This window comes from Trichosurus vulpecula, chromosome 3 (genome assembly GCF_011100635.1).
Source record: "Trichosurus vulpecula isolate mTriVul1 chromosome 3, mTriVul1.pri, whole genome shotgun sequence".
NCBI classification, from domain to species: domain Eukaryota; kingdom Metazoa; phylum Chordata; class Mammalia; order Diprotodontia; family Phalangeridae; genus Trichosurus; species Trichosurus vulpecula.
Window position 1 is genome coordinate 182,801,550 of NC_050575.1, and position 144,179 is coordinate 182,945,728.

The window sequence follows — 144,179 nt, forward strand, 5'->3', positions numbered from 1 at the left end:
TAGTCATTCAACCAATTCCAAATACACCTAATTGTAATATCATCTAGTTCATCTTTCTCCATCTTTTCCACAAAATAACCTAAGAAATTTTACCGGATGCCTTGCTAATAGCTAAGTTGATCATATCTACTACTGGCCTCAGTAGATTGATCTACTACTTTAATAACCCTACTACATAAGCAAGTAAGTTTAGTGTGACATGACCTTTTTAAATGTATTATTAATGCCTTTGGCTTTGGTATCACTATTATTTCATATTAGAACCCTCCCTTGTAACAACTTAAAACAGCTAAGCAAAATGAACCTACAGAGTGGTCTCATATGTCAGGGTATGTAACATCCTGCACCCATAGTCCATCACCTCATCACCTCTCTGTTGGAAAAGGAAATATGTTTCATTGTCTGTCCTCGGGAAACAATATAGGTCATTTGACTTACTATGCATTAAGCTACTCTATTGTGGTCCTGCATATCATTCTACTGATTCTATTTTTTAACTCTTCCTCAATTCATACAAGTTTTCTCACATTTTTCTGAATTCTTCATTTTATAATTTCTTTATTGTTTTTGGAGGGGGGAAAGGCAGGGCAATTGGGGTTAAGTGACTTGCCCAAGGTCACACAGCTAGTAAGTGTGTCAAGTGTCTGAGGCCAGATTTGAACTCAGGTCCTCCTGACTCCAGGGCCTGTGCTCTACTCACTGTGCCACCTAGCTGCTCCCCATTTTATAATTTCTTAAAATACTTAAAACATATTTCTTTAAAAATATTATTTAGCAAATAATATTTTATTACATTCATTTACACAACTTGTTCATTTATGCCCCAATCAATAGGCATGTACTTTCTTTCCATTTTCTTGCCACCATCTTTTAAAATGACCTCATTTTGGGTAGAGCCATTGTGACTTTTCATGATCACTGTTCCTTTTTTGAGAGGTCCACAAACTATCCTTTTATAATACATTTCATAATTTTGTCTCACAGCATCGAGTCACATCACATGGGTAGTTGGTTATCTGTGGCTAAGACAAGGAGCAGGGATGCTGACAGAATGACAAGCTGATACTAGGGGAAACAGAATTTGAGATCAAGGGACTTGGAACACGGTCATCGGGTATTTGAAAGGCTTTCACTTAGATGAAGGATTAAACTTTTCTGTCTGGCTCCAGATGAGAAGACTAGGAGGAAGGGCTAAAAATTATGGAGGCAAACTCAGGCTTGATATAAGGAAAAATCTCATAACAATTAATGCTATCCAAAAAATGGAATGAGCTGTCTCTGGAGGTAGTGGGTCCCCTCCATCCCTAGAGGTCTTTAAGCAAAGACTTGAGCATTTGTTGGGGATATGGTAGGAGAGTTTTATTCAAGTGTGGTTTAGAAAAACCACCACCCTGCCTTCAAGGAGCTCACAGTCTTACTAAAGAAACAAGACTGACACATGTGAAAAAGAACAATGAAGTGGAAAAATGTGGAATATGAACTCCAGGTACAATCAGAGTTTAGAGAACAGATAGTTCAGTGTGGGCTTGAGTAATCTTGGAAAATTCAAACCTTGAAGGATGGGTAGAGGAATAAAAAAAGGAGAAAGGACATTAAATAGTATTTCCCTCCCCTACTCCACACTCCCATAGCAATCTATGCTCCGTTGTCACCCAAACCATCCACAAGTCTGGGGTCTAAGACCCATATATTTAGGCCTAGATCACAGAATAACAGAATTTTAGACTGGCAGGAAGAAGGATCTGAGAAGTCAAATAGATCAATTCATTAATTTCACCATGAAGAAAAATAAGGCACAAAGTAAAATGTTACATAGCTTTACAGTTATACAGTTACACAGTCTTTCTGGACTAGAAGACGTGTTCAAATCCCAGGTCTGCTACCTACTAGTTATGTCATCTTGAACAAGTGATTTCATCTTTCTTAGTCTCAGATTCCTCATTTGTAAAATGAAAATAACTCACTACTTACCTCATAGGAGCATCTGTGAAGAAAGTGCTTTGTCAATCTTAAAGTGATTTCTTTAGTATTTATTTTCCCCAGCTATATGTTAAAACAATATTTAACTTTTTTTAAGTTTTCAGTTCCATGCCCAAAGGGTTATAAAACTGTATACCTTTTGATCTAGCAATAGCACTACTAAGTCTATATCCCAAAGCAATCATAAAAAAATGGAAAAGGACCCACATGTATAAAAATATTTATAGCAGCTCTTTTTGTGGTGGCAAAGAATTGGAAATTGCAGGGATGCCCATCAACTGGGGAAATGGCTGAACAAGTTGTGGTATATGAATGTAATGGAATACTATTGTGCTATAAGAAATGATGAGCAGGCAGACTTCAGAAAAACCTGGAAAGACTTAGATGAACTGATGCTGAGTGAAGTGAGCAGAACCAGGAAAACATTGTACACAATAACAGCCACATTTTTCGATGATCAACTATGATAGACTTAGCTTTTCTCAGCAATACAATGATCCAAGAGAATTCCAAAAAACTCATGATGGAAAATTCTATGCATATCCAGAGAAAGAACTATGGAATCTAAATGCAGATCAAAGCATACTGTTTTCATTATTTGTTTTTTCTTTCTCATGCTTTTTCCCTTTTGTTCTGATTCTTCTTTTACAACATGACCGATGTAGAAATATGTTTAACATGATTGTACATGTATAACCTATATCAAATTACTTGCTGTTTTTGGGGAGGAGAGGAAGAAGGGGGAAAGAAAAATTTGGAACTCAAAATCTTATAAAAATGAGTTTTGAAAACTATCTTTACATGTAATTAGAAAAAATATAATACTATTAAGTGGGGGAAAAAATTAAAGTTTTGAGTTCCAAATTCTATTTCTCTCTTCCTCCCTTTCCTCCCTCCTCCCTGAGAGGGTAAGCAATCTGATATAGATCATACATCAAAACAATCTGGTCCTGGCTAAGAAATAAAGTAGTGGATCAGCAGAACAGATTAGGTACACAATACATTATAGTAAATGACCATAGTAGTCTAGTATACGACAAACCCAAAGATTTAGGCTTTTGGGACAGAAACTGCTGAGAAAAATGGAAAACTATCATAAAAACTAGGTATAGACTAATATCTCACACCATTTACCAAGATAAGGTCAAAATGAGTACATGATTTATATATAAAAGATAATACCATAAGCAAATTAGGAGAGCATGGAATAGTGTACCTGTCAGATCTATGGATAAGGGAAGTTTGGGACCAAAAAAGATATAGAGAGCATTATAAAATGTAAAATAGATAATTGATTACATAATATTTAAAAGATTTTTTTTAATTTTTGCAACAAGTATCTCTGATAAAGGCCTCATTTCTCAAATATATAGAGAATTGAGGCTAATTTATAAGAATACAAGTCATTGCCCAGTTGATAAATGGTCAAAAGATATGAACAGGCAGTTTTCAGACAAAGAAATCAAAGTGACTTTTTAAACTGATTTTTTTGTTAGCATGTGGCAGAGCTGGAAATAGAGACTAGGTCTTGTGACTCCAAGTCCTGTGTTCCTCTTGGCCTGTTTGATCAGTAAGTCAACAAGTTTTTCCACAACCTGCAACCCCACCCCATCCCCATGTGTTCAGAATTGTCCTACCTGTACTCAAAAGAAAACATGCTCCCTGTCCTTGGGAAGCACATGAGAAGTTTCCTCCTTGTCTCTCTAACCACGAGACAAGCTTGCCACACAGGAAATATTAGAGAACTATATACACTGTATGAAAAAATGTTAATTGCTTGGCACCCCTCTTATTCTCTTTGCCATAAGAGCTATGGGACTTAGGGACTTTGAGACATAGAGACTACCCCAGCTAAATGATAGCACTGTTTAAATTAAAAAGAAGAAAAACACCTGCTGTACCTTCAGTGGCCTCTAAATTTCTTAAACTGTGCACAGTGATTTCTAGACTATTGTACTGATTGTTCTTTAAGTAAGTAAAATTTTTTGTGCCTAAAACAATGTCTCATAGGGCTACTTAAAAAAACAACCCCATCATTCTAAAGCAAAATGATGAAAATCAAGAACCAGAGGAGCTTAGATGCCCAGAGTTAGAAAAACCCTTGGAGACCATCTAGTCTTTAAAGAGGGTACTTAAAAGTGACTCAGTATGACAAGGTGGAAAAATGTTAGAACTGAAGTCAGAAGACCTAAGTTCAAATCCCAGCTCTGCCACTTAACTTTGTGAACCTGTTTTATCACCTATAAAAATTAGGGGGTGGGTTTCATGACTTGTAAAATCCCATAAAAAACCTATAAAATATCTTATATCAAGGCATGGTACTTGAAATAAGATTGAACACGGAACAATAGCAGAATATTGTCTCGGTCTGAAACCCAGGAATTTCCTACTCCGGAACAAGGGTTGGGGTAGCAGGGACATCAGGGAGGGCTTATTTAAGCCTCAAGTTTGGAGGGATCAGCAGCTTCGATCAGGAAGCATGCAGAGCCCTAGAGATGCGAAGTACTGTTGTCCTCCATGTTATTTCCTAGGAGCAAATGCTGTCCCCACAAGGTCATCATCTCAGCAAGCTCGCTTCAGATGAGGCTGAACATGAACCAGGAATCAGGCTGAGGTTGTCTCTCCGGAAACAAGAAGCAGATGGTCAACCAGGTAATCCTACTAGTAGTCATCAAAATAACAAATAAAGGGACACAGTGAACAGATTGCTGGACTGGGAGTCTGGAAGACCTAGGTTCAGAATTCTACCTCTGATACTTACTAGCTGTGTTATCCTGGGCAAGTAACTTAACCTATGGGAACTTCAGCTTCCTAATAATAATAGCTAACATTTATATAGTGCTTTATATATATATATATATATTTATATATATATATTTATATGTATATATATAAATGTATATATATATACATTTATATATGTGTGTGTGTGTGTGTGTGTGTGTGTGTGCCAGGCATTGTGTTAAGCACTTGACAATTATCATCTCACTTGATACTCACAACAATCTTGGGAGGTCAGGTTCTATTATTATCCCCATTTTACAGACAAGGAAACCAAGGCTGACAGAGGTTAAGTGACTTACCCAGGACTCACATAGCTAGTGTCTGAGGTTGGATTTGAACTCAGGTCTTCCTGACTCCTGGCTCAGAGCTCAATCCACTCTGTCACTTAGCTGCCCCAAATTTATATAATGGTAGAGCACTTACCTCACAGGTTTGGTATGAGGCTAAAATGAGATAATATATGCAAATCTCTTTTCAAACTTTAAAACATTATGGAAACATTAGTTATCATTTTTAAATAGCTTCATTTAGCGTGTTGATTAGATAGCAATAAAATATTCATTGCTTTCTGCACTTTCAGATCATATTTCCATCTTTGCAACAGTTCTGGATCCCTCTCCCAACCACAGTCTTCTGTTAATATGTAAAATAATTGCTTAAAGGGTAATGTCTTTGCCACTTAACTCCCTGGATGACCAGGGACAGCCATCTCCTCAATTTCCTCAACTATAAAATGGACTAAGTGATCTCTAACATCTCTTAAAGCTCTGTATCCTATGATCCTAAGATTGTATCATATCCATAAAAGAACTGATATAGCTTGAGAGCACCATAGTAATTATAATCGTTTATATTTCTGTGACAATTTATATGCATGATCTCACTGGATCCCTTAGCCTAGAGGTAGATAATAATAAGAATTGATTTAGACATTTATTTATGACATTTATTTAGAACTTTCAAGTTTGCAAAGTGCTTTTCTTCTATTATTTCATCTGACCTCACAAAAACACTATAAGTTAGGTATTGTCCCCGTTATAAAGATGAGAAAATTGAACCCCAGGAAGACGAGCAACATGCCCATGAATCCAAGATTGAGTGTTAGAGGCAAACCCAGGTCTTCCTGACTCTAAGGCCAGCACTCTACCCACTATGCTCTGCTGCCTTTCTAGGTAGTATGACTATAATTATGCCCATTTTATAGACGAGGAAGCTAAAACTCAGAGAGGTAAAATGACTCGCACAAGGTAACACAATAGCAAATGGCAGAGCTGGGATGGGAATTTTGGTCTCCTGATTTAAAGCCAATATTCTTGCTAACTATAGTACTATTGTATCCATGTCATGATCAAAGTATTATCAGTGGGTTATGGTGAACCCACGGAGGGACATCCAGAATGAACAAATCCTGGGGACCTTATTCAGTCTGCTTGCTGATGATGAATACAATGGCATAGAGAATAATGGTCCATGCATTTGCAGAGGTTAAGATTCAAAGTGACCTTGATAAAATTAAAAAGTAGTCCAGGGTAGTATCATTAAGGGCATTGGTCTTGGACAATTTACCTGTCTGAGCCTCTGTTTCATCATCTATAAAATGGGAAAAAATAAATAAATTTACATCACCTGTCTCACATGGGTTTTGGGAAGATAAGATGACAGAAAGGTAAACATATTTGGAAAGGAATGGGCATTTTCCATAAGTAGAATTGTTTGAAAAATATAAAGTATTATACAAATGCTATATTATTACAAACCAAGACATGACTCACTAGGGGTAGCTGGAGTGGCTTAAATATTTGCCCAGGAGATGAGGAGGAGCTAGAACAGATTTCCGTTGAAGGCCCTTCCAGTTCTGGATTTCTGCACTATGTTATGTGACTGAGACTCTAGAATCTCCCTCCTATGCCTTCCCTTTTGACTGTAGTCATTCTCTGAGCCTTTTCCATGTTGTCATAATTGAATCACCTCCCTTCGTTCCCACTTCCAAGGAGCCAGACTATGAGTCACATCAAGAGATGTGGCCTAAGACTGCTTTGGTCACTGCCAGCTCACTATGTAAACTGAGCCTTGGGCCTAGCAAGAAGATCCTGGGGCAATCAGGAGATCTGGGGTGGAGGTGTAGCTGGGAGGCCTAGTGCTAGGCCAAGCTGACCCTTGGCAAACTGGGAAATCAGGAAAGCTTGGCGTGCCTCGACTCCTTTTCCTGGGCCCAGGGCCTTTGTCCCTTTTTCTTCAGTTTCCCTCTCTCTGCCTACATCATAAACTGCTCTCAAGAATGGGACGATATATTCTTTTGCACCAGGGTGTCAGTGAATGACACATCAATGAGGAAACACCTCTCCTGGGTGACAGACTTTCTTTGACCTGGTATTATATTCCCCAAGAGAGGGATGAATCCTATTCCAGGCTAGCAAGGCATCTAAAAGAGCAAGACTGAATCCCCTAAGAGATGGAAGGTGGAAAAGTGACTGTAAAATTAGGATAATTATCTCTATCCTATCTACTTTAGTACAGATCAAGTGAGACTATGGCTAGTCTCTATTCACTCTAAGACATTTTGCAAACTACTGTGAAGCACTATATCCTGATGAGACTGAAAGACTGTTATTATCATCTAAATATACTATGAACCTACACACTGTATCTGCTGTCCTAGCTACATGCAGAGAGGAGCATTGCCAGAGGGCTGGCATCCCACTAAATAATGATTGTATAGGGGGAAGGAGGGGAAGGGAGGGTACTGAGACCCAGGCAATGAACAAAATACAAAATTATCCTCAGTCTTATGTGTTCCTCTCTCTTTTCAACTTCCATAATAATGAAGCAGGGTACAGAAGGTATTGTTTACACAGTTCTTATACAGTATACAAACATTCATTTAATTGTTCATATTCTTAATGTGGGCTATTTGGCCAACAGTCAATGAACTGACATACTGCCAAAGGAACTGAACCATATCTATATTGACATTATGGTTATGAAAGAAATCAGACACAATCTGGGACATGGATGACTGGAAAGGGAGATGGGCTGGTTATACAGTAAGGACGAGAGAAAGTAGTCAATCAGTCAATAAGCATTTATGAAGCACCTACTATATTCCAGGCACTGTAGTGAGCCCTGAAAATACAAAGCAAGGCAAATCTTTGTCCTCAAGGAACTCATAGTCTAATGAAGAAGACAGCATAAAAACAACTACATATACCAAAGACAATTGGTGGTTTTCAACAGATGGAAGACATTAACATTAAAGGAGTGGGGATGGGAAAGACTTTTTTGTCTTTTTTGTTGTTTTTTTTCCCAATTATTTTGTTTTTCCCCCAATTACATGTAAAAACAATTTTTAACATTCACTTTAAAAAAATTTTGAGTTCCAAATTCTCGCCTCCTCTTCCCTTCCCCCTCCTTGAAAGGGCAAACAATTTCATATATATCATACATGTGCAGCCATGTAAAACATACTTCCATGTTAGCCATTTTGTTAGAGAAAACACAGACCAAAAACAAAACAAAACAAGAAAAATAAAGAAAGTTAAAAATATGCTTCAACCTGCATTCAGACTCCTTCAGTTCTTTCCCTGGAGGTGGATAGCGTTTTTCATCCTAAGTCCTTCAGAATTGTCTTGGATCATTGTATCGCTGAGCAAAGCTAAATGACCACCGTATGATATTGCTGTTACTGGGTACAATGTTCTCCTGGTTCTACTCACTTCACTTTACATCAATTCATCTAAGTCTTGTGGGAAAAACTTCTTGCAAAAGGTAAGATTTTTAGCTGGGCCTTGAAACCAGGGAGGTCAGGAATATTAGTTTCAGTTCTGGGTTCATTTTAGTGATTACTTTGGCAAATTGGAATACAACCTAATGATAGACACCAGGGAGCAAAGGTATTTGAAACCATGCTATCTGAAGATTGGCTGAAGGATCTGAGAACAGCTAACCTGAAAAGGAAGAGATTCAAGGGTGACAAGACAGCTGTTTTCAAATGTTTGGCCAACTATGCTGATGTGAGCCTATAGCCACTGCTACAGGATGTGGCTGGTGGACCACTGTAACACCGTCACCACCCTGCTGTAAGCCATCACCCCCTCATACTTGAACTAGGCAAAAAAGCCCGCTGCCTTGTCACACTGTTTCAAGTCTCCCCCTTGTCCAGTCCATCCTCGACTCATTTGTCCAATTGATGTTCCTCACAATGTCCCTCCCCCTCCCTCATTGAAGTGCTCCCTATTGCCTGCACAATCAAACATAAACTCCTCTGTTTGACTTTGAAAGCCCTTCATCACCTGGTCCCTTTCTGCTTCTCCAATCTTCTTACACCTTGCTCCCCTCTACATGCTCTACAATCTAGTGATTCTGCTTGCTGTTCCTCCCTCACGACACTCAGATCTGTCAACTCCATGAATTTTACTGCCCCATGGCCCCTATACGTGGAATTCTCTCCCTCCTCAGCCCCTGCCTCCTAGCTTCCCTGGATTTCTTCAAGGATCAGCTAAAATCCTGCCTTCTCTAAGAAACATTTTCCAATCCTCCTTTACATTAGTGCCTTCCGTCTGATGGTTAACTCCAATTTATGATGTCTACATTATGTTGATACTTAGTTGTTTGTATGTCATCTCCCCATTAAATTGTGAATAAACTCCTGAAAGGCAGGAACTGGTTTTTGCCCTTAATTTTTCCTTGGTGCTTAGCACAGTGCCTGACACATAGTAGGAACCAAATAAATGTGTATTGACTTAACTTGTGGATTTTTGTTTCAACGGGAAGACAAGGGCATTTAAAGGGCTGGACAATTTCCCAAATGCAATCCAGCCTATTCTTCCTGCTACTAAAATTCAGTGTCCATCTGTGTTGCCTATACTGTTGGACCAATTCAATCTGCAGTTCATCCAACTGCAATTAATCTGGGTAATAAGTGTTCTTCATACACTTAAGTTATTGCTGTGGATATTGTTAGGTTGAACTCTTGTGAATGATTGTGAATCTTATTTAGGAGAGCCTCTAATTAAAGTCAACAAGCATTGAAGTTAAGCACTTCCTAAATGCAACACACTGTGCTCAGCACTATTGATACAAAGAAAGGGTTAAAAAACACAGTCCTTGCCCTCAGGAAGCTCACAGTCTGATAGGAGGGACAACACACAGACAACGATGCACAGACAAGATATAGACAGAAGAAATCAGAAAACATCCCAGAGGGAAGACACTAAGACAGAGGAGAACTGGGAAAGACTTCTTGCAGAGGGTGAGACTTTAGCTGAGACTTCAAACAATCCAGGAGGAGAGGGTAAAGAGGGAGAGAATTTCAGGCAAAGGGGACTGCTGGTAAAAAATGCATGGAGTTGGGAATTTGAGGGTCTTGGCTGAGGAACAGCAAGGAGGCCAATGTCATCATATCACAGAGTATATGGGGACGAATAAAGTATAAGAAAACTAGGTAGGAAGGAGCCAGGTTATACAGGGTTTTGAATGCCAGGGTCTATTTTATATTTCATCCTGGTGGTGATAAGGAACCTAGAGAACTAGAACAGGGAATTAGAGGTAATATGGAACCACTTGGTTTATTGAACAGGGAGGTGATATGGTCAGACCTGTACTTTGGGAAAATTTATTTGACAGCTGAGTGGAGGATAAACTGGAGGCAAGAAAACCAACTAGCACCTCACTGCAATAGTCTAGGCATGAGGTGATGAGTGTTGGGACCATGGTGGTAGTAGTATCAATGGAGAGGAGGTAGAGTATCAATGGAGACATTGTCAAAGGTGACAGTATTAGTGGAGAGAAGACTGTAAAATGAGAGACATAAATAGATTGACAATAGATTAGATGTGGGGATGTGGGGTTGAGAGGGAGTGAGCAGTCAAGTATGATACCTAGGTTGTCATCCTAGGTGACTGGGAGCACATTAGCACCTTCATGAATAAGGAATTTTAGAAAAAGGAAGAATTCGATGGGAGAAGATGATGGATTTCATTTTGGACATGTTATAGCACACTGACTAGTCTAAGAAAAAAAAACAATTAGAGGAGGACCTCCTCTGTGCTGAGTGGACCCCACTTGGAAGGTTTACAGAAGGACAGAGACAAAGAGTACCATCCAATATGATCTGCACTGTTAGAGGGAACACTCAAACTTCACAAGTACAAGCTCAGAGAGGTAGCAGTTTGTTTGAAAATGATCTGAGGGTTTTAGTGGATTGCAATCTCAATATGAGTCAACAATATAATAGGAGAGCTAAAAAGCCAATGCGTCAGCTCTGGGCTCCATTAAGACAGGTGTAGCTTCCAGGAAGAAGATGGCAGCCCTCTGTACTCTGCCCTGGCCAGGCCACTAAAGAATTCTGGGCTCCATAGTGTAAGGACACTGATAAGCTATAGACTATCTGGAGGAGGGAAACTAGGATGGTGAAGAGTCCTGAGTCCACATCATACGAGAAACAACTGAATTTCTTCTGGAGAAGAAAAACCTAGAGATACATAAAAGCCATGCTCAACTTTTCAAGGACTGTCATATGGGATAAAGATTAGGCTTGTCATAGTGGATAGAGAGCCAGATTCCAATTGAGGAAGACCTGGGTTCGAGTTCTACCCCTGACATAAACTAGCTGTGTGACTGGACAAGTCATTTAATCTCTCAGTGCTCAAGGCAACTCACTAAGGCTCTAAATGGAAGAGAAAGTTCTTCCCTGCATTGATAAAAGAAGTTCCTTCACCTTCAAGTTCCTTATACCTATAGTTATATAGCCTGTAAAATCATAGGCTTAATCCCTACTCCTATTACTTTTTGGCCCCAGGAGCAGAAACAGGAGCACTGGGGGGAAGCTATAAAGAGACCAGCTTAGGCTTAACGTAATGGAAAACTTCCCAACCATTAGACTATCCAAAAGTGAAACTGGCTTCCTTGGGAGGTATTGGGTTCCCTCATGGTAGGTCTTCAGGTCAAGGCTCACAAACAATTGGTTGGGTGGGTTACAGTGGAAATTCCCATAGTAGGTGATTCTGATGAAGTTAAAGACCCATTATTGCAATGAAATAACATGTGGACCCAAACAGCTGGCCTTCTAAACCATTATTCACTAAAACCAAGAGCCTGACATTCTTTCTTGTGCCTTACAGACACCAACCACGCTGAGTCCTCGAAGCCAGAGTCTGATGAGCTGGATACCTCGGACAGTGAGGTTCGTTCCTGCCACCTGGGACTTGGGGGCACCAAAAGGGGAGATGGTTGGATGAGAATAACCTGGGAAGATAACATGAAGGGAAGGATGGGACTAGCAGTAGATCTGAAGCCAGAGGAGCTGAGTTCAAATCCCAGTTTAGCTACTAACTGTGTGTCCCTCTCTGAGCCATAGCTTACTCTTCTATAAAATGAGGTGATTGGACTCCATTATCTCTAACCCATATAGCTCTAAAGCCTATGATTCTATGACTTGGGATTAGATGGTGCTTCATCCTAACCTAAGCAATATCTCTCATGTGCTTCAGGTGGCTCCTAATTGTGACCCAGGAAACAACCAAGAAACCCAGGGAGAAGACCTAAGGTATTTTTGTGTGAAGGATAAAATACAGGGATTGCCCAAGAAACGGAAACGGGGACAAGATCTGTGGAGTAAAGGTATAAGGGAAGAGGGCCCAGCCTAAAGAGTTGGCTTTTCCAAGCCAAGCATCATGGGAGAGAGAAGAGGGGATGACAGGGGAGGAGGAGAGCCTGGCCTCAAGGGCAACTGTTATTTCTAGTATCTAATCATGTTTGAATTTACCTCCCAGCAATTCTGGACTTATCATCTGCCTACTCAAAGCTGTGACTAAAATCACTACAACCGCTGCAGGGTAGCCCAGCATGTTTGTTCGACTGAACACTGGGCCAGGAGTGAGGGAATTAAACTTCATAAGCTAGAAAGCACTATGAACATATTTTTTCCCCCTTGGTACAGCGTATGTGCCTTGAAGGCAGGCACTATCTGACTTTTACAATTGTATGCATGATACATAGTAGTCATCTTAATAAGCACTTACACTGGAGACAAATTGAAAAAAAAAAAAAACAATAGTCCTCTCCCTCAAGGAAATTACATTCTATCAAGCAGGACCATGCCCTGCTGAGCTTTCTATTCTATTGGGTCTCAGTTTCCTCACCTGTAAATGAAGGGGCTGGCCTGAATGATCTATAAGATCACTACCATCTGGAGTGATTTAAGGCATTATGGAACAGAAAGAAAGAAAAAAAACGAATGGAAATTGTGTTTGTGAGATCAAAAGGTTAAAGGTATCATACAAAGAGACTTATTGTCATCATTACTACCATTATAGTGCTCTGTAACAAAGGTTGCAACAAGTGTCAGAAACTATTGCAGGCCCCTTCCCAGGAGACTGGGGCCCAAACCCTGGGCTTGATGGATTAGGATCCAAACTTCCATTTAAAAGCGGAAGAGGTATAGAGGGCAAAGCCTGACTATTTGTTCCCACCACAAGAAGTTCATGCTGCTCAAACATTTGCCTAGGGTGATACTATTGGGGTTTGAGTTCCCTGTGATAAGACACGGTCCCCTGTACATTGGGAACCCCACGTATCTCTCCTGCCCAGGGAACTTCCTGCTAATGGTTAGCCACCCAGGCTTGGCAACCAGGGCTCTGAAAGAGCTCTCTTTCACACATAAGCCAATACGTGTGAGTCCCTCAGTGTTTATCCAAGCAATACCCAGAAACATGGATTGACAGCAGAGGCCACCCACTCCACAATAAGCTATTGACATTTGGAGAAAGCTTTTATGCAACTTCTGTTTATTTTCCAGACTGGCTATAGCAGTTGGACTTTCCAACAATGGCATGGGTTATACAGCTATTTCCTACTGGTGAATAAGCAGAAAATTGCCCTTGATAAGACCAAGCTTTAAGCAGCCCTGAGCTCAGTAGCCGCATCCTGCTTCATCATGCAAACCAGATGTTTCACAAAATGGTACAGATGGGCCCCACAGGGCCATGGGTGGGGAAGCTGTGAGTTTATTAAGTCAGTTCTTTGCTTTGGTACAATTCAGGATGGGGTCCTGGCAGGAGCTTCCTGGTTCCATCTGGGGAATCTTGGTCATGATGGATTTTCCTGAATGCACCGGGATAGCGTAGGCTCAGTCTTTGGGGTGGGGTTACCCTACAACTTGATTTTTTACTTCTTTTTAAGCATTGAAAGTATTTTCTTTTTTTAGTCCAGATGAGTATTTTTAATCAGTATGGATAATTCCCAGTGTGGAAACACCCTCCACTGATGGAGATCAGCAACTTATCCATAACCTGTAGTCTTACAGAGCTTCTGGGACAAATTATGTGATTTACCATGCAGCTAGGTGGTGCCATAGTGCATAGAGTGCTGGGCATGGAGTCAGGAAGACCAGAGTTCAAATATGACCTCAGATACTTATTGGCTGTATAACCTTGGCCAAAAGTCATTTAACCCTGTTTGCCTCAGTTTCCTCATCTGCAAAATAAGTGGAGAAGGAAAGGGCAAACCACATCTTTGCCAAGAAAACCCAAATGAAGAGTTGGATACAACTGAAAACAAGTAAACAACCCCCACACAGCTTATACATATCAGAGGCAGGATGTGAACATTGGTCTTCCTGATTCCAAGAGCAGCCTTCGATCTCCTACCTCTTACTTACTTCTCATGTAATGGAAATATTATTAAAAGAAAAAAAAACAACTGTGTACTACCAGGGTGGGACTCCCACAGAGCTAGATTGGCTGTCCCCTGGAGACCATACCATAAAGCAGAGCCCCTGGGCCCAGGCCACAGCTGCTCATTTTTGCAGAGAAAGGGCCCAAAAAGTAGAATTCCCTGCCTTCAGTCATGTACACCCAGAGTATGTACCCACCTTGCACTATAAGGAAGTCTTCTCTGATGTCTAACCAGCAAGCAATCTTCACTCTGCCCTTGTTGTTTGTTTTGGGGTTCTTTTGGTTTTGTTTTATTTTGGCAGAGTTTTTGGAGGCAATCAGGGTTAAGTGACTTGCCCAGGGTCACACAGCTAGTAAGTGACTGAGGCTGGATTTTAATTCAGGGCCTCCTGACTCTAGGCCCACCACTCTATCCACTATGCCGCCTAGCTGCCCCAATGTGGTTTATTTTTTGCCCGTGGTTTTAAGGGACTCTGGATTCAAGAGCTGTAATTAAATTCTGAGGTAGCAACAAAAAGGATTACCTCCCTGGAAGTAGCTGCCTACATCCTGAGATAGAAGGGCCCAGGCTTGCCACAGAGGAAGCATAAAGAGCCAGAAAATGCCACTAATCCTCTAGGTACATCTTCAAAGCAAGGCAAACCTTCAAAGGAAATTCTTCCTGCACAGACACTCTAGGCATAAAGTAGCAGAAAAACAAATGCTTCTCACCCTACACCTCTCATTCTATAAGTGGCTAGGGAAAAGTATTATTTCTCTATGTCATGTAAGTCAAAGACAGGACTCACTGAAAATAGAATCATTTTAGAGGAAAGATGGCCAATCTGAGATGCCCCTAACCCCAGGGAACAGAGAGTTTTATGACAAGGAGGAAGACATCAGTTGTCTAAACCACTAGAAAATCAGCCTGGGCCCTGCACCAGAGGGATAAGCATAGCTTCCAGAGAAAGCACTGCACTATGTTTCTGGTGACCCAAAAGGCTGTTTTTAACAATAAAACTCTCATTTATCAAGAATCTAAATAATCAGAAGGTTCAGCCTGGGTAACCCAACTATGTCACAGACTTAGACTTGGAAGAGATCGTACAGGTCATCTAGTGAAACCCCTCAATCTTACAGTTGAAGAACTGAGGCTAAAGAGGTTAAGTGACTTGCCCAGAGTCACACAAGTAGAAAGTGGCAGGGGCAGGTCTTCTGATCCCACCATACTAGGTTGCTTCTATGTGCTTTGCATGGTCTTCAGAAAGATGATCCTCCTTTGCCTTCAAGAGTTCTCCAAAGAACATTGGCTTGTGTCGGGTAGAATTTGAACACTGAATGGGTTTTCTTGTCATCTATTTTTTTTTGGAAGCTGGCCACTCAATTGTCCATATATTCAGCCCCCAAATTTGGAACTGATTATCAAACTAAGGCAATGAAAACCAAATCCAGTAACAACACTGATTTAGTACTTTTGAGGGGAAGTGATTTCTGCTCAGGCATTGACTGGATTTAATGGCCTCTCCCAGCTCTAAAATGCAAAGATTCTGTTATTCCTTCCTTGCCCCTGCACTCCTACCTCAGGAAGATACATTTCCCTGAGTCAATGCCTCCATCCCTGGAAGGTAATGTTCTTCCAGAAGTAACTGCCTCCACAATCCAGAACGCGGCTTAATGCTTTATTGGCTGGGAACATGGGACTAGGTATCTGGTTGAACTTCTCAAAAGGATCTCCTCCACAATGCTTGAGATTCTTTATACCATTCCAACCTTAAGTGGCACCAATTATAGCACTCTTTAAGTTAACAAGCCTCCTATCTCCAAACACTCTTGAAAGAATTGGACAATGGATCACTCACAGCTTAGTATGACTTAGTTTATCAAAGTTTTTCTCCTAACTTCCAGCCAAGAGTTTCCATATAGAAAGCCTAGGAGTTGTGATTGGGAAGGTAATTTGGAAAAACAGAGCACTGGAAAGGGTGAGAAAAGGCAGGCCTGGAGGGGTGATTTTAGACTGCCAGAAAGCCCAGGACTTCTGAAGAATAGGAAAAGAGGATCGCTAGACAATAAGGAAGATGTGTGGAAATAAAAGTGAGTGGTGCCTGCTCAGCAGTTTGCTTGGGGCAGGCCCTGGTCTCAGATCTGATCTAGCTTAATGTCCATTTTTCCCAGTGTCTCTCACATCTGATGACCCACGTAGCCCTTTTTCTGAAAGATTCCCCCACCCTGATGTTAATTCCAGTGTCTGGCTTCTTGTTTGCAGTATCTAAGAAGTCCCCAAGAGGAAGAAGGAGAGTGAAAGGAGTCTCTGTCCAGATTGAAGAAGAGGAAATCCCAAAGGAAGAAGATAATTCCAGTTCTTCTTCAAGCAATGGGGCCTCAGAGGAGACAACCATGAGTGGGCCATGAGTGGGAATTCAGGAAGTTTTGTTTTCATTAAGATACACAAAAAAAGGAACTTGACATAAACTGGTCAAGGGACCAAGACCAGTATCTCCAAATACCAAAGTGCCAGCAGTCTTGGACTGTGTAAGTTCCATCCCCAGTCCTGGATTCCAACATCACTATGTACTTCTCCCAGGGGAGAAGAGTAAGGCCAGCAGAGGACATTATGAAGACTTGATCTGGCAGGGAGGGGAAGAGGTGAACAGGGATAGATGTCTTTTAACTAGTTCCTAAAAGCACAAACCATCTCAGCAAGAGAGAGAGATGGCACAAATTGAGGAATCCCTCTGGTCTCCACTCTTCTCTTAAGTAAAATGAACTTAAGCAATCTTTGATGGTAAACTCTGAGAACTGTGAGCAAATAGCTGATTGGTTCTTACAGGAAGGAGAAGCAGTTTGATGATTGAGCAAAAAGCCCTGGGAACAGAAACAAGGGTTTACAAAGGATTCATGAGACTCACTGCACCTCTCAGAGAAGGGAATTTTTTTCCGCCTAACATTTGTGTCCAGCCTTCGGGCTCAGAGTCTAGTTCCTGGAAACAGCAATTTGCATCTTCTCCTCCCTTAGGGAAAAGTCAAATAGTAATCGAATGTATCTGGGAGGTAGATGATCCAAGACTTCAGACCAGGTAAACTTGGAACAGAGCGAGTGGGGGTAGAGGGGAAGAAAAGAGAAGAATAGAAGGTGCTGGTATTCACATCTCTGCTATTCTCTGAGCTTGGATATACTCACCCACCTTCTTCTCAGAAGAGAGAGACAGCAGGAGCATATTGGCCACTGGTCAGACAGAGGGATGGCCGCCTCTAAGACCCTGCCATCTCTCTACAGGAGAAGGACCCTATGACAGCCCTCAGAAAATGACCGCATTCTCCTCCCTGCACCTTACTGATTCTACCAACTCTCAATTATCCAGAGGTACCTTTTGAGAGTAGGACCACTGGAATCCACAAATAATCCAAAACCTTGTTATAGCCAATAGATTCAACTCTCTCACATAAAGTCAACAAGTCTTGATTATGCACCTTCTTTGCACATAACAATATCCAAGGCCCTGTGTTAGCCTACATTCTAGAGAGATAGGAGACTTGGTCCTTACTCTCAGGAAGCTCATAGTCCAACTGGGGAAACCAGACTCAGGTTGGGGGGCGGGGGGGTGGAGTGAAGAATGTAAGATACAATATAATTCAGTTCAACAAATTAAGAACTAAACTATGTGGCTTGGACCATAAGTGGTTCAATGCCAGGCAGGTGAATGAGGTCTTAAACCTACACTGAAAACCACAATGTGATAATGCATCTCCTTAGCCAAAAATGAAGCCCTTATTGGTAAAGGCTGTATTTCTGAGGACTAAGAGCCTCAGGATCCCTGGATTTTTACATTGGTCAAACTTCCTACCCTCATTTTTCTCCTCTAGGCCTCTCAGGAACTCTGTCAGAGGAGATAGAAAGGGGATACAGTCAAAGTTGATCTTGAGGTTTTTAGCCCAGAAGAATGAAATACCATGAGTAGAAACTGAGAAGTTAGAAGGTGGGACATTTGGGGGCAGGGGTGATAATGATGAGTTCAGTTTTAGCCATGTTGAGTTAGAAGTGCTAGCAGAATATCTTGGTATAAATATGCAAGAAACTAAAGAAAATTTCCTCACTGGAGATGTTCCAACAAAAGCTAGATGACCACTGAATAGGCATTTATAGAGGGGATTATTGTTTGGGTATGGATCAAACTAAGTAAACTGTGAGCTCCCTTCTAACTCTGAAATTCTATGATTCTGTGAGGAATGGGGTACATGGTGGCCAGATGTCTCTCACTTTGGTTAAAAAACTGGGTTTATACCAAAAAATAAGTTAAGAACCAAATTGGGCTTTACAAAAGGATTCACGGGCTTATAATTAGAAGAAGTCAGAAGTTACCTAGTCCAGTCCTGAAACAGACCATGAGCTTTTTTCTACCACAACCCTGACAAGGGATCATCTAGCCTTTACTTGGATGCATTTCTCTACAGAGAGGTTTAAAATGTTCTTGTGTATTTAGAAATGACTTGGTTTCTGAATTCAGTTTACAGGCAACATTTAAGCAACAGCTCTATTGTGTAGATTAAGGGTCCCCTGTAAAAAAGCCCAAAGTTGGGCAGCCAGGGTGCAGAGAATGAGAAAAGGTCTACCCTGAATCCTACACACTTTAGAAGTTTAATGGTTTTGGTTTTGGTTTTTTTTCTCATAGTCTGGGTCTGCCACCTAGTGGAGAAGACTGGTAATACTGTATTTTACAAAAGATGGCAGAGAGAAAAGTCATAGACAAACTAGTAGACAAGACTAACAGTTAATCAGAAAAGGAAATCAATAGGTAGAACGCATTTAATTCCAAAACGGTGGGCATTAGACAGTAATTATGGGTTTTCTCTTAATCCTCATGGTCCATAGGCTTGGAAGATATTCCAAAATTCTTTCTGTTGAACATTTTTCCTCAATTCAAAACACTGTGATATGAAATTCAATGTTGTGCTATGTTCTTACCATTGAAATGATGTGAAGAGTTTTGTGAAAATAAAATTTCAAATGGAAGCCAGTGTGATTTGTAAAATCTCCAGTTTGGAAGAAACAACACAGGTTACCAAGCCCATCTTCCCACTCCATGCAAGAATCCTCTGTCTAGCAGAGGGTCATTCAGTCCCTGCTTGAATACATCCTGTGATGGGGAGGACATTATCCCAAGAGGCAACCTACTCCACTGCTGGTCCCTTCTGGTGCTTAGAAAGCTCTTCCTTATGCTGAACCCAAATTGCTACATCTCTATCACAGGACCTACCCCCAAGAGCTACACAGAATGTCTACTTACTACCTCTTCTATACAAAAAGCCTTCGGTCATTTGAAGGCAGAAATGTGGCACAGTAGAAAAAACAATAGATTTTGAATCAGAGGACTTGGGTTCAAATCCCAGCTCCCTTTTTTACTAACTATATAACCCTGAGCAAATCACTTAACCTCTCTGAGTCTCCGTTTTCCTCAACAGTAAAATGAAAAGATGGAGCACAATAATCTCTAAGATCCCTCCCAGCTTTGAATACATGAGCCAATGTTTCTCACCCCACCTCCCAGGTAAACACTCCCAATTCCTCCAAACATTCTTCATATGACACAGTTTCTAGCTGTCTTCTTTACCATCCTGGCCACAATTTTCAAGTCACATTCCAGCTTGCCCAGGGTCCTTCCTAAAATGTGGTATCCAGAACCGAGTGTGATGCCATAGAGGTGGTCTGACAAGAGCAGAGGACAGTAGAGCTTCTCTCATTTGAGAAACATGACTCCTATTAATACAGCCCAAGATAGAATTAGCTTTTTTAGTTCCCACAATACATTTGGGAAGTAAGAGGGAGAGAGCATTGTGGGGGGCAGTAAGAAAAGGGAGAGGGACGCCATGTTCCCCAGTTTCATGATATCACAAAGGTTATGTTCATCCCTACTTGATTCATATCACAAGGATGCATTGGTCCACACACCCCAGACTATGGCTTTCCCAAGCAGGTGGTGCATCTGATAAGAAATTCACTAAACTCTAGTTCTCTTTTCTCTTTATCTGCATTTCATCAGAGTTGTTCCTTGCAGAAAAATCTCCCTTCAGCCAATTGTGAGGGAAGCTTAATGGGTAGGATTAGATGGAGCTGGCACTGATAAACATGAGCAAAGACAGAATTTCCTTGTCCCTGTACCTACTAAGAGATACTTGCAACAGCATGCTTTGGGGGTGGTGACCAATTTTTCTGGGAAATTTTGAAGGGCTATAGATCTTTCGGAGCCTGCTTGAAAGATACATCCAGGCTGTTAGCATCTTCAGCTGAATTCTCACCTGTGCCCAGCACTCTCCTAGACATGAAAGGGAAACACAAACCAAAGATGGAATCTTCTACTCAAGGAGATCAAAACACTAAGAGCGGAGTTATTTATGTAAAAATATTGGCAAAACAACAAACTATCACGATTAAAATTAATAAAAACGAATGCATAATAAAAAGTGCTTACTTAAAACAGACACTCTAATAAAGACAAAAGCACTATGTGAATTTTGTTTGTCTTTGATTTATGGTTTCTGTGGCCAAATTATTCATCACCAAATGACCAGTATATGTATAATGGGGTTCTCCATACTTAGCAAAGGTGGTCCTTGGAAAACAAAGATAGTCTGTGGCTAAGAGTATATTCAAAGCCTTTCCAATACGGTAGAAGTTGCTACAGCTTGGGCTCTGCTGGTACAGCCTTAGAATACCAGAAGTAAACAGTGAAAAATAAATATATGGTATATTTGTCACAGAACACAATGATTTAAGAATAATCACAATTGCAGGCACTGTGATACAGTAGAAAAAACATTAAATTTGTAGTTGAAAGACCTAGGTTCAAATCCCTGGTCAGGAATATACTATCTATGAGAACTTAGTCAAGTCTCTTAGCCTCTTTGGGCCTCAATTACCTCATCTGTAAAATGGAGTTGTGATTAATGACTTCAAAGGTCCCTTTCGGCTCTAAATCTGTCATATGATACTATCACCCAAAAAACAGTGGAAGGACACATGGTTAGTCAGTCAAAAAACATTTATTAAGCACCTACTATAAGCCAGGCACTATGTTAAGTCCTGGCGAGACAAAGAAAGGTAAAAGACAGTCCCTGTTCTCAAGGAGCTCTCAGTCTAATGGGGGAGACAGTATGCAAACAACTATAAACAAGACATAGCCAAGATTAACTGGAGATTGTCAGCTGTGGGAAAGCACCAGCATTAAGAGGGGTTTGGGAAAGGCCTGCTTTAGAAGATGAGGGGTTTTAGCTGAGACTTGAAGGAAGCCAGGGAAGCCAGGAGGCAGAGATGAGAAGGGAAAGCATTCCATGACTGGGAGACACCCAAGGAAAATACTAGAAGTTGGAAGATGAAATATCTTGTTCTAGGATTGGCAAGGAAGCCAATGTCACTGGATTGCATAGGGCAGGGGAGGAGAGCATAAGGGTTAAGGAGACTGGAAATGTGGTAGTGTAAGTTATAAAGGGGATTGATTGCCAGAGTATTTTATATTTGATCTTGGAGGTGATAGGGAGCTACTAGAGTTTTTTGAATAGGGGAATGACATGGTTAAACCTGCATGTTGGAAAGATCACTTTTACCACTGAGTAGAGGATGGACTGAAGTAGGGAGAGACTTATGGCAGGAAGACCAACCAGCAGGCTCTTGCAATAATCTAGGCATGATGCGATAAGGCCTAATACCAAGGTGGTGGCAGTGTGAGAGGAGAGAAGGGGGCAGATGGGAGAGATGTTACAAAGGTAAGATTGATAACAGATTGGATATGGGGGAGGGGGTGAGAGAGAGTGAGGAGTTGAGGATGACACCTAGGTCATGAACCTGGGTGACTAGGAGGGTGATGGTGCCTGTCATAGTAACAGGGAAGTTTGGGAGGAGAGGTGGCTTTAGAGAAAAGACAATCAGTTCAGTTTTGTCCGTGCTGAGTTTCAGACTCATAGAGGACATCTGGTTCAAGGTATTCAATAGACAGATGGAGATGTAAGCCTGGAAGTCAGCATAGAGAGGAGAGTTGTATAAACAGATTTGAGAATCATCTGCATAGAGATGATCGTTGAATGCACAGGAGAAGATGAACTCACCAAGTGAAATAGTATAGATGGAGAAGAGAAAGAGAACAGGACAGATACCTGTTAACAGGCCTGAGGTGGATGAAGATCCAGCAAAAGAGAGTAAGGAATGGTCAGAAAATGGGAAGAAGATTTAGGAAAGAGTAGTGTCACAAAACCTAGTCATGGTGGGTGCCAATAGGCTACATACAACATGTCACTGACAGTAACCTGCACGTAAGAAGTAGAGCAAAAATCATCATTAAAGCAATGTATGACTCCCAAAAAGAGGCAGACTGGTCATGTAGGTGGGGGCTGGATAGCCTAAATGTTGTATTCAGGAAAGGTTAAAAGAATTAGAGGAAGTCCATTGGCGCATGGGGTCGATGCTCTATGGGGATTTCTAGCTAGACAGGTAGAAAGACAGACAAGAATTGCAGAGGACAAAAAAGTATGGAGAGGCTATGAACTGCCTCAAATGCTTAACACCAGCAGTGTGACCTTGGGCAAGTCGCTTAACCCCAATTGCCTTCCCTTCTCCCCTCCAAAAAAAAAAAAACAAAAAAAAAAAAAAGAAGGGACCACCCTAGAAACAAATCTTTAAGAGTCCTGCCCCAATCTTCAAAGCCCCTACAGGAAGTTTTAACCTGAGTAATCAGGAAGCAACCGCAGTAGAGACCTCCTAAAGCACATAGCACACCTGGAGTTCTCCCGGACTGACCAAGGCCCCCATGGGTAATTCAGCCACAATCAGTGACACAAGGGAGCCAAAGAGCCCAGTGGGAGTCTAAGCCTAGAAGGCAGTGCCCCACAAACCTTCATTAACTTCAAAGGCCAGTTTTAAGTTGAAGAGAATATAAAGGTTAAAGGTCAAAAATATCAGCTGTATCCCAGATCAAGGAGAAAATACTGCAAGCAGCCAGAAACAAACAATTTGAGTATTGTGGAAACCCAATCAGAATAATCTAAGATCTGGCAGCTTCTACATTAAGAGATCGAAGGGCTTGGAATGCGATATTCCGGAGGTCAATGGAGCTAGGATTAAAACCTAGAATCACCTACCCAGCAAAACTGAGTATCATGTTCCAAGGCAAAATATGGAGTTTCAATAAAATAGAGGACTTTCAAGCTTTCTCAGTGAAAAGACCAGAACTGAATAGAAAATTTGACTTTCAAACACAAGAATCAAGAGAAGCATGAAAAGGTAATCAAGAAACGGAAATTGCAAGGGACTTACTAAAGTTGAACTGTTTTGTTTACATTCCTACATGGAAAGATGATGAGTATGATTCATGAGACCTCAGTATTAGGGTAGTTGAAGGGAATATGCATATATATATATATGTATGTGTATATATATATGTTTATGTATATATATAAGTGAATGTGTATGTATGTATATATCTATGTGTATATGTATGTATGTGTATATATGTATGTGTTTATATATGTGTGTGTATATATATATATGTAAAAGAGAGAGAGCAGACACAGGGTGAGTTGAGGATGAAGGGAAGATAGCTAAAAGAAATAAAATGAAATTAAGGGATGAGAGAGTAACATACTGAGAGAGGGAGATAGGGAGAGATAGAATGGGGTGGATTATCTCACATAAAGGTGGCAAGAGGAAGCAGTTCTATGGGAGGAGGGGAGAGGGCAGGTGAGGGGGGAATGAGTGAACCTTGCTCTCATCAGATTTGGCCTGAGGGGGAATACCATACATACTCAGTTGTGTATCTTACCCCACAGGAAAGAAGAGGGAGGAAGATAAAAAAAAATAATAAAAGGGGGGGGATGATGGAGGGGAGGGCAGATGGGGGTGGAGGTAATCAAAACAAACGCTTTGGAAAGGGGACAGGGTCAAGGGAGAAAATTCAATAAAGCGGGATGGGTTGGGAAGGAGCAAAATGTAGTTAGCCTTTCACAACATGAGTATTGTGGAAGGGTTATACATGATGATACATGCGTGGCCTAGGTTGAAGTGCTCAACTTCTTAGGGAGGGTGGGTGGGAAGGGAAGAGAGAAGAGAATTTGGAACTCAAAGTTTTAAAATCAGATGTTCAAAAACAAAAAAAGTTTTTGTATGCAACTAAAAAATAAGATACACAGGCAATGGGGCGTAGAAATTTATCTTGCCCTACAAGAAAGGAAGGGAAAAGGGGATGAGAGGGGAGGGGGGTGATAGAGGGGAGGGCTGACTGGGGAACAGGGCAAGCAGAATATAAGCCATCTTGGAGTGGGGGGGAGGGTAGAAATGGGGAGAAAATTTGTAATTCAAACTGTTGTGATAATCAATGCTGAAAACCAAATATGTTAAATAAATAAATTGCATTAAAAAAAAATTAAAAAAAAATAAAAATACAATAAAACATAAAAAAAAAGAATAAATAAATTGCATTTAAAAAAAAATTAAAAAAAAATCTCCTGAAAGAAAAAATATCAGCTGTAAAAAGAGTATAAGAGCCAAAACAAAAGTAAAGAAACTATAAATTCTGATTCAAGGAAACACAACAGATGCTAGGAATGAGCTCTACATTCCCAAAGTCCAAAATGTGGTTTTCATGTTAGACTTTTGGATTCATACGATCCATTGTCCCATTGGGACACTCACCTCCCTACCCACCCACTACAGCCTGGTGTGTAGATTATTAGTTTTCTTCTTACATCCTCTTTAGTAACTTCCCTCTCCAGATGGGTGTCCTGTCACCCATGCCTCATTTGCTCCATCTATGAAATAAGAACAAAAAGATCAACTCTAGCTTCCATTCACAGAGCCACTATAAAGACAAATGAGATGCTAACTATTACATCACTTTGAAGTCTTTGGAAGTAAGACTTGTAAATACACCAGTAATTACAGGACAGTGGTGGGAGCAATACTCATATAAATTCCTTGTTAAATGCTTCTTCAGTGAGTACGGTGTACTCATGAAAGGAGTTAGGTTATTAAGTCATTCCAGTGGGCTGGCCTTAATGGAAGCAAGGATTCATCATTAGGCCTTCGACCTTACTGACCTGCATAACCCACCACTAGGGGTGGCCCGTCCCTTTCTCTTCTTTTCCCTTCCCCAAATCCTTGGGTAGCCCAGACCCCATCCCATGCAGTCATGCAGGACGCCTGCTCCCATTGCTTGAATGATCTAGGAATTACCAGCTCTAAAACTTTCAGTGAGGTGGAGCACTACCAGACCTAATTATATGTCCTGCCTCTATGCCCTCCAGACCCCCCTGACACTTTCATCTGGCTAGCTAGACCTTGCTACCTGTCCTTTTGCTCTACCCTTAAGATTTCTGGATGTCTCTACATGCTCTGTGGCTGAATTCTCGTTTGTGTTTTCCCCCTCAATTAGAGTGTGAGGTACCTGAGAGCTTTTCCTTTTTGTATCGCCAGAACTAAGCCAAGTATTTGGCATAAAAAGTGCTTAATAAAGGCTTTTTCATTCATTCACCCACTCATTCATCTATCAGATTCCCAGAACCTTAACTGCTTCCCTGAAAGCTGGTTCAAAGGTCTTTATCTTCAGCTCTACCTTATACCCCAAACTAAAATACCCTGATTCCTAAACCTAGGGGCATAGTGATAAATGATTTTTTTTTTAAATTACATGCAGACACAAGTTTCATCTGCATTAACATTTTCTCTAGGACTTCTTAAGTATAGACAATAAACAAAACAAAAACTCAAACCCTGATTTGTATCATTTGCTGCTTTCTGAGGTGTAAATACTCACATTGAAAAGTTAACAGTCAGCCCTCAGGAGCCTGTACGAGTTGGCTCCAGCACACTCCTGCATCCTAACATGAGTCCCTGAGACTACTGAATTTTCCTGGCCCACACTAATTTGGCTCCCTGGACTCAGAGATCTGACACATTCGAGCTCTAATTACCTGTGCTTCCTCTGTCTCCTTTCCTAACACCAACCTTCCTCCTCCTCATTGTACCTAAGCATTCTAGATCACAGGCACGTACTTTCCAGGGTTTGATTATAAAATAAAAAAGAGTATAAATAAGTAAGGCCAATGATAAAGCATATAACTGAAAACCACCCAGTCTTAAATTAGGTGACTTTAAACTTCCTAACCTACCCTCTTCTACAATTTTCCCCAGGTTTAATCTGACTAGCCTGATACTCCTCCCCTGTGATTGGTGCACTTTGTATCTACTTCCTTAATGGCCACCTGACAAAGATAGGCATCTTTTCCTCAGATTGGAAAAACAACCAGGCTTTGCAGGGAAAGAGGGACAGCTGGACCCTTCTGCCCATTAAGAAATGTCTTCAAAATCATCAACTGGAGGAAAGGGACCAAATCCATTTGGAGGTCTGTGGCCACCACAACACTGAGCTAAGGAATGCCATTTAGGAGTATTTTGTCTTTGTATTTACCCACCCAAAGAAAATTGGGGATTCACCCAACTGGGCTCCAAGATCATTGGTCCATTCTTCCAATCCAAGGTTCACTGTCAGCAGTTTTCTTTCTTCAACGGTATCCCAATGGCAAGGGCAAACCCTAGTGGCCTGCCAATATAGTATGTAAACCTTTAGTTATTGCAACTAGGCACTAAATTTCACCTCTTCCATCAGTGAAAAAACCAAGAAAATATAAACAGGCAAATTAAAACACTTCCCATCACCTCGCAATCAACATTCAGCCATTTCCAGACAATGCCACCTCTGGACTTTTCCTCATTTCTCTCCCTAGGATCTGATAAAGGAGATTTCAACTTATCTTGTTCACAAACCAGGCTCCCAGGACATTTCAGGACCATTTCCAAACCATACCACCACATATGGCATGCCCAGGCTCCTTTCTAGATCTCCTTCATGTGTCGTCTTCTCTCATCAAATGTGAGCTCCTTGAGGCCAGGGACCATCTTGCTTGGTTTGCATTTGTATCCCTAGCCCTTAGCATCATGCCTGGCACATAATAAGCATGTAATAAATGCATTTTCCCTCATTCATTTATTCAAACTAATGCCCAGGTTATTCCTCACCCCACAAAGTTCACATCATGCAACCCCTTTCTTTACATCTTAGCTTACCAAAGATCTTCTCCAGTGTTCTGCCTCAGTGCCTCTGATTTGCCCACCACAGCTTCATTTGTTTGGACTGTGTCTCCAGGATAACTGTGTTCACAAGAGGTGTAGTTCATCAAACCATTATCACCTATTAACAGGATGACTCAAGGAAAGCTAGCTGAGAGCGCCTCCCTGGAAAAAAATGAGACCAGAGAGGGCTATTTTTTTTTAGCTAGCTGCTATCAGAGTCCTGAGAAAATGGAACCAAGTAGGAATTACTTTTTATTGGCAGTGGGTAGAAAAGAAAGGGGATACTTCCCAGGAAGGAGAAGCACAGAAAGGGAATTACACATTAAGGAAGCCAAGGTAGCTGATTTGGGGAGGTAAGCAAGTACCAACTGCAGCTAATAAGGGCACCAAGTTCTCTTCCATTCTGAGGCAGCCTGAAGGCAGAAGATTTTTTAAATGGAGAGACATCAGAATTTCAGGACTAACATTTATAAAACAGACTCAGTCTATTGTTTGGAAAGTTGATAGTTGTGGAAGCAGGAGAGAGGAGAGAAGCACGATAAAGACTATGGTGCTGAAGATCTAGGCTTCCTGGTTGGCTGTGAGGGTTTGCCTCTGCTTCCCTGTACTGTGTGTCCCTTAACAAATCCTATGTAGGGCCATGTTCCAAGCTGTCCAAGACCCCAAGCATAAAGAATGTAGAAGAGGTTGGTGCTGTATTAACCTTTGACAACATCTTCTAAGCCCTTCCCTAGTCTCTCAAATGTGATCATGTAGGAGATCACGAGACTCTGACAAGATGATACAGATGTGCTCACACATGGTCCCAAAGTCACTTATTCATTCAATCAACTCTAGAATGATTTGTGACCCCTGAGCACTCTCCTACAAAGACCCCTGGAGGATCAGAACTGTGCTGATTAGATTGCTACTTCAGCCAGGGCTTCCTCACTATAATCTCTAAAAGCCAGAACTCATCTGTGGAGATCAGCATTAGGACCCAGAATGTCTTAATCTCATTATCTGGACACATGCTGGCAATGGCCTATTTCCCAATAACACAGGCAATCCCATGAAGCTGGGGTTCCCAATGCTTGGGAAAATGTGTTATGAGCCCCCAAGGTAATTTAATATATCCCCTACACTATACTTTTAGATTTATTCATTGTTGTTGCTGTTCAGTGGTGTCTGACTCTTTGCGATCCCATTTAGGATTTTCTAGGCAAAAAGATACTGGAGTGCTTTGCCATTTCCTTCTCCAACTCCTTTTACAGATGAGAAAACTGAGGCAAACAGGGTTAAGTGACTTGCCCAGGGTCACACAACTAGTAAACATCTGAGGCGAGATTTTAATTCCGTGAGAGGAGCCTTCCTGACTCCAGGTCTGGCACTCTACCCACTGTACCACCTAGCTACCCAGATTTATTCATGAAGTGTTTACAAAAACTGGAATGATAACTTTTGCCCCAAAAAGTGCTAAATTAAAATTTGTTATATAATTATAAAATTCATACCTATAATTATGAAAGGGTGGAACCAAGATGGCAGAATAGAGAAAGCACTCAGTTTAGCTCTCCCAACATTCGGCTCCAAACAACTTTAAAATAATACCTCAAATCAAATTCTGGAATGGCAGAACCAATAAAAGGTCAGAGTGAGACATTCTTCCAGTGAAAGACAACATAGGAGGTCGGAAAGAGAGATTTGTGACATGGGGGAGGAGGCTGGCCCATGTGGATGAAACACTAGTGGTAGGACTAGGTGGTGGCCACAGAAGCAGCAGCAGCTTCAAGAGTTTCCAAGCCAGAGTGAGGTAAGGTAAGGACCTGGCAAGTGGTCAGAAAGAGATTACAGGGGACCCCTGTGCTGGCATTATGCACAGGACCAAATGCCGTTTGGGAACACCATTGCCTATACCCATTTCTGGCAGAGGCAGAGAAGAGCACTCTCAGTAAAGGAGTGTTCACCCAGAGGGGCAATTGTCTGGCAACTCCATTGCCTGTACTTACTTCTGAGTCACAGCTCAAGAGTAGGGAGAAGCACTTTCAGTCACAATGGAGTGAAAAACCTAAGGGGCAGTAGCACTTCCAGCCCCAACAGGTCAGGGACCCCAAGGAACTATTGCTTCTAGTCCCAAAGGATCAGGGGCCTGTCCTGGATTAGGATCAGAAATGTTGACCAAGAGAGAAGTGAGTACACCTCTCCCCAGATCACACCATTTTGGAAGTGAAAAGTTCCAAACCTCCAGCTAACTCTAAAAACATCAGTACAAAAAAGCCTGAAGCTTAAGACAGTGTCCTTCCCTGCCCCAAGCTGGAAACAGAGCCCAAACTTTAATATTAAGTTTCCAAACAAGTAATAGGGTAGAAAAATGAGCAAACAACAACCAAAAAAAAAACAGCTTAGTAAAAGAGGCACCAAAAAAAATACTGAAGAAAGTAGCACCTTAAAAGACAGAATTAGGCAAATGGAAAAAGAAGTATAAAATCTCACTGATGAAAATAATTCCTTAAAAGTTAGAATTGGGCAAGCGGAAACTAATGGCTCCACAAGACATCAAGAAACAACAAAATAAAGTCAAAAAGAATGAAAAAATATAAGAAAATGTGAAACATAAGAAAAATAACTGCCCTGAAAAATAGATTGAGGAGAGATAATTTAAGAATTTTTGGATTCTGTGAAAGCCATGATGAAAAAAAAAGAACCTAGACATCATATTTCAAGAAATTGGCAAGGAAAACTGCCCAAATATCCTTCAACCAGACAGTAAAATAGAAATTGAAAGAATCTACCAATCACCACCTGAAAGAGATCCCAAAATTAAACTCTCAGGCATATTATAGCCAAATTCCAAAACTCCTAGGTTAAAGAGAAAATGCTTCAAGAAGCGAGAAGGAAACCATTCAAACATCATGTAGCCACAGTCAGGATCACACAAGATTTAGCAGCTACCACTTAAAGGAGTGTAGGGCTTGGAATATGATATTCTAGAAGGCAAAAGAGCTAGGATTACAATCCAGAATAACTTACCCAACAAAAATAAATATAACTCCTTCCACCCCAGTAAGAGCTATAAAAAGGTCCTACCCTTTCTCTCTTTCAGGCCTACCTCTCTTAGAAGAGATCTGGTGCTAGTTCTTCCTTAGATTTCAGCAAGGGAGGAAGGAGATTTTTCTACCCTCCCTACCCCTAGCATCCACAACAGCTACAACTCAAGTACAGAGCATCTAGAATATGTATTTGTCTGGAAGATGAGCTTGAAACTTGATCTCAAAGGACTGCCTAATTCTGTTTCATATTTCTTTTCCCAAGCCCAGGTCACCAAGCAATGATCCTAAGAAATAGATGTTTCCGAATTTAGTGGCAGTAATCTTGTGAGTCCAAGAGGTTGAGAGTGCCTGACTTGGTCCCCACTGCCCAAAAGGAGATGCTTCCTACAACTGCACCACTCGTTAGGGGAGAAGATAACTACCTGCAGAGATTAAAAAAAAACCATGCCTGACTGGCAGGAAGACCCAGCTTTTGTAAGTTGCTCAGACAGTAGAGTTTTGAGATGAATGTGAAATGTTTGTTTAGCAGTCCAGCAAAGTTGTCCTTGCCTCCCAGGAAAGCAAGACAGACATGATCAATTATGGCTTCATGTTTTTCAGTGTTTTTTTTGTAATGAACACATGAGTTTTTTGTGTGTTTTAGGCATTTTTTGTGATGGAAGAAATAAATACCCGTCCTGTACTTGATATCTCCTTTATACAATGTTTATTCTTTATGGGAAGACCCTAGATGTAAGTCATATCTAAGCTTGATTTTTAGAGATTTTCCCTGATGTTCTACTGTGGGTTAGAGACATATACCAGAGATCTCCAGAAAAAACTTGATCCCATCTCTTTGTTGCCAGGCCATTTCCAGAATGAGTATTGGTCTGCTGGAGCCCAGAATTATGGCCCCTGGTGGGAAGCAACCTCCATGAGCCATGAGTCACATCTCAGAGGCTCTTCTGGGATACGGAGGAAAAGAGGAGGAATTGATTCCTGCCAATTCCAGGGGCTTAATTCCTTTTGAGCTGACCCAGACATTTCTGGAATTTAACGAAGTCTGATTTCTTTTTTTTTAATCTACCTAAATAGAAGTGAGTTTGGACCTCCATTTGAAATGCCCTATTGTTTTTTCAGGGATCCACTGGAGAAATTCTAGGTGCCCTACATATTCCAGGGATCCACCTAAAACATTTTTTGCCCAGAACTCCATCTGGATTGCCCTATGCAATGGCAGGCAACCAGTGGAAAAATGAGTTTCCCACCCTTGCTCTGTATACTGGAGTTCCCCATGGCAGAAATTTTCAACTAGGACAGTTTGATTTCTAATCTAAGAGAGAGGCAGTAGAGCCTTATTATAGCCATTACAGCTTACCATGGAAGAAGGTGCCCCCTCAAGATTCCATTCCCATGAACTCAGTACCAAGCCATAGGAAAACATGAGGAGGACCAGTCAGGACGTTCTTCATCCTCTCAGTAAAGTGAAACACCTGTACCTCAGCAAGAGTCCAATGCTTGCGCCCATCCACAGGGAGCCAGAGCACATGCTTCATGGGATCACTCCTTTTACATCTTCACAGCCTTACTTCTCAATTACACCCAAATTCTCTAAATGGAGATTCACCTAAGTATGGAACCACAACCTTCTATCCATCCATGCCCTCAAATTGCCTAAGAATCCTTAGCCAAATAACACCCTCCGTTATTCACAAGACACATTGATTCATACCCTGCTGACACACAACTGACTCAGACTCCCTTGGCTTTCATACAGTTATTCAGAACAAAGACTAACATCTTGTCACACTCGGACTCCATTCTACATTCTATAATAAATACCCAGGAGCCAGCTGCCAGTTAATTACTACACCAGTTATCAGGACCAAGAGCACATCTTGATGTTCCTTTATAGCCCAAAGGTGAGATAGTAATAAATTATTACTATAAGCTCATCTTTTCCATTTATGTACATAGCTATCTAATTTTCAAGTCAGGAATTCTCAGGGTCTTAACACAGCAAATATGAGGTTGCATTTCATAGGCAGGAAAAGGCATCCCCCAGAATTAAGTGACCCAAGAAACCAAATATTTCAAAATCTCTAAGCACCCTCTAGCTAGCAGATTAATGAAACTAATATGTAGCCATTCTGGCTCCAAGTTGAAACCTTCACACTTCCTATCCCACTTACATTGGGATGAACCAACCTGAGAGGTTTTCACTCTATCCAAAGAAAGTTAAGGTCCAAACACTACCATCTCTCAAACCATCAGTAAGTGGGTTTCCTTAGAAATGGCAGTGCAATCACTGCTCAGCACAAGGTACAACTACCTTTCTCAAGGTATACAATATACTCTGGCACCAAGATCAAATGAAATAATGCATGTAAAACACTTAGCAAACCTTAAACCACTGTCTAAATGTCAGCTATCACTGTTATCATCATTATTATTAAGGTCAGTCTCCAGATTTCAGATGACAAGAAAACAAGCACCTAGAAATGGAGGGTCTCAGATCCACCGCTTTCCACTTCACATGTATCATTTTGCTAATAAGATTTAGAGGTAGGCAATGAACAGGGCTGAAGGGAGCAACCGTATCCTGAAAGGCATAGTGTTCTTCATTGGCATGATGGAAGGCAGAGCCATAATTAGGCTTAGATAACTAGGGCTTTTCCCAGGGCACTGAAATTTAGAGGGTACAAAAATACTTATTAATAAGATAAATAATAATTACAAATAAATCCAAATAAATGAATACAAATAATATAAATAATTATAAAATAACAATTATTTTAAAAGACTTTATAATTTCACATTTTGTTACATGTATAAATTGACTGTTACGTTCATTCTCACAACAACATAGGAACTAATAAGCAAGGATAATTTGCTGAAATGGAAATTGAAAGAACAACACAAAACAATTGAAAATGAATGTTGCCAGATTACAAGGAACAATCTTTGCCACAAAGAGGAGATCTGGGAAGACACCTCCCCTAAACTTCTTGCAGAGGTGAGGAGGGGTACTTCATGGGTATGGAACATTGTGCATACTGCCTGTAACTGCAGTTCGAGGCTGAGTATTTGCTAAAGACTATCCTGATTGGTGGATAAAACGATTACTCGGTGTTCTGTGCCTGTATGAAAGGCACATATGGCAGGAGCTTGGGAATGGAGGGTTCTTTCTCCACCTTTTGGCTTTGAGAGAGGACACACACCAATCCAAGCTCTCTTTAGGGGAAAGACCCCTAGAAGCAGAAAAAAACTTTGGGAAGAAACTCACATGTACAGTTATCCCTTCCATATCACAACTTTCCCCATTGCGGTTTCAAGATCTCATCGGTCAGCATAAGAAATTAAATGGGAATTTGGGGGGAGTTTTGCCAAAAGCCGCAGACAACACAGAAAAAGTTTAGAAACTCAGAAATGCATAAGATATATTATAGTATTGTATATCAACATATTATATCTTTTGATACCATAATAATTCAGACTTCTCTAGTACAAAGGGTGGGCCAAAAAATTTTATGGGGATTTTCCAACTCGTGAGGGTGCCCCTCCCCCAAACCGCCCCCCCCCGCAATGTGGAGGGGATGACTGTGGAGGAACCAATGCTTATTTCCATGCTATTTCCAGCTTTTCCTGCTAGAGACTTTGGGAAATTTCTGTTTGGGTGAGACTGGAAGTTCTTTTCCTCAGCTAAACCAAGATATCTTTCTCCCAATGGGAGAGTTCATTCATTTGGTGCATGTTTGATATATTCCAATCTGTATAACTTCTATGATTTCTGCTTGCTATTGGAAAAAATTGCTTGGGAAAATGGGTTTAGTCTCTATTCACTATTGCAATGGTCTTTATGCAATTAGGAAGTGGTGGAAGGGAGTCAAACACTTGGATACAGCTTGGGGCACCCCTTGGGTTAAAAAGATAGTGATCACGAAAGCATTTTCCCTAGATTAGCAACATGTGTGCAGGGTTTGGGGTGGAGGCAGATATAATTCTGCTCCAGTATCCACTCTCTGAAAAGAGCAAACCAGTCCACTTTATGGCCTCAACCCTTTGCTTCCATCCAGGCAGGAATAAAAGTCTCTGGTTAAAGAAGGGTGAGTGAGATTCCAGACAAATCTATTCACACCTTCCTGTGAGCCAAATTTAGGTAAACCTAAATGTAGACAAAATTTATGTAGGCTCATAGACCCTACATAGGGAAAACTTTGTCAGATTTTTAAAATATTTTAATTGCTTTTTGTTATTTCTTTTCTCTTCCTCTTTTTCACTTTTCTTCTTAAATTCTTTGTTACATGGAATATATAGGAGGGGGAAAGGGAAGAAATATAGGGGGAAATTGAGACAACGTAATAACAAGAGATGTGAGTAAAAATGTATTTTAAAAAGAATAATTAGTTAAATTAAGAAGTTAGCAGATAAAGCATTCTTCACTACTTCCAAATAATGGATGAACTCCTCCCTGGTCAGTGGCCTACCCTGCAGCAGCCTCAAGGCATCTCAGGGTCTTCCTCCAATAAGAGCTGATATCCTGGGGTCTCTGACTCCTCTTTATGGAGTCATGCCTTAGCCATTAGTCCCATGGTTGATCTGAGGACATGTTTAGTGTTGTTTGCCCCAGGGATCTATTTTGTGATCATTGCTCCAAGCATGAAAATTGCTATTTGAGGCTCTGGGGAGAGACAATTCTCATCTATCGCCTTTCCTTAAACTGCAGTCTCACTTCAGTGGTCCTTTAGAAGATGTATTAGATTCAGAAGAACAGAGAGAAAGCTAGAGGACAATCCTAGGAGGAGCAAATAATATAGGTGTAATGAAGGTCAATCCCCATGTGAAGAGGCTTGGGTGGGGGCTGCTTCCAAAAAGATGGTATGAAGTGGAAGTGCCCTAATCCCCAATATGAAACATGCCCAGACATTTTTTCTGTAACTGGTTCTGGTCATCTAACTGTATGATGAAGAGGAAGACTGTTGACTTGCTTTATAGCCAGAACTAGGGTACATTCAAAAGACACTAAAAGGCCAAAACAAGGGGATCCTTATCCCTACCTGCCTGTGGTGGAATAAGGAGACTAAGCAAGCCTTTGGTGGGGAGAGTCCTCAGGCCTTTGTCTTCCTATCATGGTCATATGTATGACCCTACTTTCATTTCTGTCTCTGATATATATATATATATGCACATGTATATGTATACATATATATATATATATGTCCCCTGCCCCCCAAAGAAACTGGAGATGGCTATGACCTTGTGACTTCCTATGGTCACCAGAGCAAGCTACCCAACGTCCAAGAGCTGGAGTCCATGCCAAGATTTGCCAGAAACCAGATGGTAAAGACTGAAATCCAAAGCAACCTGCCCCATCTCTGTTAGGCAGTAGCAGAGATTCAAACTCATCCAACCATAAGTTATGCCACATTTGTAAAGGAATTTGGTGGGGCAAATACTATGGAGAAACTAAATTGTCTGAGCCCTCTCTCCCTGAGGCCCAAGGTAGTACAGGGGAGACTATACCCACATGAAAAAAATGTTTGTAAATTTGGCTCTTGCTGTATCTATTCAGTAAATATGCCTGTGTAAAAGCTAATTGATGTTAATTGGCTAAATGAAACTAGGAGCTAATTACTGATGATTATCAGTGGAGAAGAGTATGTAGGAATGGAGTTTTGAGGTGATGCTATTAGAGAAAGACTCCCCCAATGCCTAAAGGACACGCCAACTTTCCTAAGGGGAGATGAAGCTGGCTTTGCTCTGGAAGAATGAGTTCGGAGTATTGCTACACAAACAAATATCCAAAGTGAAAAAAAAGTAAGGAACATCTTCCTGAAACACAAAACCCTTCCAGCCACCAAGGAACTGTGTTTGAGAATTCTGTGCCGAGAACAACCCAGCATGAATACAAGAGAGAAAAGAGATGCTGTTCAGGCTGGCTGAGGCTTTCTCTTTCTCCTTTGGGGTCAGAGCAAGCATTCGGTTTGCTTGGCCCTAGATCAAACTCACTCACTGCAGAAGCCAGTTTTTAAACAAAACCCTGCACAAGTGCCCTCCACGCTCCAGGGACCTCAGCCAAAACCACTCAAAGCAGAAGGACAAATGCCCTCATCAAACTCAAGAACAGCATTTCTTCTGACTTTGCCAAAGGCCTGAGGCCAATATGCCAGCTAGCAGTACTGCAGGCTCCAACTCTAATCAGCGTTCCCAACCAGAGAGTAAAATTCTTTGTGCACTGAAGGAAGCTTTTGATTGTACCTGATATATTTCCCAAAGGCACAGTATTAGCAATAGGTACTGGAATGGAGGAATATAGGCTGAACAATGTACCAGAGATCAATTCTAGCAGTTCCATATGTGTCTGGTTAAGAAAGGCGAGATCAATTAAGTGGGATCAGTGGAAAAGACTGGTGTTACTGAGCAAGATGTCAGATTGGCTGACCTTTGGTAACATTCATGGTGTAGTGTCTGGAGGATGGGGATGAGTATGGGAATGAATAAGCCAGGTCAGGTTCTGCAGAATGGTGCAATACCTCATACCTTTAAATGGTCAGGTGTTCCAGGTTCCTCTCTGCTTGATCTGTATAGCTCTAGCTGAAGACGATCTTGCTGAGAGAAGCTGTTGAGATCTCCTTTTGATTTGTTTGGGTTCTGAAGTTTCTGGGGGTGGGAGGTCCTACAGTTGAGGTCTATATTCCAGAAAAAGGTCCAGAGGTCTTTATTCTAGACAAAGAACATATCATATCAGGCATTCTCAGAGTCTAACACAGCCACTATGAGGTTGCATTTACTATGTAGATAGAAAAAGGTCTCTCCCCAAGACCAGGGGTTCTTAACTCCAAATAGCATTTATTTATTAAACTCCTACTATGGGTGAGGCATAGTGCTAAGCATTTTACAGATATCTTATTTTGCCTCGGATCAACCCTGGGAGTTGGATAGATTTCAGGAGGTCTGTAAACTTGTATGAGAAAAAATATTTCATCATTATTTCATATAATGGCCTTCCTTGGTAATCCAATGTATTTTATTTTAGCCATTTAAAAACATTATTCTGAGAAAGGGTCCATAAACTTCACCAGATTGCCAAAGAGGTCCATGACACAAAAATGATTTAAGAACCCCTGGCCTAGATTCAAGTAACCTGAGGAGCTGAAAAAAAAAGGGGGGGATTTGCATTATGTTGACTCAATCTACAGCAACATATCTGATCCTCTGGGATTGAACTCAATCACACATCTCTTGAAAATCAAGCACTCAACAACAGACTCAGAGAATGTCAGAATTCGAAGCAGGGGCAGGGATAATTGGAGAGAAATCACCTGTCTCCAAAGGTTAGTAACTAGGGGTTAAATAGAACAGACAGAAGGGAACACAAAGCACCCATCGGAGATCATTGAGCCCAATCACCTCATTTCATACTTGAGGAAACTGAGGCCCTTAAAAAAGGGTTTGACTAATATCACCTAGCAAGTTCTTGGGACGTATGGGAGGACTAGAATGATTGTTTTTAACCCAGGGTCTGTGAACTTATTTTTTAAAATATATTCTGACAACTATATTTCAACATAATTGGTTTCCTTTATGATCCTATGTATTTTATTTTGTGAATTTTAAAACATCATTCTAAGTCTATAACTGGGTCTATAGTACATAAAAAGATTAGGAAATTATGAATTAGAACCTAGGTCACCTGACTAAGGGACCATGTAAAGATGAATTTTCCCATATTAGGTTGTCTTAAACAATGGCCCCCTCAAGTTTCTCCCCACAACTGCTAAAGTGATTTCCTGAAACACAGGCCTTACAATGTTACTGCCCTCTAAGATTCCTTCCAGATCCAAATCTATGATTCCCCTGCCTACTCAGTAAACTCTAGCAGCTCCCTGTTCAATCTGGGAGCAAATACAAACTCCTCCATTTGACATTTGAAGCCCATCACAACTCGGTCCCAACCTACTTTTCTAGTCTAATTGCACATTCCTCTCTTTCACACAAACCATAGTCCAACCAAACCAGTTTTCTTACTGCTTTTCATCCGAAGCAATCTGATTCCTACACCAGGGGCCTTTGTATCGGTGGTCCTCCATGCGTGGAATTCACTCTCCTCATCTCTGCTTTTTAGAAGCCCTTGCTAGTTTCCTTGCACTCACTGCTTGAGTGCTGCCTTCTCCATCAACCTGCTGCTGATGTCCTTCCTCCCCTCAAATTAACTTATATCTGCTCATAACGGATTTTGTAAATTCCTACACATGTACATGTTGTCCTTGCTGGATAGATTGTACGTTCCTCGAGAATGAGGACTGTTTCATTTCATCCTTGTATTCCCAACACCTGGCATATGTTAGGTGCTTAATATGTGAGGCTGCCAGGCGATGAAATGGAAAGGGCACTGGAATTGGAGTCAAGAAGACCCAAGTTCAAATTTAGCCCCAGACATTTACGGGCTGTGCGACCCTAGGCAAGTCATTTAAACCTCTGTCTGCCTCGGTTTTCCTCATCTGTAGCACTTATCTCCCAGGGTTGTTGTCAGGATAAAATGAGACATTCATAAAGCACTTTGCAAATGTTACAGCACTATATAAATGCTAGATATTATTATGAATAAGTATTCGTAGATGGATTGATCCCAGAAAGCTGGACACATATTATGTGTGTGCCTATATGTGTGTATATGCTATTATGTCTGTATTGACAGCCCATGCCTCTGTGCAAACAGTTATCATGGACCCTAGGCCCTGCCTGCTCTTTATCTAAATTAACTGGGGTGGGGGGAGGACCCAGATCCAAAAGGATTAGGGAAAAGTAGAGAGCAGCTTGTCCCTTCACACATTTATGCTATGCAAGGACAATTCTGATTATTCACAAGCAATGTCAATCTACATTTCATCCTGGGGGATGGGGTGGTTTATGAGACGCCAAATTGTAACCTTGCTATTATTCTAACCAAAAAAAAAAAGCTCCGAAATGGAAACACAGTCAACTCACAATTATCCCTTAGTAGCTTGTCCCTGGCCTGAACCCCAATCAGATCTCTTCCCATCCCTTCCCTAAACCATTAGTGTTTCTGACCGGCCCATAATTACGAATTAGTATGCTACAGAAAATTGGCATTCCAAATCCAATTACAAAAAAGTTTTTAATTTCTCACTCTTTGGAATTATCTGTGCCAACACCTCCGGCCATGAATACAGATAAATGGGATAATCAAGAACTCAGAGAACAGGAGAAAAGAAAATACCTGAGGTGGGGATGGTGAGACGGAAATGGAGACCTGGGCCCAGCCCCAGCTTTGTTATGAACAAAATGCATGAATCTAGGCAAGTCACATATCCTAACTAAGCTTCAGTTTCCTCATCTGTAAAATGAGAGAGCTTTAAGGTCCCTTGCAGCATTTGTGTGGTTCCAAAACCACAATCAATTGTTAATGGAATATATTAAAATACTCACTTTCATGGGCTCTCAGGGGAGCCCAGTCCTGTTTGTCTCTTGATAATCTGAGATCTGGACCTTGAGGTCTGCTGGACCACAACAGGCAGGAGATTTGAGAAGAACAGGGAAGTCAGGACAACTGCATTAAGGTTCCCTTTACTCACTGGAAATAAGCCATTTAAGAACTTGGAAGCTAAATGTTATATAATAAAAATTGCACTGGAACCTAGAAACCCTTCTAGAGATAGTGCTAGCCACTCAACGTAGCCTCATGGCGAGGGCCCTCTGCTACTTCCATAAGTGAAACCAGTGAGGATAAGAGTCCAAAGCAACACACCTTATGACAAAAGTAATGGGGTATAATGGACTCAAGAGTCTAAGGTATGGGTTCTGCTCCCAGTTCTGCCTCTAAACTAGCTATATGAAGGTCAAATAGAACTATATAATATAATTTTAAATTTATATATATATATATTAAAAATTATATTATATGTGTGTATATTTCCTTCCTCTTCATACAGCCAGTGTAGAATATAGATACAGATATAGATATGCACACACATGTGTGTGTATATACTCCCTTCCCCTTCATAGAGCCAGTTTATACATATATATATTTCAAGATATCGAATATCTTGAGTGAACACGTCTGTGCTTTCTTATTCACATTCTTCCATATATACATATGTGTGTATGTATGTATACGTGCATATATGTAAGTACACACATATACATGCAGGCATATATATGGTGCAATACTGGAACCTCACTGGAAGGCAGCAGTACCTCTAGGCTCTGGTGCAGTTATCATACAACACTGAGCTTCCAAGTGTGTGTGTCTGTGTGTATGCACATATATGTCTGTATGTGTATATTTTCATAAAGCACCTACTACATGCCAGGTACTTGCAAATAATATCTTGTTTGATCCTCACAACAAGGTGTTCGAATTTGAACTCAGGTCTTCCTGGCTCAGAGCTCTATCCACTGAGCCACCTAACTTTCCCTCTTGGTGTGACCTTGGTCAAGTCACTTATCTATCTTTGGAACTCAGGGTCCTCCTCTGTCCTTAAGATGAAGAAATTGAAGCAAGGTGATCTCTAGCATTCTATAAATGCGAACTCTTACATGGATAATAGTGATATAGTGCAATATCATCGTCATTATCACTACTGATTTATTAGTAACAATAGTAATAAAGACAGCATTATAAAGAATGTGTAGTAGTTCCTTTGTCTTCTGTAAACAAAAAAGCGCTAGCTTCCTTCCCCTTCACAAGGTCAGCTCCAGCTCCAGACCAGCAGTCCCGACTCCTCGAGCCCAGTGTGGGAGAAGCAAAGAAAGGAAGAGCGAGATCGAACCCGCTCTTTCCCCAGTCCTCAACAACAAAGGGCTATCCCACCTGCAGCCTACGAAGTGAGCCAAAGCTCCCATCTCCCCCCAGAGCGGAGCATCAGCAGCGACTCCGGTGTCCGCACCCCTCCCCAGGCCTGGATTCAAACACACTACGCGGGAGGCGCAGGGCGTCTTGGCGCCCTCCCAACCCGCCTTGCCACTTGGCCGCTCATCTGTCCCCGCGGGGGAGACAGTCGGGCAGCCCAGCCGCTCCCTCAAGACTCAATCTCAGTAGCCTCTAGGACCCAGAGGAGCATTCCCTGGAGAAAGGCCTGGCCCGCCCCCCCGAGCCAGGATACCCAATAGAGTGCCTCAAAAGATCCTCTTATTTGCATGCCCAAGCGCCGTGACCAATGGGAGATGGGCGTGCGCGTTCCCGACCCGACCACTCCGGCCGGCTGGGGCCGCTGCGGCTCATTTAGAGAATGGCTGCGGCTGCGGCGGGTGGCTCTTCTTCAGCCGCCTCTGCCTCCGCCGCCGCCGCCGCCACCGGCACCGGCTCGTCCTCCAAGCCTCCACCGACCCCGCCAACCCCCAGGGAGCATCCGGCGCCCCGCCACCCGCCGCAGCTGAGGAAGCGGGGCGACTCCCGGCGCCGACAGGCCGCCCTTTTCTTCCTCAACAACATCTCGTTGGATGGCCGGCCCCCCAGCCTCTTCCCTGGCGGCGAGAAGCCCCCGCCTCCGACTCAAGATGAGAGCGCGGCCGGGCAGGGGGCGGCGGCCGGCGAGGCCCCCGCCGGGCACCCGCTGCCTCCCTCCGCCGTCGGGCCGTCCCGTCCCGGGGCCCCCAACGGGCCTCCCCCAGCCCCGGCCCTGCTCTTGCAGCTGCCCAAAGACAGTCCCCTGCCGCCGGTCCGCGGCGAAGCCGAGCCCCCGGGCGTCCGAGGCGGCGTCTTCCTGCCCCAGCTGCTGCTGCTCGGGGGTCAACTGGGCTCGCCCGCCCCGCTCACCGCGCCCCCCTCCGCCGCCGCCGGGGCCGCCGCCGCCGCGGGCATGACCGGACTGGGGGGCAAGGGCGGCCCCCCAACCCCGCAGGGGCTCCTCAGCCCCACGCAGACTAGCACTGGCTTCACCTTGGAGGTCCAGCGGCAAAGGTGAGAATCCTGCGGGCAGGTTGGGGCGGGAAGCGCCCCTGCGGAGGGGCCGAGGTGGGGGACGCTGGGAGGATGCTCTGGCAGGTGGGAGAACAGTCGAGCCCTTCTTTGGGGTCTCTGTGCTCGCCTGGATGCTGCTGCGGAGCTCTGCACCCCTCGACCCGAGCACCCCGCTCCCCACAGCTCCTTCCAAAGACTCCTTCCAGCATCTAACTTACTTACCTTTCTTTATGGTTCCTCTTCCGTTTCAGTAAACACACATGACAGTGTGTAGATTACTTTTTTTTTTTTTTTTTTTTTTTTGCAGCGTATCCAGGCTTCTGCTTTTGCTGTTTTCCCCCCCTTCCCGATTTGTGCTTTCCCCTCATGAACAAGTGTTGGGCCATTGCTCCAGTGCTGATGCCTTACCTGCCCTCCTTCATTTCCTGACAGCATCTTCTGACCCTTTTATCGGCGGGGAAAGATGCTTAGGCATATCTCACATAGAAAAACTGTAGTGTTTGCAAATTGGGTCCTGCTGCTGAGATTTGTTTTTAGGTTCTTTAAAGCAGACTAACCGTGAGCGTTTTTTTATGAATTGTTTTCATGACCTTGATGGCTATTTTGTCTTCAGAAAATAGCTTTATATTTGAAGTAGTGCTTGCTTGGAGATATGAAAAGTTCTACTTAACAGTTCTTTTCCCAGGCAATGAATATTAATTCAAACCCCACTTGGATTATCAGCCAAGACGCCCCAAAGATGCTTCCTTGAAAGCAAATTAATTTCAGATTTTTTAAGAGAGCCTTCAGAAGCCTATCTTGTTAATTTTAGTTTGTTATGTTAAATTCCTAATTTATGTTAAATAGAAAAATCTTAGTTTTTTAAGCAGGTAGATGTAAGTATTTACTTATGTTGCTTGAAAACTATCACATGTGTGTGCATTTTTAATTCTAGAGGAAAATAAACTGAGTTGAGCAGGCTCTTCAAAATGAGTGAAACTACAGATTTCAAAAGATGAATTTGGTGTAGCTATGTATAGCTAGTTCTACCCAATGAGTTATTTAGGGAGAGCCTTATAAAGGCTGTCATCTGATGCTTTATAATAGTAAAGAAATCTCTATGTCAAATCAGAGCAACAAGCATTATAGTGCCTATTCAGCGTCAGGCAGGCATTGTGCTAAGTAGTGGGGATACAAAGAAAAACAAAGAGAAAAAGCCCCTGCTCTCAAGGAACCCCAGTCTAATTGTGCAAATAACTAAGTAGAAACAAGATATTGTACAAGATAAATTGGAGAAAGTCTCAGAGGGAAAGCACTAAAATTCAGGAGGACTAGAAAAGGCCTTCTTGCAGAAGTAAAATAATTGATTCTTTTTACAATAGCATTTTCTAAATGTTAGTGAATTTCTTTAAATGGGATAGGGAGGAGAGAGAGAGTTCTTTAGCTAATGATTATAAGATGTTGGATTTATAAATCACTCACAGCAGAGTCTGATACTCTTGTCAAAACAAGAGTAGGTTTTTTTTTAACAAAATTAACAGAAAAGACTTTTTTGATTGTAAAATTATAAGTTTCTTAACCAGAATGAAACAACACAAGTTAGTCCAAAGTGTAATTATAACTACCTAGTGATTTTCCTGGGCCTGTCAGGCAAAGATATCCAGCATAAAAGTGCTTGTTCAGTTTATTTTATCAGATCTTCTGATGTGGTCTAGGAAAGTTATCTCCAGAAAACATACCTGTTCTGTCTATAATAACAAGGGTCTTAAGAAAGTTGAGTTTTAATGTTGTCATGTGTTTAAAACACTATATTTTTCAAAATTCTTTTGTATAAAATCATTGCCAGCCCTTGTGGCTAGTACAGACACTGCATTAGCAGAGTATGAGGCCTCAAGAAACTATCGTTATATCATGTTTAAAGGTCGTTTTTGCATTAGACAAGATTATTTGATCTCCATACTAAAATCATGCTTTATGTATAGAAAAACTATTGTAGGCTTACAGTTGTCAATTTGCAGTGTGTCCTGAAAGGTTATCTATTAATTAAATCATTTGTTCTGAAAGGATAGGGAAAGAAGACAGGATAATCATGGCCTAATTTACTTATTATACATTTGGATTTTTAAAAATATGATTTTCTCAAAGTGATACATGGCTCATACTGATACTGCTTTAGAGGTTCAAATAGTAGCTATCATTCCTCAGAGTTCTCTCCCTAGATGTTTTTAAGATATGAAAATAGCAAGTGTATTGAAATTATTATTAATGTAAACTAGGCATTGGATATAACTTTTATTAATTTGATGCTTGACTTTAGTCTGGAATCGATCATTGTAGTTATACCATTGAGTAAATGAATGAATCATCCGAGTTCTTATTCTCCTAACAAAAATTTTATCTCCTAGATAAAGATTTCATTTTTATTATGCCAGGAGGCTTTAAAAATAACAAGCTGAATTTTTATAGGTTTCTTCATTTTCTTTGAAACAAGGATTTTTTAAAAATTTCTTTTTTTTTCGTGTCTATTTGTCTTTGTCTTTAATGTTTCGTCATACTTCTTTGGAGGATGAGCTGAATTTCAAAGGATACTAGAAACTCTAGAGGGCAAAGTCTAGGAGGAGTGCATTACAAATGTGGACAGCCTGTTCAAAGGCACAAAGACAAGAGATGGAGTGTGAAGAACTGCAAGAAAGCCCATTTGGTTGGATCATAGAGAGTGTAAAGGGGGAGTAATGTATAAAGCTGGAAAGGTAGGTTACAACCAGGTTGTGAAGGGCTTTAAAAGCCAGAGGAGTTTGTCATTTTTTACCCTAGAAATAGCCACTGGAATTGGAGAGTTGGAGTGACATAGCCAGACTTGTGCTTTAGGAAAATCACTTTGGCCTCATTGTAGAGGATGATTGGAGAAGGGAGACACTTGAGACGGAAAGACCATTTAGGAGGCTCTTGTAATATTCTAATCAAGAGGTGATTGAAAGTCTTAACTATGATGGTTGCCATGTTAACAGAGAGAAGGGGATTGATTCAAGAGCTGTCATGAAGGTAAATTAGAGGAAAGCTGGCAACTGATTGGATTTGGGGTAAGGGAGAATAAGGAGCTTGAGGATGACTCAAGTTGTGAACCTATGTGACTGGAAAGGTGTTGATGCCTTCAATAGAAACAGTAAAGAGAGGAATGTTTATGGAAAAAGATAGTTGTGTTTTGGACATGTTAAGTTTGAGATGCTTATAGAACATCTGTCCAGCTGGAAACTGGTGTTGTGGGATCATAGGATCATCTATCTAGAGTTGGAAAGGACCTCAGAGACCAATCCCCTGATTTTACAGATGAGAAAACCAAAGCCCAGGGAAGTCAAGTGACTTGCCAAAGGCCATACAGGTACTAAGTGTTAAAGGTAGGTTTTGAACCCAAGACTTCTGACTTTAGAGCCACTGCTCTTCCAACTTCGATAATCCAGGAGAGAGAACCAGTCTAGATGTTTAGCTCTGGGAGTCATCTGCACAAAGATGCTAATTAAATTCATGAGAACTGATGAGATTACTGAAAGAGTATAAAAAGAAGAACCAGGACAGAGCCTTGGGGTACACCCACAGTAAGGGGTCAGGATATGGAACGTTATCCAACATAGAAGACTGACAAGGAGGGAAAACCAAGAGAAAGCAGTGTCATTAAAAAACCAGAGATGAAAGGGTGGTCAGCAATATGAAATGTTACATAGAGCTCAAGGAAGATAAGGAATGAGAAACAACCACCAGATCTAGCTATTAAGAACATTGGGGGCAGCTAGGTGGCACAGTGAGTAGAGCACTGGCCCTGGAGTCAGGAGGACCTGAGTTCAAATCTGTTCTCAGACACTTGACACATTTACTAGCTATGTGACCTTGGGCAAGTCACTTAACCCCAATTGCCCTGCCTTCCCCCCTGCAAAAAAAAAAAAAAAAGAAATCATTGGCAACTTGAGAGCAGTCTCATTGAAGTTAGAAGCTACATTGCAAAAGTTTGAAAAGTGGAGGAAATGGCAGCAAACAGAGACTAAAGCCTTTTCCAAGAGTATGGTTGTAAAAGAGAGAGGGACATTAATAGTCATCAAGTCCATCCCCCTCATTTTATAGATAAGGAAACTGAGGCCCAAAGAGGTTAAATGACTTTCTTGGGATCATGCTGCTAATAAGTGTCTTAAGACAGAATTTGATCCCAGGTCTTCCTGACGGTAGGTCTAGCACTTTCTCTACTACTCTACCTAGCTGCCCACAGGAGAGATGATACAACAGAAGATGGTAGGGTCAGGTGTGGGGTTTTAAAGGATCAAGGAAACTTGGGTGTCTTTGTAGGCAGCAGGAGGACAAATAGAGATTGAAGATAAGAAGCTGGGGGGTGGTGAGAAGGGAATAATTATGGGGCAGTCTGCTGAAGGGGATGTGAGAGGATGGGATTAAAGTCACATATTACTGGGGATTGTCTTGGCAAGGAGAATGTGTACCTTTTCATCAGAGATTGGAATAAAAGAGGAAAGAATGGGGCAATGGTGTCAAGTGGTTTTTCTAGATAGAGATAAGAAAAGGATGCTCTCTTATTCAAGTCCATTGGCTTTTATCCTGCGTATCATTCTCCCCTCATCAATTAAGATTTGCAAAGTTTTATTGAGCAAAAGTCAATTATTACTTTTTTTCAAATGAAGCATTTTTCCAGCCTTAAGACTCCTCCCTATAAGCAGTCATTGGAAGTATCTTCCCAGATTGTAAATCCAAAGAGGAGAGAAACCTTATTCCCACCATCTCATTTTACTCATGAAGAAACCAATGTCCAGGGAAGTGAAGTGACTTGCCTCAAGTCAGACAGGTGGGAAGTTTCAGAGACAGGATTTGAACCCAAGTCCTCTGGCTCCAGAGCCAGTGCTCTTTCTGCTGTATCATTCTGTTTTTCTCCCAGACTTTGGTATTAGAGCATTGTGTGTGTGTGTGTGTGTGTGCGCGCGCACGCCCGCATCTTTAGGGGAGGGGGGGCGTATGTAACAAAATGTTTATAAATTTGGAGTTAATAATCTAGATACTTCTACAGTATATAATTTTGAATACCCCTTGTGAGTGTCTCCTCTTATAGTTTCTAAATCCAGATTGCTAGTAATTGGAAAAAACTCACACAGAACATTACAAAAAGATTCAAGAGAAGTTCTCAAAATAAAACATAAATTTAATTAGTAACTGGTTAAAAACCGCATTTAATGGCCAGATAGCCTTAATGGAACCAACTCAGGGGAGAAGCTTCATAAAATGGATTTCTGTGTGGTTATTTATTACCTTCTTCATAAGTTACCCACTTTAGAATCTTGAAGTTTTAAAATTTTAACTAAAGTCTTTACTACTTAATTATGTACAAAAGTAAAACTGAAGTATCTAATTTCTATCAGTGTAAAATTGGATTGTAGAAACATTTAAAACTGTTCCCTCTTACTTGGAGGGATAAAGCTGTGTACACGGAACTTTTCTGCTTAAGTCAGACTTAAGCCATTCACTACTTCTCTGATGATACATACTAGCTAGAATAAGAGTAGATGGGTGATCATCTTTCTGTTAGATGAAAATTTCACTGTATATGTTGTACAGCTATCCAGAATCAAACTACCAAGCTCAAGGGCTAAACTCCAAGCTTTGAACTCTAAACAATAATAATTTTTTTTAAATTATGAGACTTTCAAAAGATGTCTCTTCAGGTACTCCAACATATAAAATCATAGAATCTTAGAACTGAAAAAGACGTTAGAGATCATCTAATCCAACTCCCCATACACAGAGACTTTATAAAAAATGAGCGAGAAACATGCTCAGAAGGGAAGCAACTTACCAAGAACTAAAACTCGGGTATTCTGTCTTCTAGTCCAGTGTTCTTTTTGCCACACCATGCTCCCTAATATAATTCTCCTGTAAAGAGAGTTGTTATTTAGAGGTTCCTTTCTAACAAACTTGTTAGCTGTTCACAGTGAAAGAAGCATACACCTTAGGTGGCCCAAGGAAGTGCTGTGACTGCTATTGAACTTCCCTGAGCAGACTGAGATTCATCCATTGTCCATGATGTTGCCAAACGATTTGTGTAGGATATGTAACTGGTTATAAAAGAACTTTAGAAAAGGCAAATTTAACATTGATAAAATATAATCTCAGTATAATAAATTCTGTAACATTCTATGGAAGTCTTTTTGCTTTTCATATACAATCCAAACATTCAACTACTAACATTACATATTTTCAACAAATAGTTTCCTAACCACAGTGTACAAAGAGAAAGCAAAATGTTGCTACTTCTGTCATTAAAATTCTTTGCTGAATGAAGAGCATTGTATGCTATTGACACTGTTTCATAGGTGTGCCTTTATAATTCAGTTCTTGTGTTCAAGGTCACATAACTTAGACAAAGTGTGTATATGTATAAAATCTGTCTGTTCCCAATTCTCTTGGTCATGTCTTTTTTTCAGAACTACAATGTGTTAGGTTCTTTTAGTTATAAAAGATATATTCTGTTCCTAATTCTAAATTATTAGAAAGAAAAGTATACTTAACTTTAACTTAAATGAAATAGTTCCTAGCCATTTAAATCAATTTTAGTCAAATCTCTATGGATAATAGGTCTGCTGCAGCCAGGAGGAACCAAGGATTTGAATAACTCCAAAATAACTTAGACAAGTATTTAGCTTTGAAATACATGTTTATATTTTTGATATGAATGAGAGGCAACAGCGCTTAGTGGATAAAGAACCTATCTTGATACAGGAAGACCTAGATTCAAGTCCCATCCCACTTCTAAGACTCTGCTTCAGGCAACTCTAAAACCTTAAGTTGCAGAACATGTGATGGTCTTCTTTGGCAGAAGGAGCTTCTTCATGAATATCTAGGGGGGAAAATGAAGAAAGATTTTTTTTAAAAAACTTCAAAGGAAAGAATTGGAAGGGAGGATAAAGAGAAAGTGGTGAATAATGAAATGGACTCCCTGAAAACCAGAATAGACCACATAGATATCAGTTGTATCACGAAACAGAAATATTAGGACAAAATCAAAAGATTGAAAAAATAGAAGAAAATGTAAGGTATCTGATATCAAAAAGAATTCACCTGGAAAATAAGTCAAGGAGAGAGAATTTAAGAATCATTAGGCTCTCTAAAAATGATTTTTTTTTAAATCCTGGGCACTAGATTTCAAGAAACCACCTGAAAAATTATCCATAAAACTAAGGAGCAAGGTGAAACTAGAATCCACTGAAAAGAACCCCAAAAGAAAAAGTTCCAGGAATGTCAGAGCAAAAATCCAGAGCTCCTACATCAAAGAAAAAAAATTATGGCAAGTCTCCTAAAAGAAGCAGTTCAGGTACAAGGAACTAGAGTCAGGATCACACAGACCTGACAGTTTCTACTCTAAATTAGAGAAGATCTTAAAATACAAAAGACCAAAGAAGGGGGCCTACAACTAAGACTACTTCACCCTGCAGAACTGAGTGTATGACTGTGGAGAAGGGAGGTTGGGCAGCAGTGTGCAGTATGAATAAATTTTTAATGGAATAGAGGACTTTCAAGTGTTTCTGTGGAAAAAGACTAGAGTTGAATAGAGGTTCTAAAATACAAACAGAAGAATCCATAGAAATCTAGAAAGGTAATGGACAGTTAGAAGAAACTTTATGATGATGTGGTGCTAACATTCTAATAGGGAAGAAGAAGCAGGTGGCCTTCAGAATCTTAATGTTGTCGAAGTGTGTTGAGGGAGTTAAAAAAAAGAAAGCAGAAATCCAGAGGGTGGATTGGTTCTGTTTTGAGGTTTTGCAGAAGGGAGGGTAAAAGGGATACATTGGCATAGAAATGAGCAATGAACTTGCTATTTCTAATATTTGGAGTGTATGAGAAGAGCATATTTCCTCAGTGTAGGAAGGTGCAGAAGGAGTAGACATCAGATGAACCACTTATCTGAAACTGACAAAGGAGGATTGAACACATAGAGTTATAAAATATTTCATACTCAACAGGGAAACAAGTGGGGACAAGGAGTTGAGGGAAGATAAAATATCAGGGAGGGCATAATTGAAATCAAAAGAAACTTCCTGATCCTAAAAGGAACATTAATGGGGGGAAGGGAAAAAAGAAAAGCAAAGAAATAGGATCAGACACATTGAGCAAGGTTGATGGAGTTATGAAACTGTCAAGTCACTCTGGAAAGCAATTTGGAACCATGCCCAAAAAGTTACTAAACTGTGCATACCCTTTGACCCAACAATATTGATACTAGGCCTATAACCCAAAGAGATCAAAGAAAGAGGTTCTTTCTTGTGGTGTCAAAGAACCAGAGACTAAAGAGATACCATTTAATTAGGGAATGACTGAACAAATTATAATATATGAATGTAATGAAATACTATTGTGCTGTAAAAAAATTACTTGAGATAGTTTCAGAGAAAGCCAGGAAGACATGTATGAACTAATGAAGAGTAAAGTAAGCAGAATCAGGAGATCCAAGTTATACAGTAATAACATTTTAAAGACAAACAGCTTTTAAAGATGGAAGAATTATGATCATTGCAATCACCATCCATGATTCCAGGACAGTAATGATGATGCATGCTACCCACCATCTGACAGAGGGGTAATATATTCAGGTGCAGAAAGAGGCTTTTTTTAAGGGGGGCGGAAATAATGTTTTTAAATCAAAGTGGCATCCCAGTGGTATTTAAGGATGAAACTAGAATAAAGAGAACAAATAGTTAAAAGTTGGAAGAGATTTATAAAAGTCTTTTCACTATCAAAGAGGAGCCACCACACCTGGCTCTGTATCACAATCTTGACTGTGCTTAAAGATGAGGGAGAAATAATACTAAGGAGAACAAGATGGAGAAAGCAGCAAGTTTAGGCCAAGTTTACCTAGAGATCTATGCTGGAGGTGAAATAGTTGTGAAGACAAAGTTGTGGATCTTTGTCAAAGGATTGATTTGTGGGATATCTGAAGAAAGGAGATACTAAAAATGTGGGGAAGAGGGGATGTCAGACCTTATTAATCTCCTAAAAAGTCAACCAAGAAAGCACCAAAAACTACTGACCTACATATCTGCCTTTTCTGTTGACGTAAACTTTTGGGAATGGTATACACAATGATGAGCATTCTTGAAGGCTCTTGCAAGTGATACTCCATGGTAGACCATATCTTTTCTATCACACAATTGTCTAAAAGATGTAGGGAATACAGGATCCCTTTGACTATTTTTTTATTTTAAAAAAATTGATAGTTTCCAATAGGAAACTATAGAGCAGACACTACCTTAAACCTCTCTTCAAACAAGGTATCTCCTATGCATACATCAAAGTTACATAATATTCCTTGAGAAATATAAAAACAGAGAGAATATGGTTCATTGATCTCTAATCACCATCAGACCAGGTATAAAACAGGCAGAAATGTTCACCAAAGGTGTTTGCCACTGTGTTGGGGGAGATAGAGCGCAGAGTCAAAGTTTGAGTGATTCCATAGACATGGTGAAATCCTCCAAAAGCTCCAGTTTGTAGGTGACATTGTGTTTATTGTATCAAGCTCTGAAATACTGCAGAATCTTCTGAATAAGGGTGATCACTCAACCTTTCTTCACAAATTTCTCTGATAAGGATCAAATTTCCAAGATATATAAGGAACCAATTAAATTTTTTAAGAATAATAATAGCTATTCCTCAATTGATAAATGGTCAAAGAATATGAATAGGCAATTTTCTAAGGAAGAAATCCAAGCTATCAATGCCATATAAAGTGTTCCAGATCACTAATAATTATAGAAATGCAAATTAAAGCAGTTCTAAGGTTCTGTCTCACACCCATCAAATTGGCAAAGTTGACCAAAAAAAGGAAAATGTTGATATTGTGGTGGCAAAGAATTGAGAGCTAAAGGGTACCTGTCAGTTGAGCATTGACTGAACAAATTATGGCACATGAATGTAGAGGAATACAATTGTGCTATAAAACGACTAAAGGGATAATTTCAGAGAAACCTAGGAAAACCTCTGAACTGATGAAGAGTGAAGTAAGCAGAACCAGGAGACCAAGTTATATAACAACAACTATTGTAAAGAGAAAGAACTTTGAAAGACCAGATTACTGATGATGATGAAACATGCTGGCTGCCACCTGACAGAGGTAATAGACCCAGAATGCAGAAGGAGAAATTTTTTTAACTCGGTCAGTTCAAGAATTTTTTTTTGCTTGACTATGCCTTTTTGTTACAAAGGTTTTTGTATTTTGTTGTTCTTCCCACCTGAAAGAAGAGAAATATACTTGTTCAATGAAATGCCTGTTGTCCCCTGCTTACTTACAAACACATGTTGGGCCAGTAATGCAAATGGTCCCAGACTTAAATGGGAAGAGTGGAATGAGCTAGATTTCCCTTGAAAAATTTCAAAGTTCCTTTAATGACTCCAGATTTCTCCCAGGGGAAAAAAAAGGTGTATCTTTTTAATACTAATATTCTACCACTGTACCAAATAACTGAAAATTAATATCACTCATAGGGCAACGTAGAAGTTCTTAGTAGGTGTGAGCAGGCTGTAACATGCAACAAATAAGTAACTACTTGGAAGAACCAAAGAAAGGATGTCACCAAAGAAATGTGTAAGTGTGAAAAAATTGGGCTAGTCATGTGGCAAGAATGGGGAACAACAGATAACCATTGTGTTCCACTGGTATCCTTGCAATGTCAAAAAAAAAAATAAGGAAGGGACTCAGGACATTGGGTAGACTCCTTGTGTCACACATAGGAGCACAGAGACAGGAGTAGCCCAGGATGGACAGGCATGGATCTATTGCAGTCCTCATAATTAGAGGGAACATCTACAGCCATGAAATCAAAGATCCACTTAAGCAGTTCTGCTAAAAAAAAAAAAAAAAAACAATTCCCATAAATTTGCATGGATCTCACCAAACTTTTACTACTCTTCCCTTCCCATCTTAACTCTCCTCTTCCTTGACTCCTCACCCTTTGTTCCCAAAAAGAGAGAATAGAGGCCTCTATCAGCAACAAATTTTCCCTACCCTCCTAAAAAAATACAAATTCCTATTGATGATAGTTGGTTAGACCAGACCTCTTTTCCCAGGAGGAGGAGAAACATGTAAGCAACTAGCTGAAATTACTAAGTCCATAGGTATAATTTCTCATACCAGAAGTATTCTAGCAACCCTTGTGTTTGTCCTTATCTCACATACTGATGACTGAAGTCATGTTCTGTTTGTTAGTTTCCCCAAAACCAGGAGCCCCAAACTATGCTGGCCTTTGTAAATTCTATTTCTTACTTAACTATTGCTCAATGCATCATTGGACTGTATGCTTCTCTGATTTTTGTCATTGCCAGGAATATTGTGGCTTTGTGATGTAAACCTTCATTAGGCTGGTTCATTAGCCGCTGTCTAAAATTAACCTTAAAATTAAGTCATTCCTGGGTTGGACTGAGGGGTGCTTTTAGGGTCACCTAGAAGGGAGGGGAGGGAATAATTTGTCCCTTTCAGAACTGTGACAGGTTATGACCTTAGACAGTTCAGAATCAAAATGGAAAACTTGTCACATGCTGGAAACTATAAAATATCCATTGAGGATGTAAGTCCTGTTATTGAACAGTTGTTCAAAATTAAATGAACACTGTGTGGTAACTGGAAATACACACTATTAAACACAGGATGCCTTCCTTGTATGCCAAAAATGACAGTTCTAAAGTACAACAGCCTTTTCAGCTAGTTTATTTAAAAGGGAATTAGACAGTTATTATATATGATTACTGTGTATATTGTGCAAAAATAAATACATTCTGTATATTTGCATTTAAAACTTGGAGGAGGAAGAAAATAACTACATATACCTAGCACACACCTAGTAATAGGTGTGGTTTCAGGGAAGGATCCCTGAACTAGAAGTTATGAGTCCTGGCTCTACCACCAATTGACTCTATAGCCTTGGGCAAGTTTACCTCACATCCCCAAGCCTTAATTTCCTCATCTAGTGAAGGAAAGGAAAGAACTGTAACCAGGGAAGGGTGATGTGGTCTTTGCCGCAGGATGCCAGCTTCATAGAGTTTTAACAGCAGTTGCAGTTCCTCAGCAATACAGAAACTGACCTTTAGCACCTAATTAACAAGAATAGTTAAGTTAGGAAAACAAAACCACCAGAAGTCACCCACTTAGGGCTTTAGTTTCCTTATGTGTCAAATGAGAGGAGGGAGCAAGTGAGCCAAATTATCTTTAAGATTTTGTAGCCTGGACTAAGGAACAGACTAGTGACTTAGTAAGCAGGACATTTGGAGGGTCTCTATAATTGGTTCCCAGTTGAAGTTAGAATCATTTTGCTCTTTAGTTAAGATTTAGTTAAAATGCATTGGTATTTAAATGGGGCCCTGTAGCCTGAGAAATGAAAAATAAGTTGATAAAATGGCCTGGAGTGAATGGAAGCTTGAATAAGAGTTTGACTGATAATTTTAACTTATCAATAGGAGTAAGCATCCTGGTGCATTGAAAGGAGCCCAGGCCCAGGTATCTGAGGACCTGGGTTAAAATACTTCTGCTCCCTGTGACCTTAGGCAAGTCACCTAACTTCTCTGGGCCTTAATTTCCTCCTCTGTGAAAAGATAGGATTGGACAAGGTGGCCTTTCACGTCCCTTCCTGGTCTAAATCCATGACCCTGCTAACTTGCAAACTAATTAATAGACTGAATGAAGCTTTGAAAAGATAAAACCTCTTGATCTGCTTCAGCCACAGTTTCCTCATCTGCCAAATGGAGATAATAATTGCACCTGCCTGACAGAACTTTGTGAAGAGATGAAATAATGTGTGTGTAAAGATGGGATCCAGATGCTCCCATTCAGCTCTGATGTATTTATCAAATGACACTACTTCTCAATTAGTCAATCAAAAACTTTAGGCTTACGTGCAGAAATTATTTGGAAGTCATTGGATGAGCTGCAGCGACCTTGTAGAGGAAGTCTGTTCCAATCAGGTAGGGCCTGTTCAAAACCAGGGAGCTAGTTCAGAATGCACCAGAGTACTGGCCCGTTTCCTATCTTTGTCCTAGAAGCATCCCCAGATACATGGATTGCAATGTCTGCATTGGAGTCAAGGATAGACTGTATGCACACTCGAGGTTCTACAAAGAGCCCAGGAAAAAAGCTGTTACTCCACCTAAAGGGAGGCTCTGAGGACTCCAATAAAAGGACTTAAGGAGCTCTGAATTTACTACATGTGCTTTAACCTTGAACCCACTTTCCCCAGACACTTTATGTACTTGTGGAAAAGTATGAAACAGCCTGGGTTAGGGGGAAGGGAGTGTTTATACCAACTATTCATACCACTGTAGTCAAATACTAAAAGTTAATTAAGTCTGGCTGACTGATAATCAGCTCATAAGAATAACAGGAAGCACATTGAGGGGGACAGAAGAACTCTACCATATTGGAAATAAAACCCCAACTCCTCAGGCTTAACCCCAGAACCCTAAGGGAGAGACATGGCTACATCAGGGGCACTTGACTGGCTCCTCCTTAGTACCAGTAGTTGAAAGAGTAGCTCCAGAACATATGCTACATATGTAAAGCAACTTGCCAACCTTAAAGCATTCTGTAACTGTTAGTGACTATTATTATTAATGATACTATTAATCATTATTGATAATAGTAATAATTATAATGATTTCAAAATTATTAATTTCTTAAAGGGAATTAGTTGTTCCCCTTAGGACTAGACATAGAGAAATTATAAATTATAAAATTTACCTGCCCTCACCTATAATGAAAAAACTTCCCCCCAATACTTGTAAATATCTAAAACTAGTTTAAGGGTCACTTTGTTTTTTTTTTCTCTTGCCCCACTTTGAGAGTAAAGATGGTTGGAACTTTTCTTCAGTACCTCCTTTAGTATATAAGAATGTAGGCTTTCATGAACATTTGACCTCTTAAAACTAAATTTACTTAGAAACCCAAAACACATTGAAGTACCTCCTTTGTGAGAGTGATTAGGTATATCTTTTACCAATATGAAATGAATTTTTTTCCATAGAATATCTATGAAGATGAATATTTGTTTCCCACATAGATAACAAGACAGTGACACCTAACTATTCACTTACAGGTGAACAAGTCACCGTCAGATTCAGAGACCCATTTAAAAATTATACATTTGGGTCTATATGTAGTATTACGAATACTACATATTCCCCCTTTAAATAATTATTAACATCATTTAAAATGCTTTATGAATGTGATGTAGATGAAGGATGTGGAGAAAAAGTTTGAGAACTATAACTTAAGTCATTTAAACAGTGGGCTGTCCTTTATAGTAGTCTCTATCTGTTTCCATGTTACCAAAAAGACTAGTACATATCCATATATGTTTTTCCAAAGAAAAAAATTAGGAATCTAAAATGCAATTTGCCGTGGCAGATTTTAGCTTGTGCTAAGAAAACTCTCCTAACAGTCTGAGCTAGCTAAAAGTAGAATGGACTATTTCTGAATGTTAGAGTTTCCACCTCACTGAAGATGTTCAAGCAGAGACGGAATGGTCATAAGTCAGTGATGTGGAAGATTATTGTTCAGGTTCAGTGAAGACTAAATCATCTCTGAAATCCCTTCCAACTTAAATCTATGCTTAGAGCTGTGATTGGGTAAAACAAAATATGTCTATGATACATTTGTGGTATAAGGTCACTTTACTGACCACCAAGAACAAATTTGCCTCATATGTGGCTAAGGAAAGGGCTTGAAATTGCTGCATCCTCTCAGGTTTAAAAACATCATCTTATCTGTCGGCTACTGGCCAGAATCCCACTTTGTTTCTTGTGCATGTGTGTCACCAAGATAAGTGGTTCGAGTAATTCATTAAATACTTCTGGAACCTTTCAAGAACAATGATGTAAAGCATCGCTTTCCCTTGAGGCATTCAAAATACAACTTTTTTTTGCCCCTATAAAGCAGTAATCCTCACAATATTCCTCTGAGGTTAGCATTAAAGGATATACTTCTTTATATATTCATGTTTTTAAATGTTTATATAGCTAAAGAGGTTTTTTCCCCTACCTGAAATCTCTAGTTAGATATATTATTAAGAGATAAATACAAGTGGTAGCATTGCTTCTTACTCCTGAGAGTGTTATACAGGGTGTTCCAAAAGTCTTAGTGCAGTTATCCACTATTAAAGCTTATGCTCATTATAATGCTATTAAAGCTGTTAACTGTGCTGAGACTTTGGGAACAGTCTATTCTGGCATGCAGCATATTGCTTTTTCTAACTATTGAACTAAACTTAAATTACTTGACTGTTTATTTTATTGTCTCTAAGTAGATGGAGCCGCATCTGACTTCAGTCAATATACTTTCTGGTAAAGAGGCCCAGAGTCTTTGTCCTCATTTTAGTTGACCTGGTGACTGACTTTATCCTGTGACTTTCACCACCATGCAATTTGAGTTTCCAAGTCTGAGCTTTGAGGGATTATTGAATCTATAAATAACTTGAGTTTTCAGTTATATCATGTGTCTGTATTAACAGAAAGATTAATATAAACTATCTGGTTAAGAATATTCTCCACAATTTAAATAATGTAAATATAGCATGCTTTGTAAACCTTGAAGTGCTATATAAATGTCAGCTATCATTATTACTTACTGGAAAGACACGCATTTTTATCATTCTAGGCTTTATGTTGATTTTTAAATCATTACTCTTCATTTTCATCAGAAAATATTTGTAAACCAATGACAGAATTTCCCATTTGGAAGAGGCGGAAGGCCACGTAATATGACCTGTGCCTAAACAGTAATCCCTTCTGCAACATCCCTGACAAGTAGTCATTCAGACTCCAATTAAAGACCTCCAGGAAGGGGAGACCCTACTATCCACAAAATAGTCTAATTTTTTGGGAAATGTTTCTATACATCACATCTAAATCTCCCTCGCTACAGCTTTTATTCATTTTTTTCTATTCAAGAGTCATAATGAGAACAGGGCAGACACTAAGATTTAGAGGGTGTTGATAGCATTCCTTGACACCTAATTATCAAGAATAATTAGTTAACATAGGAAGTTACTGATGCTTTTCCTCTCCACCCTGTGGATATTTGCCGAGGAGCAGCCCCACTGTGTCCCGCCAAGGCCTTGTAGCCCAAGGTTTCTCCTCCATCTTCTCTTTTGCCCCCAGCTGAATTTTTTACAGTTTCTTGGAGAGCGCACTTGGTGAAATTGTCTGCTAGTTACAACTTTGTTCTAATTCTGCCCTCTAAGGACAGACAGAACAAGTCTAGCCCTTCCATATGACAGATCTTTAAATACCTAGACAGCTAAATCTCCTCTTTTTCAGACTGAGCCTTTCTGTTTTCCTTTTCTGATCCTCATATACCGACATCACCATCCTAGCCACACTTCTCTAGATTTGTCCCATGTTGCCCAGAACTGGACACCATAACTCTACTTAGGCAGTTGGTGGTACAGTGGTTTAGAATGCTTGGACCTTCTTAGGAAAACCTGAGTTTCAAATCCTGCCTCAGAAATTTGTTAGCTCTATGACCCTGGGTAAGTCAGTTAACCTCTGTCAGCCTCAGTTTCCTCATCTATAAAATGAAGGTAATAACAGCATCAACCTCCCAGGGTTATTGTGAGGAAAAAGTATGATGATGCTTGTAAAAACATTTGCAAACCTTACAGTGCTATATAAAGGGAAACATTTATTTTTATTATCATCAATATCATTATAATCCAGGCATAGTCTGAACAGAGCAAAGTTCATAAGATTATCACCTCATCATCGCTTCCCTCATTCTACACATTATGCTTTCTCTTAATTCATCATAACAGGTTTTTGCCTACCATGTAATACCTGCATATTTGAGAAGAAAATGAAATTATATTTGGATTTTTGATCCATCTTCCCACCATGTTGCAAAGTATTAGGCAGCGGGTAGAATGTTGGACCTGCAGTCAGGAAGATCTGAGTTCACATATGATCTCAGACATTATTAGCTATAGGATCTTAGGGAAGTCATTTAATTCTGTCTACCTCATTTCCCTCATTTGTAAAGTAGAGGTAGTAATATCACCTTCCTCCCAGGGCTGGGAGAATAAATAAGATAATAATTTTGTAAAGTGCTTTGCAGACCTTAAAGCACTGTGTAAATACTAGCTATTAATATTATTATTGCCTAACACAGATCCCTGATAAAAGATTTTATAGTAACTATATTTCTGAATTCTGTTTCAGAGTCATTTTTTCCTTTCTTTCATAGCTTCAGATAATTAAAGTATAATAGGTGACATATAACACCCAGGTTTACAACACATATGACATAAGCCCAGGTTCAGACACGTTCATCTTGTAGTAGTCAAATATAAATCTACTTAAGAGTCCCTTGCACAAATAGGGTAGTAAGAATGCTATGTTCCAACATAAAATCTTAGCTCCTGACTTAATATATTAATTAGTACATTATGAACAGTGAACTCTGCCCAAGCAAACAAAATGTGCTCCCAGTGCCTTGAGAAAAATTAACAGTCACCTGAGCAGTCACTGAAGTATAGATAATTTTGCTCAGGTAAAGTTACCAGAAATTTTCCCAAATCTGAAAGAATGTAGTAAATCTAATAATTATGATATATTATACCAGATTGCTGTAGTGTAAGTAATAGCATTATCAGTTGCATAGACTGAAATGTATAATTCTGGATCTTGGTTTTCAATGAACCAATTTATCATTGATGTCATTTCTTTAAAACAGTTCACTTGTGGAAAGCATAGGTCAATCATGTGGTTTTATTAAGCCCATGATAATATCACATAAATCAGTCTCCAAATTTTTTGGATTACACACACCTATGAGTAAAACATTTTTTTAAAAAATAAAAAATACATTTATTCGTTACATACATGTCCTGCTGTGCCAACATATTGTGTGCATCATAAAACAAAAAATCAGAGTGCCGCTGTCATCTCTTCTGTGTCTGGTGAATTCCCACACTTGCTTAAGGATGCCTCAAATACTATACTGTATGTAAAACTTAATGTCTAACTCACTTTTTAGATAATAAGTAGAAATAGAAGATGGAGTAATTTATTGCCACACTTAGTGGATCATGTGTACTCCTTTTGGGAGTTCACTGAGATATAAAAAGTATTTGTTAAAATTTAAAAGTACTTGCCCCATTTTTAGCATAGGATATTTGTTTTTGTGTAAAATCAGTTCTCTTCTCATCTTCCCAGTAAATCTTATGTTTGGGGGAGCAAACGTCTCTGCTAGTATTCCCTAATTTTGTTGTTGTTGTTTACATGTTCTACAGAAATTGCCGTAGTTTCTGTAGAAAGGAAAATGTTAACAAAACAGAATTTTTTTAATGCTATCTTTCTAACATTGTCTTACAGTAATGCTCACCAATTATTCTACCCTTTAGCATCCTATGATGTTTTTACACCATTTCCTTAGCTTGGTATGTCCTACTTCATTATCACTCCCATTGCCAGCCATTGAACTTGAACCAGTACTTCAGGATCTAGCTGAAATGCCACCTCTTCCATGAAACCTTCCCTGACAGTGCCCTGAAGTTAGAAATTTTCTTTCATGCCTCTTCTAGGCAGAATCATTTATATGTGTGTGTGTTTATATAGATATATATGTGTGTGTATATTTATATATGTACATGTATACACATGTATATATGAACACATACACATATGTGTCCCGTGTGCCTTTGTATGTTCCAAAAAGGAAGAGATAAATTCAAAATATATTTATTTCTGTAAAATAATTCCTTAAAATGGAAGAAATAATGTTTAGGAAAGTAGACATACAGGGTTTTCCTCTTAAACCAGTTTTCATCCAGAATTCTATACAAAATAACTGTAATTTACACTGTGCTAAGTAAATATTAAGTATTAGTAAGGATGAGCTTTCTAACACACTAATTTGCTTTTCACATGGATTATTGATATTACTGTCTAGAAATTTTAGTCATCAAAGGCAGAAGAGCAACTTTTTTAGATTTTTTTAATGCAATTCTTAAAAGTTCTGTTTTTCTAGAAGCATCAGTTGTTTCATGGACTGCAAGAATTGGTATAATAGATATCATTGAAGAAATAAACTTGTGATTTGAAAAAGAAATGGGCCAGCCATGTGACAAGAGTAAATGGTAACAATTAGACCACTAGAGTGCTTCCATTGTACTGTGAAATGTAAAAAGAACCTGAGGAAGGACTTTAGCACCAAGCAGGGTATGGAGGGTAGGGTTGGAGGTAGAAGTATGACATTAGAGAGGAAGACCTCTGTGGAGGATGGATAAGGTATCTAAAAATGAAAAGGCATGAATGGGTTGTTTGGGACTAATGGAGGGATTTACCCACATTGGTGAGTTCATAGATCCCATTTAAATATAATGTCTTCTAATTAAAATGGATAATAAAAAAATTTTTGACCCATTCTTTTAAGCTGAATATTACATACTAATGAGTCTGTCTTTTTTTTCCTGAAATTTTAAAGAATGACTATTGAGAGGATTTATTTTTTCTGTTTTTACTTAGGGGATCTATCATAGACTTTTCTAGTTTCTATTCACTATGACTTCCAATTAATATTGTTCACTCTTCATGTTGGTGTACATTTTTGCAGAAGGCGTTTTATCTCCCAGCGCTGTTCTCTAGAATTTTTAGAAGACATAGTGGAATATGCCACTGTACAAAGGTACTCTTTCAAAGCAGCATTAATCTTGTTGCATGCATTCCTTTCCCCCGCTACCCTTGTCCGAGAAAAGTGCCGGAGGTCCTGCATGCTGGTGCTGCCATCTGATCATACAAGCCCTAATGAAGAGTCTAGGGGGTGGGGAGGATTTTATTTACTTTTTTCCTTTTCAATTGCAGAACCAAACACATATCTGGATCACCAAGACACAAAGGCTTGAAGAAGACTCATTTTATTAAGAACATGAGACAGTATGACACAAAAAATAGCAGGTGACCTTTAATTTTTTTATTACTTTAATATAGGAACATAACGTTCTCTACATGGTTTGAGGGTTTCTTCTACACTGTATATTCAGGTGAAATACCTGTCTCTACAGGTGTACTTATAATCATAAAACCAATAGAGCAGGTTAATATATGAAGATTTTTCAAATTATTAAATATGTGGTTTGGGGGAGGAGGCTTCATTTACAGTAGCATCGTAGAACTTTAGAAATTACCCAAGTTGACTTGAAACTCATATCAAGTGACATTCCTAAAATACAGGTCTGACTGTAATTCCCCTGCTCATAAGAAGCACTTACTGTTACATATCAGATCTAAATACAAGCACCTGTTTGGAATTTAAAGATTTTTATAGCCTGGCTTTAACCTCCTTTTATTGTTGTTGTTCCAACTCTTCCTGACCCAATTTGGGGTTTTCTTGGCAAAGATCCTATAGTGGTTTGCTATTTCCTTCTCCAGCTCATTTTCCAGATGAGGAAACTGAGGCAAACAGGGTTAAGTGACTTGCCCAGGGTCACACAGCTAGTTAAGTGTCTTGGCCTAGATTTGAACTCATGTCTTCCTGACTACAGGCCAGATATTTCATCCACTGGGACACCTAGCTGTCCTCTTAACCTCCTTTATTAGGCTTATTACACATTACTTCCATTCATGCATTCTGTGGTCCAACCAAACTGTCCTTCTTACTGTCCCTGACACACAACCATCTATCTGCCATCTCTGTGCCTAAGTAAATCAATCAGTTGCTTAATCAACAAATAATTGTTTTCCAGGCACCGTACTAGGCCCTAGGGACAAAAAAACACCAGTTCAACCCATCCCTGCCCTCAAGAAACTCATTCCATCAGGGAGGACAACACGTATGTGTCTAGGTGGCACACTGAACAATATTGAACTTAAAATCAGAAAGATCTGAGTTCTAATCCTGCCTCAGGCACTTAATAGCTGTTCAAATTTTAACTTCTCTGCACATCAGTTTACTCATCTATAATTGGGAGCTCACACCCATGAGAGTGGCAAAGGTAACTAAAAAAGGACAATGATGAACATGGGAGGGGCTGTGGGAAAACAAGGACCTTGATGCACTTTTGATGGGCCTATGAATGGGTACATCTATTCTGGAAAATAACTTGTAATTATACATGACAAGTTACTAAAGAGCACATTTTCTCTTTGAAGCTATTCCAGTGCTAGGCTTATACCCAAAAGAGATCAAAAGAAAAGGAAAAGGTCTGATATGTACAAATATGTTTATAGCTCTCTTTGTAGTGGTAAAAAAATGGAAACTAAGAGGATGTACAACTACTAAGAAACGGCAGAATAAGTTATGGTATATAGATATGATGGGATATTATTGTGCTGTCAGAAATAAGGAAATAGATGACTTGGAAAGACCTACATAAAATGATGCAGAAGGAAGTGAGCAAAAAGAGGATAATTTATACTGAAACATCAGTATCATAAAAATGAATCATTTTGAGGACTTTTATAAACTAATGAAAAATGTAATAAGCAGATCCAATAAAACATTTTATACAACAACACTGTAAAAATAGACAACTTTGAAAGGTGTAAACTATGATCAATACAGTGACCATTCATGATTCCAGAGGACAGATGATGAAATATGCTATCCATTACAAAGGGGTAGTGGATTTAGTTTACAGAATAAAATATATTTTTTGTCTGTGTACAGCCACTGGGGAAATTTGTTTTGCTTAACTATAAATATGTGTTTTAAGAAATTTGCTTTTTTTCCCCTTTTTTGGTAGAGTGTGAGTGTGGGAGAGAGACAAAGTATATTTCTGTCCATTTTTTTTAAATAGAGACGTTAGCAGGGGGAATGGAGGGTTGAGGAGGGCGCTACCAGGCATCTAGGTGGCAGAGTGGATAGAGCGCCAGGCCTGGAGTCAGGAAGACTTATCTTCCTGTGTTCAAATCTGACCTCAGACACTTACTGGCTGTGTGACCCTGGGCAAGTCACTTAACCCTGTTTGCCTCAGTTCTTAATCTGTAAAATAAACTGGAAAAGCAAATAACAAACCACTCCAGTATCTGCCAAGAAACCCCAAATGGGGTCACAAAGAGTTGGACACGACTGAAAAATGACTGAACAACAACTGGAGGAGGAGGTACTATAGATGTGAAATACTGCATGAACTTTCAATAAGGTTACTGTATTAGTGGTATTACTTAACTGTTTTACTTCATCACAAGACACTTCTCATGAAGTGAGATAATCTATAAATGTTTGTAACATAAAAGCAAACATCAAGAAAACAGAAAAAAAAATGGGTGATAATTAGCACCCATCTCACCGGTTTGTTATGAAAATCAAATTAAATAACGTATGTAAAATGCTTTCTAAACTTAAAGCAATATATAAACACTAACTGTTGTTGTCATAAATTGGTACAAAATATATACAAGGTAATTCCAGAGGAAAGACCTTATCAGCTTAAGGCATAAGGAAAAAAAGGCTTCACATGAAGTGAATCAGTTCTGTGCAGACAGAACAGATGCTGTTTGGTTGTATCTTTTAAAAATACATCTTTTTAGGGGGGCGGGGGTGGAGCCAAGATGGCAGCTGGAAAACAGGGACTCACTTAAGCTAATCCCCCAAATCCCTCCAAACACCTGTAAAAAATGGCTCTGAACAAATTCTAGAGCTACAGAACCCACGAAATAACAGAGGAAAGCAGGTCTTTGGCCCAGGACTGCCTGGATGGTCACTGGGAAGGGTCTATCACACTGTACTGGGAGTGGAGCACAGCCCAGCATGGACTGTGCCAGGAACCACCACAGGAATAGATCAGGTGGATTAGGCCTTAGGGCCATGAATCATTGAGCTGTAGCAGTTACCAGACTTCTCAACCCACAAACATCAAAGACAACTTAGCAGGTCAGTGGGGAAACTGCTGGATCTGGGTGAGAGAAGTACACTGTCCGGCCCCAGCCCTGGGTCAGTGGAGATGATGCAGCAGCAGCAGCAGCAGCTGTGGCTGCTTCCAGGCCCACCAAGTGGGAGGAATCAAGCAGTGGATCAGAGTGGGAGTACAGGGAATGCTTTACTAGTACAGAGGCAGGGTTCTCTTGCTTTGCCCTGCTGGGCCACAGTCCTGGTTGGCAGTTCTTGGGGGAGGAGGACCGCTGGTGTGGCAGAGCTTGCTGTGTAGAAGTAGCTCTGAAAAAAGCAGTGCAAGACCCCTGAAGCTTGGGACAAAGCACTCTCTACTCTGAAAGCAGTCTACCCTGACAAAAAGCTCAAGGGTCAAGTAGTTGCCTGGGAACATGAACAAGCAGCATAAAAGGACTCGGATTATAGAATCATTTTTTGGTGACAAAGAAGGTCAAAACATACAGCCAGAAATCAACAAAGTCAAAGAGCCCACATCAAAAGCCTCCAAGAAAAATACGAATTGGGCTCAGGCCATGGAAGAGCTCAAAAAAGATTTGGAAAATCAAGTAAAAGAAGTAAAGGAAAAATTGGGAAGAGAAATGAGAGTGATGCAAGAAAATCATGAAAAACAAGTCAGACTTGCTAAAGGAGACCCAAAAAAATACTGAAGAAAATAACACCTTAAAAAATAGACTAACCCAAATATCAGAAGAGCTCCAAAAAGCCAATGAGGAGAAGAATGCCTTAAATGGCAGACTTAGTCAAATTGAAAAGGAGGTCCAAAAGACCACTGAAGAAAATACTACCTTAAAAATTAGAATGGAGCAAGTGGAAGCTAGTGACTTCATGAGAAATCAAGAAATTATAAAACAGAACCAAAAGAATGAAAAATAGAAGACAATGTGAAATATCTCATTGGAAAAACCACTGACCTGGAGAATAGATCCAGGAGAGATAATTTAAAAATTATTGGACTTCCTGAAAGCCATTATCAAAAAAAGAGCCTTGACATCATCTTTCAAGAAATTATCAAGAACTGCCAGAGAGTAAAATAGAAATTGAAAGAATCGACCAATCGCCTCTTGAAAAAGATCCCAAAAAGAAAACTCCTAGGAATATTATCACCAAATTCCAGAGTTCCCAGGTCAAGGAGAAAATACTATAAGCAGCCATAAAAAAACAATTTGAGTATTGTGGAAACACAATCAGGATAATACAAGATCTAGCAGCTTCTACATCAAGGGATCAAAGGACTTGGAATATGATATTCCAGAGGTCAAAGGAGCTAGGATTAAAACCAAGAATCACCTACCCAGCAAAACTGAGTATAATACTCCAGGGCAAAATATTGACTTTCAATAAAATAGAGTACTTTCAAGCTTTCTCAGTGAAAAAACCAGAGCTGAATAGAAAATTTGATTTTCAAACACAAGAATCAAGAGAAACATGAAAAGGTAAAGTATAAGGGACTTACTAAAGTTGAACTGTTTTGTTTACATTCCTACATGGAATTATGATGTGTGTAATTCATGAGACCTTTCTCAGTATTAGGGTGGTTGAAGGGAATATACATATATATATAGACAAAGGGCACAGGGTGAGTTGAATAGGAAGGGATGATATCTAAAAATAAATAAATACAATTGAGGGGTGAGAGAGGAATATATTAGGAGAAAGAGAAAGGGAGAGATAGAATGGGGTAAAGTATCTCACATAAAAATGGCAAGAAAAAGCAATTCTATTGGAAGGGAAGGGGGGGCAGGTGGAAGGGAATGAGTGAATCTTCCTCTCATCGGATTTGACTTAAGGAGGGAATAACATACATACTCAATTGGGTATCTTACCCTACAGGAAAGAAAGTAGGGGGGAAGGGGATAAGAGGGGGGATAGAAGGGAAGGCAGATCAGGGGAGGAGGTAATCAAAAGTAAACACTTTTGAAAAGGGACAGGGTCAAGAGAGAAAATTGAATAAAGGGGGACAGTATAGGTTGGAGGGAAATACAGGTAGTCTTTCACAACACGACTGTTATGGAAGTGTTTTGCATAATGATACATGTGTGGCCTATGTTGAATTGCTTGCCTTCTCAAGGAGGGTGGGTGAGGAGGGAAGAAGGGAGAGAATTTGGAACTCAAAGTTCTAAAAACAAATGCTCAAAAAAAAGTTGTTTTTACATGCAACTGGGAAATAAGATACACAAGCAATGGGGTATAGAAATCTATCTTGCCCTAAAAGAAAGTAAGGTGAGGTGGGGAGTGGGGTGACAGAAGAGAGGGCAGGCTGGGGAAAGGGGGAAATCAGAATATATGCCGTCTTGGGGTGAGGAGGAGGGTAGAAATGGGGAGAAAATTTGTAACTCAAATTCTTTTGGAAATCAATGTTGAAAACTAAAAAATCTTAAATAATAAAACAATTTAAAAATGTATCTATTTAGAAATAAGCATTCTCCTCTTTTTGCTACTAGGTCGACTTTTCTTTTTCTCTCCATATTATCACTAATATATATGTGTATTTATACATATATACACACACAGAAGTGCTCATTTTAAAACATGTAAGATTTACAAGTCATCCCCTGGAATTTTTGGTGATAATTTAGAAAATGTGATAGCAATATTTTAGTAAACATTTAAAAGAGAAGTTAAAATTAGGATAGAGGGATAGGCTAGCAGTTAAAAATAGGTATTTTAGAATTCATAATTTATAGTTCCCAGAGAAGAGGGGATTATGTGTGTCAAATATTGCATATACTATCAGAAGCAATGTGTTAGTTTTTCTGTTTATTTTCCTCTTTTTAAATATTTATTACAAAGATGGGTGAGTTATTTTTTCAAAATTGATATAAAAATAAAAGGCATCAATAGAACTTCAAAGAAATGCTGGCTTGTTTTTAATTAGAAATTAGGATTTATGGTAGAAGAAAAGATGAATTAATTTTACTGAAGTTTCCCTGACAAATTAATTCTGGCTCTGTTAACCTACTCTGAATTATTGGTGATATTCTTCATATTATAAAGGTGACATGCACCCAGTTGGATTTTTTAAAATAGTTTTTTCAATAATCACACATTTTTTCCTTGATCCCACTTTCTGCCACATGCTTAAAGAAAAGAAACAGCCCTTGAATCATATATACATAATCAAACAAAACAAATTGGCCACATCCCAAAATGCGTTTCTCATCCTGCATAGTAATCCATCATCTATCAGGTGAGCAGAGTTCATCAGTTTTCTGGAAATGTAGTTAATTATTTCATTCATTAGAGTTCAGAAGTCTTTCAGAATTTTTCATTTTTATAGTACTGATGTTATAGTATAAATTGTTTTCCTGGGGGGGCGGAGCCAAGATGGCGGCTGGTAAGCAGGGAATAGTCTGAGCTCCATACGGAGACCCTCCAAAAACTTATAAAAAAATGGCTCTGAACCAATTCTAGAACGGCAGAACCCACAAAACAGCAGAGGGAAGCAGGGCTCCAGCCCAGGACAGCCTGGGTGGTCTCTGGGTGAGGTCTATCCCGCTCGGAGCTGGGAGCTGGGAACGGAGTGGAGCAGAGCCCAGCCTGAGCGGCATGGACCATCCAGACCAGAAGCTGGGCGGAGGGGGCCCTAGCGCCCTGATTCAGTGAGCTGCGGCAGTTACGAGACTTCTCAACCCACAAACACCAAAGACTGTGGAGAAGGTTAGTGGGAAAAGCTGTGGGAGTGGAAGGAGTTCCCGGTTTGGCTTCCAGCCCCGGGGGCAGCGGAGGTGGGGCAGCTACAGCTGTTGTTACTTCCGGCTCCAGGCCCACCTGGTGGGAGGAATTAAGTGGCGGATCAGAGCAGGGGTGCACAGCCTGCCGAAGATCTAAGCCCAGTTCGGGTTGGGGGTCCTTGGGGAAGGAGCAGTGCGGGTCTGACAGAGCTGGCACCCAAACGTGGAACATAGAACTCTGTAATCTACAAGCAGTCGTACCCCACTGAAAAACTCAAGGGTCAAGTTAGTTGGCTGGGAATATGGCCAGGCAGCGAAAACAAACCGAGATTCAGTCTCACACTTTGCATTCTTTCTTTGCTGACAAAGAAGACCAAAACATACAGACAGAAGAAATTACTAAAGTCAAAGAGCCTACAACAGAAACCTCCAAGAAAAACAGGAACTGGTCCCAGGCCATGGAAGAGCTCAAAAAGGAGCTGGAAAAGCAAGTTAGAGAAGTAGAGGAAAAATTGGGAAGAGAAATGAGAAGGATGCAAGAAAACCATGAAAAACAAGTCAATGACTTGCTAAAGGAGACCCAAAAAAATACTGAAAAATACACTGAAGAAAACAACACCTTAAAAAACAGACTAACTCAAATGGCAAAAGAGCTCCAAAAAGCCAATGAGGAGAAGAATGCCTTGAAAGGCAGAATTAGCCAAATGGAAAAGGAGGTCCAAAAGACCACTGAAGAAAATACTACTTTAAAAATTAGATTGGAGCAAGTGGAAGCTAGTGACTTTATGAGAAATCAGGATATTATAAAACAGAACCAAAGGAATGAAAAAATGGAAGACAATGTGAAATATCTCCTTGGAAAAACCACTGACCTGGAAAATAGATCCAGGAGAGATAATTTAAAAATTATTGGACTACCTGAAAGCCATGATCAAAAAAAGAGCCTAGATACCATCATTCAAGAAATTATCAAGGAGAACTGCCCTGATATTCTAGAGCCACAGGGCAAAATAGAAATTGAAAGAATCCATCGATCACCTCCTCAAATAGATCCCAAAAAGAAATCTCCTAGGAATATTGTCACCAAATTCCAGAGCTCCCAGATCAAGGAGAAAATACTGCAAGCAGCCAGAAAGAAACAATTTGAGTATTGTGGAAACCCAATCAGAATAACCCAAGATCTGGCAGCTTCTACATTAAGAGATCGAAGGGCTTGGAATGCGATATTCCGGAGGTCAATGGAGCTAGGATTAAAACCTAGAATCACCTACCCAGCAAAACTGAGTATCATGTTCCAAGGCAAAATATGGACTTTAAATAAAATAGAGGACTTTCAAGCTTTCTCAGTGAAAAGACCAGAACTGAATAGAAAATTTGACTTTCAAACACAAGAATCAAGAGAAGCATGAAAAGGTAAGTCAAGAAACGGAAACTGCAAGGGACTTACTAAAGTTGAACTGTTTTGTTTACATTCCTACATGGAAAGATGATGTGTATGATTCATGAGACCTCAATATTAGGGTAGTTGAAGGGAATATGCATATATATATGTTTATGTATATATATAAGTGAATGTGTATGTATGTATGTATCTATGTGTATATGTATGCATGTGTATGTATGTATATATATGTGTGTGTGTGTTTTATGTATATATATACATATATATATGTATATATATATGTAAAAGAGAGAGAGCAGACACAGGGTGAGTTGAAGATGAAGGGAAGATATCTAAAAGAAATAAAATGAAATTAAGGGACTAGAGAGCAACATACTAAGAGAGGGAGATAGGGAGAGATAGAAGGGGGTGGATTATCTCGCATAAAGGTGGCAAGAGGAAGCAGTTCTGTGGGAGGAGGGGAGAGGGCAGGTGAGGGGGGAATGAGTGAACCTTGCTCTCATCAGATTTGGCCTGAGGAGGGAATACCATACATACACAGTTGGGTATCTTACCCCACAGGAAAGAAGAGGGAGGAAGATAAAAAAAAATAAAATAAAAGGGGGGGATGATGGAGGGGAGGGCAGATGGGGGTGGAGGTAATCAAAACAAACACTTGGGAAAGGGGACAGGGTCAAGGGAGAAAATTCAATAAAGCGGGATGGGTTGGGAAGGAGCAAAATGTAGTTAGCCTTTCACAACATGAGTATTGTGGAAGGGTTATACATAATGATACATGCGTGGCCTAGGTTGAAGTGCTCGACCTCTTAGGGAGGGTGGGTGGGAAGGGAAGAAGGGAGAGAATTTGGAACTCAAAGTTTTAAAAACAGATGTTCAAAAACGAAAAAAAAAGTTTTTGCATGCAACTAAAAAATAAGATACACAGGCAATGGGGCATAGAAATTTATCTTGCCCTACAAAAAAGGAAGGGAAAAGGGGATGAGAGGGGAGGGGGGTGATAGAGGGGAGGGCTGACTGGGGAACAGGGCAACCAGAATATAAGCCATCTTGGAGTGGGGGGGAGGGTAGAAATGGGGAGAAAATTTGTAATTCAAACTGTTGTGAAAATCAATGCTGAAAACCAAATATGTTAAATAAATAAATTTAAACTTTGTGAAAAAAAAATAAAATTCATTTATAAATAGAAAAAAATAAATAAATAAATAAATTGTTTTCCTGGTCCTTTTCACTCGACATCATTCCACGTAAGTTTTCGTGGGTCTCTCTAAAACCAACTCTTCATTTCATATAACAAAATAGTATTTCATTGCTTCCATATATCATAATTTGTTCAGTTATTACCCAATTGATGGGAAACTTGGTAGTTTCTAATTCTTTGCCACCACAAGAGAGCTACTAGCAACATATTTGTACATGTGGGTCCTCTTTGATTTCTTTGGGGTCTAGTTGTAATAGTGGTATCACTGAGTCAAAGAGCAGTAATTTTGGAGGAGACATAATTCCAAGTTCTTTTGTAGAATGGTTTGGGTCAATTCATAGTTCCAAAAGTATATAGGTTTTGATTTTCCTATGTACAAGCCCTTGCCAGTCTGATGGGTTTGAGGCAAAATCTCAGAGTTGCTTTGTGTTTTTCTAATAATTAGTGATTTGGAGCATTTTTTTTTCATATTGCTATAGATAGCTTGGGAACTTGAGACCTACTTGCTCATAATTTTTAGACCACTTATCAGTTGGGGAATGGCTTATTCTTATAATTTTATTTTCCACTAGGAAGAATGAAGTGCTGGTTCATAGTTGCCTCATCCTGCAGAATCATATATTCAGAGCTAGAAGAGACCTTAAGAGGCATAAAATCTAAACCTCAATTTAATGATGAGGAAAGTAAGGCCCAGAGAGTGGATGAACCCATATTACTGGTCAATAGTAAGCAACAAAGCTGGGCCGTGAACCATAATTCCAGATCCAGCGCTCCTGCTACATTGCCAGTTTGCTTCTTGTGACCAATGAAGTGTACTTGTGAGGCTTGTGACTCTTGATGTTAAGGCTTTACCCCATTAATTGGATCATTGGCCTATCAAATGCTTTGTTTTTTGCTTTAGGCAATAACTAATTTTTCACGAGCAAATAACCAAAAATGAGTGGAAGAGCATTTTTAAGCCCTTTTCTAGGGATATACATATGAAAAGCAGAAAGTCTCAGAACTCAAGGAGCTTAAATTCCAAGAATGGAAACAACACAAAAAGGAGAGTGGTACCCTAGTGGAATAGGTCGGCAGACATAATTTGATCTTGGTTCCAGAATAGGGAGGGGAGGGGAAAAGATACCTTTGAAGAAGAAGAGTGCTGTTGAGGTTATGGAGGTCATGATGGCCAGAGTTGTAGAGTAAATTAAACATGACTGGAGTTTTTCCTCAAATTAGGAATCACCAATCACTGCATCACCAGCAGAGATAGTCATCCATCTGGAGAGCAAGACCCCAGGGCAGGAAGGCTGCTGGTGAAGCCATGGAAATGGCCAAAGTCAGGAATAACCCTATCCAGCCATCTGTTCTATATGAACATGGAGACTCTTTCCTGAGCCCTCTTGTTAATCTGCCAGAAATGTTTCAGTGTGTATAATTCAGTCATCCAAGATCAACTTGGAGGGTTAGCTATTGAGAGTAATTATCACCATTATAATGAGATTTGGTGTGGGTGGAGAAAGGGAGTCACTAGCAATGGTTGATCAAATCCCCACCTATACGTCTTAAGCCCTTAATAACCAAAAGAAAAATCACTGCTTGGAGCAACCTGCAGCTTCAGACTCTATGCTTGAAGTGGCCCACAGTTTTATCAGTGACATTAATCTTTTCTTGTTTACTGGACTTAAGTATCACAGTGAGGGAATAACTTAGAAAGTTTTCCATCTTCTGAATTGCTAAAGAATGAAATATATGCTTGCTTTTTTAGGTAAAAGAAAATATTTAAGCCAGTGCGTAAGCACATAGTATATAATTGAGAGGAAGCATGATATAATAGAAAGAACCCTGGAGTTAAGAGCCCTAAATTCAAATTCTATTTCTGTTACTTATTAATTATGTGATCTTGGGCATATGTAATCTTTCCTAGCTTTAGTAGTTACTATGAGGACCAGAAGAGATAATGTATTAAGTTTTATAAACCTTAGAGCACTATATAATCATCAGCTATTATTAATACATTTGTTGAGGTGAAGTGAAACAAACATGTAAAGTGAATTGCTTACAATGTTTATGAGTAAGTTTAGCTTATGGTTCTAATTTTGTGGACCTTTCCTATGTAATCATTTGTTTTCCCCATTGTATTTCAGGATAGTTCTGATTTGTGCTAAAAGGTCCTTGTGTGCAGCATTTTCTATTTTGCCTTATGGAGAAAGCATTCGGATCAGGTAAGTAATGATTTTAATTGTATAGATCTGACAAGTTGCACAACAGACATGGTATGTAATTTATAATTTTCTTACCTCTTCATCTGCATATTGGGGCAGGGGGGTGATATGGTAGATAGAGCAAAGGACCTGGAGTCAGGAAGACTCACCTTCCTGAGTTCAAATCAAGCCATTAGCTGTGTGACCCTGGCCAAGTCACTTAACGCCATTTGCCTCCATTTCCTCATCTGTAAAATGAGCTGGAGAAGGATGGCAAACCACTCCAGTATCTTTGCCAAGAAAACCCCACATGGGATCAAGATGAGTCCGCCATAACTGAACAGTAAAAACATCTACATAATGACCTATGCATTCTTCCATACCACTCAGGTTTGATGACAACAACATCAGCATTGTATAAGGTGTGGTATATGTGATATGATTTAAAAGCTATCTAGAATACCACCACCCAGGGGAAGTGTGTTTGTTAAGAATAGAAAAACAAAGCTCACCCTCTTAAACTCAGACCTGTTATAATTAACAGAATTATCCCCCAAAAAGTACAGAAGAAAGCATTCAGAATTCAGTGAAAGTTTGATCTAATTCAACATCCTGTGAATTAAAATTATTCATGTTTTATTAGCATTCTGAGGTAATTTTCTGTTGCTTTTTTTAAAACTATTTCTTTTGGGAATCTGTTTATATATAGATTGCTTTTATTGTTCCTTCACTTTATGTGGAATACAATTGTGTTCTCTCACATCCTGTCCACTTGATTGTCCTGTACATAATTTATGGAAGGAAACGGATGTTTAGCAGTAGAAATAGTACTGTGTGCAAACATACTATAAAAATAGTCAATAACAGAAAACTTCTTCCCCTGGTGTGGGAAAACACCAGTTACTTCTGCAGTTCCTAAAGCTTACTGGCTTTGTATTGCTACAATTTGATTCTGCCTACAAATTTGCCTATGAAATATGCACATTCCTTTAAACAAAGGTAGGTAATGGTGCTCACTAAATGTTTACTGGTCAATACAAGTTGTATTTTGGTTTATAGAAAATGGTATTATGTAGCAGATTGGTAGCTATCCTGAAAAGGAATCAATATAAAATGTTAAGGAATTTCCTGATATCTTCTGATATTATTTATCTTTTAAGTAGTCTTAACCCAATTTTTTTCTTATGAACATTAAGATTCTGTCCAGAATGTCCAGAACTGATTTTTCCTGGAGAAAGAGGAAAAACAAGATCTAAATATCTTCATCAGTATTGATAATGTTTAAAAAAATCTAGCCTCTCCTTTCTCCTCTTTTCTCCCCTCTCAATCCCCGTCCCCCACCCCAGTAGTTCATTTACTATAGAGGGAAGGAACTTCATCATCCTAGAATATACCAGCTTTGATCTAAATACTTTTACAGTGACATAAAGGCAGAAAGCCAGAAACAGAGGCATCCATCTGGTGGGGTTTCAGTGTCTTCTGAGATGGTCTTTGTGTTGGAAGGAGTTGAGCTTGGTGCTGATGGAAAGGTAAGAGAATAGTCTTCATACTTTCACAGTAACTAGTGCTGATTATTGCCTATAGTATTTTTGAAATGAGAATTTTTAAGAATGCTGAAAGAGCTAAATACTTAAACTTTTATTTAAAAATTTTAATTTTAGATATGTAAATGTTAGTAATTAATTGAAAGCTAAATAGGAGAGCTTATTGCAAACTTATGGAAATTAGGCTTAACTATTGCCATTTGCTCTTCCGATTTTATTTTTCTAAATAAGCTGAATATTAAGCTAGCTACTTTAACATAAACAAAAATGTCATATAAGCAGATTCCCTCTTATTTGGAAGCATGTCTTAAATCTCATATCACACAGCATTAATCCTTTCAGTTTCATTATATTCATGATCCCATCTCAGGGAATATTCGAATTCATGAATGTTGAAATGGTAGGACAGTGGGCAGGATAGAATACTATAGATTATCAGAACAGTGGTAATATACATAAAATATTCATTTGGATCATGTACAAACACATACTTTTAGGATGAAGGAATGGACTTTATTCAGATGCTAGTTTTTCAGTGGTAAAGCTCTCTATGGAACTAACCCAGACATACATATTAATTTACATTCATAGGAGCTCAGTAGGGTCAAACTGGACTACTAATGTGAGTAAAAGGAAATAAATTTTAAGTTGAAAAGAGAGCCTATGAACATGATTCTTTCCCCTCATCCTGAGTAAGCAGTTGGGAAGGGGTTCATTTTTGCTTTCTGTATCAATATTACATTCAACATCAAGAAAAGCCTCCTGAATCTTGGATGGGGGAGGGAAGGGGAGGGGAGCACTGTTTGTTTTTTGGTTTAACTCAGTCAAGTGAAGAAAAATAATACTGAACATGAACTTGTTTTTCAGGTAGTATCTTATGCAAAATTTTTGTATCCTACAAATGCCCTTGTCACACATAAGAGTGATAATCACACTGCAGCATCTCAACCTCGATCCAGTGTTCCAAGGACTCTGCCTGGGTCAAGATACAAATCTGCAACAGCTAAATCTGTGCCATCAGGCACAGAATTAGGTAGGAAGTTTTATATCATAAAGTTTTCTTGCAGTTCATTAAACCATTGCACAAGGATTTAAGAACCTATGCGTCCAGAACTGAGACAACAAAAACAAGCAATCTCTGCCCTCAAGGAGCTTACATTCTATCAGGAGAAACATGTACATACTCAAATTGGAATTTCTGACAGGGAGGAACTAGCAGTTGGGAGGATAAGAAAAAGTTTCACGGTAGCACTTCAGTGGAGCTTTGAAAGAAGCAAGCGTTTTAAAGGAGAAGTGAGCAGCCTGGTCAAAGGTACCAAGGAGGAGGACAGAGGGGTATGTTTGAGGGACGGCAGGAAAAGCCCATTTAACCAGATCCTTGAGTGGAAGAAGGAAGGTGATATGTAAAAACATGAAAAGGCAGGCTAGGGCTACATTGTAAAGGGGTTTAAATGGAAAACAGAAGAGATTGTGTTTGATCCTAGAAGCTACAAGAGTGTCCTGGAGGCTCTTGATCATGACATGGTCAGATCTGTACTTTAAGAATATCATTTTGGCAGCTGTGTGAAGGATGCATTGGGAATGGGGGAGACTGAAAAAGTAAAGAGAATCTAATAGAGCTTATTTTACACAAAGACTTAGCATGCCAGCAAAAATGACCTGACCAGTAGCTGAAATTAAGCCAATTTAAAACCAGTGTTAATATGCTGGGATACTCACTCAGAAAGAATAAATACTGAAGGAAATGGAGACAGCAGATTGATAAAGGTTTAAGAGAAACTAAAGGTAGCCAAGAATAAATTTTTAAAATTAAATGTGAGAAAATTACCTTAGAATTGTTTAGTACACTTGCAGCAGGTACACATTATGTTGCCTGTGTTTTTAATGTTCGAGTTTAGGACTAAATTGGTTTTTTACCTCAGAGCATAGCATTCTGGCTCAGATCTCACAAGGAAATCCAGCTTTAAAAACTAACCATTTGTTGAGAGTACTGCTTCACCAAGTAACTTCAGTGACATAATAATACTACCTTTATAGTTGTATGGTATTGTTAACACTTATTTTTGACAAAACTTATCTTCAATGCATATGTGAAGAACAAAAAGAAAAACCAGACAAGCAAAAACAAAACTGAAAACCAGTAACCATTTTCACTAATTATCTTAAGTGTAGCATTTATTGTAACAAATGTCTGAGAGTTTTCTTAGTAGAAACAATGTTCCCTGCCATTTTCACCTAACAGGGAAGAAATAAATAAATTCAGTTTTAATTAGAAAAAACAATTTCCATCTATGTGTCCTATCTAAGTCCTAGTTGACTCAGAATTTACATTTATCTTTTTTTCTCCTACCACTCCATGGAGGCATACCCTCCCACAACACCCAACCATTTAAATTCATGCATACTTGACCCCTCTACCTTAAACATATGCCTAGGAGAATCTCCATGACGGACTGTGCCCTCGTTCTTCACTCTGAGAGTGTATAAACCCTAAAAAATGCCAGCAGTGGGTATGCTGGCATTTTCCTAAACTGATACACATAAACATACACACACGCATTTATGTCCCATCTGCTGGGAACACACTAATCTCATTTCAGAGAAATGAAGCTCTAGTTTCCTATGAAAGATCTAAGGAAAGCAATTTTACAGCTTCCCTCCCACCTAGGAAAATTTTCCATTTAACATAATATCTAAATTAAATACTTCACCCTACAGTATAAGTCATTCAACATTTATTAAGTGCCTACTGTGTGCCAGGTACTGTGCTAATCTCTGGTGATACCAAAAGGCAAAAGATAGTCCCTGATCTCACAGTCTAATGAGAGAGATAACATGCAAACATCTCTGTACCAAAAAGCTATATAGATAATAAAATGTAAATAATCAACAGAGGGAAAACACTAGAATTAAGAGGGATCAGGAAAAGATTTCTATAGAAGGTGAGATTCTAACTGGGACTTTTTGGAAGCTAGGAAACAAAGAGGAAGCACATTTTGTGCATGGAGAACAGCCAGTGAAAATGCAAGGAGATGAGATATCTTATTCCAGGAACAGCAATAGCAAGAGACCAGTGTTATTAGATCAAAGAGTGGAGGTGAGGGTGAGGAATTGGGAGAATGTAAGAAGACCAGAAAGGTGGCAGTTGTGAAGGGTTTGATTGCCAGAACATTTTATATTTGATCCTGGAGGAGACAGAGAGCCACTGGTGTTTGAGTATATTGGTTTGATGGCATGATCAGATTTCAATTTAGGAAGATCACTTCTGGCATGAAGACCAACTGTAAGTATAGCCTACAGTAGTTCACACTTGAGGTGATGAGGGTCAGAACCAGAATAGAGACGGTGTCAGAGCAGAAAGGAATATATGTGCAAGATGGTACAAAGGTAGAGATGACAGGGTTTAGCAACACATAGATATAGGGAATAAGAGAAAGTAAAGTGAGGAGTCATGACACCAAGATTGAAAGCTTAAGGTGAATGGAAGGATGATAGTGCCATTAACAGTAGGAGAAGAATTTGGGGGTACAGGTGAGTTCCATTTTGTACATGTTAAGTTTAAGGAGTGTATAGGACATCCTGTTTGAAATTGGAGACTGAAAGTCAGCAGAGAAGTTAAAGCTGGATGGAATTGAGAATCATCAGCATAGAAATGATCCTTGAATCCATGGGAGCAGGTGAAATCACCAAATGAAAGAGTGTAAAGGGAGAAGAGAAGAGGGCCCAGGACAGAGACTCTAAGGACACCCATGTCTAGCAGGTATTCCTTGGAAGAAGATTTAGCAAAGAAGACTGAGGAGTGGTCAGATAGATGGTATGAGAAGCAGGAGAGAATAATGTCATGCAAACCTTGAGACAATACAGTATCAAGAAGCAGGTGATTGACAATGTGAAAGGCTGTAGAGAGGTCAAGAAGAATGAAGATTTAGAAAAGGCTATGAAATTTGGCAATTAAGAAATTGTTATTAGATATGAAGAGAGCAGTTTTGGTTGAATGATGAGATCAGGAACCAGACTGTGGACAGTTAAGAAGAAAATAAAAAGAAAGGAAGTGGAGGCACCTTTTGTATATGGCCTTCTCAAGGAGTTTAGCCACAAAAGGAAGGAGAGATATGGGACAATAGCTAATGGGGATGGATGGAGCAAGTGAGAGTTTTTTGAGGGTGGGACAAACACTGGCATATTTTTAGGCTGTAGGGAAGCAGCCAGTGGACAGGGAGAGATTGAAGTGAGAGAGTGGGGATGATAGAGGAGGCAGTCTGTTGGAGAAGACTGGATGGAACTGAGGATCACTTGTACCAGTTAGCCTTAGCAAGGAGAAGGCCCACATCTTCATGTGAGACAAGGGTAAGCAAAAGGCATCTGGTAACATGAGATGAGAAGGGAAGAGGAAATTCTCAATGAATGGCCTTATTAGACTCGCTTTTGCTTTTCCTGCCCTCAGTAGAAGTAGGGACCATTAATCTGACATCTTTTCCTGTTCCTTAGAAACAGGCTTTAACTTTTTTCTCAGTTAATTATATTAATATTATTGTTGTTATCATGAGTTATGTGTGTGTGTGTGTCAATTAAAGGTTTGCAAAGCACTTCACCTATTATCTTAGTTGATGTTAAAAACAACCTGTGAGGTAAGTGCTATTATCATCCCCATTTTACAGGTGAGAAACTGAGGCAGACAGAATTTGAGATTTATCCAAGGTCACACAGTTACTAAGTATCTAAAGTAGCATTTGAACTTGGGTCTTCCTCACTTCAAGTCTAGTACTCTATCCACTGTACTACCTTGCTGGTGACTTTAAAAAAAAATTGAAATCAGCAATTTAAGGGGGAAAAAAATAACACCAAACATTTGCTGGGTGCCTTTTATCTGAAAGCAATATCTGACTTATACCTATGCCTGATGCTATTGTTTGTGCTTCTAGGGAGTGAGACAGGTGATTCAATAGAATATAATCCTAATCTCCTTGATGATCCTCAGTGGCCCTGTGGGAAACACAAACGTGTTCTTATCTTTGCATCATATATGGTAAGAAAATATCAAAGTGCATAAAAATTAAACGGTGGTACTTTTCCTATGTCTAACATTTACTGTAGAATTGATTCAGTGGCAGATTGTGTAATCAGTCAAGGTGTGAATGTTCATTCAGTTAAAAAAAAGTTGTTTAATTTAATGCTGACTGTGAAAACAGCATATAGTGCTGCAGAATCAGATTAGATTAGTAAAACCTTTGAGCATCTGTCCTTGGGAAGATTAGTCAGAACATTAATCATGTTACAAAAGAGATTTGACAACAGTGGATTTTAAGGTGCCTATATATGAAGAAAACAAATAATCAGTAGCATTACCCTCTAACACTGGAAGCAATATTAAGGCTAAGTAGTTAAATTCTTCTAGTATTATCAGTTCCCTCTTATTGTTGAGGCTGCTACCACCTTCCTAGTTAATGTAGGCTCCAACATAGGTGTCATCCTCACTCATCCCATATATCCAGTCTTTTGCCAATGCCTGTCAGTTTTACCATTGTAAGGTTTCTAATATACATCCCCTTCCCTCCTGACACTGCTACCACCCTGGTGCAGGCCCTCCATGACCTTATATCTAGACTATTGACATAGCCTGCTGGTCCATCTCCCAGCCTAGTGTTTCTCCTCACTCCAGTTCATTCTTCACTCAGCTGTCAAATTGATCTTCCTAAACTTAGGTCTGACCATGTCACACCCCTCCCCCTCACTTAATCCCCTATTTGAACAAATATATAATCCTGTTTGACATTCACAGCCCTTCACAACCTAGCCCCCTCCTACTTTTCCAGTCTTTCCTTTCTCTCCTTCACTATTCTCCACACACATACCCTACTCTGCAATCCAGTGACACTGGCCCCTTTGCTATTCCAAGAACATGACATTCCCATCTCCCCACTGCTTGCATTTTCATTGGTTGTTACAACTAGAATTCTTTCCTTCATCTCTGGGTTCCATGTTTCCCACCTAAAATCCCACCTTCTACAAGTTTTTTTCAGTTCTCCTTAATGCTTCTGCTTTCTCTGATATCTTTATATATCGTGTGTGTGTGTGTGTGTGTGTGTGTGTGTGTAAAAATTATATATATAATTTATCTTTATATATCTTGTTTGTACATAGTTCTTTGCATGTTGTCTCCCCACAGTGGACTCCCTGAAAGCAAGGGACTTTGTTTTTTTTCCTTTCTTTGAATCCTCAGTGTTTAGAACAGTTCCTGGCATATAGTAGGCACTCAATAAATGCTTATTTATTGGCCACACATGTTTTAAGTGGCATTCATTTTGGACAAATGATTCCTATTTAAACCTCAGATTAACAACTTAGCAACTAGAAATAAGCTAAGAAATTTGTGGCAGAGAAAAGATTGATTATAAATAACAAAAATTAGTGAAATGTGTGCCTCTTGGTAGTCTGGGAACAGCTAGTCAGCAATATTGCCTTTTTTTCCAATTACTTAACCCCTAAGGAGCTCAAAACTTATGCATAGTTCTATATTCTAAACCCTGCTTCAGGACTTTACTATAAGGCTTCATCTTCACCTTGTTAAATCTCCCAATACTGCTTTTCATAAAGAATTTTAAAGGTATTGGAAACAGTCCAGGTTTATTTGCATAAACCTGGGCTGTTAATAAGTATTGGCATGAAAATAATTTATGACATTTCATTCTGATACTCAAGGCTAGACCTATAACCATTATGGCAGTAGGAGGTACCAAAATGAGGTGTGAGGGTAAATAGGCTTTGAAAGTAGTGTAAATGCTCAAATGTGAAAGCGTCTTCAATGACAGGCAACTTCCTTGTCTATTTCAGACCACCGTGATAGAATATGTGAAGCCTTCAGACCTTAAAAAGGACATGAATGAAACTTTTAAAGAGAAGTTTCCTCACATCAAACTTACATTGAGTAAAATTAGAAGGTAAGAAAAACATGAGTAAAGCTGGGCTAGGAGTCATTTGGATTTGTAGGAAGGTAATCATCTCCCACTTGTTTCTAAAACTGCTTAGTCTGTAAAACTATTAGAATCCACGTTGCCTCATGACCAGGAACATGATTTGGTTTTTGTTTACTCACAGCCTAAAACGGGAAATGAGGAATCTCTCTGAAGAATGCAACCTCGAACCAGTTACCGTGTCAATGGCTTATGTTTACTTTGAGAAGCTTGTCTTACAAGGCAAGCTAAACAAACAGAACCGCAAACTGTGTGCTGGTGCTTGTGTGCTCCTTGCAGCCAAGATCAGCAGCGACCTCAGGAAAAATGAAGTAAAGCAGCTCATCGATGTAAGTGTACACTTCATAATTCTGCTATTTTCATGGAACAGTATGACGTGTACCAAGCCTGTTGACAGTTCCAGCTTTTGGTTCTTGGAGTCAGATCATGATGAATGCTTTCTACAAATTTCCTAAATTCCATTTATATCTACTAGCAACAGATATTAACTAGGGTATAATTTCTGATCTCCACCACTGTGGGAAGATGATTCGACATTCAAAAGTAGGAGGACAAAGAATTAGAATTCAGAGCTAAAGATCAAATATAAACATAGACCAGTGCTGTTTCCCCCATGATAGCAGCTGGAAGGTGGTCTCCTTTAAACTTTATCCTTTGCAATATAAGGAAGGTGATGATTTGTGCATTTACTATTTATTCTTCCCAGGCTTTGGAAATGTTTTAGCCACTAACAGAAATAAACAGATGTCTTCAGATTTAGACATACAATTAATTTTTTTTGGTTTTGCTTTTGCTTCATCCTGAAAAAAAGCAACAGCCGCAATTGAGCAAAGTGATGACTTAATAACATAGCTAGAAAAAAATGGAGATAACAATCTAACTTATTCTTTCTTCCTCAATACAGAAGTTAGAAGAACGATTCCGATTCAACCGGAGAGATCTAATTGGATTTGAATTTACAGTGCTCGTGGCTCTGGAACTGGCCCTTTACCTTCCCGAAAACCAAGTTTTACCTCATTATAGACGTCTAACCCAGCAGTCCTAGCCAAAGCTGCGTTCCACCGAATTGGCAGGAAGATTTACAGAATGCTTTGCTGCTGAATGACTTCCACTTCCCACTAATCTTTTCTGTGCCCCTAGTACATCACAACTTTCCATTAGTTAAAACGTATGTTCTCATAGTGGCATAGTTGAGTGTTTGTTGGGTGAAAACAAGTTTGTTGGCACAGAAAGGATTATTTCCTTTAGACACTAAAGCACAAGTAGTTCACTATGTAGTTGTCACTGTGGTTGTTCATTCTTCCCTTCAAAGATGTTATGCTATTGTTCCTTTGAAAGATATTTATCTTTTTTTTTACTTATTCATCATTACTTCCATTCCGAAATGTCATCCGAAATGGTATTTGAAATTTTTCCTAATTTTTTATATAAACAAAATGAACTTTTTTTTAATGTGCCTGAAACTGGTCTGGTACCAGAATCTTTTTGTTGCGTAAGTTATAGCATTTTATCCTTACCTGCATTTGCCTTGCATTCAGCAAAGTCCACAACTGCATTAGCATAGAATGGGATCTAGATTTCCAGATCTTGAACAATTGGTTCGTCGGTAATGAAATTACTAATTTATTTAAGCATTAATATGGATAAAGGGATAGTTAAAATTTTAGAATGTTAAATGTTAGGAAATATCTCATCATGCAGTCATATTTGATGAAGGTAATTACAATCCAGCAACTCTTTAAGACCTACTCAAGTATATTGGCTGAAAGGGTGATTTGCTGTTTGGCACTTCAGGATGGACTCTGCCATTGTTTTAAGTACCCAAAGCTAAGTACCTTTTTTTGACTACTTTTTGCATGCAATTCTCCCAAGTGTCAGCAGTTACAGTTTTTGCTATCAAATTAAGCCAATGAAACAAGATCTGAACTTTTTTTAATTGTATTTTTTTACTGGAATTGTTCTTCCAAGCATCATGCCACTGTGATGTTCCTCTTGAAACTGGCATGTTGCATACCCAAACAGGCACTTATGTGAGACTTGAGTAAAGTGCTTATAAATAACTGTCCATCGTGGGTAAGAAAATGACATATAACTTAAGTACTAAACAAATGTTTGGGTAAAATTTGCAACACTTTGGTCCTGTAGTAGTTACTTGCTGATTTTTGCATTTTGTTTCTCCTAAGCAATATTGCGATTGAGAAAATTGGTGTTCATTTTGGTTTTTGTAAGAGAACAAAAATAACTGGATTTTTTGATTAAGGAGTTCACTGAAGAAAAAAAAAGGAGCTTACTGAAGTCCAACTTGAATACCATACCTTGCTGTTGAAGAGAGAGAGGGATAATTACTCTTAAAGTACTGTAAACTTCAGTTATGCCTATTTGGGCTACATTAAATATTGTATGCCTAGTATCAAATTGCGTACACAATTTTGTAGATTAGACTTTAATTGCTGCAAATTTCAAATAGTTGTTGTGTCTTACACAGTATATACGACAGTGATACCAACTGGCCATAAACTTACCTTTTATGAATTTGTATGCAACATAACATATGATCAGTATTCAGGTCAATCTTTAAAATGTCTTTGAAAAATTAACTCGCATGATAAACATAGCTGAATTCCACACAGTTGAAAAGCATGCTGACATATGAGATCTGAAACAAAAGTTTCTTTGTGGGGAAAACTTAAAATACTTGTTGCCAGTACTGTCTGGAAATCAGATCCAGGCAGGGCCAAGGATACTGGCCAGTCTTTTTAGTCCAAACAGTTTAGGCCTCTCAAGTTGCTATTGGGCATATTAGTCACACATTGTGGTAAATTAACCCAGGTCCCATCAAGCCTAAGTCTTTGACTAAAGGACTTGTACTCCTCACCATTCTGACCCAGTTTTCAACTATCTCCAAGCTGTCTAAAGATATCTATTTTCTACTGAGGTTATGTTACACCATATAACATTTGCAGGTAATGAACTAGTTTGACAGTTGCTGGGGGAGGCAGGAATGGGGAAGGATCAGCATACACGCAACAGGTGTATTTGTCATCTTGTCCATCAAAATTGCCCTTTGCCTGACACAATACTACCAATATGGCTAAGGTAGTTTTAGAATCATCTACAGATAAGTATATTATGGAAGCTACAGAAAGTATGAACTGTGCTATGCTCAAATACTTTTTGTGGGCCAGTGTTTCAGTTTTTAAATGAGCCAATAACAGTTCTATTTCTATGAGCACCTTAAACTTCTTTTCCCCACGAGGTTGTCCCTTTATCCACTTTACTAAGGGGCCAGCCTAAACTTAGGTTATTACTTCAGTTTGGCTGGCCTAACTACAAAATTATGTATACCTACTGTGCATTTTTAGTCTCCTTAAAAATAAGTTATGCCATTTTTGTCACAAAAGGGTACTTACAAAATATATGTACAAGCACTGTTAAGGGTCTGATTCCCAAATATTTGCTCTATGGTTTACAACATATACTTTAGGTACTTTCCTCTAAACATTCTGTATGGCCAGTAGTGAAACTGTTGGCAAATACAGTAATTTAAGTTTAACTGTGTATATATGTGTAGTTTAAATTTTAGCAGCCAAATTGGTTTTATATAACCAATTATTTGGCTCAAAAGCCTTGTTATAATAAATGTACCTTTTAGTAATATTAAAGCTGCCACTGTGTGGTAGCACAGAATTACTGCAACAAAGCCAATATTTAAACCAAAATTAAGCCCTAAAACTTTTCAAGGAAAAAATGTTCGAATGTTTGAGCTGTCTGTGTTTAAGTATTTGGGTTTGTGGCCATAAACATGTAGTGCTGCTTTCTTTCAGCACAACTGCACTAGGTTAATGTAAATTTGTGTAAACTATTTAGTTTTAAATGTCATTGTATTTGAGTCACTTGTAATTGGTCAGTTTTCAATAGTTAGATGATGAACTTGTGAAATTGAGATGCTGTGAAATAAAACTTGCTTTTGATACCTATGTTTTCTGACTCTCTTGAGAATTTTTTCACAAAGGAAAACCCCTTCTCTGAGATGGGTAATAGTGGGAAGAGTAAAACAGTTATTAATGCTGAAGTCCCTTTTTTTAGTGTTGAACTCAGCAAACTCTATTAACATTAACTCTATTAACTATTAATATAACTATTAACAAAAACTCTATTAACATAAAAATGAATCAATACACAATGCTGTTTTTCTGATTTATTAAGACATTTTTCACAAGGTTTCTTCAATTAGAAGTTCCTAAGGGGAACAAGAAGAAAAATTATTGAAAACAATGAAACCTAGAAAAAAATTAAGGGTATATTCAAGTGTGACAGATCTACTTACTTTGAAACAATACCATCATTTTTTGCCAGTCGGAGAATAGAGTCATCAGATTCCCCCTTAAATAAAGATTAATTTGAATTAGTTTTATGTCAAATCAGCTATAGGATATTAAAAGTTTCAGTTGAGTAACTGAAAAGGTTTTTTCAGAAATCTAGTGAGATTATGACCATGTTAAACCTCACAAAAAAAGTGGAGACAGCACTGCAGAATGCTTTTTATGTGAGGTAGACCACATCCTTGCCTTTATTAGGGGGGAAAGAGCACTGGATCTGACAACCCAACCCAAAGTCTTGACTACAGCTACAGGGCAGATAGTGTTGCGCTTTTTCACTAATGATGTCAAGATTTAATCCAATGTAATGTCATCTAAAACAAATCATACCTAACTAGGAATCTTTTCTCCATCATGTAACTTACGCAGTTCACTCTACTTTTGGACAACTCAAATTAAGCAAATTTTTCTTTACATCATACTAAAAGGTGCTTTTGTAAATTACTCTTTATTTAATTCCTCTTCCACATATTAAACCCTTCAAGTAGTTTACAACAGCTACCCTGTCCTCTACCTTATGTCTTTTTCTTCAAGACTAACTGAACAGCTACTGGACCCACTTTTTTTTCAGAATGTAAGTAGACAGAATGCTTGTATAAACCTGTGATCCTACCACTCACATTCAGTTACAATTCTCAAACCTTATTCTCCATTTTCTCATCATGTGCTTACTAATGTTCTCAAATTTGTCACCTACTTAAAGAGAAAAAATACTCACCATTCTACGAATTGCTCCACAAATTGCATAGGTTTTAAACTGGCCATTGAATCTGCCTGTAACCTTGTCAACCTAAAAGAAGATAATTATGGTTCACTTTACAATTAGAAAAAATTATTTCTATTTTTATAAGCTATCTATGGAAAAAACACCATTCAATATCTGGAAAAAGTACACATTTGTATGCAGATGTGTTGCAGCATGTTTGGGTTTCTAAGTAAATTAGGATATTGTTGCTTGACAAGGAAAGGCAATTATTCAGCATTATACGAGGTAAAAAATAATCTGTCATACTACACTTCAGCCGAAATCTTTTCAGAGCTTTATTCACCTTCTTACAGAATTTGAATCTCCATAGGATCGTTCAAGCTTTTGCTCATTGGTGAATGCCCATCACCAATTTTCCTGGCTTTTTACTTTGCTTTTTAGGCTACAGCACATCTGGATGCCAGTGTTCCTTACAACAGAGCTACTCATTCCCAACGTTAACTAAGAACTTCCAAATTTCCTGGCTTCTAAACCATCAATCTGTAATCTAGTTCCCAACGTATGTAAAAAGATTAATTATTTCAAATTTCAGGACGAATAGCAAGCAGCTGACAAGCCAGTAACCCTGAATTCTGGTTCTTGACTCAACATTTACTGTGACTTTGCATGATTTTAGACAAACTGCTTAACCTTTCTTGGCTTCAGCTTCCAGATCTGTAAAACGTGGACAACAGCACCTACTTTGGGGCTGTTCTGAGGCCCAAACAACATATAATGAGCTTTGCACACCTTGAAGTGCCACACTGAAAGCTAATTATTGCTGTTCTACCCCCAGTCCTCCATTTATTCCTAAGACGAGGTTCTACACTGGCAGGTTCCCGAGATGACACCAGTTTGGCCTCATCTGCCAGTAACTGACCCCCGGAGACCGTCCCCTCCGGCCCGGGCGGCGCTCACCTCGGCCACGTTCATCTGGATGGACGCGTGGTCCTTGGCCCCGATGATCCTGTTGCTCGCAGAGCTGCGGGGAGAAGGGTCCGAGTCAGGCAAGCTCGGCGGGGGGTCGGGACGGGGAAAAAGGTTGGGGAGCGCATGGGCGGGGGGTTGGGGTGTCTAATTGGGGTCCGGGCACCGCGGAAGCAGCAAGAGAGATCCTTGCTCACCATTTCCGCGGCACGTACAGATCCACGAACTCTCCGGCGTCGTTCTGCATGTCGGAGGCTGTGGTACCTGCGGAAAGCAAAGATCCACCGCTGGGAGTATGCAGAGACCCAGCCTCGAGGCTTCCCGCCTCCCTTCTAAGACTGACCACGAGGATTGATTTCCGACCCGCGCGGACACACTGCCGGCCAACCCAAGAGCTTGGGCGGCGGCTGAAGCCCACCCCTGGACACCAGGCCTAGGCCCTGGATCTAAGAAATTACCGCGGGGGAGCGGGGTCCTGGGTGAGGGGTAGTGGACTCTTGGGGGCGCAGAGAAATCTCTTACCGAGTGCAAACGCGAAAGCGGCGGAAGAGGAAAAGGAGGAGGCACTTCTCCAAGCACGGCTAAGAGAGGTCGGAGGCGGGACCGCAGGAAGTACTTCCGGGGCACAACGCAGCAGCGGAGCACTGAGTCTGCGCACTGTGTCCGAATCCCTTCCTTCTTTCCCCTCCCACCTTCACTTCCTCTAGGCGGCCCGAGGGTGCTGCCCGTGTCTGTCTTACTAAACCGGAATAATACAACTCATCCAGAACGTAGCTTGAGTCTCCTGCTGAATTAATTGTTCCCCGTGCCCTGTAAGTGGCGTATATGCGATGGCGTCCCTCATCACCCCCCACTTTGCCCCATGTGCGACGGAGTGGTACATACGCAGAGGGCGTTCTCACCCCCAGTGTCCATTAATGGTACATCCCTGGAGCCTAGCTGCCCCCATCTTCTGTGAGTGGTATCTCCCCCAACAGACATCCCCCGCCCCTCCCAAACCCCAGAGTACTATTCTTTAGTGGATTTCACCTTTCCCGTCTACACCTTCCTGTCCTCTACTTCAGTGAAGGAGACATCCCCAACTGTTCCCATATCCCGTCTCCTAGGAGTACATCCCAATGGATTTCACCCCTGTCGTCTACACCCCGCCTCCATTGTAGTGAAGGATGTTCACACACCCCATAAAAGTGTTCTATCCCATATCCCCAGATTACTACATCTGTCCCCAGTGGCCTCTACCCAATAGTCTCTCCATAGGTTTATTCGTTCACCAGCTGTTTTGAATGGTAGGAGAAGCACGGTGCTGGGAGAGGACCTGGGTTTGAATTCTGATTCTACTACTTACTGACCGGGTGACCTCGGACTAGTCTCTTCACCTCTCAGTGTCTCCAAAAGTCATAAATTTAAAGCTGGAAAGAAAGGTTCCTTAAAGATCATCAAATCCAACCCCCTCGTTTTACAATTATGGAAACTGAAGCCCAGGAAGCTTACCATTTGTATAAAATCAATAAATCAAGCATTTACGAAATACTTATGTCCCGAGCACTTATACTAATCGCTGAGGATACAAGGACAAAAAAAAAAGCAAGCTTCTTTGCTCTCAAAGGGAGATGAGAAGGGAGACAAATTTGATTGTGTATATAAGTCTATGTGTGTATATATATATGTATATATACGCATACGTATGTATACACATGTATACACACGTGTGTATGCTCAGATATGTATGCACACATACATGTTTGTATGCACACATATATGCATGTATCACTGTCCTTCCTTTTAAAGAGGATCAGTGACATCAGGAGGTGATGTTATGACTTGTATGTGAATTGGATTTAAGTGAGACCGAGTTTAACAAAGTTGTCAGCCTCTCTCTTCCAGAGTCATCAAAGTCCGGTGACAAGACAAAAATCAGGAAACCGATGATGGCCCTGGATGCGCAGTGGATGGCCTTCGCATCTTTTATGTCTGACCAAGCTCTAGGCACTCCACAGCCCTGCTTCAGCGGCCTCATGGATGTTGGAACAAATTGTTCTCATAAGCCCATTCTGGAAGTTCTTATATGCTGGGAATAGATATCCTCTTAACTCAGTGCCAGTTTCGAGGCCTCTTGGTTACCCTCAACCTGGTTTAACCCATCTGCCAAGATTGTCTTACCCATTGTGTGGCTGCTGAGCATGTTACAGTTTCTTGGAGCCACAAGTGGAGAGTTGAGTAAAAGATGGACACCAAAAGTGTGTTAGTGTCCTTGAAAAGGGCCTGGCGTGCCCTCATACCAGAAAGTATGTACAAAATAAAGGAAATGGTTGGAGGGGGTGCAAGTAGCTGAGGTAAAAGGCTTCCTTAAGAAAAGTCTACTTGAGTTCAGTCTTGAAGGAAGTGAGGGATTCTGTGAAGTAGAGATGAAGAGGAAGGCATTGGGGTGAGGTGGAGGGAGGGTTGGGGGTTGGAATGGGCAATGCAATGGCACAGACCTAGAAGATGGAAGTGTTTAAAATAAAATTTAAGTTCAGTAAACATTTATGAAACACTTAGTATGTATATGGTGGGGGCAGTTAGGTGCCAGCCCTAGAGTCAGGAGGACGACTTCAAAGTCTGAGTTTGTACATACTTAGTGTGTGTGTGTGTATATATATATATATATATATATATATATATATATATATATATATATATATATATGCATACTAAGTGTTTCATAAATGATTACTGAATTTAAATTTTATTTTGAAAAATGATGTATTAAATAATTTAATAAATATTTCTTCCTAAATCTGTATGACATCAGGCAAGCTTCAGTTTGTTCATCTATAAGACGAGCAGGTTGGAGTAGATGATCTCTGAAGCCCCGTCTGGCTCTGTCTGGACCTATGACCCTGTGATCTCTTGCCTGAACTATTGTAACATATAAGTCCTAATTGGTCGACCCATCTTAAGTCTCTTCCCCTCCTCAAATCCATTCCCCATATGGTTATCAAAATAACATTCCCATGGCAAAGGCTTGTCCATGTACTTTCCTACTCAAAAACGTGCAGTTATTGTCCCTAGGATAAAGTAAAAACACCATTCCAGGCTTTCCCTAATTTGACTCCAATCTACCTTTCCATTATATTTGACATTACTCCTTTTCCCATACTCAACATTCCAACTAAATTGGACTACTAGTTATTTCCCTAAACTTGAAATGCCATCTCCCACCTCAATGTAGTCACATGAACTGTGTTCCCTGTTTGTAGAATGCACCCCTTCCTCTTCATCACCTTTCAGGGAATTGCCTAAAGAACTTTATGGATACACAGGTGATTCACCAGCCAGTTTAGATTTTTAAAAAAGTATAAAGATGTAAGCAAGGGCAGCTAAAGAAGGTTGACTTCCAAACTTGACATAGTCTTCTAAGAATTGTGTCAAGTAGCAAAGATCACAATATGGTGAAGTTGGCAAGGAAAGCTGAGAATAGCCAAAAGGGTTGGTTTGGGTTTTTTAAAGCTCTATTATGGGAAAGAGGAAGATCAAAATGGAAGGCAGTGCGGTGGAGTGAGAAGGGCACTCCATTTGGAGTCAGAAGACCTTGTTTAAAATCCCAGCTCTGCTATTTAATACCTTTATGACCTTGAGCAAATCATTTAATGACTCTGGACCTCAGTTTCCTCATCTCTAAAAGGAGGGCTTTTGACTAGACAGCTCCTGAGATCCTTCCACCTCTTAATCTATGGTCTGAGGAGATGAGCCCACTGCTATAGGACAATGATACCCAATGACAGAGAAAGATGATATAAATATAACATGGATATTAAATATGTTAAATATAATATGAAGACAAAATATGAAGTCCTCTATTTGGCTTTTAAAGCCCTTGACTGCTTCCTACCTTTCTAGTCTTCTCATACCTTCCTCTCCTCCACACACATTATAAGTCAGTGAGAATTTCCTCCTGGCTGTTCCTTGCAGGAGCTACTCCATCAGGTGACTGCATTCTCCCTCACTGACTCTCATGCCTGGAATTCTCTCCCTCCTCATCTCCCCCCTCCCGCCTTCTCTGCTACCTTCAAGTTTTAGCTGACATCCCACCTCCTGCAAGGAGATTTTCTGACCTAATGCTAGTGCCCAGTGGGAGTGGATATGAAAGGTGAGGGAGAGGGGAAACCTGGAGGATGCCTCTGACACTGCACACCTGCTTGTTTGGAAGGACAGTAGTGCCCTCAACAGAACCTGGGAACTTAGGAAGAGAGGAGCATTGAGGAGAGATAATGAGTTGTTTTGGACACTTTGAGTTTGAAATGCCATCCAGCTGCAGATGTACAATAGACAGTGAAGCGATGCAAGAGTGGAATTCTAGAGAGAGGCGGTGGCTGGATATGATGTAGGACTGCTATGCAGAGAGATGGAAATTGAATCCCTGGGAACTTAGGGGATCACTGAAAAATGAAGTAGAGAGAGAAGAACCAAGGACACTCATACACTGGTGCTGAGACCAGGCTAATAGTCCAGCAGGGAATTAGCAACCGGACAGTAGAATTAGGATAATAATACTACCTGATTTGCATTTGATCCTTGGAGAGGACCAAAGGAGGTAAAACATGTTAATCTGTTATAATTCTTAAAGCATTTATATACATGGGAGCTGTTAGTGTTATTTTTCATTATAACTTTCTCTAGCATCTATTTTAGATAGTGATACATATTTTTGGAAGAACTCCTAGTGTTAATGTTCGTTTGGGGTGTTTTTGTATTAAAATATATCACTGTCTAAATTTGCTGAATCTGATAGGTAGCTAGGTGAAACAATGTATAAAGTGCTGTGTCTAGAAGACCTAAGTTCAAATCCAGCCTCAGACACTTACTGACTCTGGGCAAGGCACTTAACCTCTGTCTCAATTTCCCCATCTGTAAAATACTGCTATTAATAGTACTTGTCTCTCAGGGTTAGGGCAGCTAGATAGCACAGTGGGTAGAGTGCTGGCCCTGAAGTCAGGAAGACTCATCTGGCCTCTGACATTTACCAGCTGTGTTACCCTGGGCAAGTCATAACCCTGTTTGCGTCAATTCCTCATCTGTAAAATGAGCCGAAGAAGAACATGGTAAACCGCTCCTTTATCCTCTCCACGAAAACCTCCAATGGGGTTACGAAGTATTAGACACGACTGAGCAACGACAAAAAAAATCTCTCAGGGTTGTTATGAGGATCAAATGAGACAATATTTGTAGAGCTTTGAAAACCTTAAAGCACTAAATATATACTAGGTTTTATTACTATTAATTCCCTAATCACCTTGATCACATTACAGGATGGAGGCCTTTGACTGGAAGCATCTGAAGGACTCCTCCCCATGTGTAAGCTGCCTACTCACACTTTGATGAGAGGACACAGAACTCCTCATCAATTCTCAATGATCAGAGCTGCCTTTAAGATGCTTCCCTTAAATAAGATATACAGGCAGGCAATGGGGGATAGAAATCTATCCCACCCTACAAGAAAGTAAGGGGAAGAGTGATAGGGGTGGGGGGGAACAGGGTGATAGAAGGGAGGGCAAACTGGGGAAAGGAGCAATCAGAATCCATGACATCTTGGGGTGGGGAGGGTAGAGATGGGGAGAAATTGTAACTCAAAATCTTGTGGAATGAATGTTGAAAACTAAAAATAAATTTAAAAAAAACAGATGCTTCCCTAGCTGGGATTCCACGGGATCATACCCTATGGAGTATCACATACAAACAAATCTTAGGACCTCCACAATATATGTGCGTTTATTTATAAAGTATTTACTCTACTAATGTATCACGTATGTAAGGAGGGAAGGATTTTGTTCTCACCACCACCACCACCATAACTGATATACTCACAGAAAGCAAAGAATAAAAGGCAGATGAGTTAATAGGGTGTTAACAACCTTTATAAAGAGTGAATGCCTTTATTTGATGGATTTATAGGGAGGAAACTCATTGGAAGAGCAAAAATTGGACATGCCATTCTAGGACTTTAAAAAGCTAAACCCTGGACAAATTTAGGGAGTTCAGGTGAGTGAGTTCAATCTGGAGCCAGAAGTAGCAGAGGAGGACCCTGAAAGGGAATTACTCTTGGGAGAAAAAAGTTTTCTCCTCTCCTCCCTTCCCCTTCTTTCTTCTCTCCTCTACTACCCTCTTCTCCCCTTTATTTTCTGCCATACATTAATGGTGCCAAAGCCTTATTGTTCTCACTAAAATATTGTTAGCTATAATATTTTTAGTGAGAATAATGTGGCTGAATATGCTTCATTAATTTTTTTAAATCCCTGGTATGTCCTGGGGGATAAGAAAAACTTTTCAATAATAGTTGCTTGTTAGTAATTAATTATTCATTTAATTTAACCAGTGTAGCTAGCCAACCAGATGAATTTCTTTTTCAAGCCATTTTATTGAAAGATACACAATACAAAAATCAGATAATAGGTCCTAACAGCCAGAGAACATACCAGCTTATCAGCAGGAGTCATATTTGTCTGTACAAAGCTATTCACCATACATAAAGCAAAAACAGCAAGTGAAGGTAAATTGCCACAGATTTCAACTCAGCAGAAAATTTTCAGTATAAATCCATTCTTTCTCTATGTGGTTCTGCTGAATGGATGATATCAAATCTTAATTCCCTAGTCATGTTTAAATGTTTTAGTTGTTTTCGTACAAGAATGAAGAACAGGAAGGAAGCCAATTTGCCAGGACCATGAAATGTAGGAAGGGGAATAATGTATTATAAGGCTAGAAAGATAGGTTGGAATCAGGTTGTCAGGGAGACTAAATGGCACACAAAGAAATTTATACTTTATCCTAGAATCAATAAGGTGCCAATGAGGTTTATGGAGTGGGAGGGGTGACATCATACCTTCACTTTAGGAAAATCTCTTTTGAAGCTTCATGACAGGTGGATTGAAGAGGAGAAAGATTGAGGTAAGGATAACAATTAAGAAGCCATTGCAAGTGCAAGAGAGAGGCGATGAAGGCCTTAAATAGAGTGGTGGTTTTGTGAAAGGAAAGAAGGGGCAGATGTAAGAGATATAGTTGAGATAGAAATGACAAGACTTGACAATTGCTGTGAATATGTGTAAGAGTGAGGAACTGAGAATAACACTGATTCAGAATGTTGCCCACATAAGCTCTGAGTATCCTCATACCCACTGCCACTGAAGCATCAGGAGCTCAGAATATGGCTACATCTCCACGATGATTGTCTAATGCCATTGGCTTAGCCCCACTGGTTTGCTTCCCCCATCCCCAGGTCTTCAGCTGGGAATCAATTTAGTCAGCCAGCCATAGGTAGTGTTTAGAAATGGTATATTTACTGAAGTGGTACATTAAGAACATTTGGTACCAAACATCCCTACCTCAAGTTTGTGACACAGGGAGTACAAGAGAAAGTTGGCTCAAATATAAGAGAATAAGTGGTAAAGGTGTAGCTCACAGGTCCTGGTTGCTAGAACTCTTTTTCTCCTATTTGTAGGGTACCCAAGAATTTCCCTCTTAAGTATTGTAAATCTGCATCCTTGGCTCACAATGCAGACACTGCTATCCCTTGATCTAGAGATGCTGCTAGGACACAGAAGGAATGATGAGAAGTCCAAAATCTTCTAGACCCTATGAAGCTGGAAAGGTCCTCCTCTGGCCAAAGATGGGAAAAAGGGAAGGAAGATCTTTTCCCCTTCACTGTTCTCCAACCCAGGTGATTTCTTTTCAGATTGGTTCAGCTAGAATTCCCTGCTCCTTCTAATTTCTGGAATGAATCCCTTCTCAACTAACTTGATAATTTATAGATGATCCCTTTGGCATGGCCAAGTTTTCTTGGCCCATCCAAACACAATTATTGTGCAACACCAATCATTCCAATTTGAAGTTTTAGCATTTTGTTTAGGGCCAACAAATGACTGATTGACTGAGACATGTTCTTAACTCAGAATTAGGGAATCAAGCCTAAAATGAAGTAGGGTGGTTTCAACCCCACCTTTAAATCAACTTGGATGACTAGAAATTTAGTGATGCCCTCAACAACAATATAGAGGATTAGAGCAGAGATGAATTTGGAGAGAAAGCTAGTATAATGAGATCTGCAAAGCAGTTCACAACTCATGGATGCCTGCTCATTCCATGCAATGCCTTCTGTCCCACTCAAAATGAAAGAGGATGAGCTTGCTGTTTACTATTGGCTATTCATTATTTACTACCCTGAAACTCACTCTCCAAGGGACACCTGATGCAGCCATAATCTGGTGGTGGAGAGTAGATTGAAAGTGTCAAGGATTTTCCCAACATTACCTGAATAGCAGCTGCTAGGGTTGGGGAGGGGGTTCCCTGGGTCACAGTTGCACTATAACTGCCCCTAAGGGACCAACAGCTAACACAAAAGGAGGAAGACTGGGAACTCAGTAGCAGAATGGGATGGAGCGGGAGAATGGAAGGTGACCATGGATGAAAGTAGGTTTAGCTGTGTTGGGGACAAGCCCTATAATTAGATATTATTGGAGGGAGAGGGGAAGATGTAACTCATCTTCTCACCCTCTGACTGGTTGATCACAAACCTCATGGGGCCATGGCCCCAAAGAAAGCTGACAGACCAGCTGTCTTTTTTATTTCTTGTTTACCTTTCTCTCTTTAGAAGACATACCATCATGGTACAGAGTAGGCTTGGTCCTGGGGGAAAAAAACTTGTGCCTGTGCACAGTCTCCCCCCTCCCCCCAAGAACTAGAAATAGCTGCTTTGTGGCAGAGGCACCTGGAAGTTGTATGTACTTTCCCTAAAAGCAGATTTTCCCCATCCAAGGGATAGCAATTAAGGCACTGACAGATTTCTTGCAGAAGCACATGGTAGGGATAATATTTAAATGACCATTTTTGGTCTGAGGGGGTAGTTCATAGACAGTGTTCATAAATTTCAAAATCCTGGATAGAAGATGGTAGATTTTCAGTTCCCTAACCAGTATGATGGGAGAATCTAGCCTTTGAGCAAAAAGGGTAAATTTCTTAGGTAGCATCAGCCCTTAGGATTGTCTTATGGGCAACCCCAAAATCAAGAGTTCAGGTATCAAGCCAGAGAGAGACAGAAATTTCTCCGTGTAGTATATTTCTTTGAAGAAGATTGCCCATGTAGTTCTTGAGCAGCATCCTTCTTAAGTAGAAAAGCCAGCATGTTATTTAGACAGTATAGGCCCTGTGGGAAGGTGCTTGCTTAGCAGCCCCAAAGTATGCTTGTTTTGGGGGGGATGGTGGAGAATCCAAAACACAAAGAGATACTTTGATCCTGCAATATTTCATGTAGGGAAGGCGAGGGAGCCACCAGAATGTCAAAAGGTCATCCTAAATGCAACCCCAAGTTCAGGAAGCTGATGAGCTACTTGGGTGCTGTATGCGTTCCTGTATCAGTTTCTAGATCCATTTGAGCCCTTTGCATGTTCCAAATTTTCTGTGAGGTAAAATAAAAACTGATCTACTTACATGCATTACCGCCTTGAGTTCCTGCATGAGAACTGGGACTCTGATGCCCACATCTGAGAAAATCTAAACACAAGCCAAATATAAGCTATATTTGGAAATTTTTCCTGGAGTAACTCCAGGTAAGGACAATGAGCCAAAAAGAGAAAATTACTTTCTTGGGGTCAGTCACTAGAATGAACCTAAAGGAGGTGACACTATTGGGATTGTAACCCAGAACTGAACTTGGTTTGTGTGTGGCCAGAGTCTTGGGTGGGTGGGTGGGACAGGGTAGGGGGACTAGGCCACAGGTTAGAAAATAATCAGCATTTCTAGAGCTGCTGTCCCATCCTTCAGATTCAATTTATTTGAAAACCGCAAAACCGTATGTTAAGAGAAGGAAAGACTAAACAGACAGGAGGCAGAAGAGGAGACTAGAGCAGTATTCAGACAAAAGGGAAAAAAAGTCATTTTTGAAATAAAAAACAAGTTAAGACTCCCTAAAAATTAAGAAGAAGGTCAGAGTATGGCCTGAATTTTTCCCAAGAAAAACAGTGCTTAATAAGTTTCCCTGAGATTCCTCCAGAGAGGTATTTTAAAGATAATTTTGCCAAGGACTTATGATAGGCAAAATGCCCCCTAGCTGCCCAGGGATAAGAATAGTTCCTTTCTCAAACCAAGAAAGGGAATGAGCCGAACTAAGGTGAAATAAGATAACACTGCCCTTACATGGTTATAGGGAGCCAACTCGAGAGAGTCTCTGGGGGAAAGCATGCCAGGAGCAAGGCATCCAAAGCTATTTCAGTAACCAAAGTCTAGGGTGCTGAATTGGCACTTTGCATCCATTTTCCATGCCCTACTGGTCATGGGTCAGATACTTGAAGGCAGGGACTATGTACTTGGGACTGACCATGGTACCTTTTTCACAGTATTTTTTTTTTGGTTTTTTGGGTTTGTTTTTTGGAGGTGGAAAGGTAGGGCATTTGCAGTTAATTGACTTGCTCAAGGTCACACAGCTTTAAGTAAGTGTGTCGAGTGTCTGAGGTCAAATTTGAACTCAGGTCCTCCTGACTCCAGGGCCTGTGCTCTACTCACTGCACCACCTAGCTGCCCCCTTTTTCACAGTATTGGAGGGAGAGGGTTCCTTTGGTACCTTTTTCACAGCAGGCACTCCATATGTCTGTGTGGAATGAAAGAATTTCTTCATGTTATCCTCTACTCTAGAGTTATTGGCTAAAATCTGCTTTCCAGCACATTGAGTTATGGAAAGATTTGGTGTAGATGTCCTAGAGAAAGCTTTGACGCTTCCAAGTAGTGCTAATCAGCCAAGAGTAAACAACGGAAGACAAATCAGGCCTTGCTTTCCGCCAGGAAGTAAACTATTGTTCGAGAAAGGACAGAAGTTTCTATTTCCCAAGTCTCTAATTGGAACTGAAAGCATTCAACATCATAAAAAAAAGCAAAGCTCAAATAACATCTGATGCAGAGAAGTTGAATTTCTTTGCCCTTTTTGTTAATAAGGTCCTTTCACAAGATCCCACATCAGTGACTCGCAAATAATATTTATTCATTTGGCTGAGCAAAGTTTGTGCCTCCCTGAACCAAAAGTTTTCTAGAGCTGGTGTAGTGAGGTACCAGTGCATGAGATATGCCCCCCTCTCTGTGTGACCCAGTCAGGATCACCTCTTAGAAATTCAGCTCTGAGAAAACTGTCCATCTTTGCTCAGCCTCTGATGTCTCACATGCTTATTGAACATTGATGAGTAGGATGACAATAGAATAACGATAGAGTTTGAGTTACTATTCTGTTTATAAAAATCAAAGACATTCAGTGGAGAGACTTCTCATTAATTAGGACTCTGTATACCTGTGGAGTAAACAGGCTTATTTTGTGCTCCATTGTTTCCACAATCCAGCTAGCAGCTGCTGTGGGGGTGTAAGATCCACCCACAGCCAGCACCCAGAAAACTGCCAACAGCACAGGTTCTTTTGATCTGCTTAACTAAGGAAAGCAAGGTGAAGGGGTTGGCAAGCTTACTTTAATTCAGCATACAAATATCATTCACTTAGTTCAGGGGAAAAATCCAGCACACTGAACTTCAGAGCAAAATACAAACAAATTACAAACATCAACAGACAGATCCAACACAATTCGTAGTTACCAACATCTAGGTTCAGCCTGGGAGCTCAGAACAAGGGCTGGCCCAGAGTCACATGCACCACCACTGCTGTGGGTAAGAGAGCTCCAAGGAACAGACAGCCAACCCCTGGTTTTTATATCTTTTTCAGCATCAGGGGTGCGTCACACATGCGACTCAGCCTCGTGACCTAGAATCGGTAACTTAAACCCACGTGGTCTAAGAGCCTCTGCTCTCCCAGACCTGTAAACTAGGCCCTCCCTGGAGTTAGCCCCACCTTGGGCCCCACCTTAGTCACCAATCCACACCCACTAAGGTTTTACACCTAATAGGGGTTTGGGCCCTGGGGCTTAGCCCTTAGTAAGACTCAATGAAATATACTGAATTAATCAAAGCAAACAAAAGCCAAACTCTTCAAGGGCACTTGTTAAACTAAGTGCTAAGGAGCCCATTTTGCTTACCAACACATCCATATAAGCCCAGCTCAGAATGGGCAAGAAGGGTCAGGTCACTTTATTCTCTCACCAAAAGTCTACTTTTAAAAAGGCTAAAATTCCCTAGAGAAGGGTGGAGCCACATGGCCAGGGGCCAGGTGGAAAACGAATGTACATGTCCATAGGACAAGGTGGAGGCCAAGGGGCCACGATCTTTTCTCCCACAACTCTGTTTTCCACAATGCTCTGAATGAAGCCTAAAACAGAAGGTCTGTGCCAGGGCTCTACTATTAAAAGATGATGTCCTTTCTGGGCAGTTCCCTGGAGAGCCAAGGGGCAATGAGAATCTGAGGCTATCCCCACTAGCAATTGTCCCTGCCTGGAAAAAGAGCTTTCTGACGTTGGCCTTGGTGAGAAGAGAATCTTTTTCTTTACTTTTGGTTGTGCTCCTCCCAGCATCCTCAGGCCTCCTTACTCCCACCAGCTCTGCTGAATCAACTCTTTTATGTTCCCCCTTCCCACCAACTGCCAAAGCCCTTTTGTACTCCTGAGTCACCTGGCCTTCTCTCCCATCCTTTGTAACGTTAGATGTCACTGTGAAGCATGGAGTGGGGAGGGAAGGATTGGGTACAATGTCTTTCAAAGGAAGACATGCTATACTCTTCTCACTTTCCCTTCCCAATTAAAAAAGGAAGGCATTGAAATCCTTATGGACCAAGCCTACTGGCCAGCTCAAAAGCTGCATTTTCTCCTCTAATCCTTCCTAGGTCTACCTGCCTTAGAGAAAAGGAGGATTTAGCATCCTTGACTTGTGCTCACATCCTACAAACACCATTCCTCTAATCCATTCATTCAGAAAAATGTGGTAACTTGAATCCTGAGTTCAAGTTTTAGAGTTTTTCTTGGAAGAGTTTCAGAACCATTTATAAAACTAATCTGTGACTGGATAGTCCATAGGGAGGTTTTTTAATCTCCCGCCCTAGAACTATAGGTCCCATCAGAGAGAAATGCAAAGAAGTTTCATGACTGACCTGCCCACACCACTACCTCTACCACCACCACCACCACCACCACCACCTCCTCGCACACTCTGATCTCCATAATGACATGCCTTCAGAAAATGGGATCAATGGGGCAGCTAGGTGGCACAGTGAACAGAGCACCGGAACTGGAGTCAGGAGGGACCTGAGTTTAAAACCAGCCTCAGGCACTTGACACACTTACAAGCTGTGTGACCTTGAGCAAATCATTTAACCCCAATTGCCCTGCCTACCCCCTCTTAAAAAAACAAACAAACAGAAAAAGGGGTCAAACTAATTTATTCACAAAAGAGAATGTCTTCCAAAACACCATCAACATCCTGTCCTGATGGACAGAAAAATAAGACACAGGTAGGTTTGGCGGTTTTGTTTTGTTTGTTTTTAAGCTCCTACCAAACAGATGGAGGGAGGAAAAAAAATGTCTTTCATTTCTACTCAATTGAGGTGGAGAGAATCCACTGTTTTTCGGGTCCTTTCTCTAATCCAATCGCTATATTCCTGTTTGGCTGCCATTGACTATAATGCTGACCTCCCTAAGGGATGCCCAGTTACTTTCTACACCATTGAACAGTCTCCATGGAGTTGGCTCCCCTTTCTCTCTTCCCTCTTTTGCTCAAGCTGCACGTGTTGTCATACCTCATACTCTCTCATCCTAAACACTACACAGCTTTGCTTTCAAACTCAGTCTTCGCTTTGTTAGTCCAGGAAACTTATGGGAGGGTCTATACCTTATTGATATGCCAAATATGAACAAAATAAAGTTTTTCTCATTCTTTTTTCTCCCACTTCAAATATTCTCCTAGTTCCTGTCCATGCATCCAAATGTTGCCTCTCCTTCAAAGCCCAGCCCAAATCTCACCTCCTCCATGAAGCAGAACTTCTTCAACTCTCAGGGACCACGCCTTTCTGTGATGACTCCTTCCTCTTAGGTGATTCACTTCATATGATTCAATGTGCTGTCCTGTACTGCTCTCTCTTGTTTCCTGTAGCTAGGGACCAAGTCTTAAATTTCTTCTGAATCCTGTACTGTATCTTACACAACGTTGAGCTCATGGTAGGTGCTCGATACAAATGATTGTTTGAAACCAAGACATAACTTGGCTAAATGAAGCAAAATCTTTTGTTTTATTTGGTTTTCCCTTGCCTTATCAGAATCCCACATTTGTTATCTTTCCATTTTGCAATAACTTTCAGAGAAGCTGGCTAATTTTGACAAATGTTGTTATGTTGAAGATCAACTGATCGATCAGTGGACACTTATTAACCACCTACTACGTGTCAGGCACCACTAAGCAGTGGCTCAGTATTAATTTCATCCTGTGGGTCAATTTTTTAAAATAGCAACAATAAACATTTTCAAATGGGCATACAGCCTGTGACTTTCAGTGGTTCTCAGTGAGTCAGTGCCGTGCTGTAGAAAAAGTGCTGAATTTATAGGCGAAGGAACTGGAGTTCAAATCCTAACTCTGCAACGAATTACCTGTATGAGCTTGAACAAGTCATTTAAATTCTGGGTCTTAGTTTCCTTATGTGTAAAATGAAAGAGTTGGGCTGAAACAGCTTCGAGGTTCCTTCCAGTTCTAAGTCTATGATCCCATGATTTTACTGAAATTTGATACAGGACAAGGATTACAGAGATGAGTGTTTATTAATAAAAATGGCTCAGTATTTTTTGAGAGTTCACCAAATGTTTACAGACCCACTGTTTATAAACACAAACTCTGGGTTTAAACACATCTATGTTTTGTTTGGGGGCTGGGGGAAACATATGCTATGTGTTTCAGTCATAGGAGCCTTGAAACATCTGGATCTGGTATTAAGGGGGTAAGCTCTGTGGAAACATCAACCTTCTCCTTGCTGAACTCTCATCCTTTGAAAGGTCGATGATTTTCTCTGCATAGGTAGTCCCTTCCTCAAGCCAAACTACAGCCCATTCACGCTTCTTCATTCAGTATAATTTTTGCTCCTCTTTCCCCACATAATTCCTCCCTAAGGGATCTACTTGAGGCAAGGGAAGGCTTCTTGTTGTTCCCATAGAACTAATAATTATATTTAATAATAACTAGCATTTATATGCAGCACTTTAAGGTTTGCAAAGCGCTTTATGTGTCATCTCACTTGGTCCTCACAATAACCCAATGAGGTAGGTATTACTATCCCCATTTTACAGATAAAGGAACTAAAACTGAGAAAGGTGAAGTAACTTGCTCAGAGTCATAGAGCTAGTTAACATCTGAGGCAGAACACACTCAGGTCTTGTCTCAGAGCACAGCACCCTACCTACTACACCACCCAAGTGCTTCAGGGAACTGGGCCTGTCTGTCCATTTTCTCAAATTTTCACAGTATCTTCTTTTTCACCTTTATATATTTTCAATATTGTGGGCTGCTTCTGGACACAAGTTCTCCTTGGTAACTTGCTACAGCTGCACACACCTAACAGGTACGCTTGGTCTACAACCACTCTTTTCTATTTTGTTGTTGTTGAGTCATTTCATTCGTGTCTAACTCTTCATGACCTCATTTGGGCCTGTCTTGGCAAAGATACTGGAGTGGTTTGTCATTTCCTTCTCCAGTTCATTTTACAGGTGAGGAAACTGAGACAAACTGGGTTACATGACTTGGCCAGGGTCACACAGCTGGTAAGTGTCCGAGGCTGATCTTGAACTCGGGTTTTCCTGACTCCAGGCCTGGTGTTCTTTCTACAGCACCACCTAGCGGCCCACTCTTTTCTATAGGTCACATTAAACAATCCACCGGCTATGGACACGGAGTCACTATATGCTGGTGACAATGGTTGTACTATCAAGGGGAAACCTCTATGAACATTATAAATAGAGGTTTGCCCCAACTTCAGGAAAACCTGACAACCCTAAATTTTAACACATAAAACATAAAAATTAGGGAGTGATAATTCACTTTACAAAAGGATTCATAAGAGGAAGCTTAAATACCTGTGCATTTAAAATAGAATATATCTATACAAGTTCTATTTACAAAGAACTTTTCAGACACACAATTATGGCACAAATTAAGATCCACCTTAGCTAACTTTTCCCCATATATCCAAACTGACATAAAGCTAGAATACCTTTTTATTTACATAAAACTAGTGACACATTTACATGTGGGCCAAATCATCAAACAACTTTTGGGAGAAAGATGATGTGAAAGAGAGTGCCTTAGGAGAACAAAGTCTATGTTTAGCATTTCATACTATGTATTTAGAGAGAAAACAAAGTGAACTGTTCACCCTACATCTTTCAACAGCCTGTGTAAAGAAGCAACTGGCCCTCATGAGAACAGACCCAGGCTTGCTTCTCCCTGCAGTCTGCTAATCAGCCACCGTGTGGTTCCAGAGAACCATCCTCACTGGCTTTCCTGGCTCAGGGCCTGCTTCCCCCTCAGCAGCCAAACCAGCTGCCTCCTGCCTGACAGGCTCCTTGGCAGGACATCCTGGAGCTAGCAAACAGCACCAGACGCCATCTCTTGGCACATCACCCCAAGCATCCATTAGCCCAAACGTGGTATTCAGAAAATGTCAGTCTCAAGTGGGTAGAGCATCAGGCTGAATAGGTCATTGGGTCAGCAGTTCAGCCCTTAGGTTCAGCTGAAAGCTGTCGGGGCAGCCATGCTTCTTCTGTAGGTAAGTCACCCCTTGCCATGCAGTGGCCAAGGGACCCTTTGCTTCTCCTAACCACCAATACCACTTCTCCATACTCCCCTGGTCATATTATTCCCACACATGGCCTCTAGCTTTCCTTCTCTGAAGAACTAAGGGATTTCTGGCTACAGATTTTCATTAATGTGATTTTCATTACCTCTTCAAAAATCCATTTCAAATGCCTAATGGTGGAGGTGACCCTGGCTCCTCAAAGGCTATCCCAGTGGAGTGTGAGGTCTGGCAGGGCCGACCAGACTGGAAAGGCTTCAAGTATAGACTCAATGACAGACCAAGAACTGGCCTATCTAAATTGAGAGTAACTCGCCAGCAAAGGGCTGGCCACCAGGCCATGAATTTTTTAGCCACTGAAACTTGTAAAGACTATCTATCTACTAAGGCACAGAGGGGAGAAGACCTACACTGATGAGGGAATACCCACACCAGTAAAATCACTGACCTTCCATTTGATGACTAGCACTTTTTCCTTTTTTTTTAAGGGCCTAGATTTTTACCCTCCAGACTTGGAAACCCAGGAGCATTTAATAGGACAATATCATGTCTGGGAAAGGCTAAAACATGGGTTACAAAAGTTGAGGAAGCTAACTTCAATTCCAGACTCCTCCAGAAGGGAGCAGACACAGCCTGTTCTCCAAGTTGGTTCAGGAAGAGTAGGTTCTTCAGTCCTACAGTAGGCTTCCTGCCTTGGGCTGCCTTGGGGTATGTATATATATTGGGACACAGGATCTACTGATTCCTTTGGACTTTTTTATCTCAGCTTTTTCAGTCTACTGGACCTTGATATACTGACTGCTGGTCAGGAATCATGCAGGGAGTCACTGACAGGACTAGGCATCAGTTAGGTGAAATAAGGAAGGAAATACAGGGAGGATGGGGTCTAGATGGAGGAAAAGAAGAAAAGAAAAAGAGAGAAGGAAAGAGAAAAATGAAAAGAATGAGATGTATGGTGGAACCCCCAGCCACTGTTACCAATAGTGATGCTATCCAAGTTCTTCTGTCCAACCTGGGTCAATATATAAGCTGGAAAGGATAGCTAGTATGTTGCATGACCAAATCAGGATCCCAAAAGACCTCAACAGTCAGAACAATGGATTGAATCTAACTTTATGAAATTTAATAGGGATAAATATAAAGTAATTGATAAGTAAGAAAAGAAAGTATATGTTTATTGTGTATCAAACACTGTGCTAAATCACTGGGGAGGGAGGGAGAGAGAGAGAGAGAGAGAGAGAGAGAGAGAGAGAGATTGTGTCCTTGTCCTCAAGGAGATTACATTCTAATAAGAGACAACAAATAATATAGGGGAGTTGTGTCCTGGACAGGATAACTGGTTGACACATTTTTCCCCAAAAGCAATGGTAGTATTGATTTAATTATAATTCCTAGTGAAAGAGGTGCTGTTCTTTTTCAGTTATGTCCAAGTCTTTGTGACCACACTCAAGATTTTCTTGGCAGTCATACTGGAGTGGTTTGCCATTTCCTTCTCCAGCTCATTTTTTACAGATAAAAAAAACTGAAGCAAACAGGGTTAAGTGATTTACCCAGGGTCACACAGCTAGTAAGTGTCTGAGGTTGGGTTTGAACACAGGTCTTCCTGACACCAAGCCATACAGTCTATCCACTGCCCCACCTAGCCACCCAGGACCAGATTCTTTGATGTACCAGAGGTACCAAATACTCTGCTTAAAACTAGGGTTGGAATACAAATAAAAGCAAATGGTCAAGGAGCTTACATTCTAATGGAGAGTACACATAAAGGGAGGCTGGAAGAGAAGAAAGTACCCACGTGGGGGAAAAGCTACTAGTGAGGAGATGAAGTCCTGAGAGTTGATCTGCGAATGAAGTGCGGGTGGCCTGGGCCCCTCCTGAAGTGATGGCCTGGGCAAGGGATTCACCAATCAGGAGAGAAAGCAGTGTCAGGTCTGGGGCCACCTAGATGTACCCTTCCCCCTTCCGGTACTTAATAGAGGCACCTCCTTTTGCTCTGTCTTATTCATCAGGACAGGCTGGTCCTGGAGCCAGTGCCAAAACTCCTTCAGGGCATGGTCTCTGGAAGACCTATGGGAGGGTATAGAAACAACAGTGACAAGTCTAAAAATGCATTTCAGTTTTTTAAAACCTCTGCAAAGTAAGAGATAAAAAATATGTGACTAAACAAACCTTGTAAAAAAAGTTAGTTGGCAGGGGGTAATTTAGAGGACAGCAGACTTACTTTTAGTCAGCCGTGTGACATGGCAACCAAAAACACCCAATATACAATTTGCATGAATAGAGGCATCATGTGCAATAGAGAGGAGGTGATAGACCCACTGTGGTCACACAAAATCCCAGACTTTGAGAGTTAAAAAGTGCTATGGTGATTATCTAGTGAGATTCGAGTCCCACCCATACCTGGAAAGGATCCATACCTGATAAGTGGTCTTCTAGCCCCTACTTAAAGACTTCCAAGCTGGGAGAATCCACCATTTCTGTGCTGGCATAACCATACTTGGAATATTGTATTCATTTCTAGGTGCCATATTTTAGAAATAAGAAAGGTATGTTGGGTACGCCCACAGGATATGAGCAGAATGGTGGTGAGAATTCTGGAAACTGGGCTGTGTGAGTCTGTGTGTAAGGAAATGGGAATACCTACAGAAGAGAAAATTTAGGAAATGGAGGGAAGGATTCAAAGGTAGCAGTCTTCAAGTCCAATGTCACAGGGAAATTAGATTTGCTCTGCTTGTTCCTTGAGAATGGAATTAGGACCAATAGATGGAAGTTGCAAAGATGCAGATTTAGGCTTAAAGTAAAAACCGACTAACAAAAAATTCTTAATAATTAGGCTGGTCCAAAAGCATAATGAACTGCATTATAAGGTAATTATTTCCCAATCACTGGAGGTATCTAAGGGGAAGTCAGATGACCACTTGCTGAGTTGATTCCTGTACAGGTATGTGTTAGACTATATGACCTAGGTCTCTCCTAAGTATCAAGAAAGTACCTACTATGTTCCCAGCCTTGTGCCAGGTATGATTGGAGAGGCAGGAGAAAGCCAACCGGTGAACACTTGCAATGATGGAGAGACTGCTACCTGATGAAACAGCCCCGTTCTGTTTTCAAAAACCTGAGAGGATGTTATTTCTCTGTGACTGCCAAACATCGGTCCTAGTTTTATCCTCGACAATCCTACAAATCTACAAGCCCCTGATTCTCTAGGTGGACTATCCAGGTATTGAGGTGAACTATCAAACCCCCTACTGCTATCTCTACTCTTGGGAAAGGGCCCAAGATCACACCCCTCCTTAAGACATTAAACCCATTGCAGCTGGAGTGATTCCCAAACCCACTTGTGAGTCTTTCCAGCCAGGCTGGTCCCTGCATTCCAGGACTCAGAATTCAGACCCTGGCAAGAAGGCACATGAGTAGATAGAAGCTGCCACTCTGCTTATGCCAACTGCGTCCAGCCTGAAAGAGTGGGCAGGCTCACTCCTCAACCCTATCTCCACCCCCTATTGCAAGGCCTGGGCCAGCTGTGGTCAATACAATCATCAGTATTAAGGTCAGGGAAAGCCAGCCAGCGAAGAGAGGCCCCCAGCACAGGCCTGAAAAACCATTGTATTTTGAAAAGGAACAAGTTTGGTACAAGGAAATCCTCTCCCTTGGAGACATTCAGTATGGGGTGAGCTTCAGGTCACTGCAAAAAAAAAAAGCCTTCTCCCTGTGCAGTCTGGCTGCCCCACCACCCCGGAGCATGTGATCTGTCAGCCTAGGAACCTGGGGACCTCATTGTTCCCTTCTGTGTGTTTGGCCCTCATGCCTCTGGAAGCAGGCTGTCTTCATCTGTGAGCATAGACAGGTCACTCAATCTCTTTGCCTGCAGTTTCCTTATCTGTCAAACAAGGCTAGCTAATGATATTTGCATTCCCTACCTCACAGGATTGTAAGGAAGAAAACTTCTCATAAATCTTTAAATGCCATATCAATAGGAGTTCTAACTATCTGCTTTAGGGCTCCACGTGTGCCAGCTCTTTGAAAGCCAGGGTTGGCCCACTGGTGGCAAAAATGACGGTCAGAACCCTTTCTCACCCCTGAGTCATCGACCCTCCTCCCTTCAGGTACTGCCTGCTCCCTCCCCACCCCCTTTAAAACTGCCTCTCAGAGAAGATTCCAAAATGAGTCACTAGCAAATAGCTCATTTGTTTAGCGCTTGATGGTTTACAAAGAATTTTACTTGCATTATCTCATTTGGTTCTTATTACAGCCCTGTAAGTTAGGTATTCGAGTCTTATTCCCATTTGACAGAAGACAAAACTGTGAGACTCAGACAGCTTAAATGACTTACCTAAAGTAACAGAGCTGGGCTTTGAATCCAGGTCTTCTGAATCAAAACCCAGTACTTTTTCTCTGAAGTTCAATATGTTTCAGACTTAGGCTACCTGGAATCCCAGAGAATTTGCACTGGGAGCCTTATCTAGGATCTCAAGCATGTGGGGTCTTGGGGCTCCTATTTGAAAGATCAGAGAACAAGAGAAAACAACCAAATTCAGAAAGGGACATAAACAAGGCAATTTTGTTAAATGTAAACTTTGCTATATGTAACATATGCTCAAAAAATCAAATTACATGTAACATGGCCTTGTTTGTAATTTGTATATTGGAATGTTTGTTGAGAATTGTTAAGATCATAATAAAAAGAAAATTTAATTTAAAAAAATAAAGGGATTGCAGACAGGGAGTGAGGGTAGGTTTGTTTTTTTTTTTTCAGGGTGGCTCTTTGAAAGAGGGCAATGGCCCAAGGCCTTGGGCCAGAGCCCCTGTGGGCTATGGCAGCTCTGGGGAAGCTCATTTTACCCTGAAGCAGGGGTGGAAAACCCACATGTGGGCCTCTGGGTCCTCAAGTGTGGTCCTTTGACTGAATCCAAACTTCCTAGAACAAATCGGAGACCTAGAGGGCCACATGTGGCCATTGGGTCCCCACCCTTGTGAGAGACAAATGGATTTAGTATCTTCTGTTGTTTCCCATGAATTACTTTTTAAAATAATAATGATGTCCTTTGATGCCTTTCATTTTCACATTAGTCATTTCTATGTATACATGCACACATACCCCACCCCAGCATTGAATCTGTCCTAGTAACAAAGGAAAGAGAAAAAAAAACAGTTAAAAAAGGCCAAGTGAGACTTCCAGCTGATGCCAGAACACAGGCAGGCTGGCCAGCTCCCCCACACCTACACCAGAAAAAAAAAAACCCTGAAATTCTCACTGGAATAAACAATGATCAAGAGCTCTAATGAGAAATTCCTCCTTAGAATTTCACAAAAAGTCAGCCAGCAGCCTACAGGAAAGAGAGCTGTTAGCAAAGCCAGCTAGCTCTAAAGCAGACAAACAATACTATGGTCTTTCAGCACAACCAGAGAAGGACCCAAACAGGTGTGGTCTACAGGGTTTTGTTCAGAAACACCAAGAGGGGAGAAAGTCTTAGGATAGGTAAACCCATGATAGGGGGGTGGAGTTTTTAGAAATCCTAGGGAGCAGTAGCAACTAATGTAGGCATGGCTTGCTCTGGGACATCTCAGGGCTCTAAGGTCCGTCTCACCGTGTCCTAAGGTACCATAGAGGGCCCTCATCCAGGGACTGGGAACCAGGAGTAAGAGGTCAGTAAAAGAAAGTGACCCAGGCATAGACCAAGTAAGGCCAATCACTGTATCCAAAAGCATAGCTCCAATGCAGGAACTAAAGCTAGAGAAATTAATAAACTGAAGAAGACATTGACTAATATCAAAAGAAATGATTGAAAAATCTTAAAATCCCCTCAGAGAAGGAGGAAAAAAACTCTAATAGCTTTGAGCACATGAAAAAGGGAAAATAGGATTTTTCTGCAAGGCCTATATGAATACTTAGAAGAAATGCAGCAAGAGATTAAAAATGAAATAAAAACTTGAAGAATTGAAGAGAGAATAAATAACTTAGAAAAGAGAGTGATATGGGGACTTCCTGAAAACTAGGCAGCAAGTTGTAGTAAACCAAAATCAAAGTTTGAAAAAATAGGAGGAAAATGTGAGCTAGTTGATATAAAAAACAACTGTCATTGAGATAACCTAAAATAAAGGTTAGATAATGTAATGACCATGTCTGATAATATATAGAACATACTGTCCCCATAGGTCCTCACCTCTCCCCCTACAAGTATATTTTATCATCTAATCTCTGGGGCCAAGATTGGTCATTTCAATTAGTATAAGATCAGCTTTCTTTTAGCATTTTCATTTCCATTATTATAATCATTGTGTATGCTCTTTTTTGGGTTTTGCTGATATCACTAAGCAAGAGTTTATATGCATCTTCCTTTATTTTTCTTATACTCATTTTTTGTTAGAATAGGCCATTGCACGTCATAGATCACAATTTGTCCAACCATTTCCTAACCATTGGACACCTACTCTATTTCTAGGTTTTTGTTTATTTGGGTTTTTGTTTTGTTTTGTTTCGCTACTGCAGAATCCTATTATCAACATCTTAACATATGTAGAACATTTCTTTCTTTCTTTGATCTCCTTGACACATATGCCCAGTAATGGGATCTCTGGGTCAAAGGATATGAACAATTTGATAACTTTTGTTCCATAATTATAAATTGTTTCCCATGAATGACTTTTAACTGAATCATGAATCCCACATTTCCACTGCATGCGAGTCCTCGTGAAATGATGCATTAATTTAAGAAATCTAATATGCCTTCTGTTCCCTTGGGCATCACCACAGCAGTTTAAGCTTGATAGCCTTTGCTTTCATTAAAGGCTGTCTCATATTTAAAACAATAAACATTCCACAAGCCCAAGGTGCTAAAATCAGGAAAAATAAAGGGAAAAAATGCTGAGCATGAGCATTTGCATTAGCAAGAAGTCAAGTTATTCTAGCCAGATTGGGGTGAAATAGAATTTTGTTTTCCTTGGAGAGGTTGTGACACAGAAACCACAATAGCCAAGTCAAGTCAAATGGCCAGTGTTAGCCTTGCCTTAGCTAGAACTGAGCAGGAGACCAATGTAGGAGCGGCAAAACAGATAACCACATGACAAATGGTCATCCAGCCTCTACCAGAAAACCTTCAAAGAAGGGGAACCCACTACCTCTTAAGGTAGTCCATGCTACTTTTAAATAGTCTTAACTGCTAGGATGTTTTACCTGACATGAAACCTAAATTTGCCTATGCAACTTCTCATTACTCCTGGTTCAGTCCTCTGGAGCTAAACAGTACAAGTCTAAAACTTCTTCCTCATAACAGCCCTTCAGATACTTGAGGAATCTTATCCTGTCTTCCCTCAGTCTTCTCTTCTCTAGGCTAAACATGTGCAGTTTCTTCAACTGATTTGCATATGACTAGGTCTCAAGACCCTTCACCATTCCGGTTGCCTTACCTACCTCTGGACACTCTCCAGCCTTCAGTGTCCTTCTTAAACTGTGGCACAAGACTTCAGATAAAGTTTGATGAGGGTGTACTATGGTGGGACTATCACCTACCTGTTCCTGGAAATTATGTTCCGCCCTAACAGCATATTGGCCTTTTGGACTGCCACATCATATTACTGATTCGTCTTCAGCTTGCAGAGCTTCAGTGTTGGTTTTGTATTGGAAAGTAGCAGGAGATATTGAGCATTGTGAAGTAGGATGGATTTGGAGTCAAAGCACCTGGTTCACAACCAGGTTCACCATTTATATGATGTCATGAAAACCCTGGATAATTTTCAGAACAATTGCTGTCTAACCATGTCCCACCCCAACTTGTATTTGCATCCAAATGTATGTGACCATCAATCATTGTGCTCCCTCCCCCCAGAGACATTTGTGGTCTAAGCCTGATCTCTGGTTATGGAATGAACAGCTTCCTATACCTCCAAAGGGATTTTATGCATGGAAGTTGAGGGAGTAAAGAGGGGAGAGGCATAGCAAACCTAAGCAAAGACTGTAAGCAAATCCTTTGAAGTCTCCAGAGAGAGACAAGAGGAGAAAATTTCCACTTTTTACCTCTTTGGACCAGCAATTCCAAGCCTCACTCTTTGATACCCCAAAGACGTCTGAGGATATAACAATATCTAAGGTTCTCAAGGTAAATTGGAACTTAATTTCCTTTAAACTTTAACCAATCAACAAGCATGGAACTTTCAGACCGCTAATTGTATTATGAAACAGCAGTTATCAAAACCATCTGGTGTTGGTTAAAGAACAGAGAGATGGATCACTGGAACAGACTGGACAAGGGAGATTCAGAAACAATAGAACTCAATAGCCCAATATTCAATAAACCAGAAAACATAAATTATTTGGGAAACAACTCCCTGTTTGATACAAATTGATGAGAATCTGGCAGAAATCAGGTTCAGGCCAACACTTTACTTGATCTATAATACATTCTAAATGGCCATACTTTTTAAAAATTAGAAGAAAAGCAGATCATGTGCTTCTCACAGCTATGAGTAGATGTATTCTTAACCAAACAAGGGATAGAGGCAACCATGGAAGATAAAACAGATAACTTTAATTACATGAAACTGAAAAGCTTTGGTACAAAGTGAATGCACCTAGGATAAGAAGGGAAACAGCTGAATGGGAAAAATCTTTGTATCAAATTTCTCTGATAAGGGTTTGGAATTTAAGATATATAAACAATTAATAGATAGGTATAAGACTAAAAGCCATTCTTCAATAGATAAGTGGTCAAAGGGTATGAGCAAACAGTTCTCAAACTGTAAACTATTTGCAACCACGTGAAAGAATGCCCTAAATCAATGAGAAAATTTAGAAAATTTAGAAAAATTCCGATTGAAATAGCCATGAGATTTTACCTCACACTCTGTAAATTGGTGAAGATGACAAAAGATGGGAATAGTCAATGTCTGAAGGGATCGTGGGAAGATAGGCATACTAGCACATTGTTGGTGACACTATGAATCAATGGAACCATTTTGGAAAGCAATGGAAATTGACAAAAATGTCTATATCCTTTGACCCAGAAATTCCATTAATAGGATTATATCATAAGGAGGCCATTGATAAGAAGAAAGTACTCATATACACCAAAATATTTCTAGCAGCACTCTCTATAATAGCAAAGAATTAGAAGCAAAGTAGATGCCCATCAATTGAGGAATAGCTAAACAAATTATGGTACATGGATATAATGGAATATTACTGTGCACTTGATGCAGCCTCTTAAGCTGAGATGCAACAAAGTATGGATTGATTCTCTGCTACTTGTGATAATTTTGGCCTAATAATTAATACCAAGAAAACAGAGATGCTCCATCAGCCAGCCCCACATCATCCATATGTGGAACCATTGATTACAGTAAATGGAAAAATTTTGAATGCTGTGGATAAGTTCACTTACCTTGGCAGTGTGCTTTCTAGGCATGTACACATTGATTGTGAGTTTGATACACACATTACCAGAGCTAGCTCAGTGTTTGGGAGGCACTGAACAAAAGTATGGGAGAGAAGAGGTATTAGAATGACTACCAAACTGAAAGGTATACAGAGCTGTTGTGCTGACCTCATTGTTGTATGCCTGTGAAACCTGGACAGTGTACCAGCGCCATGCCAGGAAACTGAATCACTTCCATTTGAATTGTCTTAGGAAGATTCTGAAGATCATCTGGCAGGGTAAGGTACCAGACACTGAGGTCCTTTCTCAAACTCAACTGACAAGCATTTGAACTCTACTGCAGAGAGCACAACTATGATGGACTGGCCACATTTCTCAAATGCCAAACGTAGGCTTGCCAAAAAGACTATATTATAGAGAACTCACACAAGGTAAGTATTCACATGGTTGTCAGAAGAAGTGAAACAAGGATATTTTCAAGGTCTCTCTTAAATTTGGACTTGATTGTGTGACATGGGAGACACTGGTACAGGACTATTCAGTATGGCATGCCCTCATCAGGGTAAGTGCTGTGCTCTGTGAACAAAGTAGATTTGAAGTAGCTCAAAAGAAACATGAGATGTGCAAATTTAGAGAATCCGCCTCAAATGTTCACATGGTCTTTTTGTGCCTGACTTGTGGTAGAGCATTCCAATATTGTATTTGTCTGATCAGCCACAGTCAGACTCACTGTAACTTGACTCTAAAATAGTGATGTCATTTTGGTCCTCTTCGAGAACAAAGTACAACCAACTAACTGTGCTATAAGACACTATTAATATAATGAATACAGAGAAGCATTAAAATATCTCCATAAACTAATCCAAAGTGAAGTAAATAGCACCAATACACAATGACAACAATAGAAATGGAGATAATGATTGCGCAGAAAAAAACCAAAAGTGGATATTGAAAAATTATTTTTAAAAAAAGCATGGCTCAAAAGAAAAACTAGGAGAAGGTAACCCTATCTCATCCCTTTGCAGAACTGGGAGGTTCACAAGTATTATATGTTGCACATATTTTTCAGATTTTTTTAAATATATTGACCAGTTATGATGATTTTTTTCACTCTTCTTTTTATGTCTCTTTTTTGCCTTTAAAAGATACTAGGTGGCTCTGTGGATAAAGTGCTGGGCCTGAAGTCAGGAAGACCCAAATTAAAATCTGGTCTTAGAAACTCACTAGATGTGTGACCTTGGGCAAATCACTTAACTTCTATTTGCCTTACTAGTGGAGAGGGAAATGGCAAACCACTCCAGTATCTTTGCCAAGAAGAAAATCTTATATGGGGTCATGGAAAGTCAGACACAACTGGACAATTGAACAACAATTTGTTATGTGCATGTTTATTTGGGAAATGGAGGAGTAGGGATACTGGGGTAAAAGAAAGATGTAAATAAAAACTTCTTGAAAAGTGTTTATACTCCTTACTATGGAGGCAGCTAGATAGAGCAGTGGACAAAGACATGGCCCAGAAGTCAAACTCTGCTTCAGATACTTACTAGCTAGGTGACTTTGGGGAAATCATTAAATCTTTCAGCCTCAGTTTCTTTATCTATAAAATTAGGATAAGGGGGGTAGAACCAAGATGGCAGCTGGAAAGCAGGAACTTGCCTGAACTCCCCCTCAGGTCCCTCCGAACACCTATAAAAATGACTCTGAACAAATTCTAGAACTGCAGAACCCACAAAATAGCAGAGCAAAGCAGGGCTCCAGCCCAGGACAGCCTGGATGGTCGTGGGGTAAGGTCTATCAAACGGAACTAGGAGAGGAGCAGAGCAGAGCCCAGCGTGAGCTGCGCAGACCAACCAGACCAGGATCTGGGTGGAACAGGACCTAGCACCCTGAATCAGTGAGCTGTGGCAGTTACCAGTTACCAGACTTCTCAACCCACAAACACCAAAGCCAACAGAGAAGGTTAGTGAGAAAAGCTGCTGGGACAGAGTGAAAGGAGTCCATGGTTTGGCCACCGCCCTGGGGGCAGTGGAGGTGGTGCATCTCTGAGGCTGCTTACAGAGCTACAGCTCCAGTTGCTTCCAGCCACAGGCCCACCTGGTGGGAGGAATTAAGTGGCAGATCTGAGTGGGAGTGCAGAGCCAGCTTAGATCTGAGTCAGGTCCAGGTCGGAGGTTCTTGGGGGAGGAGTAGCACTAGTGTGGCAGAGCTTGCTGTGTAGAAATAACTCTGAAAACAACAGCGCAGCCCCTCAAGCTTGGGACAAAGTACTCCTTACTCTACAAGCAGTCATACCCCAATGAAAAGCTCAAGGGTCAAGTAAGTTGGCTGGGAACATGGCCAGGCAGTGAAAATGGACTCAGATTCAGACTCAGACTTTGGAATCTTTCTTTGGTGACAAAGAAGACCAAAACATACAGCCAGAAGAAGTCAACAAAGTCAAAAAGCCTACATCAAAAGCCTCCAAGAAAAACATGAACTGGTCTCAGGCCATGGAAGAGCTCAAAAAGGATTTGGAAAAGCAAGTTAGAGAAGTAGAGGAAAAATTGGGAAGAGAAATGAGAGTGATGCAAGGAAACCATGAAAAATAAGTCAATAACTGGCTAAAGGAGACCCCAAAAAATACTGAAGAAAATAACACCTTAAAAGATAGACTATCTCAAATGGCAAAAGAGCTCCAAAAAGCCAATGAGGAGAAGAATGCCTTGAAAGGCAGAATTAGCCAAATGGAAAAGGAGGTCCAAAAGACCACTGAAAAAAATACTACCTTAAAAATGAGATTGGAGCAAGTGGAAGCTAGTGACTTTATCAAGTCAAGATATTATAAAACAGAACCAAAGGAATGAAAAAATGGAAGACAATGTGAAATATCTCATTGGAAAAACCACTGACCTGGAGAATAGATCCAGGAGAGAGAATTTAAAAATTATTGGACTACCTGAAAGCCATGATCAAAAAAAGAGCCTAGATATCATCTTTCAAGAAATTATCAAGGAGAACTTCCCTGATATTCTAGAGCCACCAGGTAAAATAGAAATTGAAAGAATCCACTGATCACCTCCTGAAAAAGATCCCAAAAAGAAAACTCCTAGGAATATTGTTGCCAAATTACAGAGCCCTCAGATCAAGGAGAAAATACTGCAAGCAGCCAGAAAGAAACAATTTGAGTATTGTGGAAAAACAATCAGGATAACACAGGATCTAGCAGCTTCTACATTAAGGGATCGAAGGGCTTGGAATATGATATTCCGGAGGTCCCTGGAGCTAGGATTAAAACCAAGAATCACCTACCCAGCAAAACTGAGTATCATGCTCCAAGGCAAAATATGGATTTTCAATAAAATAGAGGACTTTCAAGCTTTCTCAGTGAAAATACCAGAGCTGAATAGAAAATTTGACTTTCAAACACAAGAATCAAGAGAAGCATAAAAGGTAAACAAGAAAGAGAAAGTATAAGGGACTTACTAAAGTTGAACTGTTTTGTTTACCTCAGTATTAAGGTAGCTGAAGGAAATATACATTATATATATATATATATATATATATATATATATATATATATATATATATAGACAGAGGACACAGGGTAAGTTGAATATGAAGGGATGATATCTAAAAAAATAAAATAAAATAATAAAATTGAGGGATGAGACAGGAATATATTGAGAGAGGGAGAAAGGGAGAGATAGAATGGGGCAAATTATCTCGAGTAAAAGTGGCAAGAAAAATCAGTTCTGTTGGGAGGGAAGAGGGGGCAAATGAAAGGGAATGAGTGAATCTTGCTCTCATCCGATTTGACCTGAGGAGGGAATAACATACACACTCAATTGGGTATCTTACCCCACAGGAAAGAAGGATGAAGGAGATAAAAAAAGGGGGACGATAGAAGGGAGGGCAGATAGGGGGAGGAGGTAATCAAAAACAAACCCTTTCGGAAAGGGACAGGTCAAGGGAGAAAACTGAGTAAAGGGGGACAAGATAGGAAGGAGCAAAATATAGTTAGTCTTTCACAACATGAGTATTGTGGAAAGGTTTTACATAATGATATGCTTGTGGCCTATGTTGAATTGCTTGCCTTCTTAGGGACGGTGGTTGGGGAGGCAAGAGGGGATAGAATTTGGAACTCAAAGTTTTCAAAACAGATGTTCAAAAAAAAAGTTTTTGTATGTAACTAGGAAATAAGATATACAGGCAATGGGGCATAGAAATTTATCTTGCCCTACAAGAAAGTAAGGGAAAAAGGGATGGGGGGGAGTGGGGTGACAGAAGGGAGGACTGACTGGGGAACAGGGCAACCAGAATATATGCCATCTTGGAGTGGGGGGAGGGTAGAAATGGGGAGAAAATTTGTGATTCAAACTCTTGTGAAAATCAGTGCTGAAAACTAAAAAATATTAAATAAATTAAATAAATAAAAGATGAGGATAAGATTATCACCTCAATCACAAAGTTATTGTGAGGAAGTCAAATTAGATAACATGTAAAACTTTATATAAATATTAGTTATTGTTACATGTGTCAGGCATCCTGTTAAATGCTGAGGATATCAAGAAAAAGAAAAATCAAGCCCTGCCTCCAAGAAGCTTACCTTCTAATGGGGAAAATGTGGCACATAGGTAAATATGAGATCCTAAGTATGAACTTAGAGAAAAAGTCACTGGCAACTGGGGAGTGCCCCAAAGGCCTTTGGCAGGAGGGTGTGCTTGAGCTGAATCTTGAAGGAAGTCAGTGAGAGAGAGCATCCAGGAACAGGGGCCAGCTGGTGGGAAAGTGGTATCATGGGAGATAGAACATCTTGTGTGAGGAACAGAAAATAGGCCAGAATAACTGGGCTGAAAGAGTGCATGGAGGAGAGTCACATGTCTGAAGACTGGACAGGTAGGAAAGGGGTCAGGCTGTAAGGGACTTTAAGTGCCAAACAGAAGCATTTATATTTGCTCCTAGAGGGAATAGACAATCACTGGTGTTTATTGAAGAGAAAGCAATCTATGACTAAGACTATGATTTAGAAAAATCACTTTGGTGACTGGGTAGAGGATGGAATTAGAAGGTTATTGAAATACTCTTGGCAAGAGGTGTGTGCTTAAACTAGGGTGGGTACTATGTAAGTGTAGAGAAGGAGGTGGATACAAGGAGTGTGGAAATAGAAAAGACAAGATTTAGGAACTGATTAGACATGCAGTGAGTGAGTGAGGGCTTCAAACCTAGGTCACTGGAAGGATGGTGATTTCCTAAACAGAAACAGAGAAACTCAGAAGAGGAGTGATGGGGAGAGGGGGGAGGCAGACAGGAAGATAATGAGCTCTATTTTAGATATGTTGAGTTTGAGATGCCTAAAGGCAATGGTATGCTAGTAAATGTTTAACGACCAGCTTGTTGGGGGTGGGGGAAGCCACATGGCAGTTTTAAATTTAATCTGTATTATTAACATTTTCTCTACCACTTTAAACCTAGACAATCAACAAAACAATAAATCAAGCCCAGAATCGTAGCTTTTACTGATTTCTGTGACGTAAACGCTCAATTGGCCTGCACCAGCAGGTTAAAGCAGGCTCTGGCAACCCCCTGCACATATCCAGTTTTAGCTATATTTCAGCCCCGATTTTGTCCAAGAAAATTTCTACGTTGGAAAAAGCCCCTTCGTTCTTACAAATGATGAAAGTGAGGCTCAGAGAAGGGAAACAGTTTGGCAAACAATGTGCTACTGGCTAGCGGCAGAGGCTGGACCAGGGCCTAGAGATGCTAACTTCCAGCTCGCTACCCTTTTGGCTACACAAGACTACTTCCTCTGAATGGTTACTGGGTTACTGTGGCTCAGCAACACCAGGAGAAAAGACTAACGTCTGGGCTTTGTTGAGTGTGAGCTGCCCTAGGAAGCTCAGAAAGAAGTAGTGGCATGTCAAAGGAGTCACCGAATGCCAGCGTGTGTGTGCGCGCGTGCACACACACGTTTTCACTTCTGTCAATTTTGTCTTTCCTCCCTGCCCCTGCTTCACCAATGAAGCTGCAGCACCAACTAATTTCTTCTCCTTCCATCTTTCTCAGTTCAGAAGCAGAGTGCCTGATACAACCCTACACTGGCCTGAAAGGGAAAGGGAGAGGCTCTGGATTTATTGCTGTTCTCTTTGCCTATTGCATTCCAGGGCAAGATGTCTCCATTCATTCAGTGGGGTGGCTAAACATGATGGATGATTCCACTGGTAGGTCCCAGTTCTCACTGTAGTGTCTGTATGTGTGGTCAGAATAGTCACAGTTGGAAAAGATGGGTGCTTTAATTTAACTCAATCCACATTTATTAAGTATATGTTATGGGAAAATTTCTCTGCTGGGCTGCAGAGAGATACATATTTAGACAAGATACAGTCCCTGTCCTTGAAGGTGACAGTGATCAGGGCATCCAAGAGGTACAAAGTGCTTGCTATGTGAGATCCAGAGACCATTAACATCTGGAAGGCTCAAGGAAAGCTTCTTCGATGAGGCAGTGCTTGGGATGGCCTTTTAAATGTTAGGACCTATGAGTTCAATGGATAAGACATAATGTATTCCATTTCAACAATTGTTCATCTGAGGCACCAGACAGGGCTGGGATACTCAGGGTACAATGGGACTTATGCCTGTGAGGGGCCATTGGCTGTGGGACAGGCAGGATCACAGAGAGAACAATAAATGGGGGTCTGGAGAGAGAACATACTTCTTATCTCTGAACCTCTGGCTCATCTTTTCTTCAAAAGGAAATTTATTTGGAGGGTAGCAAGCAAGGCTGGCATTCCTAGCGGAATTCCTTCTCCTTGGTTGGTGACCTCTGTGTAGGCAGTCTCAGAGAGGACTAGTTAGCCTCTGGTTCCCATTCTTTTTAACAGAAGCAAAACCATGTGCAGAATAATAATGATCATGAAAATGATAATAATGGCTAACACATTTTACAGTTATAAAGCAACTTGCGTACGTTGTCTCATTTGAAATGAATGTCAACCCTGTAAAGTGGGGAATATAAGTATTATTATTTTTATTTGAACAGATGAGGAAACCGAGACTCAGAGCTGACTTGCCCAAGATCACCCTGGAAGTAAGTGGCAAACATAGCATTCAAACCCAGGCTCTATGACTCCACACCCATTGTTCTTTTCGCTGGTACACAACTGGAAAGGACAGGCCTGAAACTGTGTTGGGGGACTCCATCGGCTAGGTTTGCTCAGCTGCTTAAAGGGACTTGGCTTAAACCCCTTACAAAAAGTGGGGTCATCAGAAACAGGAAGAAGGATAAAGGCTCTGCCTTGTTTCTGAACAAGAGCCAAGCAGACAGTGTGTCCAAGGGTGACATGGAGAATGAGACTGAAGGTAGGCGCAACTGGGAAGCCCAGGAAGTTTGTCTTCAGGGGCCTAGCCTTTAACCTCTCCGTGAACTCTCCCTTCCTTCAATTGAACCAAGTCTTGGCTCCTAGCGATCCTCAAGGTCCCTCCTTGTCCCAAGAAAAATTTTCAGTATACATTGATTCTCTGGGATCTAAAGGTGTTCTGCCTTCCAATGGGGTTTGCATTTAAAAAGACATGCCAGAAGACATCAGTGCTTCCTCTCAAAGGAACGAAACTCTAATGGTGGAATTTCAGGGAGGCTAGTAGGAGCCTTCTCCATGCACTTTTTACTTCATACCATTAGATGACTATCTCCTGGTAAAGCTAGCTCTGACTGATATGGGGGGGAACCTGCTCTGTGGGCTCTTTTCCCCTAGGAGGGAACAGCAGGAGGCTGAGCTTCGGAAAGGGGGTGGATTATCTTTGCATGGTTGAGAGGTGTCAGCGAGGCAAGCTGACCGCAAAAACAGCAACAGAAGGAAATCTTTGTTTCACAAGCTGTTGGCCCCCTCCACTGTCAACCCCCCCCCCCCCAACCTCCTCCAAGAAAAAAGCAAAGCAGGAAAAAGAGAGAATCTGATTTCTTATTCTGAGTGAAGGTCTAGGCCAAGTCCAGGCCTGTCAGCCAGCCAGTAATGGGTGGCAGCTCTGCTGGGCTCAGCAAGGCTCTGCTCAGCACTTTATTGTCCTTCCTCTCCCACTCTTCCCCTCCCCCCCTTCCCTGAAGCCACAGCCAATCAGATTCCTTTATTGGGTCCCAACCCTGAGCAAGTTTGGAAGGAAGGAGAAGCACCTTCCCTGGCCTCGGGCCTCCAGAGCTGCAGACTTGTCCTCACCCCATCCTGAGCTCAAATGCAGGTGGTCTGATCCTGGCTATGTATGCCCCAGGATGGGGAGGGGCCACACCCTAAGCCCCCCTTTCCCTCGTCTGCACACAAACAGCCTTTCATCTCTAGAGGCAGACAAGCTCCAACATTGAGACCTGTTCAGACTGGATTCCTTTCATCAGCTTAATGGGGCCTCTAAACCTCCCTTAATAGAAGGTGCTCAGCAAAGCGAAACACTCCTCCTCCCCCCTCCCCCCAGTCCCTGCTTATAGAAGCAGGGGAAAAAAGAACCGAGATTTCGAAGTAATTTGTCCAACAAGGCTGGAGATATTAACTAAGGATGATATACCTGAATAGCCTTGGACAAGTCAATTTATCTGTCTGAGACTCATTTACAAAACAAAACGGTTTGACTAAATCATTTCTAAGGCTTCAAGCTTTAAGATCCTAAATCCTGTGTCGACCCTAATTTATGGGAAGTTACTAAGAAGGCCCTGGTCTAGGTCCCAGGGAAAGTCTGATAAAAGCCATTTTTTTTCTTGGCAATATAAATATTGTTTGTCGAATTATTAGTATTGTAATAAATTTTTTTTATTGTAATTAGCCAGGAAAATAATTGATTAGTCTTTGGCCTCAAATTTTCCAGCTTAGTCTGGCTCTCCTCTGCCTTAGTCACTCTCTATCTTGTCTCATATTTATTAGAGTGGAAGCTCCTTGAGGTCAGCTCTGTTTTTCATCTTTGTTCTCTAGCCCTAGAAGAGTACCTAGAACTTAGTAGGGACTTAGTAAGTGTTTGTTGAGGTACTCATTGAGGCTTCCTATGTGCCCATGTGCCCATCCACAGGTACTACAGAGGTGCATATATGACTTGGGCCCTACTGGGGCCCTGGCTTTGGGAGTTCACACCCTAATGAGTGAAGAGAGAGACTCATGCATGGAATATTAGAGAACATAACAGAATCTGGTGTGATGTAAGATTACATCCTGATTTCTCTGAGGGCACTGGAAATTCTAACAGAGGGAGGAAGATCAGCGTAGACCAGAACCACTTGGTATGCCAGGCAGCAAGAAGAAACAGAAATCAGGGACGATGTCATTCTCAAGCCAGGTATTTTATGTGGATTTTGTGTTTCAATGGTTAACTGCAGAGACAGGCATGAGGTAATAAGCATTTTCTGCAGGAGCTGGAACAGAGGAATTATTCCTCCTGGGCACATGTAGTGTGCTGGGAAGCAAGTGGTATCTTGTCTCCTAATAACAACTCCTCAAATTACACAGCAGAGCTTGGTATGATGAGACAGTGCTTCTCTGTCTCAGTAGGATCATAAATTTAGAGCTGGAAAGGTCTACCTCAGAGGCCATCAAAGCCAAACTCTTCATTTTACAGATAAGGAAGCTGTGGCCTAGAGAGGTTAAGTGACTTATCCAAAGTCACATGAGTAGTAAGATAAAAGCACTAGGATTCAAACCCTAGTCTTATGACTCCAAGTTCCATCTGCTATCCATTGTACCCACCCACCTCCCCAGTGCCCAGGGAGCCTCACAGGAAGACTCTACTTTCGAAACATCAATACAAACTACCTCACTCTAAACTCTTTCTCCTTTGGGTGAACATACTGCCTTCATTAACTATAAGACATGGGGAGTTGAGGTCAAAAGGTCTCTATCAAAAGTTTCCTGAGCAGTTCCTGTAGACCAGCCTTGTCCTCCACTAAGCTTTGAGATAGAGAGGTGAAGGAAGAGACTCCGAACTCCTCTTTGCTTTCTAGAAAAGCCTTTGACAAAGTCAATCTTGATATTCTCATGGATAAGGTAGACACACTAGGCTATTTTGGGAACTGGTTAAATGACTGCACCCAAAGAGAATTCTTCAATGATTTGTTGTTGCCTAAGTAGGAGGCCATTGAATCATAGAATCAGCAGTGGGGAGCTTAGAGACCAGCTATTTATGAAGAAACAAGTTCAGAAAAGTTAAACGACTTGCCCAAAATCATGGGGGTAATAAGTAGTGGAGTCAGAATTATTCAAACCCAGGTTCTCTGATTCTTTCTTCTGTACCAGGTCTCTAGTATAGTGCCTAATGGATCTATCCTTGGTCCTGTGCTATTTTAACATTTTCATCAGTGAGTTTGGGCAGCTCGTGGCCCCGTGGATAGAGTGCTTTCTGAGTTCAAAGCCAGCCTGAGACATTTACTAGCTCCGTGACCCTGGGCAAGTCACTTGCCTCAGTTTCCTCATCTGGAAAATGAGCTGGAGAAGGAAATGGCAAACCACTCCAGTATCCTTGCCAAGAAAACCCCAAATGAGGTCACAAAGGGTCAGACACAACTGAAAACAACCAAACAACATCAGTAAGTCGGAGAAAATGCATTTGCAGATAACACAAAGCTGAAACAATGGAAAAGAGGATGTAAAACTATCTGAACAGGATGAAATGATAGGTTAAATATAATCAAATAAAATTTAATGGTATTACTCTTAGGTTAAAAAGTCAACTTCACAAGAATAGGATTGGAGAGGCCGATAAACAGTTCAGAGTTGGGAGATGTGTCAGACTACAAGCACACTATAAGTGTGATATAGTAACCATGATATAGTAACCTTAGACTTCATTAAGAGAGAGTGTCCAACTTAAAGAGGCTAGTGATAGTCAAGGAAGGGAAGGGGAAGGGAACAGCATTTATTAAGTGCCTACTGTATGCCAGGCACTGTGCTAAACCTTTTACAAATATTGTCTTATTTGATCCTCACAACAACCCTGTGAGGTGGGATATATTACTGGATCCATCTTATAGTTGAGGAAACAGTTAAGCAACTTGCCCAAGGTGACATACCTAGAAAATATCTGAGGCTGGATTTGAATTAAGGTCTTCCAGACTCCAGGTGTACTGTTCTATCCACTGTGCCACCTAGGTGCCTTTGTATTCTCTCTTACTGAACAAAATCTAGATTCTAGAGTATTGTGCTCGTTTCTGGGTACCACATTTTAGGAGAACTGGTTGAAGACATTGGAAAAGAGAAAACATGATAGCTGTCTTCAAGTAATGATACTAGTTAACACTTACAAAGCCCTTTAATATTTGCAAAACATTTCACAAACGGTATGTGATTCGCACTTGAGATCAAACCCTGGTGGGTAGGTGCCATTATTATACCCATTTTATAGTTGGGGAAACTGAGGCAGACAGATTCAGTGACTTGCCCACAGTCACACAGCCAGTAAGTGTCTGAGGCTTTTGAACTCAGGTCTTCCTGATTCCAGGTCCCTAGCTCTATCTACTGTGCCACCTAGCTGCCTTTCAAGTATTTGAAGGGCTGACACACGGAAGAAGTAGATTTGTTTCATTTTTTTTCTCAGAGAGTAGAACTAGAAGCAATGGGTAGAAGATGCAGGAAGATTGAGGCTTGATTGGAGGAAAACTGTCTTCATAGCCCCCTCTTTGAAAGTGGATGGGCTGCCTCAGGAAGCAATGGTTTATCTTCAGTAGAGGTCTTCATACAAAGTTTAGATGACAATGTGTCCAATACATTACAGAGTGAATTCTTCAGGTACAGGGAGGATGAGGTGGTTTCCAAGGTTCCTTCCAACTCTGTGGTTCTATGATTTTTTTTGTCTCAGGCCCTGTTTTCTTAGCCTGTTTAGAGAGGAAAAACTCCCACACATAGATTAATACTGAACCACACAGGACAGAGTGATCAAGTGCTTAAGTGTGTGGTACAGTCTGTGAGTACTGTAGGAATTCAAAGGAGGGAGACATCAATTAACACCAGGCCAAGCCAAATGGCTCTGAGGCCTCTGTGGGGTAGGGGAAGGGGCAAAGGATGGGAGGGGACCTCCCCAGCAGCTGGCCAACCAGGCTTCAGGCAAGAAAGAGCTGGTGTACAGGGTAATTTTCAGAAGGCTGGAGGTAATGCTTTTTCCCCCTCCCCCTTCACCCAGCTCTCTCTCTCTGTCACTCTATCACTCTGTCTCTCTCTGTCTCTCTGTCTCCTCTCTCTCTCTCTCTCTCTCTCTCTCTCTCTCTCTCTGTCTCTCTCTCTCTCTCTGTCCCTTTGTCTCTCTGTCTCTGTCTCTCTCTCTCCCTCTCTCTCTCCCTCCCTCCCTCTCTCTCTGTCTCTGTCTCTGTCTGTATCTGTCTTTCCCTCCCCCGCCATCTCTGTGTGTGTGTGTCTCTCTCTGTCTCTCTCTCTCCATCTCTCTATCTATCTCTCTGTCTCTCTCTCTGTCTCTGTCCCTCTCTGTCTGTCTCTCTCTCTCTGTGTCCGTCTCTCTGTCTCTCTCTCCTCCCTATCTCTGTCTCTGTCTCTCTGTCTCTCTGTCTTTCCTCTCTTTCTCTCTCTCTCTCTCTCTCTCTCTCTCTCTCTCTCTCTCTTTCTCTCTCTCTCTCTCTCTCTCTCTCTCTCTCTCTCTCACTCTTTCTCTCTCTCTCTCTCTTTTTCTCTCTCTCTGTCTCTCTGTCTCTCTCTCTCTCCAGAGTTCCCTACAAAGTTTGATTACATTCCTCTTCCTCTGAATGAGCAGTGAGTGTTGAGGAGAGGAGGAAGGAGGACACTGGCCAGGAACCCCCTCTGCACATTCCTTTGGGGTGATATGGATCCCAGAATGGGTGACTGAAGACAACTTCTTTCATTTCTCTCCTCCCTGCCCCAGGTCATACTCAGGTAACCACTAAGTGAGATGGGACTCTGCTTTCAGTTGGGGGAGGGAGGTGGAGGGCTATCCTGCCTTAGAGATTTAGGTATAACTAGATTGCCAGAGGGATGAAGGGAGAAAGGCTAAGAAGAAGCCTTTAGAGCAGGGATTCTTAATCTGGAATTCACCAACACCAAAGGAATTCATGGATATATTTTAGGAGGCCCACGAACTTGGATGATAAGAAATTTATCTTTATTTTCACAAACCTTTGGTTTCCTTTGTAACCTTCTGCATTTTATTTTATGCATTTGAAAACAATAATAGCTGCCGTTTATTTATACATCACTTTATGTTTTATAAAATACATATAATACCTTGTTTGATCCTCACAATAATCCTGTGAGTAGATACTATTATTATCCCTGTTTTACAGATGAAGAAACCAAAGCTGAGAGGGGTGAAGTGACTGCCCATGATCACACAGTATGTTTCTGAGACAGGATTTAAACTGAGGTCCTTTTAACTCTCAAGTCCAGCATTCAATCTATCGCCTCTTTTGAGAGGTTCTTGGGTTTCCCCAGACTGCTAAAGGAGTTCATAAAAAAGGTTAAGGACCTTCACTTTAGAGACATGGGTATGAGCATCCTTGTGGGTATGTGTACCGTGTTTACTAATGCCACCAGATTTCTACCACCCTAGCCTTCCTCAATATTCCCCAACTAGAAATACGCAGATAATGCACTAAGTTCAGTATTCTTTATCCCAATACATCATACATATTTCCAGACCTATAGATGGTAGAATGTGGCTCTGTAGGTCAAAAGGAGAGCTATGAATAACAGGATGAGGAAACCAAATGGTCTATGACGTTTCACTTCTAATTTTTTATGGCATAATCATTAAGATTCAGGTCATATATCAATTTTGAATTTATTATGGAATATGGCATAAAATAGAGGCAGTTAGGTAGCTCAGTAGCTAGAGATCTGGGCCTGGAGTCAGGAAGACCTGAGTCAAAATTTGGCTTCAGACACTTACTAGCTATGTGACCCTGGACGAGTCACTTAATCATTGTTTGCCCAATCCACTGGAGAAGGAAATGGCAAACCACTCTAGTATCTTTGCCAAGAAAACCCATATAGGGGCACGAAGAGCTGGACATGACTGAACAACAACACTATCATAAGATGCTGGTGTAAACCTAAATTTTGTCAGACTTTTTACCATTTTCCCCAGAACTTTATATCAACAGAGAATTCTTTCCTAGGTAATTCTTGTTTGGGGGTTTATTAAACACTGGTTTATTGAATCCAGTTATTTCTGATTCTTTATGATTTAATTTATTCCATGTCCACTTTTATATTTTTTAACCAAAACAAAATGGTTTTGATGCTTTATAATATAATAGAGTTTGAGGTCTAGAAGTGCTATTCCTTCTCCATTCATGCCTTTTTTCATTATTTTCATGGATACTCTAGATCTTTTCTTCCTACAAATGAATTTTGTTATTATTTCGTATAGTTCTGTAAAGTACCCCTTTGGTAGTTTGACTGGTTTATCTCCAAATCTATAAATTAACTTTGGTAGTTTGATTGATATATCCCTAAATTTTAAATTTACTTTGGTGGTCTTGTCATTTTTATTATATTGGTATGTCCCACCCATGGCCACTTAATAGTCCATCTACTAAATTCTCAAAGGAGAATTTTGGCACTGTATCCAGACATATACTGAGTGAGCTTTTTCTGCCCTATGTGTTTCTCCTTCATCTTACTAACCACCTTCTTGCCCAGACCAGAGAGGATGTTCTTTCAGCTCCAGAATGTCCATACTATATTGATATTTCTAGGCCAGCTCCACCCTTACTTCACTATTCTTCCTTCTCTGACCATCTTCTCATCAATCGCCCAGCTGCCTTGCCAAGCCCACCTCCTCTTTCCAGTTTAGGAACCAAAACCAAATCAATGCCACCATTGTTATGGGAATCATGTGTCAATCTACTCCCCTTTGGTTTTGTTCACTATCCTCTAACTTTCCAAACCAAAGTCTCTCCCTGGTTGCCCCCCCCCCCAGATGTTGTTCCCCATTAGAGTATAACCTTCTTATGGGCACTGGCTATCTTCACTTGTATATTTTAATCACCACGGTACATACTAAGCATTTAATAAATGGTTTTTAAATGTGCTCCATTCATTGGGGTATCTTCATTCACTTCGTTCACCCTAGAGAATTATTCCTTTTGTACTTGGGTCCTAAAGGCAGGTAAACAGTCCACCCAGAGGTCAAGGCGTTAGGTTTAGAAATGTGAAATTGAACCAAGTTGCTTTTGTCTGTTACTGAGGCCACAAGCTACAAAGTCAGGGGAGGAGATCCCATGAGATAAGTTTCACTTTCTTAGAAACCTCAAATTTCAAGATTAGAGAGCTAGGAGTTCTACCTTCAGTAGACAATAGAAATGAATAATTATCACTTGCATTTTTACAGAATAATAAGAGTAAATCCACAGTTAAAAGATTAGTATCATTAAAGCCCTCCCCTGCATGTCTCACACCTACTTTTCCAGTGCAAATTTTACAATACTGCACTCCCCTTCAAGCATTTGCCATTTCAATCAACATGACCCACTAGCTCTGGGAGGCAGAACAGAGCAAGGGAAAAAGCCCTGAGCTGGAAGCAAGGACCTGAGTTTGAGGTGAAGGAAGGAAGGAAGGAGGGAAGGTAGGGAGGGAGGAAGAGAAGGAAGGAAGCAAGTAAGGAAGGAAGGAGGAGGGAGGAAAGAAAGAAGGGAGGGACAAAGGGAGGAAGAAAAAAGGAAGGAAGGAAGGGAGGAAGGGAGGGAGGAAGGAAAGAAGGGAAGAGGGAAAGGAGGAAGGAACGGAGAAAGGAAGGGAGGAGTATTTAAGTTTTTACACTTATGGATAACAGAAACAAAATTACTAAGCTCCAAGCTGAGTGCTCAGGATACAAGTACCAAAAAGCAAAGACAGTCCCAGTTCTCAAGGAATTTTACATTATGCCAAGGCAGTTGGGGATGCAGTGGACAGAGTTTGGACCCAGAGTCAGGAAGAGAAGTTCAAAATTGGCCTCATACACTTACTAGCAATGTGACCCTGGCCAAGTCATTTAATCTCTATCTTCCTATTTCCTCAACTATTAAAATAGGTGTAATAACACCTAACCTACAGAATTGTGTAAGGATCACATGAGCTACTATATTGCTTTACTATGTGAAGAACTTAACCTAGCAGTCTGGCACACTTTAATAAATGCTCATTCCCTTCCTTCCCCCTTAAATTCTAATAAAGAGAATATATCGAGAAGTGGAGACCAAGAAAGAGTACTTTGGTTCAGAAAGGGTGTGGAGATGGTGAGAAAGCCCAAATAGAAGTAGATAGACACACCCTTCCAAGAACAATGGCAGCACTGATTTGATCATGATTCCAGAATTGGAGAGTAAAGGGAAACATGACTGGGGCCTGCCTGAAAGAGCAGACACCAATCATTTATGGTCTCTGTAAGTCACAACCTCCCTGGGTCTTAGCTTCCTTATCTATAAAAGGAGAGGGTTGGACTAGATAACCTTGAAGGTCTCTTATGACTCTAAAGCCATGATCCTTGTACAAGCTGACCCCCACACAGTGAATGCACTTCCTCCTCTCTTCTGAATCCTCAGCTGTTTTCAAGGCTCAGGTCAGCTGCCATCTTCTACAAGAAACCTTTTCTGATCTGTCCTCCACCCACCCCAATTGTCAGTGCTCTTTACCTCTTGAAATTATATTATTTGTATATTTTTTGTATCCATTTAATCTTGAGAGCAGGGGCTATTTTGTAGCTGTCTTTGTATCTTTATAATGTAACACAGTGCCTTGAACATACTTAATAAGGCTTTGTGGAATTGATATTATGTCTAGGAGAGGCAGCTAGATGACTTCTTGGATGCTGGGCCTGCAGTCAGGAAGACCTGAGTTCAAATGCAGCCTCAAACACTTATTAGCTATGTAACCCTGGGTAAGTCACTTAACCTCTATTTGCTTTAATCCTCTGGAGAAGAAAATGGGAATCCACTTCACTATCTTTACCAAAAAAAAAACCCATGGACAGCATGGTCCACAGAGTCACAAAGAGTCAGACACCACCGAAAAACAACAACATTACCTCTAGGAGCAAATACAAACTCCTTTGTTTTTGCATTTAAAGTCCTACACAGCTTGGCTCCAACCCCCCTTTCCACACTTGTTATTATATATTAATACCTTTTACTTGTTCTTTGGAGCAATCAAACTGGCCTTCTTGCACTCACTCACACATGACATTCTGTTTCCTGTCTCCTCATCTTTGCATAGACTGTTCCCCACGCTTGGATCATACTCCTGCTTCTACTTGTGCCTTAGTTTCCTTTAAACTTAAGCTTTGATGCCGCTCTCACACTAAGGCCTTTTCTGATACCCCAGTTGCTGGTGCCTCTTCCCTCAAACACTTTTTATTGAATCTGCCCATGCTTCAGATGTACTTCTTAATATACATGTTGCTTGTCCTTTCCTGAGGATGGGGACTGCTTTACGCATCTCTTAATGCCCCCTGAACCTAGTGGCTTCCTTGGTACATGGTGGTAAAACAAAGCATGCCTGTTGATTGATAGCCAATGTCATATAGCAAAGCAAGAAGCACATCAGGCATTCGGGTCAGAGCAGCATGATCCAATGGCAGTCCTCATCTTTAAGAGACCTGGTTTTCCCTAAGTTTAGTCATTAACAAGCCATGTGATCTTGGGCAAGTCACTAAATCTCTTCGGGCCATAGGTTCCTTCTCTCCCTACTTACCTCCTAACATCATTGTTCCAACTGGGACCAGAGACCAGAGAATGAGGACAACTCTGGTCATCACCTTAATAATTTAGTGACCTCATCCCTCATCCAGCTGCCCTTATTAGGGTCTCTCTCTATAAATCCCTTCCTTCCAAGGAAAGGATCCCTCCTTTCTTCCCTCCAGGGGCCCAAGACAGCCTTTGGGAATCTCACCGTTTTGCTGTTTACATTCCTGGGGAAAAAATATTTCCAAGATACTCCTTCTTCAGAGCAAATATTTTGTTAATGGTGTAACACTGGGGGCAAACAAAGCAGGGAGACTGGGGGAAGGGCTGGGAGGAACTGTCTGCCTGCCGGGAGGGGAAGGCTGAGAAGAACCATGATTCTGGGTGGGATTAGGGCTGCCAGAAGCTCCCCAGTTTTGGAAGCCCCAGCCTCAGCTCCATTGCTGAAGTTACACCCTAGATAATGTGGCTTATTGCTTCCACAAAAGCAGGACTTCAGGCAAACAATATGATGAGGATCAGGCACCTCACAGGAAAGAGGCTGTGCCAAGAAACACCTGAGTGGATAGTTCAGTAACAAACCAACCCAGGTAGGTATTCCATTGGCATTAGTGTAGGGCTGGAGATATTCATCAAATTTTGGTATTGTATTAATAATGTTATTGCCAGATGATGAACCAGAGGCTCACATCTCAGGTCTGTCTATGTGGCCTTAGGTAGTTGCTCAATTTCTCTACCTGTTTTCTCATCTGTAAAAATAAGATGACTGAATTAAACACTAGTTAGCATTTACACTTCAAGGGCTTTGTAAATATTATCTCATTGTATCCTCACAACAACCCTGGGGTGGAAAGGGTAGGGGGAGATGCTATTATTATCCCCACTTTACAGATGAGAGTACTGAGGCAGATGGAAGTTAAGTGATTTACCTAGTCTCATACTGCTAGGAAGGGTCTGAGGTTGAGATTTGAACTCAGGTCTTTCTCAACCCAGATCCAAGCATTCTTATCCACTGTATCAGCAGCTGCATGCTTTTCAATTCTAGATCTATTATCATTTCGTCTTAAAAGAGACATTATTGGAAGAAAATAGGTGTATTTGAAATGTTCAAAAATGGCTTCCTGACTGTATCTGCTACAGAAATTTGTCACTCTTCACACCTGAGAGATTAGGTGATTCAATCCTACAAATTTTTACAAAGTATCTATCATGAGACTGAAAAGATCTTGGTGCTGGGGATACTAAAACAAATACAAAACAACCCCCAAAGAAAGATTTCTTCCTACTTGGGGATAGGGAAGGGATATAACTTGTATGAAGGTAAGTGAATACTAAGTTGTCATGTGTGGTTTGTCCTTTGTTCTCGAAGAGGACCATGACACCAGGGAGATGATGACATGACTTGCAATTGACTTTGATAGTCATTTGGGGTGGAGGCACTAATTGGAAGAATCTCACCCATTAACTGGGAGAATCAGGAAGTCTATTGTGGGAGATGACACCTGAGCCAGACTTGAAGGAAGTTGGGGTTCCAGGGTTGAAAGTGAAGAAGGCAAACATTCCAGGCATGGAGTCCAGCCTGTGATAGCCAAAAGGGGTAGGAAATGGAATATTCCATATGAGAAAAAGCCAAAGTCTGGAAGCAGTATAAAGCCTGTGATGGAGAATACTGTCACAGAAGCCTGGAAAGGCAGGCTAGTGACAGACTGAAGAGCTTTGCATGCCAAAAGAGATGAGAAGATGTACAGAAGCAGATTTTGCAGGCCCTTTACTTTCTCCTGATTTACTATCACTCTCTCCACAACAGCTGTTGCGAAGCTCCTCTTTCCTAAAGCCCACAATGATACCCCAACCCCCTCAGCAGATGACCTCACATCCTATTTTTCAGAGAAAATTGAGACCATCTGACATGAGCTGCCCATCTCCCCCTCTACATTTTCACCTGTCTTTTTCTCCTTTATCCCAGTCTCTGAGAAAAAGGTGGCCTTTCTTGTCAAGGCTAACCCTTCCACTTGTGCTATTAATCTCATTTCCTTGTCTCTTCTGGAAGCTTGCCCTTTTAATGATCACACCTCCCCACCCCCCTCTAGCTTTAATTTCTCCCTATCTGCTGGATCTTTCCCATCTTCCTACCAATGTGCTCAGTTCTCCTTCATCCTAAAACAAAACAAAACAAACAAACCAACAAACCTTAGGTTGACCATGCCGTCCCTCAACCTCTCTCTCTCTCTCTCTCTCTCTCTCTCTCTCTCTCTCAGTTGCCACATTCTTAGAAAAATCTATACTCATTGCACACCACTTCTTCACCACCCTTCTCAGATATTTGCAAACCCAATTTTAAACCCCAAGACTCTACTGAAAAGTTCTCTCAAAATTTACCAAAGTAAACTGCTAAATCTGATGGCCTTTTCCCAAATCTTCTCTTCCTTGACTTCTCTGAAGCTTTTGAGGCTACCAATCATTCTTTCTCCATGAATCCTCTCTTCACTTAGATTCCATTCCACTGTTTTCTCCTGGTTTTCATCCTGTCTGATCCCTTCCTTATAGCAGTCTTTCTATATTTTTATCCATTTTGCACCACCCCCAAGCATGAGAATCCCCAGAAAATATGTCCTGGGTGTCTTTTCTTTCCCAATACCCCTTTATCTACTTCCATTAATTTAATTATCCTCATTACACAAGTGATGCCCAGATTTATATATCTAGCCCCAATCCCTCTCCTGAATACAAGCTCCATATCACCAAATGCCTGCTGGACATGTTCACCTGGATGTCCCACTGTAACATATTCACTATGAGTAAAGTTAGGAATGGTGCCTCAAAGGGTTATCCTAGACCCCACATATAGAGTGGGAAGACTGATTTGGTATTCTCCTTCAGAAAGATGGGACTGATGCTGTAGCTAAAGATCATTGAAGTTTTCCTCAGTATAGAAGCATTTTTCCCACCTCTCCCCACCCCAGGTTTCTCTCAGTTTAGAATAGGGTTTTAAACGTGACATCATTCTGTCAAGCAATTTGGAATTATGAAAATAAAGTGACGAAAATGTTCATACTCTTTGGTTCAATGATTCCACTGTTACACATATGCACCCAAGGAGGTCACTGATGGAAAGAAAGTCCATATGATTCCAAACGTTTACAGCAGCACTTTTGTGGTATCTTAGAAATGGAAACAAAGTAGGTACCTATTTATTGAGGGAAATGACTAAACAAACTGTGGTACACAAATGTTATGGAATATTATGTTGTAAGAAGTTAGGAACATGATAAATACACAGTAGCACGCAAAGATGGAAAGACTGATACCAAGTGAAGTAAGCACAGCAGGAAAATAACATACATGATAACCACAACTTGTAAGTGGAAAGAATAACCATAAACAATTGAAATGGCATGTCTTGAAATTATAAAGAACAAGCTTAAGGAAGAGATATAAGAAGACATTTCCCACCTATCTTTTGCCGAGGTAGGGTCCATTTGTGGAATACTGCAAATAACAACAGATTTCCGTGATGAGTTTATTGATTTTGCTAATTTTTTCTCTCTTGTTCTTTTTTAAAAAATTCTTTGTTATACAGTAACAGCAATATTGTACAGTGATCAGCTGTGAATGACTTAGCTATCCCCAGCAATACAAAGATCCAAGACAATTCTGAAGGCCTATGATGAAAAATGCTATCTACCTCCAAAAAAAGAAAGGATGAAATTTGAATGCAAATCAAAGCATACTGGGTTTTTTTTACTTTTTCTTTTTTTTGTCTGTGTTTTCTTTCACAATATGACTAATATGGAAATATGTTTTGCATGACTGCACATGTATAACCTTTATGAAATTGCTTGCCTTCTTTATGATGGGGGAAGGGAACGTGGGAGGGGAATACAGGAAGAATTTAGCTTTTTGTAAAAACAAAAATATCAATACAACCTATTTTAAAGTAAAATGTTAATATTCATATGTAGTATTTCACACTTTTATCTCAAATTGACTTGTTATTTTGACTCCATCAGACTCAAGGGAAATTTCCAGTTTATACCTATGCCTCACTTGTCCATTTTGCATATCCCAAAGGGAAAACACTTTCATATTTTAGTTTAGAATATCTTTACTGAAAGAAGTTAAAATTTAAAAGATAACACTAAGCTTCCAGTGGTTCAAGTAACAGGGTCAGTCACCCCACTTCCTAGCAGAAGAAACCACTTCCCAACCCCCTCTCTCCCCAACCCCCATGACTGAGTCACAACTTCAGTTTTTCCAAAGGAACTTCATCAGTGTGGTCTGATCCCAAGCCATCAACACCAATAATTAGATTAGAGCTAATGCTTCTATTAGGGAAGAGCTCCACACACTCAAAGGTCAAAGTCTCAAGGAATAAGGAAAAAAACAACTGCTTTTACCAACCTTCATTTTAGCTCCTGAGATTCAAGAGAACCCACAAATTCACCCTGCAAGCACTTCATCTATGTTTCCTGTTCAGGTGCCTCCCTCACCCCCTCACCCCCAACCCCTGCCTTACCAACATTTCTTTTTTTAAAAAAAATAATTATTCTAAAGTGTCAGTGCCCATGCAAGCTCAGGAAAGTGGGAGAGAAAAGGAGCAAGGGAGGGTAGATTTCCCTATCTAGTTACATGAGGTTTCTCTCAAGCATACTCCCTAGCCTGGCTGCCTGTCTATATTGTGGGTCCCTAAGCAGTTCCTTCCCTTGGATTTTTAACTATTTTACTCAGTGTGACAATTTTCAACAGTCCTGTCACTTTACCATTTGGGGTATTTCCTACCAAACCCCTATTTCTTCTCTACGCAGTGCTCCCGTCTAGGTAGGACCAGGAGAATATAAAGGAACTGTCTGCTTGAGCAGCAAGGTGACACAGTAAATAGAACACTGGCCTTGGAGTCAGGAAGGCCTGAACAAAAATCCTGCCTTGGATACTAACTGTGTGAGACTAAGCAAATAATTTAACAGTTCTCTGCCCCAGTTTCCCCATATGTAAAATGCTATCATAATAGCACCTACCTTTAAGGGTTATTGTGAGAATCTTATGAAATATTTGTAAAGTGCTTTGCAAACCTTAAAACACTATATAAATGATAGCTATTATTATGAGCAGGAACTACACCACTGACAACTCAGACTCAACATGTTCAAAACCGAAACATTCATCTTTCTCCCTAATCCTGATCCTCCTCCAATCCTCCCTATTTCTGTTAAAAGTACTACCATTCTTGTAGTCACCTAGGTCCTCACTTTGAAATCATCCTTGAGTCTTCCCTCTCTCACACATCTTTCCCCTGTCTTGTCCAATCAGTTGCCAAGTCCTATTGATCTTGGGCAGCTAGGTGGCACAGTGGATAGAGCTCTGGGCCTAGAGTCAGGAAGATCTGAATTCAAATCCAGCCTCAGACATTTACTAGCTGTGTGACCCTGGGCAAGTCACTTAACCCTGTTTGCCTCAGTTCCTCATCTGTAAAATGAGCTGGAGAAGGAAATGGCAAACCACTCCAGTATCATTGCCAAGAAAGCCCCAAAAGGGATCATGAAGAATAGGACACGACCAAAACAACTGAAGAGCAATAACATTGATCTTAACCTTCACAGCACCTCTTCACAGTTCAGTTCTTGGATCTATAAAATTGGAGTAATAAGCTATATTATCTACCTTAAGAGATTTTTGTAATGCTCAAATGAGATACACTTTAAATTGTTCCATAAATGTAAATTATTATTATCATTGCTATCTCATTCTTATCTTTTTTTATGGAGTCCAAATTTTTAAAAAACAGTTTAAAGACAAATTTCTATCCTATTAGTTTTTTGTATGTAGCATTCTTCAGATTGTCATAGAGGTAGATGAAATGGCTGTTTTTTGTCATTGAATAAGATTATCAGAGTGTTAGTCCATCTTCTGTAGCCTCTCTGAAAGTGGCCTCAGGACAACTTTAGAAGCATTCAGGAAGATAGGATTGAAATAAACTTCAACACTATGGTTTTAATTTCTTCTGGCAGGTCTCTTTATTGTGAAGGCCTTTCAATTTATGTAATTTCAAGATCATGAACATTTGGTAGGGTGTCATTTGCTAAAAACATTGTTCCTAAAGTTTTCTCAATTAATGTCATATATGGAAAGTGGTAAGCAACAGATTTATCTGTAACGATGTTCTAGGTTTTGTATATCTTGAAAATATTTGGAGGTTTGTACTTGCAATAAGGAGTTTTGCTGCCTATTAATTTATCAAGTATAGTGGGATTCTGTGTTTAATTCTAGCCATCTGGTCTTATCTTTACTAAATTTTTTTAACCTACCATAACATGTTGCACAGTTTCCACCATTTCATCTAATTAATCACTAAATTTAGACTCCTTAAGTATAACCTTTCTATAATTTCTGGTGATAATGACCTGATCCTGAATCACTATCATAAACCTCTCCCTTTCAATAAACAAATCGGCATGATTCAGCATTTGCTCAATGCTTCTTTGTCAACAAATTGTCAGTTGACTTCCTTTGAATGTCACCCCGTGTAGTGCCTTTTGATTCCACTAATGCATTTTTGCTTTCCAGAAATAAGTTACTTTTAATTACATTTGACAAATCAAGTGGCAGTTATACCTGTTATCAACCTTTGCTTTTGCTTTGGGAAGTCAACCAGTGAAAACAACACTTATTAAATACTTGCTATGTGCCAGGCACTGTGCTACATGTATGGGATACAAAGAAAGGGGAAAAGACTTCCTGCCCTCAAGAAGCTTAAATTCCAATGGTAGAGATAAGGCATAAATAATTAGTTACATACAAGAGCTACCCAGAGTAGAGATAATCTCAGAGGGTAAAGCACTAGCGACTGGGGAAACTAGGAAAGGCTTCCTACAGGAGGTAGTATTGAAACTGAAGTGATGTCTGTCGGATACAAAAGCATATTTCTCTCTGGTTTTTGCCTGTTTTATTGTGTGTTTGGAGAACATTAATCAATCCCCTTACTTCTTTTTGGCCATGAAGTGCTAATCTTTCCATAGATGCTTCAGGTTGTTGAGGCTTGTGTTTTTGTTAGTATTGCAAGTTACTTTTGTTAGGATACTTTCCAAATCCATTGTGGTCCATTTTATGGTTCTGAAAGTGTACATTAAGACTGAGATTGCATGGCTATTAATTGCCTTAAACATGTCCTTCCCATTAAATTTTGATTTCTGGATGCCTCATTTGTATTTGTATCTGTAAATATCACTTTCTTTATGGCTAACCTCCAGATTCAAGCACACAGCACTCAGTCCCTAGCTTTCCTTGTACTACATTAAGGATTTTGTATTCATTTAGTTCAAATGGCACTTTGATATCACTGAAGAAAGAATCCATGGGATTAAGATTCTATTTAATGTTTTTTTCAGGGGAGTCGTATTACTTGATGTCAACTGTTTATCAAGTGATTAATTAGTTTTTTTGTTTCAATTACCCTTTTAATTTTGAAGTCATACTTAGTTGTATTTAGGAGAGATGTTAATGAATGTAAGACTAGGCAGAATTATAATGGGCTTAAATGGTCTCCCTGAAAAATGTCATTTTATATTGTGTTGAAGATATAAATTTAATAAATAATTTCCATGTAAACATCAAATACTCTAATATTCTCACTCTACTTGAGTCTGTTTTGTATATTTTGTTATCTATTATGTAACATATATAATATCTAACATTAGCAATGCATTGCTGGGCACAAGGGACTGTGTCACAGCATCCACTCCTTTCTCTCCTAAGGACTTATCTTCTTGGAACCTATACATGAGAATCAGACTGGGTTCAGGCCTGAGGAGTCAGTCTGGCCTCTAAAAAGAGGGGTTAGGGTTCCTTTTCTTGTACTCTTTGGCTTGTTATAACCCCAACCCTGGCAATCTGGTGAAAATAAGATGTATATGGCTTATGTTTTAGCTCATGTCCAGGGTCTCACCAAAAAATAGAGAGTAGAAATATTCATTATGAATCACGTGTGGGATGGGTGTTTATTTCCTACACACAAAAGAAATGGTTAACACAAAATACTCACAAGCACCACTAACAGATTTAGCCATCAGTAAATATAAAAATCTACTGGGAGGCTGAGTCATACATGCTTGAACATAAAACAGTTCATGGTACTACTGAATATGCATTCTACATTTCACTTCAGCTCTGCATTTTCCCTCTTAAAACAGATATCTTCTGACAAATCACACAAGTATTGGGTTCATCTTTCTGTCAGTGGGCACCTTCATCAAGAAGCACTGATTAGCTGTTGGGGACTGCTCCCCTGCCACCAGTCAGCTCCAACCAAAAGATTCAGGATCTCTCAATTTCTCAGATTCACAAGGTGGCCTTCAAGCCTGAACATGTCAGTCAAAAGACTGATGCTCATTCGTCTAAGGTAAGGAAAAAACAGAGAAGGGGCAGTCCCAAACCCAGGATCAAATTCACCTAGGAAGGACTAGGATTTATCTGCTATGTGCTCAGAGCTGCCTGGTGGTCCAGGCGAAAGATAGAGCAAGCTGCCCTTTTCCTTCACCTCTTACTGGAATTCCGGTAAAAAACAATTACCACTCTGGGAGAGTTGAACGAGAGAAAGAGTAGAAATATATCTTTCCTTTTCAGAAGATGAAGTATCTATCCTTGCCCCCATCCTTGTCATTCTGGGAGGGGAGAAGACCAAAGAACGAACCAGGATTTGTTGCACCATACAAAAGTACCAAGTCCTTTCAATGCTGAGTTACCACATGGCCAGAAACAGGCAGGGATTCATGATCCTCAGTGTACCCAAGCACTGAATCACACAAATGGTCATTTAGATACAAGAAAGGCAGCTTTGCTCATGTTCCGTAGCATGGCCCCATTACATATGAATAAGCCATGAGTGAACTGAGTCAAAGGTTTTGCCACAATCAACATAGAAAACTTAAATGTTATAATGCTTTCTATTGACTTTTTGAATAATTACCAATAATAAGTTATTCTTTATAGCTGATTTTTTTTTTGCCACACACCTTTTGTACCCCATCTAGTACATTGTTTTCTTATTCATATTTATAGATTTTTTTGGTAAAGATATGAGCTGTGAGTCCTTGTATAAAGTACATAAACATGTAATTGGCTACTACTATTCTCATCTTTGGGTAGTAGATATGTGATACCTTCTGTTAAGTAAGGTGGGGTTAGTCTTGCTTCTGAGAGGAAGCTGGTAAAGTCCTGTGCTGATAATTCATTGGATAGTGTCTGATCTAATAAGTATGGATCTTCTCCAGGCTGAGCACTTTCCAGTTTTGCAGGGAAGCTAGGGTTTCATTCAGAGGTGTGAAATTCACTGCCCACCTGCTGCATACAGTCAACACCCTCCAGTGAGGCCTGAAACAGATTAAAATGTAATTAGGAAATGTCTAACAAAATAAATAAAATATGATATAACATAGATAATGTTCATTTGTGGTTTTCTAAGTCAATATGCCCCTACAAGAATCCCTTTTTTTTTGAGTTTCAGTCAGCTCCCTTGTTATAATCATTCTGTTGTTCAATATATTTATGATGAGCAAGCTTTCTGTTTCTCATTTTATTCAACTTGACTTTTCATTGTGTTGGACTTCTTGCAGCCATATTTAATCAGAATTTTTCCACTTCCTCTCATTCAGGGATTCTCTCTCTCCTCTGATTGTTGTTTGTGGTTATTGTTGTTGTCATCATATAATAGCCAACCTCTTCTTTCTACTCACATGGCCACCACACTAGGTCAAACACTCATTATTTCTTGACTGGACTGTTATAATAGCCTCCTAATTGGTCTCTTTGACTACAACCTCTATTAATTTTAACATATACATGCCAAAATAAGCTTTCTAGGGCATATATCTGACCATGTCACTCATAATACAAAACAAATCTTCAGTAGTTTCCAAGTTTTTCTAAAATAAGTTACGAAGTTCTCAGCCATGGATTTGAGATCCTCTACAACTTGGCTTACACCTTCCTTTACAACACAATTTAACATTTCTCCCCTCACACCTTCTAGGTTCCAGCCAAATTGGAATACTAGACATTCCTCCAAATCTGACATTTCATCTCTTACCTCCATGTCTTCATTCAAGAAACTCCCTTGGAGCAGTCCCTGCTTCCAAGGAGCTTGCAACCTAATGGAGGAGACAGCATGCAAACAACTATGTACAAACAAGCTATATACAGGATAAATTGGAGATAATCAACAGAGGGAAGGCACTAACATTACAGGGGGTCAGGAAAGGCTTCCTGTAGAAGGTAGGATTTTAGCTGGGACTTGAAGGAAACCAGGGAAGCCAGGAGGTAGAGATGGGGAGGGAGAGCATTCCACGGCTGGAGGAAAGCCAGTAAAAATGCCCAGAATCAGGAGACAAAATGTCATGTGGGAGGAACAGCAAGGAGACAAGTTTCGCTAGAGCACATGGGTGCTATGATATGTGGGCAAGTATAAGAAGACGGGAAATGTGGGGAGGTCAGGTTACAAAGAGCTTTGAATGCTAAACAGAGGATTTTATATTTGATCCTGGAAATCATTTACCATGAGCTTGGACAGACTTCAGGAGATACCAGATGCTAGAAGGGCCTAGTGTGCTATGGTCCATGGGGTCATGAAGAGTCAGAAGTGACTAAATAACTGAACAACAACAAAAGAAATTCTAGGAAACCATTGGAGTTTATCGAGTAGAGGGGTGATATGGTCAGACCTGTGCTTTAGGAAGATGACGTTGACGGCTGAGGTTGGACTGAACTGGGGGGAGACATATGTGAGTAGGAGATGGAATGAAGACTAGGAACTAAGGATAAATGCAGAAATGTTGTGTGTTCCCGAAAGAGTGGTATCAGGAAAGCTAAAGTCCAGAGTGATCTGAGGTTTGTGATAAATGCTAATGACAACACAAAGGGCTTTAGCAGGGAGTGAGACAAAGGGAGGGAGCAAAGGAAAGAATAGAGCCCCTATTTGGCATGGATTGGTTGATGATAACAGACGGAATGGAATGGACTATACTTGTGCTGATACTGATCTTGCCTCAGACTGTTGTCATCTCTGTCCTCTTGGTCTTTTATCTTTACACATAGGATAATTTTGTCTCCAGTTTCGTCTTTCAACAGGCTCTCAGTAAGCTTTTGTTTTTAAATCCATCTCATTGGTCAGTGTAACTCTCTTGCTGGCTTCTTTATCCTGCTTGTGAAAAGATAGTAATTTCTCCTGAATTGGGATACTCACTACATTCTCACTTCATTATTTGAATATTTTTTACATTATTAACTGCACACAGGTCAAATGATTTTTTTTTCTGGCAGATCATTTGCAGGATATGTCTTTGGCTCAGGCCATCCATGTAGATCTCAGCCCTTTTGGGTCATTGTAACTATGCTTTTTCTCTCAGGTCACATTCCTCCTTTTCCTACCAATCTCAATAGTAAGGCTCAATTCTCAGATTTGGATGGTGATTCCTCTTTTTGTTGAATGATACAGCTAAGCCTGGGATAGCATACAGCATCCCAGCACTTAGGCCAGGCTTATAGTGTTATTTAATAAGAAATTTCATGTTTTTCTGCTCACAAATTCAAAAGCAACACCCTTGATACTTTCTACTAAAGTGCACATTTTTCCCCAGTAGAGATGTCTGCCAACCTTTTAGTAATTCTATAGGATGCCAAGATTAAATCTCCATTGATTCTTCTTCAGGAAGACAGGGATTTTGCTCTGAGAAGATTCCTGACATGGGCATATAATATTTTTGTATTATAAGAAATCCATGCTCAGTACTACCAACATGTACGGTATTTTTCTCCAACCTAAGTACGACTTAAGTTTTCCTACTAACAATGACTCATACAATCTTCTAAATTCTTAATTAATTTCTCTTCCTCAGAGGGTGGTTTAGAGATCAATTTCTACCACTTGGGTAGTTTGTCCCAGTTTTACACTGCTAATTATCTCTTTGCATTTCTCCATCTCTTTTTCAGCTTTAACAATCTTAGAATGTCTGTGTCCTTGCATTCTCTTCTACTTCTAATATTAAGATGTTTTTCCACTCATCAACTCACAGTACTTATTAAAACCATCAGCCTCCATTTGTTGGGTGGCACAAG

The 144,179-nt window shown here is 40.4% G+C and overlaps 3 protein-coding genes across 5 annotated transcripts in view; 2 read left to right on the top strand and 1 right to left on the bottom strand.

Moving 5' to 3' along the window:
* RBBP8NL (RBBP8 N-terminal like) overlaps positions 1–16,823 on the top strand; it is a 45,282-nt gene extending 28,459 nt beyond the window's left edge. Inside the window, exons 10-13 of the mRNA XM_036748349.1 lie at positions 4,512–4,632; positions 11,883–11,944; positions 12,252–12,381; positions 16,678–16,823. Coding sequence (XP_036604244.1) covers positions 4,512–4,632; positions 11,883–11,944; positions 12,252–12,381; positions 16,678–16,823 — 459 coding nt within the window. The remainder of the gene's footprint in view (positions 1–4,511; positions 4,633–11,882; positions 11,945–12,251; positions 12,382–16,677) is intronic.
* Positions 16,824–41,782: 24,959 nt separating this feature from the next.
* On the top strand, positions 41,783–86,292 carry CABLES2 (Cdk5 and Abl enzyme substrate 2). Of its 2 annotated transcripts, XM_036752120.1 has the most exons (10): positions 41,783–42,453; positions 62,066–62,137; positions 62,314–62,406; positions 73,742–73,819; positions 75,219–75,327; positions 76,210–76,375; positions 80,265–80,368; positions 82,174–82,280; positions 82,438–82,642; positions 83,218–86,292. In XM_036752120.1, the coding sequence occupies exons 1-10, from the start codon at positions 41,783–41,785 to the stop codon at positions 83,356–83,358; spliced, it is 1,746 nt and encodes a 581-aa protein (XP_036608015.1). In that variant the 3' UTR covers positions 83,359–86,292. The 2 variants fall into 2 exon arrangements, with proteins under 2 accessions (XP_036608015.1, XP_036608016.1); XM_036752121.1 differs by lacking the exon at positions 62,066–62,137 and having other exon boundaries at positions 42,293–42,453.
* A 204-nt stretch (positions 86,293–86,496) lies between these two features.
* Positions 86,497–88,971, bottom strand: RPS21 (ribosomal protein S21). 2 transcript variants are annotated; one of them, XM_036751349.1, is made up of 6 exons: positions 88,887–88,971; positions 88,562–88,628; positions 88,356–88,419; positions 87,411–87,482; positions 86,641–86,696; positions 86,497–86,553 (listed from the first exon to the last, which is right to left on the bottom strand). In XM_036751349.1, exons 2-6 carry the CDS (start codon positions 88,609–88,611, stop codon positions 86,544–86,546), a joined length of 252 nt encoding a protein of 83 aa, XP_036607244.1. In that variant the 5' UTR covers positions 88,612–88,628; positions 88,887–88,971; the 3' UTR covers positions 86,497–86,543. The 2 variants fall into 2 exon arrangements, with proteins under 2 accessions (XP_036607244.1, XP_036607245.1); XM_036751350.1 differs by having other exon boundaries at positions 88,823–88,894.
* Positions 88,972–144,179: the final 55,208 nt, after the last annotated feature.

Excerpts from the sequence above, each read along its gene's own strand:
- RPS21 (XM_036751349.1), bottom strand. The coding sequence starts at position 88,611 with ATGCAGAACGACGCCGGAGAGTTCGTGGATCTGTACGTGCCGCGGAAA. Across the intron at positions 88,420-88,561 it reads CTGTACGTGCCGCGGAAATG|CTCTGCGAGCAACAGGATCA; the intron begins GTGAGCAAGGAT and ends TTCTCCCCGCAG. Across the intron at positions 87,483-88,355 it reads TCCAGATGAACGTGGCCGAG|GTTGACAAGGTTACAGGCAG; the intron begins GTGAGCGCCGCC and ends ATCTTCTTTTAG.
- CABLES2 (XM_036752120.1), top strand. The coding sequence starts at position 41,783 with ATGGCTGCGGCTGCGGCGGGTGGCTCTTCTTCAGCCGCCTCTGCCTCC. Across the intron at positions 82,281-82,437 it reads ACATTGAGTAAAATTAGAAG|CCTAAAACGGGAAATGAGGA; the intron begins GTAAGAAAAACA and ends GTTTACTCACAG. Across the intron at positions 82,643-83,217 it reads AAGTAAAGCAGCTCATCGAT|AAGTTAGAAGAACGATTCCG; the intron begins GTAAGTGTACAC and ends TCCTCAATACAG.